The 121,896-nt window shown below is 36.4% G+C and overlaps 4 protein-coding genes and 5 long non-coding RNA genes across 12 annotated transcripts; 3 read left to right on the top strand and 6 right to left on the bottom strand.

The window, feature by feature from the left end:
* Positions 1-404: 404 nt before the first annotated feature.
* Positions 405-2,994, bottom strand: LOC126619820 (L-type lectin-domain containing receptor kinase VIII.1-like). The gene has a single exon (XM_050288236.1). The coding sequence runs from the start codon at positions 2,789-2,791 to the stop codon at positions 641-643; it is 2,151 nt and encodes a 716-aa protein (XP_050144193.1). The 5' UTR covers positions 2,792-2,994; the 3' UTR covers positions 405-640.
* A 9,472-nt stretch (positions 2,995-12,466) lies between these two features.
* Positions 12,467-12,913, bottom strand: LOC126618479 (uncharacterized). The gene is made up of 3 exons (XR_007621734.1): positions 12,839-12,913; positions 12,627-12,742; positions 12,467-12,562 (listed from the first exon to the last, which is right to left on the bottom strand). It is a non-coding gene; the product is annotated as an uncharacterized LOC126618479 (long non-coding RNA).
* A 7,119-nt stretch (positions 12,914-20,032) lies between these two features.
* On the bottom strand, positions 20,033-22,300 carry LOC126617975 (uncharacterized). The gene is made up of 2 exons (XR_007621606.1): positions 21,397-22,300; positions 20,033-20,939 (listed from the first exon to the last, which is right to left on the bottom strand). It is a non-coding gene; the product is annotated as an uncharacterized LOC126617975 (long non-coding RNA).
* Positions 22,301-23,234: 934 nt separating this feature from the next.
* On the bottom strand, positions 23,235-25,983 carry LOC126617787 (peroxidase 21). The gene is made up of 5 exons (XM_050285841.1): positions 25,762-25,983; positions 25,350-25,498; positions 25,058-25,246; positions 24,498-24,663; positions 23,235-23,742 (listed from the first exon to the last, which is right to left on the bottom strand). The coding sequence occupies exons 1-5, from the start codon at positions 25,838-25,840 to the stop codon at positions 23,336-23,338; spliced, it is 990 nt and encodes a 329-aa protein (XP_050141798.1). The 5' UTR covers positions 25,841-25,983; the 3' UTR covers positions 23,235-23,335.
* Positions 25,984-33,025: 7,042 nt separating this feature from the next.
* On the top strand, positions 33,026-34,143 carry LOC126619700 (uncharacterized). The gene is made up of 4 exons (XR_007622129.1): positions 33,026-33,308; positions 33,472-33,550; positions 33,730-33,896; positions 34,042-34,143. It is a non-coding gene; the product is annotated as an uncharacterized LOC126619700 (long non-coding RNA).
* A 2,600-nt stretch (positions 34,144-36,743) lies between these two features.
* On the top strand, positions 36,744-38,018 carry LOC126619737 (uncharacterized). Its single transcript, XR_007622135.1, has 2 exons — positions 36,744-37,003; positions 37,741-38,018. It is a non-coding gene; the product is annotated as an uncharacterized LOC126619737 (long non-coding RNA).
* A 3,938-nt stretch (positions 38,019-41,956) lies between these two features.
* On the bottom strand, positions 41,957-43,529 carry LOC126619736 (uncharacterized). The gene is made up of 2 exons (XM_050288152.1): positions 43,059-43,529; positions 41,957-42,838 (listed from the first exon to the last, which is right to left on the bottom strand). Exons 1-2 carry the CDS (start codon positions 43,329-43,331, stop codon positions 42,224-42,226), a joined length of 888 nt encoding a protein of 295 aa, XP_050144109.1. The 5' UTR covers positions 43,332-43,529; the 3' UTR covers positions 41,957-42,223.
* A 538-nt stretch (positions 43,530-44,067) lies between these two features.
* On the bottom strand, positions 44,068-61,415 carry LOC126617776 (MLO-like protein 3). Of its 2 annotated transcripts, XM_050285829.1 has the most exons (16): positions 61,221-61,415; positions 60,872-60,961; positions 60,213-60,541; positions 60,059-60,116; positions 59,675-59,958; positions 59,481-59,597; positions 59,322-59,382; positions 57,630-57,718; positions 46,215-46,289; positions 45,992-46,130; positions 45,506-45,546; positions 45,251-45,424; positions 45,138-45,173; positions 44,927-44,994; positions 44,761-44,821; positions 44,068-44,660 (listed from the first exon to the last, which is right to left on the bottom strand). In XM_050285829.1, the coding sequence occupies exons 3-16, from the start codon at positions 60,333-60,335 to the stop codon at positions 44,367-44,369; spliced, it is 1,620 nt and encodes a 539-aa protein (XP_050141786.1). In that variant the 5' UTR covers positions 60,336-60,541; positions 60,872-60,961; positions 61,221-61,415; the 3' UTR covers positions 44,068-44,366. The 2 variants fall into 2 exon arrangements, with proteins under 2 accessions (XP_050141786.1, XP_050141785.1); XM_050285828.1 differs by having other exon boundaries at positions 60,872-61,415.
* Positions 61,416-100,787: 39,372 nt separating this feature from the next.
* Positions 100,788-105,091, top strand: LOC126620004 (uncharacterized). Of its 3 annotated transcripts, XR_007622220.1 has the most exons (10): positions 100,788-100,913; positions 100,999-101,144; positions 101,441-101,553; positions 101,908-102,095; positions 102,208-102,274; positions 102,664-102,768; positions 102,856-102,976; positions 103,311-103,476; positions 104,317-104,427; positions 104,660-105,091. It is a non-coding gene; the product is annotated as an uncharacterized LOC126620004 (long non-coding RNA). The 3 variants fall into 3 exon arrangements; XR_007622219.1 differs by having other exon boundaries at positions 101,908-102,274; positions 102,861-102,976; XR_007622218.1 differs by having other exon boundaries at positions 101,908-102,274.
* Positions 105,092-121,896: the final 16,805 nt, after the last annotated feature.

Raw genomic sequence — 121,896 nt, 5'->3', positions numbered from 1 at the left:
TCATTTCCTATGCTATATACTTTACCAAGCCCCCACTCAAAATCTCTAATTTCCACTTTTGACCATATAGGAATCGACATTGCTCGTGAAAAGAAAGCATTATAGATGCTAATATTTCAACGATACTCACCAATCGACGTTAAGACAATGACTTCCACTCATCTCTTGATACCCCTCCTACCAATGTGACCCACTTCAATTTTTTGTCCAACCCGGAAACTTCAATGCAAGAGGAGGAATTAAACTCGGGACCTTCGATGCATGAGGGGGTCACCCTTAGTCACTAACAAACGAACTCGAACTCGAGTATTCAGATGAAGAAGTGAAGATTCTTGGTCGTTTGAACTATAAGTCATTTCGGATGCTGCAGAAGTACTCTTAATCACTAGTAGCGAACTCGAGAATTGAAATGCAAAAGTGAATACTCTTAATTACTTGAGTTACAAATCATTTAGACACATGTTAAACGTACTTCAGAGAGTATAAATCATGTATGTATATAAACAAACTCAGTACCAAAATTTGCAGCTAATTAAGTCCCTAATGAACCCTTTGCATGTTATTGTGTCATTAGACTCATTACATACAAAAAACAAATTAAATATCAAATTAAATCTACACCGTTAGATATTATAATTAATCAAACGATGTGATCACCGCCGGCGCCGGCGGCGAAGCTGAGTTCGGAGGAGGAGGTGGAGATGGTGATCATGCCATTGCAGTCAGAAACACTGTCCTGCAAGCTCAACAAAAGATGTGAAGTGCTGAAACTTGTACAAGGCTTCGTTCTTGGCACAATTGGGACTTGAGCTTCACCCACCAGCATCTGAACCACTCCTCTCATTGCTGGCCGACAATTAGGGTCAGGATGTGAGCACGCCAGCCCAACCAGCAGCACCTTCCTCATCTCCCCCTCATCAAATTGCCCCTCCAATCTCGGGTCCGCCGCCGTCAACAACCGCCCATCTCTGTGCAATCCCCACACCCACTCCACCAAATTACTACACGCTCCTGCTTTTCCTACCCCACTCACCTCCCTCTCAATTGGCCTCCTCCCACTCCCCACCTCAAGCACCACCGCCCCAAAGCTAAACACATCCGTTTTCTCAGTAGCTCTGCCTGTCAACAAGTACTCCGGCGCCAGGTACCCCATTGTCCCGGCCGCCACCGTGGCGTCTGGCGACTTATCGTGCTCGATTTGCCTCGCCAAACCGAAATCCCCCAACCGGGCATTGAACCCTTCATCCAGCATTATGTTACTGGTCTTAATGTCCCTATGGATCACCTGATTTTCACATTCTTGGTGCAAATAGGCCAGAGCAGAGGCAACTCCCAATAGAATTTTTCGCCGGTGCGGCCATGGCAGCGGCGTTCTTGCCTCGAACAATGCCTTGTCGAGACTGCCATTCGGCATTAAATCATACACCAACAAAATTTCGCCCTTCTCGTGGCACCAGCCTTGGAGCCTCACCAAATTCCGGTGCCTTAGAGTTCCAATTATCGACAATTCCGACAAGAACTCGTTCTTCCCCTGACTGCTGTGGCTGCACCTCTTCACCGCGACAATGTCGCCGGTGTCGGATAATATGCCTTTGTAGACTGTTCCGAAAGCACCATGCCCGATGATTCTATTGGCATTGAAGCACTTAGTTGCTGCCTTGAGCTCCCTGTAAGTGAACTCCTTCGGCATTTTGATGATATCCGAAGCGAAATTCGAATCCGATTTCTTGACTTGTTTGACTTTCTTGGAGTAAACCCAGATTAAAACACCGGCAAACAGAGCCAAAACAAAAGCGGAAGCGGTGACAACTCCGGCTACGGCTCCCGGACCTTCTCTGCAGAGCTGGTTATGGCAGGAAGAAGACGACTTGCTGTTCTTCTGATTAGTACCGCTAGCATTACTAGAAGAAGACCCACTTGGCGGCATTGAAGGTGGTGGAGATTTTACTGAATTGGCAGTTGGGTTCATCAAAGTAGTGCTCGGCGGCGGCGGAGACGGCGACCCGGATGGCGAAACAGGGGAATCGAACGACGAGCTGAAGCTCCACCACTCGACGCTGTGAATCTCCGTGCTTCCCTGGGTCGACCCGGAAAACCCAACGTACATAAAATCGCTGACGTACTGGGCTAGATCGAGGGAGAATGATAGAACCGGGTCTTTGGGTTTCAGATTCGAGTATGAAACCGAGACGGTGATGACCTGACTCGACCCGTCGTACTCGATCCACGAGTTCACCAGATCGCCGCTCTTGAGATCGATGTCGACGGCATCAAGATCGCTGACACGTGTCGACACCATGGAGTCCAGATCCAACCCGACGTGGTTCCCGTTGATGTCCTTGAACTCGACGTCCATAAGCGTGTCGAATTCGACGGCCACGAAACCCGACCCAGTATCTGGACCCGACTGAAGGCCGAGGAACCCGCCGGCGTCGCCGAGAGCGACGTCGTCGGGGGAGATGAGGAACGCGAGACCGCCGCCGATGGAGGAGGGGTTGAGGTTGGTGACGGAGAATGAGAAGAATGTGGAGAAGCTCGCCGGGACTGGGGAGGAAGGCTGGCGGAAGCGAATGGGTTTGGAGTATAAAACGCGGCCGGCGCCAGAGTTGGGAACGGCGAGGTCGCGGGTGAGCCGCACACTCCCATTGCTCAGGTGGGCATCGCCAATGAGCTTCAGGCTGCTCAGAGTCAAGGTGCCAAAGTCAAATTCGGTGGCGGCGACGACGGTGAACACGGCGGCTTTGGGAATGCAGAGAATCAGAATGTAAAGGAAGCAGTGAAAATCGAACATTGTCAATGGCGACGAAGAAAACCCATCAGAAAATTTTCTGTGGTATTTGTGGAGATGAAGAAGAAGATTGAAACGGAACGAATGAATGAACCACGGGGTTTTGGTGTTTCAGAGAGAGAAGCGAGAGAGTGAGGAGAGAGAGGGAGAGAGGGAGAGAGGAAGAGAGGAAGAGAGAGTGATGGGAGTTGTATTCTTTGCCTTAAAACAGAACAAAGAGGAGGAGGAAGCAAACAAGGAATACGATGCAGAGGATACAGGAGAGAATCCAAGGGAGACAGGTGGACTGCCATTGCGCCACGTGTCCTTTTGCAACGGTTACTTTTTCGGTGGTGATAGACTAATGGATAGTGCAAGGAGACTATTTAGTCAGCATTTGTAAATCATATAACGTGATTATTTATAGATAATTGCATTTGTATAGTGTATTTATTTTCTTTTGTGCCATGTTACATATTTTATAAATTTATTCTAACAAGTTAATATATCTAAGACCATTTTTAATGGAAAGTCAAATTATAATTGATGGTTGATATGACAATCTGAAGTTCAAATTTTATGTTTCTCTAACCGAGTTGTCAAATATTATTATTTTTAATTAATGTAGAGTTTTAAATGGTTGTATTTATTACAAAATTGTTGCAACAAAATTGTATTGGTTAAAATATTAGTGAAACAAAGGACCCACTATTAAGCTAATTAAAAATAAATTTGACATTGATATCAAATTTAACTATAAACACAAATGCTTCAAATCCAATCAACAAATAACACATCAGTTAAAAAAAATAACTATATTAAATATGCAAAGTTATATCTCCACTTAGAATTTGACATTTTATTTAGAGATTAACGTTATTCTAGACCAATAAGATAAGGAGGTCTTGGCTTTCTGGATTTTAGTTTGGGAGGCTGGCGCCATGAGCAAATATAGCAATGGGCTTTTACGGACAATGTCCGGTGGCACGTGGGGTGTAACGAGCATTTGTTGTCAGTTGTCACGCTTCTTTTGTTTTGTTTTGTTACCAATTATTTTGCTTTACGTGTTAGTCAATAATGTAGCCTAATTGTCAATCATTAAAGTTACTTGCATGGAGTTTTGAGATTTAACGCGGGTGAAAAACTGTTCTTACAAATGTTTTGTCACGTATTTAAAAGACAGCTACTAGATATTTCTCAATCCCCACATTAAAATCTTATTCATTATAAAAAGTCAAAAAATTAGAATGATATCTTTCAACCCCCTATCATTCTTATAAAATAACCTTTAATATACCATTTATATACTCATTATTATTCGTAAAAATTGAAATACTATTTGTCCAACAATGAAGTCTCCTCTTACGATAATCTTCCAACAAATGGATGACTCTCCAATGCTCTGTTGTTGTGTGATTATGCACTCTAATAACTATCACCTATATCAAATTATCATCAGTTACTAACTTCTTACCCTTTAATTGGAGTGGACATTCACACTTTTTCGTTTCAAAATTTCTTCTATGCTCATTCTTTATTTAATTTTTTTGCGAATCGGCTTACATATTGTTCATTCCTTTCAAAACACAATGTAAGACTAGGATATGGGGTTTTTATCACAAATGGTCCATGAAATTGACCCTCACTATCAAGATGGTCTCTGAAATGAAAAGTCAATCAATGTAGTCCCTAAAAATAGGTGTCGCAAATCAATGTGGTCTTTCCGTCACAATTCTGTTAAAAATTCTGTTAAGTGTTGATGTGGCATATAAATGGGCCCCACAAGATTTACGGATTTTTTTTAATGACAAATGGTCCCTAAAATTGACCCACACCATCAAGATGGTCTCTGAAATTGAAAATCGATCAATGTAGTCCTTGAAAGTAGGTGTCGCAAATCAATATGATCATTCCGCCACAATTATGTAAAAAACATTTGTTATGTGCTGATGGGTTTAATAATTAGTTAAAAAAAACTTGTCTAAATACCTTTTTCAACAATGGAATTTTTTTCTCTTATATTAGAGCCTACTCGGAAGAGAGATCCCTTTCATAAATTCTCAAAGGCACAAGGCCTAAGAGGGGGTGTGGAAATAGTTTTCAACCAACAATAGACGCACCTCGGTTATAACCTCATTATCTCAAGGTAGACCTCGTCGTTCTTTACATCACCAAACCACCAGGTAAGCGCCGAACAAGCTCTCCAATATTAAGGTTGTGAAGATGTTGGTCGCCTAAATGTTAACAGTGATATCTCATAAATGCTTCAAGATTAAGGTTGTGACGATAATCTACCAACAAATGGATGACTCTACAATGCTCTGTTGCTCTGTGATTATGCACTCTAATAACTACCACCTATATCAAATTATTATCAGTTGCTAGCTTCTTACCCTCTAATTGGAGTGGACTTTCACACTTTTTCATTTTAGAATTTCTTCTATGCTCATTTTTTATTTGTTTTTTTTTTTTGCCAATCGACTTACATATTATTCATTCCTTTCAAAACACAATGTAAGTCTAGGGCTTCCATTACCTTATTGCGCCCAACCTTATTTTGGGGTCTTGTGATATGGGTCCAATTTTATAAGCTTGTTTTGATATGGGTCCAATGTATTACACACTCATAGGTGAGGTCTAATAAGTCGAGCAATCATCCACATCAGCAATTAAAGTGTTCATACTTTGAAATCAAATTACACCAATTGCCATTGAATGTTTTATTAGGACTCTTCCAAAATTAACTTGAACTTTAAATTACAAATCACAGTTTCTACAACCCTAACCACTCCTATTTTGAATATTCCTTGTGATTCCTACGGATTAGCATCCAAATTTGAATTTCGAATTCGTATGAAGCTATTAGAAATATAAGGAACATCTCTGCGGATGACGAAGGCAAACATGACAAATATCTGGTTTGGGTTTTTCTGGTATTTGCTACCTGGATAACAGGTATGGCACATCCCCACGAGATTTCAAATACATGATGCGCGAGCTTTATATGCGATTGTGTTATATAAGTATTGCTCCACTGGATTTTGACATTGATGGTGTGTTCAAGAGCTTTTGACATTACCAAGATGGAGGACTGCACCATATATTGTTGAAAACAAAAATCATGTAAAAATACATGTTTCTGATTAAAAAAAAATAAAAATGAAAAATGTAAAATTACATGTTCCACTAGGATAGGTGTGGATGCAAATTTCTTCCTCCTTGATCTTGAACAATTTTGCACCTACAAACAAGGTTCTAAAAAACACTAGGCGCTAGTCGGACGGTAGGCTGACGCCTAGCGCCTAGGCGGCTAGGCAGAGTCTAGGCGGGGGCCTAGGAGGCCTAGGCGGATTTGTACTTTTTAAATAAATTTATAATATAATATATAAATAAGTCCATTTTTATACACAGAAAAATCATACTTGTAGAAAAAAATAAAATACAAAACATACAAAATAAATATTTGTTATAAAATATAAGTATTGTATAAAATTTTAGAGTTTTTTTAAGACCATAATTATTATTGGGTCTTATTTTGTTTAAATGTTTAAAATTGGGCCTGCTACAAATCTTGAAGCAAAGTCCATAAACTTTTAATTAATAAAAAACCTACTAACCCTAAAGAACAAAGCCGCACCCACCCCCACCTTTCTCTCTATCTCATCTGCAGACTGCCGATTTCTCTCTATGCTATCTTTCTCCCCCATCCCTCTTCACAGCAAATCGTCTTTCTCTCCTTCCTTCTCTCTCTCTTTCATTCCCTCCCTCTCTCTCTTTCACTCCTCCCTCGTTGGATTTTGTTGGAGATCTGAGGTTCGGGTGCGACTGAAGGTGGAAGGCAATGAGAACACGGTGACTGCGAGCTCGAAAAAAGGCAACATAGTGACAAGATCGCCTAGCACCACCGCCTAGGAGCGCCTAGGAGCTCCCAAGTGGGCGCCTAACACATCCCCGCTTTTCTCCACCGATTGGCACCTAATCGGAGCAGCACCTCTCTGCCCAGCGCCTAGGCAGCCGCCTAGGCCGATTTTTAGAACACTGACTACAAAACAATTAACACCTTAGGTTAAGGCCAAAAGCCTCAAGCGCCCACGATGAATGGGGGGGACTTTGGCCGAAGAACCTCTGATGCCAAAGTTAGAATTTAGAGAGAGGGTGTTTAGAGAATTTTGGGATTTTTTGCCAAAGTGTTGGGATCGCCTTTTGGTGAAAATGGTAGCCTATATATAGGGATAGGCCGGTCCTTTTTGGAGAAAAAAGTGGCCGGCCATAGGTTGGTTTTTTGGAATGAATTTTGGTTTAATTAGCCAATTTATTATGATTAATTGGCTAATTAAACATAAAGGGAATGTTTTGTTGTTTATGGGATTTATTAGTTAGCTAATTAGTGTAAAAAAGGAGAAAATGATAGAAAAAGGTAGAAAATATGATGGATTCTTTCTTGGATGGGGTTGGTTGGCCATTGATATGGTTTTGGGATTAAATGAGTGACTTAATTGATATTTAATGGATTAATTGGGTAATTAATCCATTAATTAACCAATTAACATAATAATTTGGAGGTTACCTTGCAAAAGGGAATTTGATGAGATAGACTTTGAATTGTTTACCTCTTTTGGAGCATCTTTGACTTTGTTGAAAAAAGATTGTCGATTGCTTGCGTGTAGAGATCCTGGTGTACCTCAGGGGTATTTTGGTCATTTTTGTCCAACAATCCACGTGTCGCCTTATGATTATTTTTGGCTCCACAATAGGTAGTTACAATACGATAGGTAGTTTAGCTTGTACAAGGACTTATATGATAGGTAGTTTAGATTGTAAAACACTTATATGAGAGGTAACTTAGATTGTAAAAGATCAACAGAAATTTGGGTAATGCCGATAAATAAGAAACCTGACATAAGTAATTAAAAGCCTCCTTAAAATAGATTGATAAGTATTTCAAATGCAAAAAAATATTATCAAGAAATTGGAAAGCAGAAGATGAAAGAAACTGAAGAATTACTCTTTTTTTATGATGGATAACTGATGATGATACAAATCTAAAACGTGGGAAATCTATGGACAACGTTTAAAAGCTATAAAAGGGTAAAATAGTGATCACAATGTAAAAAAGTCAACCTAACAACAAAAAGTGCTGACATGGTGTCCTAGTCATCGGACCTAAATAAAAAATAACTAAAAATTGGACTAATCCTAATGTTAGGCCATAAAATTGGACCTATTTCAAGTTACCACTATTTTATATATATAGGCAAACTTATAACTAAAATAATTTGGGTTTTTATCACAAATGGTCCCCGAAATTGACCTTCACCATCAAGATGGCCCCTGAAATTAAAAATCAATCAATGTAGACCCTGAAAATAGGTGTTGCGAATCAATGTAGTCATTCCGTCACAATTAGATTAAAAATTCAGTTAAGTGCTGATGTGGCATATAAACGGGCCCCACAAGATTTACGAGTTTTATCACAAATAGCCTCTGAAATTGACCCACACCAACAAGATGGTCCCTAAAATTGACCCACACTATCAAGATGGTCTCTGAAATTGAAAATTGATCAATGTAGTCCTTGAAAGTAGGTGTCGCACATTAATATGATCATTCCACCACAATTCTGTAAAAAAACATTTGTTATGTGTTGATGTGGGTTTAATAATTAATTAAAAAAGTTGTCTAAATACCTTTTTGCACAATGAATTTTTTTCTTCTTATAGTAGGGTTTACTCTGAAGAGAGATCCCTTCCATAAATTCTCAAGGGCAATAGGCTTTTCTAAGGCCTAAGAGGGGGTATGGAAATAGTTTTCAACCAACAATAGACGCACCTCGATTATAACCTCATTATCTCAAGGCAGAAATCGTCATTCTTTGCATCACCAAACCACCAGGGAAGCACCAAACAAGCTCTCTAAGATTAAGGTTGTGAGGATGTTGATTGCCTAAATGTTAACGGTGATATCTCAGAAGTCATTGCCAATCGGCCAAGTCGTCACCACAGGTGATCTCGATCCAGGTGCAATTCGGTAAGGGGTGTCGAAGTGTGTAAAAATGGGTGTATTATGATTTTTTTAGAGAATAGAGAGCAAATGGGGTAGAGAGATGTGGACTGGGATCATATGTGATTACAGGATTGGGTTTTTGGGGTGACAATTTTTTTATTACTAATAAATTAGTAAGCCTATTTGTAATTTTTTTTAAATTTAATTAAACTTGTGTGACCCATTTATGTGTTACATTAGCACATAACAAAAATTTTGACAAAATTATGACGGAAGGACAAAATTGATTGGAGACACATACTTGCGTGACTACATTGATCAATTTTCAATTTTAGGGACCATTTTGATGTCGCGTGTCAATTTCAAGGACAATTTTGATGTCACGGGTCAATTTTAAAGATCATTTGTGAGAAAAAATGACTTATGGGGCCCATTTATGTGTCACATCAGCACTTAATAGAATTTTTAGCATAATTGTGACAGAATGACCACATTGATTTGTGACATCTATTTTCAGGGACTACATTGATTGATTTTCAATTTCAGGGATCATCTTGATGGTGATGGTCAATTTCAAGGACCATTTGTGATAAAAACCTAAAACAATTCCTTAAAGTGAGTGGGAGATAAGACATTGGATGAGATACAACACCTTAATAAAAATGTACTATTTATTTGATGAGCAATTATCAATCACATGATAAATTTGTGACATGAGAGAATTTTTTAAGAAACCAGAATATAAATATTTTTTTTCTCTAATAAAAAATTAAAGTATAACAATAAGAAAGAGTGTTAAAATTGAAGATATATAGATACTCATTTACATTCACAATAAAGATGCTCTTGTAAAATGCATGTTTTATCATCTGGTAACGTGTGATGGAAGCTATGGTTATGGTGCTCTTAAGTAAATTTGTATACCTCCAATTCATTTCCTAACCCCCACAGCCTTCCTCAATCCCTAAGGGTCTTGTTTGGTAGCTGGTTGGAACATGTTGTGATTAATTAAAATGAACTTGAGTCTAGTACGTTGTTTGTTGTGACAAAATGCGAGATGGACATTACTTGACATGATGGGTTATGAATCTACAATAGAACGGATATCTAACCTGTCATTATACATGCGTTATAAGTCATGTCGTACATGACTATCAATTCAATCACATTCCTAAGGCTGAATCTCATCAAACTCACTAAACGGACTCTAACAAAATATGGTGCAAGAGACACAATTGACGTATAACAAAAAGACTCTCACACCATTTATTTAATTAACTTTTAAGTCTGCCTAAATGACCTAGCTAGATATAGTGGAAATCATCACATCACAACATTTTAAGTAGAGTATAGATTGACGAATTAGGATCCTCCTCATCAGGCCCATCGGGCCGTTCAATTTTTATCCAACGGCTACAAACAAGGGGCCTCTCTAAAAGTTATAATAATTATAGCCGTTAGATTCAAATTGAACGGCCCGATGGGCCTAGTCAGAAGGATCATCTCCATCTGCTCAGGAGAGGATCCTGATCCCAGATTGACATTGTATGGTATATGCACCAAATATGGAACATTGGGTGGTCACCTTCCTTTTGCTTCCTCATAAGCACAAGGCATGATGATGAGGCTGCACACACTTTAGGTTTGTTGCATGGGTTTGAGGGCTGTACTAGTTCCATAATTCCATCCCAACAATTCCCATGCGATGGGATATGGAATGTACGAGTTATAAAGGAGTTCCATTAATATCTCTCTATGTTTTGCGACATCGACCTGTTGATTCGACTCTAGAATTACTTCATCTGTGGATAAAGAGAAAGGGGAAATACATGAAAGAAAAATAAATATAGAAGGGTGGAGGAAGAATGGTGGAAAATATATAAAAGTATTTGTACAAGAAAGATACACAAAATAAATATTAAAAACAAACGTATTTTAAAGACCCGTTTAATAACCATTTCATTTTTAATTTTTTGTTGGATATTTATAAACAATCAATAACAAATATATATACACACACACGAATATGCTAATAAACAAATGAATAACAACATTATATATTGAATGAACAAGAATGATATAAAACAAACGAAGTGAAGATCGAGGCTTACGTACCGCAATATTCTTGAAACAGAAATTCGCCCACATTTTGTGCATGTAGTTCTATAGGCGTCTATTTCACCAGAATTCAACGATCTAAACTAGGATTCCCGCACCAGAATACTTAGTTTCTGGCGAATTTCTTTGTGGTTCTCTCATTATGCTTGTATGGAAGAAATAATGATTTTCAATTGTTGAATGATATGCAGATGCATGTATCTAGTCATATACCTATTTGTAACATATATGATTTTGGGAGGTGATTGTTTAACATAAAGGGTGTGTGGCTTCATCTTTTCCTCAGACTTTTTCAGACGTTTTGCAATGTTCTTAGTGACACACCCGACTGGAGTTGAGGCATGCTGGCCGTGATGTAAAAATGTGAATAAATTAAAACCGAAACTAGAATTTATTCAAACTAATAAAGTGAGTGCGCAATAGTGGGTAGAACCCATAAAATACAAATATTCAATGCATAGTTGACAAAAGGGTGCAGTCGAAACTAATTAAGTACTTAATACACAATGAGATAAGTTCCTACACTTAAACAGGGATATGTCAGAATCACCGGCTAATCCTCATACGCCACATAGTAATTCAGCTATCTAGGACTTGGAAGGGCGAAAAACAGAAGGGTGAGTGGTAAAAACAAAATTTTATAAAAACCATTTATTTTCTGAACATACTAACCCCTCGCTGTCAAACATGTATAGTTTCTAGAAAATCATACTATGTATAGGTATGAAATCAAATGCAAATCAACAGTAAATCCAGAAGTATGCCACATCACAATATCTCAACAGTAAGATAAGTAAAATCAGGGGTTCAATCAATCTATACTAGCACACAAGTCGGAGTCGCTTAATGCGACCTGTACGACTGAACTAATGCTCATCAATGTATGCTAGCACACGAGTTAGAGTCACCTAATGCGACTTGTACGACAGGACTAGGTGTAATCATAATATACGCTCTAATGCTATAATCACGTGAAGACTGGTGCTAATCACGATCACCTACGAGTTGGAGTTGCCTAATGCAACATGTACGACAGAACTGGCACCTACTTGGATCCAAGGCGAGCGTGTGGTGCGAAGGTGAACATACATGGGAAAGATTGGCCTTGGCCTGGGGCAAGCACTAACACTGGGGTGCAACAATGATGAGCAGACTACATAAATATAAGCATGCCATAACAATTCAAAAATTGTAGTCAACATAATAAACTGACCTGACAATAAACTTAGCTGCGCATCCCCGTAGGATTATTTAGCATTTCACCACAGTACAACATTTCTTATAACGTTATTTAATCATGGCATGATATGCATAAATCAATTCAAAAGCATTTATGGAAACTATAAAGTTTATATATATATACACACACACACGAAAACAAATGCCCACTTATTGATACGTCGATGGATTGTAGCCCTTTAGCCTCGCTTGTCCTCGTATGTCCTCAGGATAAGTCTCCCCATATGCGAAACAACTAATAATAATTAGTTAATTAACACATACACTAAAGCTAGGAAAAACCCCCCATAGTTTGCTCAAACAGAAGGTTTGAATATATGAAAACATTCTACTCGATGTCACGGACCCATACGCGTCAACCACTCGCCGGCTAGAGGCCGGACACACCCTTACGCGCCGCCTAGTCCACGGTCACATGTGCGGCCAAGTGCGCGCCTGGTAGAGACTAACAGAAGTCAGGAATATTCTGTTAAATAGTAACAGAACTTAACGACGTTACCTGATGCCGTTAGAATATTCCGTCAACTTTGACGGAATATTCTTCATCTTTTCCGGTGGAACGCCTCCATCCGTCGCCGTCTGGTTTTGCTGGAAACTAGAAAACTTTGCCGGTTTCTAGGGAAAAATTCAAATTAACCTGCTCATTTCTCAACTATTTTTTATTAAATTTATATGGAAATGAAGCTCTTAAGGAGTAGAACAAGTCTATACCTTTTGGAAGTCCAAAAATGGACGGGAAGAGGCCTGAAAATGCCTCAAAAGTCTCGACCTAAAACTCGACTATTTGAAACCGTGCTTTAACACGTTGGTTCTTCTTCAAACTTATATTAAGAGCCTCGGGAAGTTGTGTAGAGGCTTCCTAACATCCTAAAAACTTGTAACTCAGCTAGGATCACGTTGGAACAAATTCGTCCGAGTCAGAGCTTCTGAATTGACGAGTCAAAACTCGTCCATTTTGTGATTGGTGGGTACGGCTGGGTTCGTGAAGATGAGTGGAGTACGATGGTAGTGTGTTTAGGTTTGATCTATGAGTTTTTGTAGATGATCTTTGTTGTTGCAGAGAAAATAGAGCGTGAGAGAAAGAAGAAAGAAGAAGATGAGAGAGAGAGGGGTCTCTAATTGGCTGAGAAGAAGAGAGAGGAATGTTGTATGATTGGGTGAGAGATTTGAAGATAGTAATTGATTGGTGAGGGGAATGGGTACACGGGACCGGTTCTAAAAAGGAAAAGGGATAGGGTTTTTCAGATTTGCACAGTAAAAAGGATAGGGTTTTTCAGATTTGCACAGTAAAAAGTACTCAGAAAATCTATCCCTTTATAAAAAATAGTGTTTCCAACACAGAATAAATTAGCCCACATGCGTGTACAAATCCACCCACTGTTAACGTACTTTAACGGAGCGTGACTTTTTGATTTGGGTCTAATTCACGTTCACGCGATCGTAACAACGAGTACTAATTAATTACGATAACGGAAAAATATAATTTAAGATCGGATAACCACGTCCACATCACTTGCCAACAAGGGCATAAATGTCAATTTACACATTACATAGAAAATTAGGGATGGGTCGTCACACTTAGACCTTAGTCTTGTTCATTCAATATACAGTGTTGTTATTTATTTGTTTATTAACATATTCGAATTTATTATATATATATATATATATATTTGTCATTGGTTGTTGATAAATATCCAACATTTTTATCTTTTGTTGTTGGGATATGGTGAAATTAAGTATATGGTGTCAAGAAGGATATGAAGAAGAGTGAAGGAGTGATTGTGATATAGATGTAGAAGCAATGTACAAACAAGAGGTATAGAAAGTAAAAATAATAAACTAATGGCTTGTTTACGTTTTCCTAATTAAAATAGAAGGAATTGGATTGAGGAGAAATTGAATTGCGGAGTTGAAAGGAGGAGAAGTTAAAATCAGATTCTTGCTTAAACTGTTCACTTAAATAACCTGATATCGGAATAAGATTGAAAACTGAGTTTATATAAGTTATTTACTATTTCACCTAAATCAGAATAGAATGAATATGATTACTCATATTCACCTTTGGTGAGAATCGAACCTTAGACCTCTCACTTGCGAGTGAAGAGGAATACCACTAGATAGTAGTATTAAATGGCAATTCATATGTTTATTAAGACCTACTCCAACCCTTGGAGTAAAACTCAAATTTTAGGTTCTAAACATACCCCAATTTGCTCCAACCCTTGGGGCAAATATGAGTTTAACCCAAAACTCATTTATGAGGCAAATTTAGATCATGATTCTTTCTGGGTTAGTGGGGTTGACCCACCATATATATGTATTTCTTTTAGTTTTATAATTATAAATTCATTGAATCCAACGACTAAGATCTCATATGATCAAATCTAACAGTGAAAAAAAAAAGATCTAACTGTCAACAGCTAAGGTAATTAAAAAAAATTATGTGTTTCATAGTCTTTCATAGTGTTCCACGAGTTTCATGGTGTCAGTTTAGTGATTTTTCAATATTTATCGGAATCTAAATATTTTTAGGTTAAAATGTTTATAAAATTAATTATGGTAGTCTACATATTTTTTTTTTTAAAAGTTACTTTAAGAAAAAAATTGTTCTAAATTCATTATTTAATAATCCCTGTGACAGCCCGTCCCGGATGTATATATTATTTATCCTTGAGAGTGTGGGAATTTCTATTATATCCTTGTTATTATTGAGTTGTGTGTGTGTATTAACTAAGGTTTTGGACCAATAGGTTCTATCCCTTATTATTTGGACCTAATTAGAACTAAAGACTTAAGATTTTGGTTGGTTGACAGCAAACTGGACCACATACACACATACCCTCCCCTTATCCCATTGATTCTCTCTCCTCCCTCTCGCATTTTCTTCCATGTCCGTACAATTGTACGGACAAACCTTGAACCCTCCATTTCACGCACGGATCAAGCTCGCGGTTAGCCTCATCATCTTCATCTCACCATCATGCACTCATCTTTACTATTTTTAGAACGTCACCTCATTTTCCCGAGAACCTGAAAACCCAGTTTTGGGTCATTGTTCATGCACTCGTGTTATTGAAGTTTTTAAGAGATTTAGAGTTACTGGTGAGCTTTAGGACATCTTCACGAAGCTCAGAGAAGAAAAAAGAAGTGAATTGGACGTCGGGAACTCGAGTTTGACGAGTTTCAAGTTTGGCTGGATTATTAAGGTTTCTCAAACGAAATCCTGTGGATTTCAAGGCTTGAAAGTGGTAAGGTTTTGTTCCTCTCGTCCTAAGCTTCATTTTGGTACAAATTTCATGAAATTTGGTTAAGAAATGAGCGGGAAATCACGATTTTGAAGTTTTTCGGTTTTTCGGCGACGACATCAGTCACCAGAGTTTGAAGGTTGAAGACGACGGAATATTCCGTCAAGTTTGACAGAATATTCTGATGGCGTTAGGTTAGTCTTAACGGAATATGCTGCTTTTTTACGGAATATTCTCTAACGCCGTTAAAGATTCTGTTAGGCGTGCTAGGCACGTGGCCGCGCGTCGGGGCGCGTCTGGCCGTGCCCTTGCTGGCTCATGGGGTATCGGAAATTTTTTCTAAAAATATGGGGGTGTTCCTGAGGTTGAGTAAGTCATGGTGGTATATTCAAATGCCCCATTTGAGCATTGTATGATAAGTTAATTTCTAGTTTTGTGTATGTGCTTTAAATAACATTTATTCAGTTATTTCGCATATAGGTGAGACCTATCATGAGGACGAGCGCCATCAATCGAGGCTCGGGGGCTACGACCCTTCGACATATCAGTGAGTGGGTTTTTGGTTTTCCGTATATACCTATATACTTGAGATTTTTCCCAGAAAATGAATTTGAATGATTATACGTTTTGAAATGCCATGCAAAGTATCTACCTATTTTATTTATGCATTAGTAGTTGCATATAATTATGATTGGTGTTGCGGACACATAGGTAAGTTCATAAATTAAAGATGTGAGATTACTTCAGTTATGCAAGTTATGATGTGATGTGATGAGAGCTTATAAACTTGCACCCGGTGTCAGTGCTCCTGCCCAGAGTTAGGGCACAGTCCTTCATGTGATGTTCATCGTCCGCACCATATGCTCATCTTGGATCCAAGTTAGGTGTACAGCCTTGTCATACAGACCACTTTAGGTGGTTCCGACTCATAGGTAACCCATGATTATTCGTACAGCCTTCACGTGATCGTAGCACTAAAGCATATTTACTTTACACCTAGTCTTGTCATACATACCACTTTAGGTGGTTCTAACTCGTGTGTAGGATTTGATTTGATATGATTGAGATTGGTTATGAGCTATATATTCAGTAGTGCAGTTTGAGTTAGAGAGATTTGGCTGATGCAATATTCGACATTGATATATGTTGCCTGGTTTACCTATAACATTGCATTGAGATGCTTTGGCATGGTATACTTCTATGGATTTTCATCTTGAGTATGATTTCTGATTCAGATTATTATTATTATTTTCTGGTAAGTTATACAGGCTTTACGGCGAGGGGTTAGAACTTTTGAGAAACGAAATGATTTTAAAAAGCTTTGTTTTTGCCCACTCACACTTTCTGTTTTGCGCCCCCCCAGGTTTTAGGTAGAAGTGCTTAGTGGATCACGAGGATTTCAACGGGGGTTTTGACAGAGCATCATAAATGTAGGATCACCCTTGGGTGTTGTATAATTAGTACTTGTCCTACTTGACTGCACTTAGGAAATTTATGCTCTGGTTGTGTATTTCACACTTAATCTTGCGCTAGCACCTTATCTTATTAGTACTCTAGTTGATTTGGTTTTTGTTTATTCGTAATTCCTTATATCTCTATTGCTTCCGTATTGTGCACATGGCTACGTCACTCACATGACGGCCAGCATGCCTCGATCGAGGTCGGGGTGTGTCAATCCCGGCCTAAAAATTTAACCTCAAGGGCTTGGAAGCGAAAAATTGTTTTTGAGTTAAAAATTTTAAGTTTTGACCGAAGAGTTGGAGATGGTCTAAAGAAACGTGAAATTCAAGAAAATCAACCCAGCAAAAGGTGAAATTATAGTAATATCTAAGGGCATAATGTGTAAGAAAAATTGATTCTGATTCTTCCATACTCCTAGAATTGGATTACCACCTTGAATCAAGGAGTCAAATTCCTTCAGTATGAGGAATTAAATTCCTTATTTTGTGTGGGTCCCACCTTTCTTTTTATTCCCCCAAGTTTAAAAAACAAGGGTATATCCAATAATCGGAATCCAACTCCACATTTTGATTAAATTAGGGTTTGTAAACACGCCAATGGTGTTTGGCGCGCAAACAGTCAAACCATTATTGAAATGTACAACAAAAGGCATACCTTATCTTCCTGTTTTAGAATCCAAGATCAAGGATGTTCCTTCATTGGCCAAAATCGCTCAAGTCAAGAGTCAGAAATGCATTTCATCACATCCACCACATTTAAAACACTCGTCTGACCGAACTCGGTAGCGAGATGACACGCCCGCATCAACAATCAACCACCAAATAACATAGCTATCTTCTTAGTTGCTCAACTTTCACACTACTTAGGCTGTTTAATTTCCAGAGTCAACCGTTGCTATCATCTACCAACGGAAGGGTTTGAAATTAAGATGCATCATGTGTATATGGAGACATGGGACTCATAGTTAGGTGCTGTCTTGGAGATGCATGAGACATCTAATTATTTTAAGCTTTATGGAGTCTATGGACTGATCCGGGTTGTTCGATTGGAAAGAAAAGCTAGAACGATCGTCTAAGCCTTCTAGGCGAGAATAAGGGGGGAGACATTGATGCTTTGGCAGCTTGACTTTAAGAGAATTTGAGTGCCTTTCACTTTTTAACCTTAGCGTTGAGAATGATTTGTGTAATAAGAATTTTATTGTTACAACAACATCTTGTATTAATAATGTAAGAACATAGGCGTACATATCCTTGTATATTATTGATGGAAGACGTATTATTCTCGTAATTTTTTTCCCTTTGTTTTACGACTTCAGCTGTTGTGCTAGTTCCTGAGTTCACATACGTGCTTGTGTGCATGCGCATGCATAGTTCAAGAAATTTCTAATTATGATCGATCTCTTAATTAGTGATATTTTGCGCAACATCGTTTTCCTTCATTTCTAATAATTAAGTCAAACACATAATCATTCTTGCTTGTTCATGAAGATGATGAATATATGAAACTTTTTGTTATTGTTCCTCCAAGATTATATTGAGCATGGCCTAACATTACTAATTATACTACAAGTCTAGTGTTGTTACAATATAATGAATTATAGGTGTCATAAACCCAGACAAAAATCATACCATATATACTATATAATAAGAAAAATCATGTACTGATAAAAATATTTTTTTTTTTAAAAAGATAGAACAAAAAATATCGACTAATAAATATTTATATTTACTTAAGCCACTTTTCAAAGATGGATAATCTATGTTATTTTTTATGGGAAATCAAAATATATATGTACTATTGAAGGATATTTTTTTTCTTCAAATTATCTGATTCGTAGGTTGTGATCAATATAATATGTTAAACTGCAGACATGACAAAATTAAACATCAAAGTTGTATTTCTAATTTGTTGTCAATTAGTTGTATTACTAATTAAATACAAAAGGTTGGAAACATAGCTAACATATATGACCTGATGGTTTGACTAGTTTTCTCCTTCTTTGTTTTCTTTAACAAAGGAACTTTATGTGGCCATGACAATTTTTAGTAAAGTAATCAAAACACTATAGAAGATTATATAAAAATTTGGTAGCATTTTTTCATAAAGAAAAATGTTAGAGAAAACATTTTTTTTTAAATCATATTTTGTATATACTAAATTATGTGGTGGTTAATGGCTATATTCCATTTTTAACGATTTAAAGAAGGAATCCAATCATCAGCCGACACATCAAGTGGCCTACAAATATGATCTAAAAGATAATTTCTCTAAAATCATCCCTTTATACCCCTCTACTTTCGAGTACGATGATGTTTTGGTGCATGTCTTCTAAAAAAAGTTACAGAATCATACACTTCTAGCCCCTATGTTAGAATAATTGTTAAGTTAATTTTGTTTTGGTTGTTTTATTGACATCTCACATTTTATTAGTTACACTCAGTTTCCGAAAACACTTAACATCTCCTTTTAAATTAAAAATTATCTTAATACACCCCACATAATTCTCAGACTACCCTCACACCCCATGCTCTTCACATATACTCCACATCAAATTCATATTCATCTTCACAAACTTTGTTGCCTACATCATGCACAGAAGTACCAGACCTCCCGAAACAAAAGTTTCCACCAGGTTTCTTTTCAATTTGCATATCAGTAACCTATATAATTCTTCAAATTTTCTTTTGGTTGAAATGGGTTGTCATTCAAGCAAAGACAAAAGGGCACACACCTCACCCGAACAGACTTAAGGGCAAAGGGTTCTAGGTTTGTTGCTTATTATTATATATTCAACTGTTGTTTGTTATTTTTTTTAGGACGAATGGTGCTTATTCAATTTAGAGGGTTTAGGTCATGTATGCATATATATTGAAGTGACGGAGTTTCACATTGAGCTTTCAAACTTTTACAGAAAACATGTTCATTCTTTTTTGGAAAAAAAGTCATATTACTTAGGTTAACAGCTAATTTTACGGAAATTTTTCGAGCATAGAAGTAAATTTTAAGCATTACTGAAAAAAATGAACTTGGGGTGCATGTTTAGAATCTTTTTATTTTTTTAAGAATATTTTAGGGCTTAAATAGTCATTTTATTTAGAGCATATGATCCATTTAATATTAAATCTTTATGTGTGGTGTGTTAAGATAAAGAAACACAGTAGTCACTGAAACAGAATTGAAGGTTTTAGAGAGAGAGAGAGCAGGGAGAAGTAGAGAATTCTATATTTCTTGATTGGAAAGATACAACAACGATTCAACAATATAAAGGTGATTTGTACAGCTTATCTCTAGAACCTTATCACTTAACAGATTCTACCAATACTAACTCACTCTTATGCTTATCCACTGACAAGCGCATAAATCCATACCATCCATACACTCTATTCCCTAACATGCCCTCTCAAACTAATGATTGGAAGGTCTAAAGCATGAGATTGCAACAATGAGTACGAAAGAGTGAAGAGTTGAATCCCTTTGTAAGGATGTTTGCAAAATGCTCAGAAGAGGAAACAAACTGAACTAACAGTTTCTTGCTAGTTATGTCAAAATCTATATTCTAAAATCTTTATGGAAAGTAGTCCTTGCAATTGAAGAGTGAAGTATTAGGCAGTCGCACAAAAGACTCTGCAATAAGAAAATCTTCCTAGCATCTGGAGCTTGTAATTTACCACTATATATCGTGCGTACCATAGTACCCAAATCAACGTAAACCTGGTGCCCCCACCCTTATCACAAATTCTAATATGGTAGCCTGACTGAATATTAAATATACTTCCACCATGGCATAACTGAAATACATAAAATCCTCAGAACTCAAGTGCAATAGTGCATCTTGTTGTCAGAGATAAGAACTGGAAATGTCACTTGAATACACGGTTGTAAACCCAATGAAATCAACTGAGATTCTGCACCTTCCTTGTAAATTCATTCCAAAACTTGGTCTTTTGCATTATCTAAAAACATTTCATCTTTTGAAACAATGAAGTCAGAACCAGACTTGCAATCACAATCCATATGAATTTCAACATCAGAATGGCTCTGTAAAGGTGTTTCATATCTTGACTTACTGCCATCTTCATATCTTAATTCTCCACCACCTGATTTTCCTACACATCAAATTTGTTCATATAAGGATCATTTTGATGCTGATTGTTATCCCATACATTATACTCAGTCTTCAGTTTCAAGCCCCGAATCATGTCAAAGCACTTTAGATCACTAATTCAAACTAGTTTGTCCAGTCATCCTGAAAATTGATTAGGTATTAAATCTTTCACCATTATTGTAACGAAACCGACCTTTACCACTATTCTTTGACTGAAAATTCCTATAAGCATCGTTATAACCACTGACATCTTTACCATGGCTTGACTGACCACAAATATAACCATTGTAACCCCCATTATCATAGCTAGATTGGCCTGAATTAAAATTGGATTGAGCATGATAACCACCATTGTAACTAGCAAGTAACAACATTATAACCACTGCTATTTCTTGATTGACTAGCAAGAAAATGAGAGCAAGAGAGAGGAAAGGAAGAACCTTTTGTCTTATATTTACCAGATTTAGCTACCATATGGGTCACAGGAGCACAATCCACAATGGCTTCCTCAGCGAGCAATTGTGCACAAAAGTCCTTGAGTGAAATGACACTCTCACACCCTTTGATTACACATTTAAATGTGTTAAATTATGCAGGGAGTCCATTCAAGGCTATGATCACAAAGTCTTCATTAAGAAAATTGACACCAAGAACAGAAAGTCTATCCTTTGCCTCCTTAATTCTTCGAAGATACTGGGAAATTGAATCAAATCCTTTCTTAATGTTGTAAAGATCAGTCTTTAACTTTATGATACTAGTTTTTGTGATAGGTAAGAAAAACTGGTTTTGAAGACAAATCCATATCTCTCGAGAACTCTTGCTACTAATCACACAAGAAATAACGAATGAACAAAATGTTGTAGTAAGTAACAACATCAAACATGATCATACATTTTCCAGACTTTGTATTCATCAGTTTCAACTCTTAAGATGAAGTGCCAGATGTTACCTCTGAATCTCCTAAAGAAGTAAAAGAAAACTGAGCAGGACACATATTTGTTCCATCAACAAATCCCAAAATCCCATAGCTTTCAAGCATCAACTATATCTGAAAGTGCCATTAAAGGTAATTGGTCTCGTCCATCTTGACAGAAACGGATGTAGAGACCGAAGAAATCAAGCCAATGATTAGCGATTGTAAGATTTGTAACTGATTTGCAGTGACCATTTTGAGAAATTGCAAAGAAATTTGACTGACGCAAAAGATCGAACACCTGGTGTGCCAAAATTTGAAGAACGTAGAAAGCTGAAATGGAGAATCGGAGATGCCCAGGAAAAAGAAAAAAACCCAGAGAAAAAGCAAGTACAATATAAGAAATGTATTACGGATGCAAGATATAAGGATCGAATAAGCCTTTAATCAAAACCTTTAATGGCTCGATAATCAAAACCTTTAATGGCTCGATACCATGTTAAAATAAAGAAACACAACAAGCATTGAAACAAAATTGAAGGTTTTAGAGAGAGAGAGAGAGAGAGAGCACACAGAGAAGAAGAGATTTCTTATTTCTTGATTGGAAGGATACGACGATTCACCAATGTAAAGGTAATTTGCACAACTAATCTCTACAACCTTATCACTTAACAAATTCTAACAATACTAACTAACTCTTACGCTTATCAAGTGACAAATGTATCAATCCACACCATCCATACACTCTATTCCCTAACATGGTGTAGTCAACAAAATATGGGTGTTAACAAAATAACCCTTTGTTTTTAAGGGAACTTTAAAGAAAAGTTTCTGGTACTGTTCACTTTAACGAAAAATCATATTTTTACATAAAAAGTAAATCCTGATACTATTCACTTTACTCTTTATTTTATCTTTATTGTTAAAACTTAAAGTTTTCAAGTCATTCTCATTAGTTTCCCTTTGTTTTTAATGCATCACTTAGATGACCCAACCCTTGCTTGCATGGATTCATATCTATATAGATCCCTCATAATCAAGATCATCATCAACGGCCCAAGTAATCCATCCATCGGATTAATTTTCAGTTTGGATTTTTCTTTCCTTTAAAAATGGACCAAACTTGTATGTATCAAGCCCATAGTTTGCACAAACCCTTTGTCTAATGGTTCATGTTTGTAATTTTGTTTCTAATGAAGATGAATTTTCAAAAAGATAATGCTAGGAAGATCAAAATTTTAAATCAAATCTGTAATTTAAATGATATGGTTATTGATGATTGAATTATTATTTAATTATTAGTTAACGTACTTATTTCTTATTGGTAACACATTATTTAGTTTAAAAATGTGATTTTCCTTGCATTATCCTTTCCAAAAGAAGAAACACAATTGGTTATTCCATTACCATATACCAAAGAGCGAAAATCAATAGTTGATAATTTATTTTACATATACTGAGAGACATGCAACCAATAGTCTCAACTAACTTGCATTCACATATCGGCAATCCTTTCTAACTTCTCCTTGGTCTCCAGTAAGCGGGTTGTTCTCAGACAAAAGAAGGACAGCCCTAGAAAACTGCTCGCTGAAGTAGCCGTTATCGGCAGCCATCTTTTCCACAAAGGGCAATGTAGCTGGGTCGGAAGCTAGTTCTTGGTCGACGGTGAGCAGACCCTTGTGGCTCAGCAGGTTCTTGTAATAATAGTTGTCGAGAAGCATGGGTGTTTCACGGTCGTTCCTTGCGTAGAGAACTGCTTTTGGGTCTGGGGTTGGAGTTGGGCACCGAGCTTTGAGGTATTCGGCATGGTCAGGGTCTAGGGTTGGATCCACGGTTGGGTAGAGCCTATCTACCAGGTTCACACAGTGGACTCGACCCACAGAGTGAGCTCCTGCATAGAAAATCAAATTGCCATCCTTAAATAAGGTGTTTTTTTTCTTCTTCATGAAAATCGAGTGTTGCACTTATTTGCCATATTATTATACTTACTTTGTTATGGACATGCTTTGGTTATTATATTCAAGAAGTATTTTTATTTTTGGTCTGATATTCAACTAGTAGTGTTCTCATTCGATTGAGGATTTACCATTTGATCAAGAATAATCATAAGGGACCTAACTTATGTCATAACTTTTTCAAATCTCAACTGATGTGATAGTATTTTGTTGTTTATAGATTTACGGATTTAATTTGTTAACAAGTTATAAACGATCGACATGCTATCACATCACTTGGTCCTAAAAACTTTGAAATAGTTGGTGCAATTTTGTAATCTAATTCAATAGATAGTAATTAACTATTAAGTTTAATTTTGTACAATTTATGATATGGACCTGATGACTGGTTTATTCGTTTGGTATAGATATGGAGGTCCCTAGTTTTTGTCTTGTATAATAAGATCGAAATTAGCTGACCCTTAAGCTATTTTCATTACAAAGCATGAGGATACAGAGTAACCGCCTCTCTAGACTTATTGTTCTTCAGGATAAGAGATTTATTTATCTGTTTATTGTGAAATTATTAGAACGAGATTTTGTTTCGACATTTTTTGTTTTTTGGTTGAATTATTATATTATACAGATAGCTAACATTTATTCAAATACATGACATATTCAAGAGTTGATGTCAAAGATAATGGAAATTTACCTAAAATGGCCACTGTTCCTTCAGCATCGATGCCGATGGACTGAAAGCGAGAAAGCACTGAAGATATGGAATCATTGTGATTAGGAATAAACTCTTCCACCACACTTGCATAACTCTCCTTGCTGTCCTTCCTTCCCGTCTTCATGTCAATGCGTGGCCCTCCTAACTGCAATTAAACTTTCCTAAGTAACTAATCTCAACGAGACAGAGAGCCTAACCCCTCAAAGAAAAACTAATTAATATCGAACATGAAGAAAGTCATCTGAAACGATAATTTAATTTTCTAACATCCTTTTTTTTTATTGCAAAGATCATAAAGAGATTTTGATAGAGGAAAGAATTGAAGCAAATAAATGGCATGTAATATTAAAGTTTTCTAAGTCAGCATGTGATCAACAAATGCATAGTCACTCATTTTTGGATTTGATATCAAAGTTTGAGGTAAAAACTTCAAAAGTACATCCATTCAATCTACAATCTTGATATCAAATCCAAAGGCGGTGACTTTGAATCTTTAGTCACGTGGTGACTAGGAGAACATAACTCACTATAATGCATACCATGACAATTCCATCTCTTGCAGAAAGAGCAACAACATCAGCACAAGAAACTGTGGAAGGGCATTCGTCCTCAAGGGCCTTTTTGATTGTGTTTACGTACTTGAAATTTCTCATCCCGAAGCTCCTCCCCGATGCCTTCTCTGACTCTATGCCATTCACACTCTCTAGCAATAGAGAGGCATCACATCCCTGCATGCCACAAATTAATGTTAATTAATTAATGAAAATTTTGAATGTGATCTCTGTTACTAAATTAATTAGTGCTCAAAAGTCAAAGGAAGACAACTCATACCTGAACAACGCAATCGTGAAAGAGATTTCTTAACCAAGAAACGGCTGTATTCCCATGTTCATGGTATAGCTTGGTGACCTCTTGCTTGATGACTTCTTCAGCTTTTGGGCAACTATTGGAGTAATAGTTAAGTTGCAGCTCACTTTTACCTATGTCAATGTCAAAATACACAACATTGTCAACTTAGCGAACTTTACAGTTTCTCGTTATATATAAACTCCTACATAAGGAAAAAAATCATCTCGATGTTCAACACGCTCTATTTAATCAATAGTCCAGATTGACAGACTCTATTTAATCAGGTACGTATCGATAGATTAAAATGACGTACGTAGAGGATAGTTATATTTTTCACATGCATATATAGTTAGAATCCACAAATAAATGTAAAAGGTATGGTGAAAATATGTACCAAACTGAAATTGCAAGAGCAATGGAAACAAGAAAAACATCAAGAAGCTTGAGAAAGCGTGGTGCTTATAGAAGGCCATCTTGCTTAGCAGTTCTAGCTGTTCCTACGCTTCTTGCTTGTGTGATCTATGTGAGCTATGTGTTGACCTTTATATTGGAATTGTGGGATGTGGTAGTTACTAGTTAGTAGGATTGGATCAAAATGGAAACCCAAGAATTAAGCCTCTCTCCACCGAGCCACTATCTTTGACGTTTTCACATTATGTCTCACGCGTGAAGGTTCCACTAAAACCAAATAATATAATCTGAAATTTAACAATCGCAAATAATTAAATTTTGTGGTCCATGAATAATACCAACTTATTGTTTTTATATGATGACAGAGTTATATATGGACCGTGATGGAAAAAAATAAATAAATATATATATATATATATATATATATATGATGAAATCAAATAACGGAAGAAATTTACGTGATTCATGTTTTACCTTAATGGTGAAGAGTAAACGAGGTTTCGCAACTCGAAGGTGTTGAATTACAAAGAAGCAAAGTTCAAGAAAAGTATTATATAAAGAGGTGTGTAATCTCATCTCTATCCAATAATGATGTACAAGGGCTCAACTCTATATATTGAAGTGTTTTTGTTTTCTTTGCTTCTAGTTATGGTTACGATCTTCTTCACAATAAACATAATGTTTGTGATTTGGGCAAATGTTATTGGTGGCATTTCATACCCTCACAATTATCTATTTGACTTGACCTTTTTCATGATAAAATTCTCACTGAGAGGTCGCACTTCAACAACGAGGGTTTTTTTTTTTTTTTTTTTTTTTGTTGGCATCCATTCATTGTTCATGTTGTGCTTCTAAGGAATCTATGCTCATATTTTCTTCCGACGTTTGGTATCTAAGCAACTTTAGATGTGGTTCACCGGTCAATTTGGTACTTGTTTGCCCTCTTCTAATTCCTTGCCACTATTTTGGAACGCTTTTGTGCGTAAGCTTTTTTCTTGTCAATAGCATAATCTTTGGATTTTTGCCAGTCTATTTACTGTTTATACTATTTGGAAGGCATGCAATAAGTATATCTTTGAAGATCGGCCAATCTCTTTTCATCACCTTTGTATGGCTATTGCTTCTTGAATTATTCGTGCTAGCAAGGTTATCCCCGGATACTCACATGGTTTGGATTTTCGCATTCTCTCTTCTTTGGGTATTCAACTTATCTCTCGAAAAGCCGTAATTATTTGTGTTGTGCCTTGGTCTCCTCCTTGGTTTTCTTGGATTAAGCTTGACACTAATGGTTTGGGTGAAGAAAATCTTGGTCCTGCTGCTTGTAGAGGAGTTTTCAAAGATTTTTTCATGGTCGATTTCTTAGTTGTTATTATCAAGGTCAAACCATCACAATTCAATTTTTGCAGAACAATTGACTGTTATTCTTGGCGTAGAAATGGCTTATCAATGTGGTTGGCACGGTCTTTGGTTGAAAATTGATTTTACTGGTGCTCTTGTTTGTCTTCGTTTAAAGATTTTGTTCTTTTAGACTATCTCAAACCCTTGGGTTAGCCCACCAAAATTTAGGTTTAAGGCCCAATTTGGTATTGTTTTTTTTTCACCAAAAACTACTTCACTTTAAAGTAAGCAGTAAAAAAGTGTTTAATAAAAAAAAATACTGATTATTTTAAAAGCAATGGCCTTTAAATAGCAGCTTTTAAGGTTTTTTTTCTTTCTAAAAACGACTTATGTTATAGCGTGTCCCTAATTATTTTATCCTCGATAGTGTGGAAATTCCTTTTATACCCTTCGACGTTGAGCACATTGTGTAGTGGTGTGGTTTGAGTTTGGGTTTTAGACTAATCTAGTTAGTTCCTAAGTTTTTGGAACTTAAAGTTAATAGTTTTGTTGTTGTTAGTAACCCAAAGATGGACCACATACACTCACACACACCATACCCTTACCCGTTGACCTTTCTCTCTCATCCCTCTCTCAGTTTTCATCCATTGTACAATTGTACGGTCAACTCGTGAACCAATCAATTCAGGCACATATTGAGGTTTTGGAAGCCATCTTCGTGTTCCTTATGAACTTAGGAACATACCTATACCATTTTAGAACGTGAATCCTTCGAAAACCCGAGAACCCAAAAATCCCAGATTTTGAGCACTATTCATGTGATCATGATCGTGGAATTTTCAATGAGTTTTAAGGTCATAAGAAGCTTTAGAACATCTTCACGAAGCTCGGGGAAGAAAGTTGGAGTGTTTTGGACGTCGGGAAGCTTAGGTTGACGAGTTTCAATTTTGGCCGGATTATCGAGGTTTCTCCGGCTAGATTCTGTGGATTTCAAGGCTTGAAAGTGGTAAGAATGTGTTCTACTCACTCTAAGCTTCATTTTGAGACAAATTTCATGGATTTTGGTGCAAAAATGAAGAAAATATGAAGTTTGAAAGTTTTTCCAGAAACCGGCGATTGCAGCGGACCCAGCAACTGTCTCTGGCGAACCAAGGAAAACGAAGGGGAATATTTTGTCAAGTCAGACGGAATATTCTAACGGCGTTAGGTAACGCCGTTAAATTCTGTTAAGGTTTTAACAGAATATTCCACATAATATTCCTAACGGCAGTTAAGTTTCCGTTAGGGTTGGCCGCACGTAGGGGCGGGTCTGGCAGTGCCTTGGCCGGTGCCTGAGGGAGCATGGATGATAAGAAATTTTTTCTAAAAATATGGGGATGTTCCTGAGGTTGAGTAGGTCTTGGTGGTATATTCAAATACCCCATTTGAGCAATGTATGAGAAGTTATTTCCTAGTTTTGTGCATGTGCTTTAAATAACGTTATTTAGTTATTTCGCATATAGGTGAGACCTATCCGGAGGACGAGCGCCATCAATCGAGGCTTGGGGGCTACGACCCTTCGACATATCAGTAAGTGGGCTTTTGATTTTCCGTATATACCTATATACTTGAGATTTTTTCCCATAAATTGAATTTGAATGATTATACGTTTTGAAATGCCATGCAAAGTATCTGCCTATTTTATTTATGCATTAGTAGTTGCCTATATTTATGATTGGTATTGCGGATGCACATGTAAGTGTCAAGTAAATTCATAAATTAAAGATATGAGATTGCTTTAGTTATGCAAGATATGATGTGATGCATTGAGAGCTCATAAACCTGCACCCCGGTGTTAGTGCTCCTGCCCAGAGTTAGGGCACATTCCTTCACGTGATGTTCACCTCCCGCACTATATGCTTACCTTGTATTTAAGTTAGGTGCACAAGCTTGTCATACAGACCAATTTAGATGGTTCCGACTCATAGGTGACCCGCGATCATTCGCACGGTCTTCACGTGATCGTAGCACTAGAGCATATTTATTTTACACATAGTCTTGTCGTACAAACCACTTTAGGTAGTTTTGACTCGTGTGCGGGATTTGATATGATTGGGATTGGTTATGAGTGATAGACTTAGCCGTGTCAGTCACGTTAGGTGGATCTGGTTGATATGATATCTGGTATTGATACATTTAATTGGATTACTTATAGCTTTTCATTGAGATACTTTGGCATTGTATATTTCTATGGATTTTAATCCTGAGCATGATTTCTAATATAGCATATATTATTATTTTTCTAGGAAATTATACAGGTGTTACGGTGAGGGGTTAGAACTTTTGAGAAATGAAATGATTTTGAAAAGCTTTGTTTTTTCCCACTCACACTTTCTGTTTTGCACCCATTCAGGTTTTAGGTAGAAGTGCTTTGGTGGCTTACGGGGATTTTGTCGGTGGTTCTGACAGAACATCTCAAATGTAGGATCATCTTTGGGTGTTGTATAATTAGTACTTGTCCAGTTGGACTGCACTTAGGCTATTCATGCTCTGATTGTGTATTTCACACTTAATCTTGCACTTGCACCTTATCTTGTCTTGTACTCTAGTTGATTTGGTTTTTGTTTATTTGCATTTCCTTTTATCTCTATTGTTGCTGCACTGTGCACATGGCTACGTCACCCTCACGTGACGGCCAACATGCCTTGATCTAGGTTGGGGTGTGTCAACTTTAATAAAAAAGCGAAGTTGAGCCTTTAGAATATTTTTAAGTCCTGTAATAAGCTCATTAATTTTAGACAATGACATTATTTACCCTTCTAGACACTGCTTTTCATACTCACAACACTTTTAAAAATACAGTTTATCAAACACTCAACTGTTAAATTTTTATATACATTAAATCTCACGGTTGAGATCGAATATGGTCAAATTTAACAGTAAAACAAAAAATAAAAATCTAATGACTAAAACAATTAAAAAAATTATTTAAACCATAATTCATAAATAAAAAAAACTCTATAAATACTTGTTTCATGGGGTCAGTTTAGTAAATTTTCAACTTTTCTCGGAAACTAAATATTTGTATGTTAAATTGTCAATAAAACTAAATTATGATAATATCTACATAAATTTTATTTGAAAAAAGTTACCGAAATTATTATTTTTTTTTTTGCCTAAACCCTAAATCTTCCTTAATAATTTCGGGTAAAATTTTAACTCAGAACTATTGGAGCTAAAAAAATTGTTTCGGGATTAAAACCTAAATTTTTTAGGTTAAAAATTTTAGATTTTAACCCAATGGTTGGAGATGGTCTTAGAGGGGTTAAGGCTAGACATCCCCCCCACCCTTTTATTGTATTTTTTTTTTTGAAGATGGATAAGGTTTATGTCCCCCATCTTCTTCTTTTGTATCTGTTCACTTTATTAATTTGTTTTCTTATTATTATGAGGGGGTAAGGTTTATGTCCCTTGTCTTCTTCTTTTGTATTTGTTCACTTTATTATTATTATTTTTTATTTCGAGGGGGTAAGGTTTATGTCTTCCTGACTAGGTGTAACTTTTTTTCTTTCTAATTTAATAACATTTCTTTTGTACCATTGAGATTTCCTTAAAAAAAAGTACAAATTAAGGATTTCAATACAAAGCCAAATACTAAACAGAAAAAATAATTTCGGTTACACGGAGAAAAAAAGCAAAAGCAATTAGGTTTCCAAATCAATCTTGGAGTCTTAAGGAAAAGGATCCTCTCCGGATCCTCTTTGTGGGAGTCCGGGGGATCCATCAATCACGGCCGTTCATCGTACACAATTTTTGTTAGATGCTATTTATATTCAATTTTAAATTTTAAACTTAAAATAATTTCTGATCGCACGATGTACAATAAACGATCGTGATTAATTGATACCTCAAATCCTCACAAAGAGGATCTAGAGAGGATCCTTTTCCAGAGTCTTAATCCGGTTGTGCTGTCATGCAGGTGGATGTATTGAAGAAGAACTAGGTTTATCTAGTTTATCCTTTTGCTTTTAGCTATAAAAGAGGGAGAAAGTTCATGCCATTGTAGGAATAAGTTCTCCGCAAAGCTTAGAGTAAAAATTGTAGGGATATAAGTATGATCGAGATTCCTTTTTTTTTTTTATGTCTTTTTCTTTTCTTATTCTCTCTTGATGATATTCTACTACGCAACATTTTAGGAGCCAAATATGAGACTTATAGTCAATAGAAATATTATTATACTACCGTGTTTGTTGATGCCTAAAATATTCAGGTTATGTTAGGGTTGGATTTGGGTTTAGGTTTTTTTTAATTAAGGTTGGGTTGAGTCATCTTTATTTTATTTTTCATACAAGTGATAATAGAGAAGGGAAACTGAACAAGGACTTCGAGACAAGACTAAATGTTGGATTGGATTAGAATTTGTTATGCCTCTAAAATGCCAAGGAATGCAAAGGAAGTCTATATGAAATAATATCTCATAATAAAATTCTTTTCCAAGTTATAATTCCGATCCACCAAAAAAATAATATAAAACAAGCAATTTTAAAATGACAAAATGTTTGTGCATACGTAGATAGACGGTAGAGAATAGAGATACAACAAATGAGTTAAATTGCCGTTCAAAGACTCCAAACTAATTATTAAATAGATAATGGACGAGATGGGATAATGGCAGATCTGATAATGTAGCTTGTAAGATTCGCAGAGAATTATGTCAAACACTTGAAGGTGTTCAGATAATTTTGTTTATTTATTTCTATTTCTGAAATGTTTAGAGAAAATTGAATTGGTGGATTTGTAAGTTGATGCATTGCATCATATTTATGTTTAGTGGATAGGTTCGTTCTAAGCCACTAAATATTTTAAGGCGCTAATGGATTAATTGTCAACATTCATAATAGATAGATTAGTGGTTTGGAATCATATTTACAATTGAAAACATAATTTTAATCCATATTGCACTAGTTGCTCGGATTCCATTTATGAAACAAAGAGTTGCAAGAGGCATCTACATGGGTAATATACTTCACTAACTAATTCTTCGATGTGGAGGACGATTCGCACAAACAACAAAGAGAATAATATAACCCATAAAAATTCATGTCTCAAACAATTAACTGTTTATAAACGTTTAGGTACTCGTTCAATACATGTATAAGATTGAGGTTTTGAATTTTTTTTTTTTTAAAGGAGTTTACATGTTCAATTCATGGGACATGTATAGTATCTCATCAAAGGAGTCAAGTCTATAGACATCCAGATGAATTGAAACAAGATTATACACCATAGGCATCTCAACTTCTGCAAAAGTAAAAACTGACACAAATTAACTTTCACTACAATTATTTACCATTACCAACCAAACAGATTCACCGTGCAAAACACTCTTTAGGCAATTTTTCGACAAGGGGCTTTCTAAGTCCCCTTTATATAAAATTTTGTGGTTCATTCCTCGTTAACTTGATCTCAATCATTCGAGATTTGAAAATTCCTCGTTCAAACATAACCCTACCAATCTGGTATATATATAAATGAATGAAAGTATAATGAAGTTATTACTTTAGTCTAAAGAAGGCTTTTCAATTGCACTGTACAAATGAATAGTATTTGGACCCGAATTTCACTTTATTTACGAGGCTGCCACTGACTCTATCTGTCGTTGATCTTCATGCCACGTGTTGATAATCTGGAAAGGCAGGGGTGCGATGGTCATTTTAGTCTGTAGGGCTTTGAATGGGTTGGGTGGGTTAGAGACTTTCATCGGAGCTGCAGTGGGACTCGGTGAGACCATGCCATCAGGAGAGAGAGAGAGCGAGCTGAGAGAGAAGAGAGACAGGGAGGGAGAGAGATAGGGATTTGGTGAGAGGAAGGCATGCGGCTTGTAGGCAGACAGAGTCACAGGGGATGTATGATTCGAGGGAGATGGAGAAGGAGAGGGAGACAACGTGAAAGAGAGAGTAGGAGAGGGAGGAGTAAGGATCCCTCGCTGAGGGTTTCATAGTTGGGAGGCCATGCTGATAGAGATAGAGATAGAGATAAGAGAGGGAGAGGGAGAGAGGGAGACAGAGAAAGAAGGAAAGGGAAGAGTGGGGATCTCAGCGCCATTGCTGCAGATCCTTGATCTTCTTCGATCCCATCTCCATGTTCTTCTCAGGCTCTCACAATCGCAGCATCACTCGCCCACTCATTCACTCACTCACTCACTCACTACAGGTACACCTCTTAAACTCTCGCTCACTCTCACTCCACTGAAATTTGAAGGTGATTTTCCAACCCTAAATTGATATAGTTCATACCTTGATTTTATCTTAATATATCTACATATGTGTAGTATAGATAGTTTTATCTAATGTTGTAGAATCCATGTCCTATTCAGAAATTCTGAGATGGTAAAGGTTACAGAAAAATTGGAAGGTATATAGAAATTCCAATATGAGTTCTCCGGCCGATTTGAGGTGGGTAATACAAACTTTTATATTAAGTTGATTTGTTTTTGTTTTTTAGGATGGTTATTTTCATCTGGAAACAAGGCTGAGCATCCAAAAGTTTCAATCTTATACCTATTATTTAATACTGGCTCAATAATCATCAATTTTCCTCTGACTTTGTTTATGAATTCTGATATATAATCAAGGACACACCGGCACACCAACGCCTCAATTTTTCGGCGAAACATCACCACAGAACCACCACCACTCACTCCGTTCTGCTCAAGACACACAGGCGAATGCCTTTCACTGTGCATTGGCTACTGCCACTGTTCATCGGCTTCTCTTACGAGACTCACCGCTCCCGACCTCGGTAAACCACCCTTACACTCCTCCCTTATCTTTTCAATTTGGGACTCGAATTCAAGCTTGCATGTATTTTAGTTTTTCATACTTCTTTCGTCCAATCATCATCACCCTTTTTGTCTCTCTTTAAACAATTTCCACTTGGTTTTTAGAGAGAGAAGGTGGTAGCAGCAGCAGTGGGAAAGAAGAAGGTCTTTTCCTGTCTCTGCCCTTCGAATCTCTAGGGTTTGGCTTTGGCTCCGTTAGCTGTTGAGGTACAACCATATCTCACTCCCTTTGGTACTCTCTCTCTCTCTCTCTCTCTCTCTCTCTCTCTCTCTCTCCCCCCCCCTCTCCCTCTTTCTCTCGCTAAAATCTCTGTTGGGTTTCTACCAATATGTCAATTATATAATTTATTTTTTGATGTGAGATTTGGTGCATTTGATTTGGGTTATGGTTTGAGATGTTATTTGCAAGATTTCATTTTTGAGTTGGATTCATGGTTTTGCTTAAGATCTCTTTTTTTAATTGTCGTTGTAGCTTGCTGTGCATGTGATATTTTCTTCCAGGTCAAATATTATCCAAATTCATTACTGTATTTCAAGAGCTTGCGACTTATAACTTCTCTCCCAACTCCCAAGTGAGTCTTAGATAGCAAATCACCCTAATAATCTAAATACATTAAATGTTGAATCTAAATGGTGGTGTGGTACATCATGTGGAAATCTTTTGAATTCAAGTTGTCTTTTTTTTATTTTTTCTTTTCCCCTATCTGTTAATTTAAATTGGGATTGGATACTGATTTGTTTTTGCAGATTAGGAGGAAAAGAGAAATCATGTGCATTTCATTGTTTTGGTGCATTGCAAATAACTACAATATACAATCAAATTAGGAAAAGACAAAAGAATATGCTTGATGACTGATTGGTTTATGGATTAGTAGTATTATTTGTGGTGTAGATCATGGTTTTCGGGTCTTTTACAATTTTAGTGGTTGTGCTTAAGGGTAAATGATGATGTAGGATGGAGATAGTTTTTAAAGAATGCTGGATTTACGTTCGTTGGAGTACATTCAAGTAGTTTTGTGTCCCTGTGAGGTATTTGATATTCCTCATAGTTTCGTTCTTGACCATATTCCTTCTCGAATCTTCATCGATAAAATGTTTTCTTAAGCATCTTTTTTAAATGTGTCTTTTATGTTTGATTGAGTTATGACTTTCCCTACCTTTGTGTGCATGTACTGGTTTGAATTTATGTGCATTTTATTTGAAATGATTCGAATTGAATATATGTAACCAGAAGTAGTGATTTTTCTAATTGTGATAATTGTGCCTCATGTTTTGTTGAGGACTTTGATATTCTAATTTTTTCTTGATAATATATCATTTTTGTAAGCGTATACGTAGGGGTGGGTTCGGTACGGTTACCGTACCAAAACCCTTGTATCAATTACCGTACCAAACTTTCGGTTTGGTAAAATCTATTACCATTACCGTACCAAACTTTCGGTATACTGAAGTTCGATATTGCCAAAAGTTTGGTTGGCATGGTATGGCAATGGTAATTGCCATTTTGTTTTGGGACAAAATATGTTTTTGTTTTTTTAACCCAATTCAAGGGCAAAACTTTTTTTTTTGTACCTTTATCTCATACATTATAGATTAAATTCATCTATTATTCATCATTCACAATTCACACACATAATAATTCAAATGAAGCATCAAGATTCATCATGAAAATTAAGCTTACAATCCAAATAGAAGTTACGAACCAAAACAAATAGAAGTTAACAATCCAAATAGAAATTAAAGTTTCAAACCAAATGAAAATTGGAAGTAAACTTCAAAAAAGAGAATTCATTGATCAGTTATTCAAGCTTGAGATGTTGAAGCTTTTGGAGGAGACATTGAACTTGTAGAAGATTTTGTTTGTGTCAAGCCTACATTACAAACAAAGAAAACATATTAATTAGTAGCAAGAAGAATTAAAGTTGAAAACCATTTAATAACAAATTTACTAAAAAAATTAAAGCATATCTTTCTTGTTTTCTTTTCTTCTATTTCCTTGTAAAATTGAAGCATATCTTCCGTTGGTCCTTGTAGAAGTTTACTTCATCTGCCCTAAGCCAACCACTAGTAGAGACTAGTGCCTCCATTATTTTAAGAGTCAAGGATAAAGGGTTCACAACCCTCCTCCCTAGACTAAATGCATTTTCACTAGCAACAGTAGAAGTGGGGGTTACAAAGATATTTTGGCTATTTGTGAAAGAATTAGGAACTCTTTTGTGTTTGATTTCCACAATTCTAAGATATCAAAGTCACTAACAACAATGCTAATATAAGTAGGGTTTTATTTTCAAATTATTAGAATATTATAAATATGTGTTATATAATTATGTATTATATAAATTATAAATTATATTGTATTTTCGGTATGGTACGGTAATATTGTGGTAATGGTATCAATTACCAATACCGTACCATGAAATTTCGGTACGGTACAATACCGTACCATTACCAATTGGTACAAAAAATTTGGCACAAAATCGGTATGACACGATTGATAATTCGGTTGGCATGGTAATTTGGCAAAAAAATCCACCCCTACGTATACGGGTACTTTTTTTTCATCATTGTTTAAAGATCACATTATCTATACACTAAAAAAGTACTGTTCATGAGCTCAGTTGTTTTTAAGGAAAACTAATGAAAAGGGCTTGAAAACTTTGAGTTTTAATGATAAAGACAAAATAAAGGATAAAGTGAATAGTAACATGATTGACTTTTTAGTGTAAAAATGTGGTTTTTCGTTAAAGTGAACAGTACCAGGTGCTTTTCGTTAAAGTTTCCTTGTTTTTATTCTCAGTCTTTTATCTGTGTTGCACAGTGAATTTACTGGTTTGCCCCTTGTGTACGCGTGTTGGTCATCTAAGGAGGACATGAGGCTGGACGTATGCGTGCTGGTCATCCAGGAAGAGGAGTCTGGATGCACACGTGTTGCTCATCTGGGCACAGAAGGAAGCTGGAAAAGTTGGGGGAACTGGGAGTTTCTCTCTCATTCCACTCTCTTCATTCGCTTCCAGAACAATTTTTTCTCGAGCTCTCTCTCAAGCTCGGAACTCCTGGCAGGCAAGAAGTTTCGTCTCTCTCTATCTCTCACACCTTTTTGTTTTTCATGTCGTGGTCAAATTTCCTTTGCCTGATGGATTTGTTGCATTCGACAAATTTTGCACTATGTTTGCTTTGTTGTGATTAATTTTTTGTCGTTTGATTTAGTGAATCTTGGGAAAATCCAAGTTGAATCCCATTCTGATTTGAAGAAATTTTATACCCAGAAAAGCAATTGGCCCCCCGTTCTGATTTTAAGAAATTTTAAATCCAGAAAAGCTTGGGTTTCCTACATATTTGTTTCTGATGGTTGAAAAGTTTAATCTTTTTTATATTTTGATTTATCTCCTGTAATTTGAATAAAGATTGTTTTATTTATTGTTTACATATTAGAGTTTTTAAAATTTTTATATAGTTTTTTGTTCTTTTGATGCATTTGCTGGTATGATCTTCTAATTGCTGAAGTTTATAGAGCATTTCAGTTAGATATTATTAGTAAAGATAGCAGCTCTGAGCTTTTTTCTCCTTGAATTTTACTGTTATGATTCTTGGGTGTGTTTATTTTTCTTGCTCAACAGTTTTTCTAATGCCATCAGCTGTGATGGTTAATATTCTGAATTCGTCGACTTTGATAGGATTAAAGTATAGGAGGTTTATCCGAATTTTGATATCGTGTGGTACTTGTGGATCTTAAGTGATAGTTTTTCTTTGATATGTGGGCTTTGAGTTAATTACAAATTTTTCGTGCTTTTCTATTTAATTCAGTGAAGACTCAGAATGGGAAAGTTATGGCTGGAGATTTGCCACCTTTAATGGTGAGATTAAAGGCGTTTAGAGAAACGTATTCTGAGGCGGACATCAGAGGTATCTTAAGTGGGTTGGATTCTGACTTCGGTGATGAGATTCATCCTTCCTTAAGGTGATTCATATTGTGCAATGTTCAGTTGAATGCATGTAAAAGCCAAGCTGCTTATCTTATGGACCTCATTCACTCACGTGTTCCTCTGTTCATTCATGATTGTGTTGAATTTATTCAGGTTAAATGTGTCTTGTTCATATAGTTATGTCTGAAATAGTGGTTCCTGCTGTAATGCGCGGGCTTATTTTCTAGTCATGATCTAAAGCAACATACCAATTGTAGTGTGGATACAAATTTCATCCCGAGTTGATGAATTGGTGAAACACCACCTATTGAACAAGAAACATCATTAGCCTAATTCACAACACCTGAAAAAAGGGGAGGGTGTCCAATGAGGCTTCGATGCCTAGGTTAGAGAATAATTTGAATAAGTTATAACAGAGGAAGTATATTCTTGCTTGGTGTTGCTTTATTTAATATTGATATGTGGCAAATCGATCATACTCATGTGAATGAATGTTTTGATGTTAATTATGTTGGTTTCAAAAGGTTGCTCACTCATGAAAATTCCTCCATGCTTTCGCATAAGAGGTTGAGGCACATCTCTTAAAGGAAGAATCATCGCTTTAACAAAGAAAAACATGTTGCCACAACTTAATTTAAGTAATTTTAAAGACTAGTCAACTGCTTTAAGGGAAAACTTGCAAACGCTAGAAAAATAGGGCCCAAGAGGAGGCAATATCTCCTTGCAATTATTCACATTTACATTTGTAGTCCTTTCCCGAATAAAACATTATGTGGTAACTCTTATTTTGTCACTTTCATTGACGATTTTCAAGGTTTGGATATGTTTATATGATATCATACTTCAGTTTTGGAGTGTGTTAAAATCTTGCAATTGGAAGTCAAAAACCAACTTGATAAACATATGCAAATTGTAGATCAGATAGGGGTGGTAAGTACTTGGCAGGTACATGTAAGTCAGACAACAAGGGGGACCATTTGCAATATATCTTGAACAAAATGGAATCATTTCTCAATAACAACCCCAGAAACTCAACACCAATTTAAGTTGCAGAGAGAAGAAATAGGACCTTGAAAGACATGATTCGATCTGTGTTTGCACATTCACCATTACTTATTTTCTTATAGAGTGAAGTTTTGAAAATATTCAACTCTATCATCAATAAAGTGCCAAGTAAGTCAGTACAAGTTATTCCTTTTGAAGTATAGATTGGTAAAAAAACCTTGGTTTTACCATTTTCGTGCGTGGGGATGTAAAGCCGAAGCTAGGTTTTATAATTCAAATGAAAGAAACTGGATCCAAGCGTTACTTGCTCCACAAGAAATCACCAGTAGATTGCCAATAATTCTACGGTCACCTGCTGAACATGATTCTCAAATGGAGGATGTAGAAAATGTGGTACTACTTATTGATGTCATCTATACAAATGAAGCAGCTCACATCGATCTTCCAACTGAGACAAATGAGGCAGATGGTATGAATCCAGACAACAACATTGCAGTGACCAACATTATTGAAGCATTAAATCTGATAAAATCACAAAGAACGCATAAATCTGTAATTTCCTCAGAATACTTGTGTTATTTGCAAAAAACAGAATACAATATTGGCGATGAAGATGATTATGCAACTTACACTCAAGCTGTCAATAGTACCCGTTCAGATTTATGGCATAAAGTAAGTCCATGAAGAAAAAAGGAGTTTGGACTCTTGTATCTAATACGTCAGCTACTGCAAAACCCATTGGTTGCCAGTGAGTTTTTAAAACTAAAAGGGACTCACAAGGCAACATAGAGAAGCACAAAGCTAGACTTATGGCCATGGGCTTTACATAAGCGAGAAGGAATCAATTACAATGAAACATTTTCACTTCTCTCCACTAAACATTCCACGAGGAATATAGTGGCTCATACTGTTCACTTAAATTTGGAACTTCATCAAATGGATGTAAAACGGCTTTCCTCAATGGACAATTAGAAGAAGAGATATTCATGCAACAACCACCAGAATTTGTTGAAAGGGAGGAGTCTACAGTCCGCAAATTTAACAAGTCCATTTATGGACTATAACAAGCATCTAGGCAATGAATTAAGAAGTTTGATCAAGTAATGGCCTGCTTCTGATTTTGAAGAAAATAAAGTGGATGAGTGCATTTATCTCAAGGCCATTGGCTCCAAATTAATAATTTTAGTTTAATGTGTTGATGATATCTTACTAGCTAGTTCAGACATTAACTTATTACAGTCATCAAAGAGAATGTTGACTAGTGGTTCTGGTTTTGATATGAAATACTTAGAGGAAGCTCATTATGTTTTTGGGACTGAGATTAAAAGAGATCGATCCAAGAGAGTTCTTGGTCTGTCTCAAAAGAACCACATTAACAGAATCACTAAAGGTTCAACATGCAAAATTGTTCAAGCGGAGAATTACCAGTTGGCAAACGAGACAAGATGAGCAATGAACAAAGCCTCAAGAATGAACTTGAGAAAGAAAATATGAAGGACAAACCTTATGCATCTTTAGTAGGCAGCCTAATGTATGCTCAGGTATGTACAGGACCAGACATAGCCATTTCAGTGAGTGTGCTAGGGAGGTTTCTAGCAAATCTTGGTACAACACATTGGGTTGCAGCTAAAAATGTCTTGAGTTATGTCAAGAGAACCGTGGACTTCATGTTAACTTAACAGTTGTGTAAATGATTGAAAATCAACCAATGGTTATATTTTTCTGCTAGATGGAGGAGCAGTTTCATGAAAAAGTGCAAAACAGAATTTGCAATGCTTCTTCGACAATGGAAGTTGAGTTATTGGCTGTTGTGCAACAACTAAACAGGTCATCTGGATCAGAAACTTAGTGAAGTGTTTGAGAGTGGGTGACAATATTGAAGGACCTTTGAAGATAAATTGTGATGATAAAGCATCAGTATTCTTTTCAAGAAAAAATATAGTCTTTGGCAAGTCGACTAATGGACGTACAGTGTTTGAACGAATCAAGAGGGAATTATTGACATTCAACATATTGGCAAGATCTCATGATAGCGGATCCCTTGACAAAAGCCTTAATAGTGAGAGTGTTAAAAAACCATGTCTTCAGTATGGGACTCGGAGAGACTTTTGATTCAATTAATGAGTAGAAGTGAACACTCAGTTGTTTAAACCATCTCTCTGTTAATTTGTGACTTTGTTAGTTATTTTCGGATTTCGTTTGTTCAATAAACTTTGTTATTCTCATAAAATTATTTGAGTTTGATTTTGACAGAATTCTCATGTTAAAGAAATTGACATACAACATCAGCTGTATAGTCTGAACATCATAACTTGTCAACATTGTATTAGATGTGTATGTAATCATGGAGTGCAAATGCAGTAATGTACACATATATTATATATATATATATATATGCATTTAGTTTTCCATGGTTCAGCATTTTAGTCAAAGTGACAGGTTGTTAAGAGGAACAATTGCATATTATGAAGGCTCAATCATCACCATGGTTCTTATTATATCAGGGTAATCTTTATTTAGCAAAACTCATTATGAACGTCAATAGACTTCAGTCCAACTGACTTACTTGATACTTAAGAGATCTTGGAACCCTAATTGAGTAGGAATCATGGAGTCAGAATCCTCATTTTGCAAGACATATATTCTTTGTTATGGTGGGATACCATGGTGATTTGGTTAATATCTCTTACCTAAACCATGCATATAGGTTTTCTCTGCTCTCACAAATACACGTTGTCAATACGAGCTTAAAGCCTATCCTATAAGTGAGAGCATTATAGTTTTGCTGAGAGTAGAAGACGCCCTTTTAGCACTAATATCGCCATGTCGTCTTCAACTGCAGGTAAGGTTTCTGCAGACTCTCTATTCCAATATGCATATATACATATCTCCATATATATGTATGTTCATATGTGTTTGTCTATATGTTGTAATCCTTTTACCATGTTGATGCTTTAATAATAAACCTCAGAAGCATAAGATGATTTATCAACTGGCCAGCCGCCATTTCCATGTTTAAATGGCATTAAAAATCAATGTAAGGGACAATGAAAATAAGCCTTTGGCATTATAAAATTATTTCGACCAAGAAGAGACTGAAAACAGGTTCTCTGACCCTTTGCTTTTCCACTTCTTTACTACTTTATACAATTACAATCTCTTTTTATACAACTATAATTCAACACTAATTTAGTATCAAACTCATATTTGAATCTAAGACTTCTCACTTGCAACTAGAGCGAAATACACTATGCTAGTAACAATTACAACATTTTTTTAACGGCCACCGAAAAACACACTGTTTACAATTGCAAAAGCTGTCGACATAATAGTACAAATCAAAACAGAGAATGATGAGTTTAAGATTCCTGTTGAATTTCAGAAGCAACAGTTCTAGCCCAAAACTTCAGATGTTTCTTCATGTCAGCAGCTGCGGAGACTCTCGGCAACCGCAGGTTTAGCAAGGGCGAATCTGGCCGTTTTATAAGCCACGCTTCTGACAAGTAAGGCCTCATCACTTCACCCTCTTTTTCATCATCTTTATCTTCTTTAGGTACTTCAATTTCAGCAGAATCATCATTTTTATTCCGTAACTTTTTACTATTAGACACACCAAGTCTCTGCAAGCCAGGTACTAAACTCATCATTCTTGGACTCAAGTGTTCTTTCTTAAACGTGAACCCTAAGTCTATGAACCCCTTGACTTCTTCGAGCTCTAGCTCCCCCAAGCTCCGGCAGCTCATCGATTTCTGAAGCTTTTGCGCCGCTGCAGCAGCCGTTGCATAACCTGGTGATGATGTGGATGATGAGCATCTTCTGTTTTTCCGGGGACGTTTTTGGTGATCAGATGACTGAGACCGAATTAACATTCTGTTGGCCAACATATTTAATCTTGTTGGTCTAGTTTTGTTCTTCTGCACGTTGACGAATTCGTTCGAGTTCATGTCATCCTCCTCTTCATTATTGGAATCATCCTAGTCATTGTTGCAGCATACGAAACATCAGCTAGGCCAACTGTGTGTAACAAAATCATTACCGGTATTTTTCTTGGAATTAAAGAACTGGAATTGCTCCATCGAATTTTAATTTTAGTCAATTTGTTTTCAATTTAACCTATTCGAAAAACAGACGAAATTAAAATATGGTTAAAATATATACAAGGACAAAAACTGTATTCAATCCTTTGTTTAATACCTGTGGAGTGGTCATTTGTGGTGAATCTGATGAGTTGTCTTCATATAAAAGTGGTGAGAAATCGAATTCTTCATCTGCATGAGGCAAGAAGGAGATGGTGGATGATGGGTAAGTAAAAGAATCTGTGACAATGGAGTCCTGAGGTGTTTGATCTTCAATGGTACTACCTTTGGGACTAAATAATGAAATTGGCTCAGCGAAAAGAATGGTTTGGCGAAACCATAGACGATCTATGGCTCCTATAAGACATAAAAAACTGTAGTTATTGGCCATGGAGATGAACAAAAACAAGAAATCTAGAGAGAGAGAGAGAGAGAGGGAGGGAGGGAGGGAGGGAGGGAAGGAGGGAGGGAGGTGTTGGCAAGAGAAATCTAGAGGTATATAAAGTGGATTTTTGTGGTTGTGAATTGTAGCGAAAGAACAAAAACAAGTGAAAGCAAATGAGTTAGTAGAAGTGGTGGAAACTCTAATAGTCGAAGATGTGGTCAGAAATATTGGATTCTCTTGACTCCACATATCTTAAAGAGGCAAAATGGCAAATGTGCAAAAATTTGCTAGTGAGATAGTATGTCGTGATCGATGGTCAGGATATGCTTTGGAATAATTATTATAAACAATATTTTGGTGGCCATGTCCATTGTTTTCGGACTCTAATGTTTATCCTTGACTAGACTACAAATGGATGTGCACGAGTCTTGGATTAGCACTGGCTTAAAAAGCTTAAATCATTTGAAAATGAGTCATAAATTTATACACTTCTTTACATGCAAATTCATCTTGCACGTGGAGAGGTGGATAGGTGCTAAAAAAACAGACAAATAATAGGTGCAACCTCACCATGGACTGAAATCAAAACTACTTGAAAAGAAGACTGTTATATTTATTAGATTATCACTAGTCCAAAAAAGATTAAGCTGTCAAGAAATTCACCAGCAATGTATATTAAACTTACACGAGATGAATTATTAGTTGCTCGATTATATTATTTTCTTTTCTTTGAATATTAAAATAAAAAGATAAATAGTGTAGACTTGTTAGGTTGAAACCTTGGATTCATTAGTGCATTCCAAATGAATTGGCATCAAGTCTTCTAAATAATAATTTAGTTTCTAAACTATTTTGTATAGAGATATAGTGTAAAGTCAGACCAAATTTGGACCAAACGTGGTAATGGTTACTCAATTTACAACAAATAGGATCATAGAAGTCTTTTCCTATACTATGATGTGTGATTTCCCTGTAATTTTCTGTATATACTGATATTATAGCTTTCTGAATCTACTCAAGTCCCATTATCTCTCCATTTCTTCAATAACCCCTTGAGCTTCCATCTAGTTCTACTATCTCGTCTTGTACATTCCCTCTGTTAGACAACTGGACACTGCTTTCAGCTGGTTCATCTAGTTTGGAAACCTTTCTTATATAAGGACGCATTTCTGAAAAGCTATTCCTCACAGAGCTCCAATCTGCGGAGAATGATGTTCTTGCTGATTGCAGAAGTTGCTGTTGCGTTCTCCTTCTATTCCTCACTTCAGCATGCCATTGCTTTAAAATGTCTGCCATGTTATCTTCCATTATCTTACCCCTGAATTGTGAACCCATCTGTGTATATATATAAACAAAATTACTTCAGATATGAAAAATTAGGTTTTTGGATCAAGATATAGCTGTAAGAACAACACTTCAGATCAATGTACTTCACCTGTGTGACAAGTGCGTAGAGAGGAAGAGTGATGTAGCTGCAGAGGACTTGAGTGGTCACCCTAAAAAAATCAAAGGAATTAATATGCAATCAACTAATAACAATTTCAAGTAAATAGAATAATTTTGAACTCTGATCATAATTAAAAAAATCTAGGTAGTCTTACGCTAAGGAAATTCTCGTAACAATGCTCACAGTGTGCTCGTGGTAGCAAGATTTGAAACCGAATTGGATCTAATAGCAAGGAGAGAATTAACCATAAGTATATTGTTTGTCATACGTTGTTTAAAATTTCTTCGTTTTTTTTAGAGCAAATAGCTAATCTCATCTAATCCTCTTCTATTTATATAAAAATACATGCGGGAAAGAGAACTCACTGAAACCCAAATGAAGAAAGCGAACTCAAATGCATTCTACAAGGTCCAAAGAAAGTAAAATCAGTTCAATTAATGTTACACAATGAAATCTTAGGAAAGTTAAGAGGGCATACCAAAAATAGAGTATAATGTAGCAGCAGCAAGACAAATCTAGGTTTCCTGAACCAGAAGAGACCATCGTTCACTCGCACAAGTGGTGTTCCGACGATCACACTGTTCTGCTCTTTAATTTGAAGAGCCATTTTCGCAACGATATACTCAAGTTTGGCTCCTAGAACCAGAACGGCCTACAAAGAAAAGCCAATTATTGTATTTGAAACACATAAGAACTAAAGTACTGCAAACATATATACAACAAATGCACTTACCAAGAGTGGAACATAGGATAGCCAGAAATATACATGCCAACCTGGTAAGAGTTCAAACAAATGCCATGAGAATAACACTTCTCAATAATCTCAATCACAACACAAACTAATTACAATTAAGGGTCAATTACACATTGGAGCAATCTAGTTTGCGGCCAGGACAATATGGTCCATGTCGTTTAAAAATTAACGAAAACAACATAAATGAATCCTCTTGGCCACTCCTTCAATTTGGTCCATGTCATTTAAAAATTAACAAAAACAACATAAGTTATGTATCCTCTTGGCCACTCCTTCAGTCTAACCATCAAGTTAACTTTTTTTTTTTTTTTTCTTTTTTAAAATTTTTCTAACGTAGCACTCAGTTGACGGCCTTTGTTGTTTGCATACATAGATGCTTGACTGATAACATGTGAATTAATAATTAAGAACGTTCTCAAAAGAAAGCCTCAGCGGTCTTGATAGGGGAAGATAAAGATTTCTTACCATACACATCGACGAGCATAAAAATGACTACCGCAAACCACATTAAAGGGCTGATTGCAACCATGATCTTGAAATCTTCCTCCAACGATCGCTGTATGTATTTTTGGAAATCGAAGCTTGGCCTGCTTGGCAAATGAGCCTGCAGAAAGTTGATCATTAGCAGCAAACTCAATTGATTCAATCAAAACAGTTAGAAAGTTGGACTTGATCTTCATTAAGTTACCGCTATGAAGCCGTGTCGGATGGTGATGTAGTCAACTTTTGCCACTGAACTATAAAATTGCCTGAAAAAACATCTCTGCTCCATATTCACAATTATAATCCAAAACCAAAAGAATTAGAAGTGAACTTATTCTCTGCTGTGCTGTTATCCATATAAGATTAAGGGGTTTTTCTAACTTTAATCATTCAAAAAAATTGAAATTTAAAATAAACCTGGTGCTAGATTACATATAAAATTAGGGATACTTTGAATGCGGTCCCTAACTATCAATATTATTTGATTGAAACCTTGTTAGTTTTTAGTTTTTGATTGAGGTCCCTGACATTAATGTAATTGTTTTTACCATATTTAGGGCCTCGTATTTAGATCTCGCACAAATACTCTGGGGACTTAAATGTAATTATGTGATAAAGAAATGGGCAAATATGTAATAAGTGAAGAGCCCTTATTTTATAAAAGGACTCCTCACCCTCACAATTGGAGGAGGCCAATTCCTAGGCCTTAAGCTCTCATCCTCTCACATCCCCTCTCAGATTCATTACAGAGGCTCTCTCTCTCCCCCTCAGAAATACGATATCAGTGTGGACGTAACCCAAACCTTGGGGTGAATCACGATACATCTTGTGTTATTTACATTTCATGCAGATTCACGGTCGGATTTACGTTGTTCCAAGACCTCCGGTTTTGTGCATCAACATTTGGCGCCGTCTGTGGGAATCGATACGAAAAGTTGTGTCGGTTCTCTTTCATTGTTCACCTTCATCGTGAATCTGCAGAAAACCCATCTCCCCATTTCATATGATTTCTTTGTAAACTTTCAGAATCCTCACGCCACAAACTTAAAAGACAAAACCTTTTTCCAACCCAGAGAAGGAAACAACGAAAAGCAATAATTTTTTTATTTCTTTTCTAGAGGACTTGGGTCAATCATAAAATTGATTGGCAGCCACGAATTTTGGGCTGGGAGGAGAATCAAAAGCCTCAACCTTGGAGTTGGAAAACGATTCGGGAAGTCACTCACTGCAGTTGAAGATTGTGGATGGCATTGAATAAATTACTTGACACATGTCTGAGGCCAGCCAGGCACATGCCCTACTAAGGAGGCATATCGTTCCACAAGTCCAAGGGACAACACATCCTCAAGAACCCTTTGCTCGCCGACTCTATCGTCCAGAAGTCTGGCATCAAATCTCACCAAGAAGCTAGAATCCGAGTTGATGACTCGAGCCCAACTGATGACCCGAGACCAGGCATATGCCCAGGCCCTCGCTCCGCCTCCTTTGCCACCCCCTCCACCCCACGTTGCGCCTCACGGCGTTGATCATTCGAAGAACCAGCTTCCCTGCGCTAATTGCAAGGCCATCCTCAACGTGCCTTATGGCCTCGCGAGGTTCCGGTGCCCTTAGTGCCAAGTTGACCTGGCTGATGTCTCGTAGCTCCAGTTTGCAGTTGAGTCGCCTGCGGACCAGTAGGCTCGGCGTTCTAGATTCCCTCACTTCGGCGCTCCAGATTCTCTTCAGCTTTGATGAAGGGACATATATAAGAGGAATCAAGAACTGTGACAACTAATTACATATTTGCCACACTCCTAAGGGGCAGATCTGGAGATGTACTGTCCACCATCCAAAGGTCCTTGTGTCAGATGATGCCAGACAGATCTCAAGAGTTCAGCTTCGAGACGAGAAAAATGGTGAAACCCAGATGGGATTCTGCTCTCAAAATCTTGATTATCCTCCTCAATCTCCATCGGGCCTTAGCGTTTGTAATTCAGTCTAGTGAGGCCACCACTATGATGGAGCTCGAAATTGAGCTTAAGAAGGCCTCCGAGTCTTTGAAAGTGTCGCTCCTCCAATGGTTTTGCGTCTGCGTCCTTGATATCCTGATCACAGGCATCTTTCTGCACCAGGTCAAATGCGATGGAGTAGATGAGGAACATAGTCTTCTTCAAGGCATCAACAGCTGGAAAATCAACGAAGAAAGGAAGGCTTTGCTTTTGAAGACCCCGAGAATCATAAGGATGCTAAAGTTGGCGAATCCAATGCCACTTTAGAAAAAGAAGTCACACACTCAGAATACAAGGATCGATGCTGACACCGAAAGTGAAGAAATTATTCAGATTCCTTCACATGGGTAGACTGTTCACTTTAGCTTTAATCATGTAAGCTACGGTGAGCATGTAACCAGGGTTAGGTTTGTAAACCTAAGTGGTTAATCGTCTATATGCAAAAGCAAAACAGAAAAACAAAGTAAAAGCAAAAAGCAAAAGAAGATAAAAAGAAGCAGACATAATTACGGTAATGATGGCATGCAGAAAAGAGAATTATGGGCGTGACCCATTGAGCAGATGGGCATATTTTTTTTTTTTTGAATGATGTAATTCATTTTCCTTATCTTTCAAAGACATCTGTATAAACCCCATCAGATGGTAATTAAAAAAAAAAAAAAAAAAAAAAAACTAAAGGCCCAAAATAATGGGCTGCAATATTATGTGAAGGGCGAAGGCCCGTACGCCCAAAAGAGTCAGGCCTTATGACTCTAAAATTATTAGGCACCCTTACCACCAACCAGGTGATCAAAAGTACGCCAAGTGCTCCCAAAATTGTTCGGCAGCTTGCCGCTATTACCATCAACCAGGTGATCAAAAATACGCCCAGTACTCCCAAAATTATTCGGCAGCCTGCCGCTATTATCACTAACCAGGTGATCAAAAGTACGTCCAGTACTTCAAAATTATACATGAGCATTACCCATGTCAATCATACATAAACATTCATGAGCATCACTCATGTCAATCATACATAAACATTCATGACCATCATTCATGTCAACATTCATGAGCATCACTCATGTCAACATCTATGAGCATTACTCATGTCAATCAACATAAACATTCATGAGCATAACTCATGTCAATCAGCTTCAAAAGCTTCATTTACAGAGCTCTATCTTCAAAAGCTTCATTTACAGAGCTCTAGCTTCAAAAGCTTCATTTACAAAAGCTTTAGCTTCAAAAACTTCATTTACAGAGCTCTAGCTTCAAAAGCTTCATTTACAAAAGCTCTAGCTTCAAAAGCTTCATTTACAGAGCTACAGCCTCAAAAGATTCACTTGCAAAACTTCACCTACAAAGGTTTAGTGCAGGGTATATAAATACCGCCTCAGAACAATCGCCACTTCGGCTCATACATGGATTTAATTTGAAGTTTCCAACCAACAGACTATATTGACCGAAAACTTGGGGGACTACATTATGTACCATATATTGGGCCTCAACGAGGCCTCATAAAAAATACTTGGGGGACTTAGGTCATTATTTATGTACTGAAGAGCGAACCCTTATTCTATAAAAGGGAATCCCTCACCATCATTAGAGAGCATCAACTCTAGCCCATCATTCATGTATTGAGGAGTGAGCCTTTATTTTATAAAAGGGACTCCCTCATATTCAACACCACAAGCCGAGCCAACCAATGGAACATAAGCCATGAGCCTCGCAGCATGTGCTACTTCTAGTTGAGCATCATTTCAGATTGAGCACCGCCTCATATCGAGCATCAGTTCAAGACAACATTTAGTATATTGGGCCTCAATTGGACCTCATGAAAATACTTAGGGGACCTAACCCATCATTTATGTATTGAGGAACGATCTCTTATTCTATAAAAGGGACTTCCTCACCATCATTAGAGAGCATCAACTCTAGCCCATCATTCATGTATTGAGGAGCGAGCCCTTATTCTATAAAAGGGACTCCCTTACCTTCAACACCACAAGTTGAGCCAACCAAGGCAACATAAGCCACAAGCCGAGTAGCCTCGGAACATGTGCTACATCTAGTTGAGCCTCATTTCACATTGAGCACCGCCTCATATCAAGTATTCAGCTCTAGACGACATTTAGTTACTTCAGCCCATACATGGACTGAATTTCAAGTCTCTAGCCAAAAGACTTTATTGACTGAAGACGTGGGGGACTACTGTTCGTACCATACTTAGGGCCTCCGTATTTAGACCTTGTATAAATACTCGGGGGACTTAAATGTAATTATGTAATAAATGAAGGGGTAAATATGTAATAAGTGAGGAGTCCTTATTCTATAAAAGGACCCCTCACCCTAACAATTAGAGGAGGCCAATTCCTAGGCCTTAAGCTCTCATCCTCTCACATCCCCTCTCAAATTCATTATAGAGGCTCTCTCTCTCCTCCTCAAAAATACAATATCAGTGTGGACGTAGCCCAAACCTTGGGGTGAACCACGATACATCTTGTGTTATTTACATTTCATGCAGATTCACGGTCGAATTTACGTTGTTCCAAGACCTCCAGTTTTGTGCATTTATTTATGTACTGAGGAGCGAGCCTTTATTCTATAAAAGGGACTCCCTCACTTTCATTAGAGAGCACCCATTATTCATATACTGAAGAGCGATCCCTTATTCTATAAAAGGGACTGCCTCACCATCATTAGAGAGCATTAACTCTTGCCCATCATTCATGTATTGAGGAGCGAACCCTTATTCTATAAAAGGGATTCCCTCACTTTCAACACCACAAGCTGAGCCAACTAAGGCAACATAAGCCACAAGCCGAGCAGCCTCGGAACATGTGCTACATCTGGTTGAGCCTTATTTCACATTGAGCACCGCCTTATATCGAGTATTTAGCTTTAGACGACATCTAGTTACTACTGTTTATACCATATTTAGGGCCTCGTATTTAGATCTCGTACAAATACTCGGGGGACTTAAATGTAATTATGTGATAAAGGAAGGGGCAAATATGTAATAAGTGAAGAGTCCTTATTCTATAAAAGAACCCATCACCTTCACAATTAGGGAGGCCAATTCCTAGGCCTGAGGTCTCTCATATTTAGAGGAAGCCTCCTCACCCCCAGAGGCTTCACTCTCACCTCACAAACTCTCTCTCCCTCTCAAAATTATACAATATCAGTGTGGACGTAGCCCACACCTTGGGGTGAACCACGATACATCTTGTGTTATTTACATTTCATGCAGATTCACGGTCGGATTTACATTGTTCCAAGACCTCCGGTTTTGTGCATCAACATTTGGCGCCGTCTGTGGGAAACGACACAAAAAACTATGTCGGTTCTCTCTCAACTTTTCATCTTTGCCATGAATCTGCAAAACCCAAGAGCCCAAAACCTTACTTTTGGATTTGTTTTCCCAGAAAACCCTCAATCTCTCTCTGGGTTTTATTTATTGGTGTTGTACTTGGTGCATTTCTGAAAAAGTCGCTCACAAGCAGCAACTTTTTGATTCCCATCAAATCTGCCTTTCTCCAAGGCCAGTCTCTCTCTTTTTCCTACTTCCACGACACCACCAACCCTTCACCCATCAAATCAATCAAACCCTAAGCATTTTCAAGAAATCCAAGAATTCAGAAAAAAAAACACAATTCCTTCATTCCTGCGTAAAAAAGCTGACGCAGAAGAAAAATCGTCTTCGGTTGCTGGAAACCAAGACCCACACAACGTTGTTGTTTGGGGGAGAAACAGAGTTCGACTCCGACCGCTGAGCTGATCGTCGATCGAGCAGAATGAGGAGGGCCGAAAGAACGAGGAACACGTGGCGCGCCTTCAACGTAGGAATTTTCAGAGAAGGATCAGTTTGCAGGTTTGCAGCTTGAGTCCATGTCACAGTCAATTGATGGAGCAGAATTGCAGGTTAAAAGTTCAATCATTTAGAATTTTTGAGCTTTTGATTGTTGGCTAAGTAAGTCTTAAGCATTTTTAATTGTGTGCTTGGGCTTGTGCTTCTCATTCCCGTGACAAACTCCGACGATGAGGATGCATTGTCCAAACCCTCCTCTTCATCCTCGAACCCCTGTGGGCTAAGCCCGTGTTCACTTCCCGAACCCCGAAGATGCCATCAAGATTCAAACTTTGTTGGGTTTTGTTGGGTTTGTCATTGTTCCCAGCATGTTTCCTTCATTAGAGAGCAACGCCGCCAACTGAGCAACCGCATCGCAGCGAGCATCACTTCTAACCCATCACTTATGTATTGAGGAGCGAGCCCTTATTCAATAAAAGGGACTCCCTCACCACCATTAGATAGCATCGCCGCCTACTGAGCAACCGCCTCGCCGCGAGCATCAACTCTAGCCCATCATTCATGTATTAAGGAGCGAGCCCTTATTCTATAAAATGGACTTCCTCACCTTCAACGCCACAAGCCGAGCCAACCAAGGCAACATAATCCACGAGCCGAGCAGCCTCGCAACATGTGCTACTTCTAGTTGAGCATCATTTCAGATTGAACACCGCCTCATATCGAACATCAGTTCAAGACAACATCTAGTTACTTCGGCCCACACCTCCAGCCAAAAGACTCTCTTGACTGAAGACTTGGGGGACTACTGTTTATACCATATTTAGGACCTCGTATTTAGATCTCGTACAAATACTCGGGGGACTTAAATGTAATTATGTGATAAAGGAAGGGAAAAATATGTAATAAGTGAGAAGTCCTTATTCTATAAAAGGACCCCTCACTCTCATAATCAGGGAGGCCAATTCCTAGGCCTAAGGTCTTTCATATTCAGAGGAAGCCTCCTCACCCCCATAAGCTTCACTCTCACCTCACAAACTCTCTTTCCCTCTCAGAAATACAATATCAGTGTGGACGTAGCCCAAACCTTGGGGTGAACCACGATACATCTTGTGTTATTTACATTTCTTGCAGATTCACGGTCGGATTTACGTTGTTCCAAGACCTCCGGTTTTGTGCATCAACATTTGAACCACGATACATCTTGTGTTATTTACATTTCATGCAGATTCACGATCGGATTTACGTTGTTCCAAGACCTTCGGTTTTGTGCATCAACATTTGGCGCCGTCTGTAGGAATCGACACGAAAAACTATGTCGGTTCTTTCATTTTTTTTCATCTCCACCTTGAATCTGCAAAATCCACCCAAAAACCCAATAACAGAAAAGCTCCAAATCTCTCTCTCTCTCTCACTGGTCTGGTGGTTGGCACTTCAATTCCCCCCCCAAGTCCTAGCTGTACCACCCACCAGCGCCACTGCCAACAACCCTTCTGAAAGGAGAAGACTTTCCCTCTTTCATAGAGCTCACGCTCACAATGCAGCAGTAGACGAGGACGGTCCAAGTAAAGCAACTGTCAAATCTAGCTAGCAAGAGAGAGATTCACGAGTTTCTTCTCCTTCTCTGGGGAAATCGAACGCATTCATATCCAACGTGAGCCAGGGAAATCAAAGACCGCATTTGTTACTTTCAAGGATCCCGAAGCTCTTGAAATCGCGTTGTTATCATCGGAAGCAACAATAGTAGATCAGATCGTGACTATTTCTCCTGTTCAAAATTATGTACCAATTGAGATCCAGGAGGTTAGAATGGTCGTAAGTGCTGATTATGTTGCTTCTGCAGAAAATATTTCACCAGAAAAAATTTCCCCCTCACCTTCAGCTTCCGAAAGTTGTCACTACCCTTATACTCGCACAACGACAACACACCCACACGCAAAACGATGAACTAGAGGCTTTCTTTCCCATAAAACAACACCGAAAGGCTTCAAAATCTGTGCTGATCGATTGGCGTCGGGAAAAGTGAAGGTTCAGATTAATCGCTCCAACGACCTAGGGTTCCGATGAGGAAGGTTGAATCGTTGTTCGCTGATTGATTGCTCTATCGCTATTTTTGCTCAAATGGCTTCGGAGGATGTGAAACCGAGTGAACCGGCGGTCTCGACGATCGTCAACCTGGCTGAGGAGGCGAAGATGGCGAGGGAGGGCATGGTCAAAGCTCCGAACCTCACGTTGCTCAGCGTCTGCAAGTCTCTCGTTGCTGGCGGAGTAGCCGGTGGAGTGTCACGCACGGCTGTTGCTCCATTGGAATGACTTAAAACTTTGCTTCAGGTTCATTTTTTCAACTTGTTTATACCTGCTCATGGTGCGGATCCTAACCCTCGCCACTGCCTCGAAGCTAGCCACCACTTCCACTGCATACACTTTCAGGTTATGCATCTATTTTTCTCCTATCTATTCATATTTTATGAGTGATCAGACAAAGAGAGATGAGACATCACTTAAAATGCTCAAAATCTGGAGACAAAGACAGAGACGCAGTGGAAAGCAAAAGGAAAAGAGAAAAAGAAAAATGAAGAATGATGGGCACGACCAGGCTGTCCAAGAAAAGCAAGTGCAGTTAGCCCTCCAGTTTTGCCAAGAGATAGAGACAGAGACGCAGTGGAAAGCAAAAGGAAAAGAGAAAAAGAGAAAGAAATGAAGGGGGAAAAGCAAAAGCAAAACAGAAAAACAAAAGCAAGGAATAAACATCTCGCAAGAATGATGTGATTTACTTTATTTATTTTTGAACGATGTAATTTATTTTTCGTATCTTTCAGAGATATATGTATAACCCCATCAAAGGGTAAAAAAAAAAAAAAAGGCAAGCCCAAAATAATGGGCTGCAATGTTATGTGGAGGGCAAAGGCCCATATGCCTATAAGAGCTGAGCCCTCTATTATCACCAACCAGGTGATCAAAAGTACGTCCAGTACTCCACAGTTATTCAGCAACCTGCCGCTATTACCACCAACCAGGTGATCAAAAGTACGCCCAGTACTCCACAATTATTCGGCAACCTGCCACTATTACCACCAACCAGGTGATCAAAAGTATGCCCAGTACTCCAAAATTATTTGGTAACCCGCCACTATTACCACCAACCAGGTGATGAAATGTACAAATTGTACTCTAATATCATTTGGCAACTAGCCATTCATGCCACCAACCAGGTGATGAAATGTACAACCCGTACTCTCCTTCATGCCACCAACCAGGTGATGAAAAGTACGCCCAGTACTCCAAATTATACATGAGCATTACTCATGTCATTCATACATAAACATTCATGAGCATCACTCATGACAATCATACATAAACATTCATGAGCATCACTCATTTCAATCAGCTTCAAAAGCTTCATTTACAGAGCTCTAGCTTCAAAAGCTTCATTTACAAAAGCTCCAGCTTCAAAAGCTTCATTTACAGAGCTCTAGCTTCAAAGCTTCACTTGCAAAGCTTTACCTACAAAGCTTCAACGCAGGGTATACAAATATCGCCTCTGAACAACAGCCACTTCGGCCCATACATGGATTCAATTTGAAGTCTCTAGCCAACAGACTCTATTGACCGAAGACTTGGGGGACTACATTATGTACCATATATTGGGCCTCAATTGGGCCTCATGAAAAATACTTGGGGGACTTAGCCCATTATTCATGTATTGAGGAGCGAGCCCTTATTCTATAAAATGGACTCCCTCACCATCATTAGAGAGCATCACCGCCTACTGAGCAACCGCCTCGCTGTGAGCATCAACTTTAGCCCATCATTTATGTATTGAGGAGCGATCCCTTATTCTATAAAAGGGACTCCCTCACCTTCAATGCCACAAGCCGAGCCAACCAAGGCAACATAAGCCACGAGCCGAGCAACCTCGCAGCATGTGCTATTTCTAGTTGAGCATCATTTCAGATTGAGCAACGCCTCATATCGAACATCAGTTCAAGACAACATCTAGTTACTTCGGCTCACACATGGACTGAATTTCAAGTCTCCAACCAAAAGACTCTCTTGACTGAAGACTTGGGGGACTACTGTTTATACCATATTTAAGGCCTCGTATTTAGATCTCGTACAAATACTCGGGGGACTTAAATATAATTATGTGATAAAGGAAGGGGCAAATATGTAATAAGTGAGGAGCCCTTATTTTATAAAAGGACTCCTCACCCTCATAATTGGAGGAGGCCAATTCCTAGGCCTTAAGCTCTCATCCTCTCACATCCCCTCTCAGATTCATTACAGAGGCTTTCTCTCTCCCCCTCAGAAATATGATATCAGTGTGGACGTAGTCCAAATCTTAGGGTGAACCACGATACATCTTGTGTTATTTACATTTCATGTAGATTCGCGGTCGGATTTACGTTGTTCCAAGACCTCCGATTTTGTGCATCAACAGCAATAATGTAAGTTACTATATTTTTTAAAATAAAAATTAAAAATTGAACTTTGAATTGTTTATATTAATGAGATTTTAAATAAAACCCATAATTTATGGGATTAAAAATAATAAATATAAATTATACTCTCTATTATATTGTGTGTGTGTGTGTGTGTGTGTACATATATGTATGGGTACATTAACCAAAATTAACAAAAAAATTTATTGTACCAAAACATAGATACATTCTCAAATCAACGAAAAAGAGTACCCATATAAGTTTAAACATGGATTAAAAAATTTGAATGGATTTTATATTTAAAAAAGGGTACATTTTACATATAACAAATTGATATATTTGAGAATGGGTACATTGAAGATTAAAAAAATTGAAAAATTATATGAATGGGTACATTTAAGATTAAAAAATTGAGAATCTTTTTATATATATAAAAAAAACTAATAGGTACAAACTTAATTTAATTTTTTATTATTTTGGAAATGTTTGAATTGAAAATTAATTAGAAGTTGAATAGAGGTGTGAGTATTAAACCCTAAATTAATTACTAATTTTTATATTAAAAAATTATATAATAAAGATGTAAATTCATTATCACATTAATGCTAGGGACTTGAATCAAAGTTTGAGAACTAATAAGGTCTTAGTCAATGAACAGTAAGAACTAAGGATCGGATACTAATTTTTCCATAAAATTATATATAGTCTCTTGATGTGTCCTTAATTCAAAATAATTAATGTGCATTTATTTAATGTCTCTCATTAAATATTTAAATTTATTAATATACAAATTTTAATTTATTTTTTTGACCAAATTTTTTTTTAAATTTATTAATTTTATGTAACATTCTTCAAACTTGAAAGACTCAATTAATGTACCTAAATGTATGTACCAAAATGTATTATATTGAACTAATGTATTTAAATGTTAGTATAGAAAATGTATGTATTGAAATATATGCACCGAAATGTATTATATTAAATTAATGTACCTAAATGTGTGTACCGAAATGTATGTGTCGACGTGTATTATATTGAATTAATGTATCTAAATGTTTGTATTGAAATGTGTGTACCTAAATGTATGCACCGAAATAAAGAAGACAAAGTACATCGAAATATATTGTATAACAAACATTAGTTTATCTAAATGTTTACAACAAAATATATTACAATGAAAGAAATGAAAATGAAAATTATAATGAAATAAAACCACTACATTAAAATTAGGAAGAAAAAGAGAAATAATTAAAACATGAAAATGTAATTAATAAATGAGGTTATTAATGTATCAAGGGACTAAAATTATATTTTGATCTTACTCATGATTTTAGTCTAAAAGTCATATTTACCAAGGATTAAAATGACGTTTTCTATAAGATTAAACAAGTAAAAGCACTCACCATCCACAGATGAAATGATGTTTCCGAACTAGAATTCATGTGCCTTCTTCCAAATGTTGTTTGGCTGGTAAATCTGAACCGGTTGGGATCTGCATGCATGCTAACCATCTTAGCAAGAAGCAATGCAAATGTGAAAATGAAAATAGAGGCCAATGAAACATAAAATATTCAATTTGGAGAGCATGCAGATGACTAAACGAGAAGTAACAGTGCTTAGGCCGCTGTAAACCTCAAACCCTTTAACCCTTTAACCCTAAACCCTAAAACCTGACCGAAAAATAAAGCTCGGTTCGTTTGTTACCTTCTTTTACTAGTGGTAAATCTTACGGGATTAAACAGTGAAACGCAAAACATAAATTGGTTTCACTGCATACGGTCTAGATTGGCTGCATAGTTTGTTGGGATATTTTCAGCGAGGTGGATTGTCTGTCCTCCCATTTTCATACTCTTTTCATCTCCTTTTGTTTATGTGGTCATGGTTAAGTCACGTCAACATTTTATATTTTTATTACTTTTTGTTTTATTATTTTTATAAAAAAATAATATAAAATGTTGACGTAATTTAACCGTGATCATATATCACAAAAGAACATAAAAAGAGTATGAAAATGGAAGAGCAAACAATCCAACTCCTATTTTCAGTCATATTCTGACTTTTATGATTGAAAACATGCATGAAAAAGAAAAATTTCATTTCCAACGTCTTCGAAAGATCAGGAAGGTCAAATAAATGTATTTTTCGGAACCAGAATAACTTTCCAATCACAGGTGGCTCAGCAAAATAAAAAGTTCAAAAAAAAAAAAATAAAATAAATCACATTATCCAAAAAATAGAGTAAGTGATAAATTTGAGATATTTTTAGGGGATGTAAATATAAACATAGCAGCCTTTTGAGGGCATCATTTTTCAGGGTCAGTTAGCTCAAATACAAGAAAAAGGAAAGGAGGCAGATTGTCTTCCTTCCTGTTTCGGTATTATTCTCATTCTTTTCTATTTTATACGGTTAAAGTTAATTCATATTAATATTTTATATTAATTTTCTTTATAGAGATAATAAGATAAAAAGTAATAAGAATATAAAATATTAACGTGACTTAACCGTGACTGTACAAATAAAAAGAAATAGGAAGGGCACCCAAACAGAGGGCAGACAACCTCCAAAAGGACGACAAGGATTGTCTGCCCTCCTTGTTCCTGTGCCCTTCTGTTTTGTGTGTTCACGGTTAAACCACGTCAACATTTTATATTATGTTTTTATAGAGATAATAAGATAAAAATGAATTGTAATATAAAATGTTGACGTGACTTAACTCTAATCACATAAACAAGAGAGCATAGGAGGGCACGGGGAACAAAGAGGACACACAATCCTTGTCCCCAAAAGAAACCAGGAATACATATAAAAGTCAATAAAAGCATGTTTAGAATCTATGATCAAAATGACTTTTTGTCTTTATAGCTATAAGTAACAGTTTTTTGATAAGCTATAATTAATGTGTCTTTTGATGTACTGAACTCCATTTTCTTAGAAAACTTTTTCCAATCAAACCATGCATATTTACTAATTGCATTACTTCAGTTATATCTCTGATAAAAACGAGACATGCTATTCTCATTTCAACTTGAAATACCGCATTATTAATCACCTTAACTAACTGCATTACTAATTAATATCTTAGAATAAGACGTACCATTCTCAACTTGGTACTCCATTGTTCGAGTTTCTTGCTCCCAAGCTTCCCAGCGCCTCATCTATACAAGAAAATAAAAGTATTTAGGTTAATTTGTATGCCTAATCATAATTTAATGGCATTGATAAAGCTGAGAACAATCTTGAAACGAACACAAACCTTGGCCCTCCCCAGAGCCATGGTAAGAACACTGTACACAATATGCATAACTGGCAGCACAAAAATAAGTATGTGAAGCTGACGAAGAGCATTTGTAGTCATGAAATGTACTTTTCCCTGCAAAATTTCGTCCAAATTAATAACAAAGCACCCAAATTAACCGAACTACAGGATCAGAACTATTAATGCATTACCTCACTGCAAGAATCTGCAGCAGCTGCATCCTCCTTCTCTTCAAGTCGCCTATGCACTGATATTTGCCTTAGTACTTCATCATACAAACTGTTTGAGCCGGTCGAAAAGGTTGTCATAATCTTATTCAAAATCACAAATTTCTCGACGTCGTCTGCTTCTTCGGTTGTTTCCTTTCTGCGACATGGAAGCATGATGTTTCCCAGGTTGGCAGGTATGCAGATTTTAGATATCGAATCTTGGGTTATTGCTAATAAAAGTGACACAAATCCCATAAGCATCAACTCTGCACAACAACAAATAAACCAACTAAACTTTAAGCCGTTAAGCCAATACAATTAAAATCAAATAGTTAAAGAGTAATTCATTTGGTTTGACTATTGCACCTGATTTGAGCTTCTCAACCGCGTCTGTTAAGGCTGTTTTTCTCTGTCTCTTGAGAAACTGCAACAAATTAGATGCGTCTTAACGTCAAAACTCATTATAAATGTTTTTGAGACATGTCAAATTGTGAATTCGAAATAAGAAAGAAAAACTTACGTTGACAAGGAGATGGATGGAGTGCTCAATGGCGAGGGAGGTGAAGATGAAGATGAAGCAAACGGTGGCGAGTGCCCATGTCGGAGTGTATTCCAGAGAGGCGCCTTTGGAATCACCTGCCATGACGGCCTCGAATCTCTTTTTTGGTCTTCTATGAGATATTTATTCTTGTTGTATCCTAATTTCTTCAATAATTTATGGCAGACAATTTCCAGATGAGCGTGACATGAAGAACTCAGACTTTTGGCAACGAAGTTTTGAGAATTGGAAATCGTTCTCTCCCTTTCACACTAGGATTCATTTCCCAAAACATGTTATGCAAATTGCACCTATATATGAAAATTAAATAGGGTTTTTATCACAAATGGTTCTTGAAATCGACCCACCCAATCAATATGGTTCCTGAAATTGAAAATCAATCAATGTAGTCCCTGAAAATGGTTGTTGCAAATTAATGTGGTTCTTCCATCATAATTCCGTTAAAATTTTTGTTAAATGCTAATGTGGCACATAAATGTGTCCCATAAATTTAATTAAATTTTATTATGTGAATAAAAAATATTTAAATAATAAAAACAATTGTTATTTTTTATAATTAAAATATTAAAAAAAAAAAGAAGAAGAAGGAGATGATTGAACACTGTTCATCATCTTCTTACCCTCCTATTCGCAGAAATGATGAAATTGGAAGGAGAAATCCCAAGCTCCTAGTCCGACCATCCGCGTTCGCTTTCGAAGCCATTTAACATCTGAAATAATTCCCACACTAACTAATTGCCACAGAAAACGAAATCCAAAAAATGCAAATACTCTCTAATTACAATAAAAAGCACAAAACTTGAGTTTTTTGTTTCCCAAATGAGATCCAACAAAGATTAGAGCTTTAATGTGATGAGGTTCATAATAAATTTATCAAACACCAAGTATCAATCTCTAATTAACGCCAAAGGAAAAAGCGAGCAGAAGAAAAAAGGGGGAAAATTAAAAGAAAAAAGAGAAAATCTTCACTTTTTTTCTGTGTTCGAATGATGAGGATGAGAAATTGATATTATGAGAGAGAGAGAGAGAGTGGAGGTGGAGGATTCACTAGTGGCGATGGAGACGCGATGCAAAGCCTTTGAAAAAACCTCAAAGAGCTTTAAAATCTGGTGACTGAGGGCGATGAGGTCCTTTTTTAAATTGTGGATTTATGAGTTTGCTATGACTTTCATATGGGGAACTGGATTTTCTCCTTCCAATTTCATCATTTCTGTGAATAGGAAGCGAAGAAGATGATGAATAGTGTTCAATCATCTCTTTCTTTTTTTTCATTAAGATTTTAATTATAAAAAATAACAATTATTTTTTATTATTTAAATATTTTTTTATTCACATAATAATATTTAATTAAATTTGTAGAACCCATTTATGTGCCACATCAGCACTTAACAGAAATTTTAACGGAATTGTGACAGAAGGATCACATTGATTCAGCACTTAACAGAAATGTTAACGGAGACCATCTTGATTTGCAACAATTATTTTCAGGGATTGCTATTTTCAAATTCAGAGACCATCTTGATTAGGTGAGTCAATTTCAAAGACCATTTATGATAAAAACCCAATTAAATATGAAACATTGATTATAAAGAAAAGTCTACACAATTGGGCTTGACGTCAACCGTCAATGATGTAATGGGAGAGGGAAATTTCAAAGAATTTGATCAACTTGATAAATTGTATACTGCAATTTCCATCAACGCATTATTGAGTTTTTGATGTTCCACCTTTTTTTTGATCGTTTGACTTTATAAACAACAGTAATTTTTTATCATCAGATAATTATTTTGAGAGTTTTAACGAAAAGTCTACAGTATTGTTTAATTTAACGAAAAGTCACATTTTTACAATAAAAAAAATCAATCATGGTACTATTCACTTTACCCTTTATTTTGTTCTTATAGTTAAAACTCAAAGTTTTCAAACTTTTTTTTATTAGTTTTCCTAATTATTTTTTGAATAAGAAGTGAGACACCCATACTATATATGCTTATTGCATTTGATTGTTGTTGTTCAATACACAAGCTTCGCTACCAAATTGAAAAAGGGAAAATGTACATTTACACACGGACACAGTAAAAAATTTATTCTTGTCATGGCAGTTTCATATTTTAATGTCCATATTTATTTTTCTATTAATGATAACACTATTAAGTAGAAGCTAGAATCAACTTTTAACTCTAGTGTAGCACATAAATCTTATGATTCCTGTTTGTACAACATGAGATCGATCCCGTAACCATCCAGTTTTCACCACGTACTGAGGCAAGGCTGCCGAAGGCGTGTGCCTGCCAAGACAACTCTTTCCCTCACTCGACACTTGAGCTCCATACCACTTGCCAAAGAAAAGTGATTCCAACACATGGGGAGCTACTTTATGCGGCAACAAGCCATTGGATTTGGATCCTCTCTTGAGCCAATGGAGAGGATCCTCCTGACTAATCATCGTGGGTTGTTGGATAAAAATCCAACGGCTATAATTATTGTAACTTTAAAGGAACTTCTTATTTGTAGCCGTTGGATAAAAATCCAATGGCCCACGATGATTGATCAGGAGGATCCTCTCCATTAGCTTAGGAGAGGATCCAAATCCCAAGCCATTAGCTAATTAAGCTCGTAACCAATGGGGAGCTCCCAAATCCTTCACCATGGAAATATGTGTCAACCTCACAGTAATATCCTTAGAGTCCCCCATCGACCAAAACAAAATTTCTCCCAAGTACACTTCTATAAAGGGAGAACATTATTCCATTCTCAAAGTAATGTCCATTTACTAGTCTTGACCACAACACGTGACACCTTAAACACTCTTTGCTAAATTCTGTTGGAAAAATTAGGGTCTAATTGCTATATTAAATCACATAAAAATTTAAGAAATAATTCATGCAATTATATATCAAAATGAATGCATGCACATGAGTAACCAATGTTAAATGAACATGATATAATGGATTAGAAAAACCTATAAAATATGGTCGAGGCAAGTGCTGGACACTTTGTCCTTAAGACAAGTTTACGTCCCACTATGGTGCTCATGATTAATCGGCACATGTCTCCCAAGATACAATGACTCCATCCTTGTAATAGTAGCACTCCAAATCATAAGGCTTCATGAACCGCAATTGTGTTGAAAACTCTTGTATGGACTCAATGAGACTCTCTAATATTTAGTGTACTATAGGTATGATTATGTAAAACAATAAAAATGTTTTTTTGTTATTATAGGGGGCTTCCCTATTTATAGAATGTGAGATACCTCTTTGGAAAGTATATGACTATTCATGAAGAGTCAAAAGTTGCAACTCTTTATTTGAGTAGACACATCTTTCTACCAAAATGCTCCACTTCTAATTTCCATTCAATTAATAAATTTAATATAATAATATTATTATTAAATTTTCCAACAAATTCAGCATCAGAGGCTAGTGTCAGCACTCTTCGATACAAACTACATTCTCCCTCGTAGGTTGCCAAGGCCAACCTACCAAAGCACTATTACCAAGCTACCGAAGCACTCTTCTGGACGTCTACTTCATTTACAAGTTAATCTAAGGTCGATTGATAGAATTAAAAACACACTACAAAGTAGCACACAAATGTCCTATTGATTTTCCTTATTAACACTAAGATTTGTCAATTGTAGCATATGAAAATAGGGGTCTTTCCCGTAGAAGATTGTTTTATTTAACTACTTAAAATATCATAAAAACTGGGTTGTTGCCCCTACTGACTAGCCACAGAAACATAATTATTAGACCGACTTACACTTATCTAAAGTCTACGAAATTTTATATGAAGACACTAGACACACAGAGCTACACACACACACACACACACACACACACACAAATTTTTGGGATTTTTGGAGTAGATTTGCTATTTAAAATTAAATCCAACAAAAACAGGACAGAAACAGATCTTAAGTAGTTCACAAATTAAGAAAAACGAGTTAGGGGAATTGCTATCCACCACCAAATAATCATGCAAACATGTTATGTTTCATTCAAATCCTTTTTATATCTGGATGAAGATGCTTAAGTTGGCTCAATGTTAGAACTCAACTTATTACTCTTTCTTATGTAATATGTTAAGAGAATGACGTTTTCAACTTAACTTAGTCCTTAGCATGCAATCTAGAATGACGTGTTCATAGATTTAACAAGTAAAAATCATTAAGAATGAAAAGAGTTTGAGTCATCACAAGGCATCGTAAGTACTAGCATTGTCTTACTTATCCTAGAAATTGGTTCACATGTTAATCGCAATTAACAAGTACTACTCTAGAACGTATGTAGGTCTTCATTCGACAAGGGCAGACACACACATATTCATAGCATAAGAATCCTAGATATGCTTACTAAGTATGCATCCTTAGAAAACACATAAAGAATTCATCAATGAGACAAGTTGTCAACCAATTTTCATCATTTTATAAAAGTAATTCAAACAAAATGTCATAACAAACTTGCAATCATATTCGGGGCTTCAAAACAACCCCTAACTTCTAAAAATTAGTTATACATAATCCTTAAATAAAACCAAAGGAAAGACATGAGTTTGAAAAGATAGAACCAAAAGAAATCAATTGAGGCCTCCTCTTTCATTTCCTTCCTTCCCCAACGTTGCTGCCTTGCCTTTTCTTTCTGCTCTATATTTTTTTCTCCTCTTCTTTACCGCTACAACCTGCAGCCTTTTTGTTCTTGCTTGCTGCCCCAGTTTCTTCTCCATAACTCACCCTACTAACAGCCATTTAGTGATGACAATAAGTGAGAGAAAATGGTAAAACAATTGTAACTCTTTTAGTAGCCTTTTATGCCAATTACTCCCTCTTAATCCTCATCTTTAAATCAATTTCCTCTGATATTTGAATAGGTGTCAGTTGACTTGTTCTTGACTTCATCAATTTTAGCTGCTAGATTTATTGGGTTTATTGCTTTCATTGCAGTTACAAACTGCTCAATCTCTTGTGAACCTTTTAGTGTTAAAACGGCCATAACTTCTTCTAGAAAAATGATATTAACAATCCTTGAAATGCTCCAGAAAATAGACATCCGTAGCTTTCCAAACATATAAGGCTCATTCTCTAATTCATTCTGTTCTGTTCGAAAATTGCTTCCAAAGTCAGATGACCTGCACAGACAGTTTTGACGAATTTGTTACTTAAAATCCCACTTGTACTATTTTTCTTTTCTTTGCTTGACAAATCCTACAAAACACAAAAACAAAGTAAATAGCTCAAAAATATAAGGAACTAACTAAGAAAAGACAAGTGAATTTGATGTAAAATATATATAAATATGAGCTTATCATCGATCCAATTTTGTGCATCAATAGCCCCTTTTTGTCCAATTAGAAATTTATGACAGTTTTCAACTATCGATAGGAACAATACAATTAGCACATCTGCTTGTTGAGTTCGACGATGCATCATTTATATGTTGGAAATTTTTAAATATATTAGAAACATTGTTTGGAATGGTTGTGTATTAGTGAAAAGTTGTGAGTGGAAAGATATATCCATCATCGAATGGATATATATAATTCTTAAATGTTGCAATTAAATTATGAAATGATGCATCCTTCTACTCATATAAATTATTGGGTATAGAATTGGAGAAATACAACTGTTGATGAAACATTATTTAGAGTTCTATAAATACAACATGAGTTCAACAATCAGAATATATCTTTACTTTTTCTTTTTCTTCCTTGTCTCTAAATTTCATATTATTTCTTAGGTTGTGCAAATCTTAAGAAATAATACCAAGTGAGTTTGAGTTCATAGTATCTTGGAGACAATTTGTTTTACAACTCTTTTTGCACTAAGAAAGAGAGACAAATTAGTCTTAAAGAAAGCGAATTCAATTCGTGCTTTGGCTCAATGTTCTCATTTTTCTTCTTCTCTACTACCATCGTTATTTTCAGTTTATTATTCTTATAATTTTAAGACTAATTTGATCAATGGAGGCATTAGCAACTACTATTCAATCAATTCAAGTCATGAATCAAGATTTGGTTCGTCTCGATCGCTTCAATGGTCAATTTTTCCAACAATGGCAACAAAATGTTTTGTTCTACCTGACTATCTTGAAGTTGACCTACATTCTTCAAGATGGTCTTCCACCAATTCTTGAAGAAACTGCAGATGAGTCAAATGCTTTGAAAGATCAAAGGAACAAGAGGAAGGAAGATGATTTTTTTATGCAGTGGACACATTCTCAATAATTTATCAACCATTCTCTGCAATATGCATCGAAATGCTCCATCGGCAAAAGAACTTTGGACACGATTAGAAAACAAGTACAAAATTGAAGAGGTTAGTACACCTAAATTTCTTATCGATAATTTATGTGCATTTCAAAATGATAGATAATTAGTCTATTATTCCCCAAGTTGAGGAACTACAACTCATGGATGATATTTCCATTGGAGGAATAACGGTTGATGAGGAATTCCAAGTTGGTGTGATTATAGCAAAATTACCACCAAAATGAAATGATTATAAATAGAAACTCAAACACCAAGAGAAGAAATTTACTCCAGAGGCGATAACTTGACACCTTCATATAGAAGAAGAATCTTGTAAGCGAGACGTCGAGTTTTTTTTTTCTCAAATTATGGTTGGTGGCTTGATACTAGAGCCACTATATATGTTGCAAATGATCGAGATTTTTTTCTCAAATTATGAGAAAATCATAGATGGGCAAAGTGTCAAGATGGCGAACAATCAAGCAGCAATTATGATGAGAATTTGTTCAGGTGAACTTAATTTCACTTCTGGAAAAGCAGTCACTTTGAAGAATGTTCGTCATATTCCCAAAATGAGGAAAAGTCTAGTTTTTGGTGATTTATTGAACAAGGATGACTTTAAACTAGTGTATAAATCAGATAAGTTTATCTTGTCTAAATGGATATTTGTGGGAAAAGGTTATTCACAATGGTATGATTAAACTCAATATTAATAAAGCTATGAATTCTATTTATATGCTTGAGTCATTTCAATTAGGACATGTAAATTTTCAATCTATCAAATGTATGAGTAATATAAGATTAATTTGAAAATGTGATAGTAGTAGTATATCAAAATGAAAAATATGTGCACAAGCAAAAATAGTGAGAAAACCATTTCAAAAAGTTGAACGAACATCTAAATTCTTTGACTTGTCCATTTGGATCTATGTGATCTTAAGAGTTTTATAACTCGTAATGGTAAGAAACACTTTCTCACCTTTAATGATCATTATTCAAGGTACACTTATATATATTGAATAGTAAAGATGAAGCATTGGATAAGTTCAAGATTTATAAAGTAGAGGTGGAAAGTCAACTGGGCAGAAAGATAAAAGTATTGAGAAGTGATAGAGGAGTTAAATATTTTCCGGAGCAATTCACAAAATTATGTGAAACTCATGGATTAGACATGAAGTTTTGGTCCCCTACACTCCATAACAAAATGGGCTTGCCGAAAGAAAAAATAGAACCTCAAAAGAAATGGTTAACACATTATTAATAAGTTCAAGACTCCCAACTAATATATGGAGAGAAGCTTTACTGACTTCCTGTTATATTCTTAATAGAATACCACACAAAAAGTACAACATGACTTCATATGTGGTTTAACAGGAAACCTAAATTGGATTATTTGAGAATATGGGAATGTCTTGCTTATGTAAGAATACCAAATATGAATACCAAATATTAAAATATCCATATTAGGACCTAAGACCTATAAATATTCATTCATAGGATAAGCAAAAAATAGTAAAGCTTATATATCCCTTAATCTTGGAACAAATGAGGTTATAAAATCAAGAGATGTGTAATTCTTTGAGCATATATACGGTATAGATAAAATGAAACAAAATGAGTTTAATATTGATAAGCCCATTAGTTCGCAAGATGATAGTACTAGTTTGCATGAAAATTCAAACAATAATGAATTTGTTTCACAAGATGATAATCCTAGATATCGTAAAAGAGTGAGAGTCACAAACTAATTTGTGGCTCCTATTTCTATCTTTATCTCATTGAAGGCAATAGAGAAAAAATAACTAAGGAAATAAAATTTGTGATGAATACAAAAGGAGATCCATCTTCTTTCCATGGAGCAATGGCTTCATTAGATGCTTCTTTCTAGATAGGCAATTGAAGATGAATTAGATTCTATTACATCTAATGAGACTTGGAAGTCAGTAGATTTACCACAAGGGTGTAAACCAATAGGTTGTAAATGAGTATTTAAAAGAAAATTAAATACATATGAACAATAAATAGGTTTAAAGCTAGTTTGGTGGCCAAAGGTTTTAGACAAAAGGAATAAATTGATTTTTTTGACACATATGCACTAGTGGCACATATTAGTTCAATTTGATTTCTAATTTCTCTTGCTTCAGTTCATAACCTAGTAATCCATCAAATGGACGTGAAAACAACTTTTTTGAATGGAGATCTAGATGACAAAATTGATATGGAACAACTAAAAGGGTAAGTTAAATTGGGTCAAGAACATAAAGTTTGTAAACTTATTAAATCTTTATATAGCTTAAAGAAAGCACCCAATCAATGGCATGAGAAATTTGATAGTGTAATTTTGTTGAATGGTTATAGTGTCAATAATGCAAACAAATGCATATATAGTAAATTTGACACCAATGGTGGAGTCATCATTTGCTTATATGTAGATGACATGTTAATTTTTGGAACCAACTTAGAGTATGTGTAATGAAAGCCAAAAAGTTTTTATGGAACCCAATTAGAGTATGTGTAATGAAAGCCAAAAAGCTTTTATCCACTAGTTTTGACATGAAAGATATGAGGGAAGTAGATGTGATTTTGGGAATTAAAATCAAAAGAAACAATGGTTTCATAGCCCTAGTACAATCTCACTACGTTGAGAATATACTAAAGAAATTTGATTATCTTAATCAAAAACCAATTTCAACCCCATACGACTCTAGTGTTAAACTGGTAAACAATTATGGTAGATGCATAAATCAATTACAATATTCAAGGATTGTATGCAGTCTTATGTATCTAATGCATTGTACAAGATCCGATATAGCATTTGCCGTTGGAATGTTGAGTAGATTCACTAGTAATCCAAGCAATAAACATTGGGAAGGGATTTCAGGAGTATTTAGATACTTGAAAGAAATGATTGATTATGGATACATTATCATGGTTATCCTTCTATTTTAGAAGGATATAGTGATGCTGGCTAGAATACTGATATGGAGCCCAAATAATCAAGTGGGTGGATATTTACTCTTGGTGTAGGAGCAATCTCTTGGGGATCCTAGAAACAAGCATGCATTTCACACTCGACAATGGAATCTGAGTTGATTGCTTTGGGATCACTTATAAAGAAGGTGAATGGATTACAGATTTGGTGATGGAAATTCCTTTATGGAAGAAACCAGCCCCTTCAAACTCGTGCAATGAGCAAGACATATAATAGAAAGTCTAGACATGTTGGTCTTAGACACAATTATATAAAACAACTTCTTCTTTGTGGAGTAATAAGTTTGACATATGTTAAATCAATTGAGAATTTGGGGGATCCTTTAACAAAAGGGCTCACACAAGACATGGTTTATAAAACATCAAAAGTGATGGGACTAAGGTCTATTAAATGACAAACAACAACAACAACAACAACAAAGCCTTTTCCCACTAAGTGGGGTCGGCTATATGAATCCTAGAACGCCATTGCGCTCGGTTTTGTGTCATGTCCTCCGTTAGATCCAAGTACTCTAAGTCTTTTCTTAGAGTCTCTTCCAAAGTTTTCCTAGGTCTTCCTCTACCCCTTCGGCCCTGAACCTCTGTCCCGTAGTCACATCTTCGAACCGGAGCGTCAGTCGGCCTTCTTTGCACATGTCCAAATCACCGGAGCCGATTTTCTCTCATCTTTCCTACAATTTCGGCTACTCCTACTTTACCTCGGATATCCTCATTCCCAATCTTATCCTTTCTCGTGTGCCCACACATCCCACGAAGCATCCTCATCTCCGCTACACCCATTTTGTGTACGTGTTGATGCTTCACCACCCAACATTCTGTGCCATACAACATCGTTGGCCTTATTGCCGTCCTATAAAATTTTCCCTTGAGCTTCAGTGGCCTACGACGGTCACACAACACGCCGGATGCACTCTTTCCATCCAGCTCGTATTCTATGGTTGAGATCTCCATCTAATTATCCGTTCTCTTGCAAGATAGATCCTAGGTAGCGAAAACGGTCGCTTTTTGTGATCTTCGCTAGATTGCTCCGGTCATTAGTGTGGATAAGTATATAAATGGATAGAGATAGGAAAGCAAACACAAGATGTACGTGGTTCACCCAGATTGGCTACGTCCACGGAATAGAAGAGTTCTCATTAATTGTGAAGGGTTTACACAAGTACATAGGTTCAAGATCTCCTTTAGTGAGTACAAGTGAATGATTTAGTACAAATGACATTAGGAAATATTGTGGGAGAATGATCTCGTAATCACGAAACTTCTAAGTATCGGAGTGTGGTGTCGTCTTGACTTGCCTTATCTGTCTCATAGGTAGATGTGGCATCTTCTCTGGAAGTACTCTTCCTCCATCAGGGGTGGTATCTTTAACTGGTGGAGATGCACAAGGTAATGTATCAATTTCACTTGAAGCTTACTTGTAGTTTCAGGCTTGGTCAAGCGCGATACAAACCATGTAGTAGGAGTCTCCCAAGTCGCCGAGCTAGGGGGTCTGCTGAAAGAGGTGACAGACAAGGTAAGCAATCAGAGCTCCGACTGATTGTTCACCTTCTCCCCATCTTGCAGCAGCATGAAGGATAAAGAGAAGAAAAATGAGAAGAGATGATATGAGATACTTTTGCTTTTGAAGAAGTAACTTTCCACAGGCTTATTCTTGAACTGAGCTGGAGGGTTTTCTGGTTTCCTCCAGAGTATAAGGCCGACTGAAGAATTTGAGGGTCAAAACAAGTCCATCAAATCTAGAGTACGTTCCACCCTGCTGATATGGGATACTTTTGCTTTTGACAGAGTAATGGATGTATCGGCACGTGTGCTGTTACGCTTGTCTCCACATGCTTCCTTGTATCCTTCGCACTTGCCCTATCTGTTCCTCAAGCAGATGCGGAATCTTTCCTGGAAACATAAGATGTTGAAGATGAGTACTCGAGAGCAATGCCAGGTAAGTAATCAGGTAAGGGGTTCCAGGCAGTCACTTCCTGGCTGGAAGCTTGATTCCAAGTGCTGACTGATTGCTCTCTTTCTCCTTGTCTTGCAAGTAAAAACAAGGCCAAAAGAAAAGACAGGGAAAAAGCATGATATGGGATACTCTTGCTTTTAACCCTGATGATATGAGATATTCTTGCTCTAGTATAGCTTGTTTGCAGAGGTATTATCGGGGGGAAAGAAAGCTGAATATTTCGAAAGGCTTCGTTGGGAGTGCCCTCTCAGATATGATGAAGGGTTGAGCATTTTTGCAGGTCTGCCTGTCCGTTGGGGATGGAGGTCGACATATATAGGAGTCTCCCTAACAACAAGTAGTAATGCTATTCCTTTACCCTGCTTGGTCATAGCACGGTAGTGGGAGCTGCCAGTTTCACATGTTTTAACTCTGTCAGAGCACTTTGAAAAAGTGGTCTGTGGTATCTGGCTCTCGAGATTCGGAGAACGATGCCTCTTCGATTTTTGAGAAAGCAATCATGATGGGGGTCTGACTCTCGAGATTCGGAGAGCAGTGTCTCTTCGATTTTTGAGGAAGTAATCATGTTGGGAGTCTGGCTCTCAAGATTCGGAGGACGATGCCTCTTCGATTTTGGAGCAAGCAATCTTGTTGGGAGTGTTGTCTCGAATGTGAGTAAAGGTTGGACGTGTTTGCTAGTCTACCTTGCCACGAAGCACAAAGGTTGATACACAGGGACTTTCCAATTATCCAGCAATGGTACTGTTCCTTTACCCTCTCTTCGATTTTGAGAAAGTAGTCATGTTGGGAGTCTGGCTCTCGAGATTCGGAGGACGGTGCCTCTTCGATTTTGGAGCAAGCAATCTTGTTGGAGTGTTTTCTCGAATGTGAGTAAAGGTTGGGCATGTTTGCTAGTCTACCTTGCCACGAAGCACAGAGGTTGACACACAGGGACTTTCCAATTATCCGTACTGTTCCTTTACCCTTGTGGGTAATAATATGGTAGCTAGACCTTCAAAATTTATGTGTCTAAACTTTGTTAGTGCTGTTTCTTTGCTATTCTTTTACCTTTCTTGGTCAGAGCGATGTAGTGGGAGCTGCAAGCTTCACGTGCTCAACTTTGGCAGAGAACTTTGGCAAAGTTATCTATGGTACCCATGAGTTATTGTTGCGTGTGGGAAGTGGGTGATTGAACAGTAAGATTCATGTGCTTTCTACTTCACCAGAAGTCTTCGACAAAATGCCCATAATTTCTGCAAAGCTGAGTGTGCGTGTGACAGGTGCTGACAAGGCTAGAAAAGTAGGTGCCTCTTCGATTTCTGAGATCGGCCCTCGTGGTCTCTGAGCAGCCCAGCTTTTGAGAAAGCGAGCGCCTCTTCAATTGATTCGGAGAACGATGCCTCATCGATTTTTGAGAAAGCAATCATGCTGGGGGTCTGGCTCTCGAGATTTGGGGAGCAGTGTCTCTTCGATTTTTGAGAAAGTAATCATGTTGGGAGAGTGGCTCTCGAGATTCGGAGGGCGGTGCCTCTTCGATTTTGGAGCAAGCAATCTTGTTGGGAGTGTTTTCTCGAATGTGAGTAAAGGTTGGGCATGTTTGCTAGTCTACCTTGCCATGAAGTACAGAGGTTGACACACAGGGACTTTCCAATTATCCAACAGTGGTACTGTTCCTTTACCCTTGTGGGTAATAATATGGTAGCTAGACCTTCAAAATTTATGGGTCTAAACTTTGTTAGTGCTGTTTCTTTGCTATTCTTTTACCCTTCTTGGTCAGAGCGGTGTAGTGGGAGCTGCAAGCTTCACGTGCTCAACTTTGGCAGAGAACTTTGGCAAAGTTATCTGTGGTACCCATGAGCTATTGTTGCGTGTGGGACTACTTCCCCAGAAGTCTTTGACAGAATGCCCATAATTTCCGCAAAGCTGAGTGTGCGTGTGACAGGTGCTGACAAGGCTGGAAAAGTAGGTGCCTCTTCGATTTCTGAGATCGGCCCTCGTGGTCTCTGGGGAGCCCAGCTTTTGAGAAAGCGAGCGCCTCTTCGATTTCTGAGATCGGCCTTCGTGGTCTTTGAGCAGCCCAACTTTTGAGAAAGCAAACGCCTCTTCGATTTCTGAGATCAACCCTCGTGATCTCTAAGCAGCCCAACTTTTGAGAAAGCAAACGCCTCTTCGATTTCTGAGCAGGCGCCTCTTCGATTTCTGAAGCTCCGTCGAGTGCAGATTTTTATAGGGGCTGGCATTAAGTTCCAAAGCACACTTGAATCTCCACCAGTAGAAGCTTCATTCTTGCACTTCTAAGATCTTGATTTGTCCGACCTCTTCTCTCTTCAACACCTTTGAAAATGTCTGGCCCCTCCGACCGTCGTTTTGACTTGAACCTTGTTGAAGAGGCAGCCCCGCCTTCTCCAGACAACATATGGCGCCCATCCTTCGTCTCCCCAACTGGTCCTCTTACCGTTGGGGATTCCGTGATGAAGAATGATATGACCGCTGCGGTGGTGGCCAGGAACCTTCTCACTCCCAAAGATAACAGACTACTTTCCAAACGGTCTGATGAGTTAGCTGTTAAGGATTCGCTGGCTCTCAGTGTTCAGTGTGCAGGTTCTGTGTCTAATATGGCTCAACGCCTATTTGCTCGAACCCGCCAAGTTGAATCATTGGCGGCTGAAGTGATGAGTCTCAAACAGGAGATTAGAGGGCTCAAGCATGAGAATAAACAGTTGCACCGGCTCGCACATGACTATGCTACAAACATGAAGAGGAAGCTTGACCAGATGAAGGAAACTGATGGTCAGGTTTTACTTGATCATCAGAGATTTGTGGGTTTGTTCCAAAGGCATTTATTGCCTTCGTCTTCTGGGGCTGTACCGCGTAATGAAGCTCCAAATGATCAACCTCTGATGCCTCCTCCTTCTAGGGTTCTGTCCAGTACTGAGGCTCCAAATGATCCCCCTCCGGTGCCTTCTCTTTCTGGGGCTCTACCGACTGCTGAGACTTCTCCTAAGCAACCTTTGTGAAGGCTCCCTCTTGTGTGTTTATTTTGACTCATGTATATGTACATATTTGTAGCTTATCGGGGATATCAATAAATAAGCTTTCCTTCATTTCAACGTATTGTGTTAAATACACCAAAGCCTTCTTCGCTAAGTTCTTTGAATTTTCTTTTGTTGAAGCTTGTATGTTGAAGCTTTCTGAGTGGAGCATGTAGGTTAAGGTAGTGTTCCCTTAATTTCCCGAGTGAGGAAAACTTCTCGGTTGGAGACTTGGAAAGTCCAAGTCACTGAGTGAGATCGGCTATATGAATCTTAGAACGCCATTGTGCTCGATCCTGTGTCATGTCCTTCGTTAGATCCAAGTACTCTAAGTCTTTTCTTAGAGTCTCTTCCAAAGTTTTCCTAGGTCTTCCTCTACCCCTTCAGCCCTGAACCTCTGTCCCATAGTCGCATCTTCTAATCGGAGCGTCAGTAGGCCTTCTTTGCACATGTCCAAACCACCGTAACCGATTTTCTCTCATCTTTCCTTCAATTTCGGCTACTCCTACTTTACCCCGGATATCCTCATTCCTAATCTTATCCTTTCTCGTGTGCCCACACATCCAACGAAGCATCCTCATCTCCGCTACACCCATTTTGTGTACGTGTTGATGTTTCACCGCCCAACATTCTGTGCCATACAGCATCGCCGACCTTATTGCCGTCCTATAAAATTTTCCCTTGAGCTTCAGTGGCATACGGCGGTCACACAACACGCCGGATGCACTCTTCCACTTCATCCATCCATCTTGTATTCTATGGTTGAGATCTCCATCTAATTCTCCGTTCTTTTGCAAGATAGATCCTAGGTAACGAAAACGGTCGCTCTTTGGTATTTCTTGATCTCCGATCCTCACCCCTAACTCGTTTTGGCCTCCATTTGCACTGAACTTGCACTCCATATATTCTGTCTTTGATCGGCTTAGGCGAAGACCTTTAGATTCCAACACTTCTCTCCAAAGGTTAAGCTTTGCATTTACCCCTTCCTGAGTTTCATCTATCAACACTATATCGTCTGCGAAAAGCATACACCAAGGAATATCATCTTGAATATGTCCTGTTAACTCATCCATTACCAACGCAAAAAGGTAAGGACTTAAGGATGAGCCTTGATGTAATCCTACAGTTATGGGAAAGCTTTCGGTTTGTCCTTCATGAGTTCTTACGGCAGTCTTTGCTCCTTCATACATATCCTTTATAGCTTGGATATATGCTACTCGTACTCCTTTCTTCTCTAAAATCCTCCAAAGAATGTCTCTTGGGACCCTATCATACGCTTTTTCCAAATCTATAAAGACCATGTGTAAATCCTTTTTCCCATCTCTATATCTTTCCATCAATCTTCGTAAGAGATAGATTGCCTCCATGGTTGAGCGCCCTGGCATGAACCCGAATTGGTTGTCCGAAACATGTGTCTCTTGCCTCAATCTATGCTCAATGACTCTCTCCCAGAGCTTCATTGTATGGCTCATTAGCTTAATACCCCTATAGTTCATGCAATTTTGTACGTCGCCCTTATTCTTGTAAATAGGCACCAAAGTGCTCGTTCGCCACTCATTTGGCATCTTCTTCGTTTTCAAAATCCTATTGAAAAGGTCAGTGAGCCATGTTATACCTGTCTCTCCCAAAAGTTTCCACACTTCGATTGGTATATCGTCTGGGCCTATTGCTTTTTTATGCTTCATCTTCTTCAAAGCTACAACCACTTCTTCCTTCCGGATTCGACGATAAAAAGAGTAGTTTCTACACTCTTCTGAGTTACTCAACTCCCCTAAAGAAGCACTCATTTCATGTCCTTCATTGAAAAAATTATGAAAATAACCTCTCCATCTGTCTTTAACCGCGTTCTCTGTAGCAAGAACCTTTCCATCCTCATCCTTGATGCACCTCACTTGGTTTAGGTCCCTTGTCTTCTTTTCCCTTGCTCTAGATAGTTTATAGATATCCAACTCTCCTTCTTTGGTATCTAGTCGTTTATACATATCGTCGTAAGCCGCTAACTTAGCTTCTCTGACAGCTTTCTTCGCCTCTTGCTTCGCTTTTCTATACCTTTCACCATTTTCATCGGTCCTCTCCTTGTATAAGGCTTTACAACATTCCTTCTTAGCCTTCACCTTTGTTTGTACCTCCTCATTCCACCACCAAGATTCCTTTTGGTGTGGGGCAAAGCCCTTGGACTCTCCTAATACCTCTTTTGCTACTTTTCGGATACAACTAGCCATGGAATCCCACATTTGGCTAGCTTCCCCCTCTCTATCCCACACACATTGGGTGATTACCTTCTCTTTGAAAATGGCTTGTTTTTCTTCTCTTAGATTCCACCATCTAGTCCTTGGGCACTTCCAAGTCTTGTTCTTTTGTCTTACTCTTTTGATATGTACATCCATCACCAACAAGCGATGTTGATTAGCCACGCTCTCTCCTGGTATAACTTTGCAATCCTTACAAGTTATACGATCCCCTTTCCTCATTAGAAGAAAATCTATTTGTGTTTTTGACGACCCACTCTTGTAGGTGATCACATGTTCTTCTCTCTTCTTAAAGAAGGTGTTGGCTAAGAAGAGATCATATGCCATTGCAAAATCCAAGATAGCTTCCCCATCCTCGTTTCTCTCCCCAAAACCATGGCCACCATGAAAACCTCCATAGTTGCCTGTCTCCCTGCCCACGTGTCCATTTAAATCTCCTCCTATAAATAACTTCTCCGTCTGAGCAATTCCTTGCACCAAGTCTCCAAGATCTTCCCAAAATTTCTCCTTCGAACTCGTATCCAACCCTACTTGAGGTGCGTACGCACTAATCACATTGATAAGTTCTTGTCCTATTACAATCTTGATTGCCATGATTCTATCTCCTACCCTCTTGACATCTACAACATCTTGTACCAAGGTCTTGTCCACGATGATGCCAACACCGTTTCTCGTTCTATTTGTGCCCGAATACCAAAGTTTAAACCCTGAGTTTTCTAGATCCTTTGCCTTACTACCAACCCACTTAGTTTCTTGTAGGCACATAATATTTATCCTTCTCCTCACCATAACTTCCACTACTTCCATAGATTTTCCCGTTAAGGTTCCTATATTCCACGTTCCTAAACGCATTTTGCTCTCTTGAACTCTACCCTTCTGTCCTAGCTTCTTCACCCTCCCCCGTCTAATAGGATCAAAGTACTTCTTTTGTGTGTCCCGGGTAAAGTTGATAGGAGCATATGCTCCCAAACAACTTTGAGTGGAGTCGTTCGAAAAGAAGTTTCTATGGCCCCCTTGCTCATTTAACACTGCATCCGGGTGCCGATGGAGATACAGCGACCCTTGCTCACTTATCACTGTGCTCGGGCCACACAGCGCGCCACTTACGGGTGACGCCCTAGCTTTAGCGCGATTTTGTTCTGGATTCATTTTCATAAGGATTCGACGTGATCATGGAATGCCGGCTGTCGACTACCTGACGCCCTCCCCCTCCTCCTTTATCCGGGCTTGGGACCGGCCATGTAAGACATAGGCGGAGTTTATTAAATGACAAACACTTCGACAAAAACTCAACCAAAGTTTTGAAATATAGGCTTTGGTTCAATAGGTAAGAACAAATCGAATATGTGAATATGTAAGAATGCTAGAAAATATTTATAGTTCCATCTATAAATGTCATATTAGTTCTAGCAACATAAGGACACTTATCTGGTAGAGGTTGAGTATGGTATTTTACTCTTAATAAATCTATAGCGAATAGCGAGGATGTAAAGACAAGGACATCCTAGATAGATTTTTATATAAGTAAGGAAGTTTGGCCATTTCCGAAAGAGATTAAATGACATTTCTTTAGGATTACTTAATTATGAAACAGGGTATGCACACAGCCATAAAGCGTGGATTAAAGAATTCTAGAGAGATCCATACTAAGTATGTTCAATATATTTGACTAAGCCATGTAAGGTCCTTGGTTCAAAGTTGCGACTACCACATCACCTGACAAAGCCTTGATATATTTGGACTAACTAGGGGTTCAAGGTTAAGGACACCTCATATGCTATGTACTTATTTTGAAGTATCATAGAAGACGTACATATATTTGAAGTATGGGGAGAAGTGTTGGAAAATTTCAAATATATTAGAAACATTGTTTGAAATGGTTGTGTACTAGTGAGCAATTGTGAGTGAAAATTTATATCCATCACCAAATGGATATATATGATTCTTAAAGGTTTCAATTAAATTATGAAATGATGCATGGTGAGTCTATAATATACTATATATTTTACCCTAATCTTAATATTAATTTATTAATTATTTTGTGAGAATTTTGATACTTTGACTTATATTTCCAATGTAGGGCATTGAACTTCTCCTTGAGTAAAAAGTGGTCAAATGGACAAATTTTGGAGCCAATTGGAGGATGTTCGTGTGTCTTTCAACTTGTTCATGTTAAAGTTTCAGAACTTTATACCAAGCTGATAATTTATGGTGATGAAATAAAGGAGCAGCGCGCAGTGGTGTCAAACTGATATTTTGGGCTTATTTGGGCTTTTTTGGAGTTCAAGATGATGTCTTTTAGGTTCGAGGCCTTCTGCAATTATGTTTGGGACATCTCAAGCTTTAATTTAAGTCATTTTGGGCCTGTTTTGAAGCCCTAAAAGTCTAAAAATGTGGCTGATTTGTGGCTGGGTAGATTTCCCAAATTTGATCAGGATTCTGTTTCCTAGTTTCTCTTAAGTTATTATGTTTCCTAGTCTTTAGAAGACCTTTTCTAGTATGGATTTTATTTTGTAGTAGTATAAATCAGGCTTTTTAGCCATTAGGGTTTAGAGAAGAACACATACACTACTAAGAACACACGCATTAGTTTGGAGAATTCGGCATAGAGAGCCTTTGACGATTCAAGTTTGTTTTCAAGGTGTTTTCAATCCATGTTCTTAATAATATTTTGTTTGACAGAGGATGGGAAATTGGGTTATTGACCCAACAATCACACTCTTTGAAATTAAACACTGCACCTTTTTCTATTTGGCAAAAAGACATGATGCATTTTGAACAGATACATTCCTTTACGAATAGATATGATCATTGGTAATTGGTCTCTTGTATCAGGCATACCCATTAGAAATACTGTTGCAATGTTCAGTTGTATCTCATGGTGAGAGGGCACACCCAAATCCAAAGGATATGGCTAAAAGGTGCAATTCTCTCTATATATATTGGTAACATTAGTAGAAGAGAAATCATTTAGAAATTTGTTGTCTACATTTGCTCTTTCTTCTTTCTCCATCACATTCCTACAATTTCTTTCTAGTTATTTCTAAGGGAATACAATTCAGTTTTGCTAATCGAATAATCCTGTAACAACCAGTCCCGGATTTGAGGAATCAAAAGGGTAATTTGGTAATTTCATTTTGGTTGTGGGATATTTGTTTGAAATGTTGCTTTATGGCCTTAATTGGTGTGCCCAAAGGGGCCTACCCTTTAATTTTGTCCCCCGACCCATTTCTCCTTCTCTTTCTCCCTCTTCCCGTGAGTCATCTTTTTCATTCTCCTCTTCATACTTTCAACGCTCTCTCTTTTCTTTGAGGACCATACACACACACATACACGAACAGTCATCACCATCACAGCTAGATTATCACTACGTTTGCTCCTTCTTGTCTTTGTCAACTCTGCAACTACGCTTACTCAATAAAACAACGACTTCCTCTGATGGCTTAACTCAGAACCCGACTAACCGAGGTGAGTACGTTGAGTTTCGGTTGTATCTTCATCTCTAATGAGAGTTTTTGGGAACCCATGTTGTTTTTAGTTGAAAACCTGAAGGTTTTAACCTTGTTTATACGTGTTCTTCTCCTTCCCAGTTGTCTGGCGAAACCTGACGGCTTGCGAGCCAATTTCCAGCCATCTCCGGCCACTACCAAGGAAACCAAAGGTATCACCATAATCTATACTTGTTTGTCTTCATTTTGGTAGGTAAAACGTAGGTTATGGTTGAGGTTCAAGGTTGACCAAATCTTGGGAAGCTCTGGCCTTCTTTTTCCTTAAAATGGCCAACTCGGCCTGGAAACAGGTCAAACCTGATCCAACAACACTAGACTGGCCTAACGAGTTGGGCCATGAACCTAGGCCCAGGCCCGATTACTTAACCCAGCCCAAATGACAATCCAAGCTTAACCCAACTTTCGACCCAACCCAGATGTCTTAGGTCCAAACCTAAAAACCATATCATCCCAGAACCCTGGCTAGCGCATGGAGCATTGTGCTCTGCAGCCGTCCATGGCGGCGCTGGCGACTTTTTCGAAAACCCAAATCGGCGAGTAGGGGTACCTAAGGTCCCCTCTTATGTTTTTCGACGTACTGAATCTCTTTACGATGTTCGTTTGCCAAAATTCAACCATTTTAGTATAGTTTTATTAATTGGTACCTTTATGTGCTTAGGTGCAATTGTGTATGGCATTTCAGTCCTCTCTTGCTTGCATGGCTCTTCGATGGCGAAGTATTTGTAAGTGGACCCCTTTTAAAATGCATATTTAACTATTAGAAATGCATACATGGAAATCATGATTTGTTGGTTACGTTTTATGAAACGTTTATGAATAAATTGGATGTACACTTTATGATATATTATGCTTTACTGACTATACTATATACCTACTTATGAACGTGGTTTTACGATATGAAATTTTAGTTATTGAGCTCCGAGTTGAGATATATATATATATATATATTAGAATTATTATATTAATGTTTTTATGTGCTTACTTAATGGTCCTGCCTACGAGCGAATGAAATCATTAATTGGCTTTAGTCGGGTGATGTAAGGCCTATGGACGAATGATACTACCTACGGGCGCATGGTCCTGCCTATGGGCGAATGAAATCATTAATTGGTTTTGGTCGGGTGATGTAGGGCCTACGGGTGAATGATACTGCTTATAGGTGAATGATACTTATATATGGCTTCGGCCGGGCGTAGGTTGGTGGCTTCGGCCGGAAGATATTTATATTGGCCTCGGCCAGGAGATGTAGTGCCTTCGGGCGAATGAAGATATGTGTATATATATATGCCTTGTGCTACTACTACTAAGCACCCTATATACAATATATGTTTCTGAAAGGTTTTATGACATGCTAGGGTTTTCGGAAAAACCTATTACTTATTATGCTATATGAGTTTTCTAAACCTGGGGGTTAGTATGTTAAAGTTTAATGGTTTTAGTACTTATATCAACTTGGTCCACTCATGTTTTGTTTTGCGCCTCCTCAGGATTTAGAATCGAGATGTACAATCCTGGCGTCAAGGCACTCCCGAATCAGCATCTTCGAGTCTTCAAGGTGTAGAACCCATCTCTTTGTTCATTCAATTTTATATTATTCCTTTTTAGTGTCTTGGTTTAGTTGTATGTTTTGAAAATGTTCCACAATTGCATATTCATTATAATTAAATTTACAAGCTTTATTGATGTGGTAGAAACTAACACACAAATTAAACCATATAAATTATGCAACCATAGTATGAGTAAGTAGGGATCGTTCTATTTCGGGGATTAGAAGGGATGCTAATCAACACAAAGTAAACTTATAAAATTGAAAACTAAGTTAAACTAACATCAAAACAATGACTGGGGGGATGTTGGACGAATTTAATTAAAACAAAAGTAAAGTGTAGCGAGTAAATTAAGTTGTGAATGAAATATGAATGAAATGATAGCTAAAGGATTCTTCTCCACACATGAAACATATACATACAAATCAATTTCCAGTTATTCTTCCTATAAACCATGAATGACAATGCACTAATTAATTCTCAAATTTTCCTAAGTTCATTGAATTGGACTCAGCGACGCAACCAAATTATTCTTCTCAAGCTCCCCAACTATGAAAGCATGATAGAGATACATCTCAAAGATCATTAAGTTATGTGAAAATCATAAGCATTGACAAGGCATTCGTAACTATGAAAAGCATGATACTCCTCCCAAGAATTTACTTAACTCAATCATGACTAGTGACTTTTACTACTTACAAAATATAAGTTCATAACGATTAGGTGAAATTCCCTTATATTCTAGCATCAAATCATTGCATACAAACTAAGTATGCATCCTTAATAAACATGCAAGAATAAGTTCTCCATAAAGCAGATAAGTAAATCGCATTCATGTTTTATGAAACAATAACTAGATGTAATCAATTTATATAAAACATATGATCATGGCTTCGAATTCACCTCTAGCTAAAAAGAAACTTAGTTACACATGTTTATCATAACTAAAAAAACAATCTAAAATAAACATTGAAACTTAAAACAAAGATAGAAAGAACTCTGAAAATTCCAGCAACTTCTATGGATGAATGGTAGGTGCGGCACACTCTAAATCTCCACAGGAATTTCATATATATAGGGGGAATGGCTTAATCCAAGGAGGAAAAAGTTTTGGCATTTTGAATTATTTTAGGACTCTAAAAATTAGGTAGAGAGTCTTGAAATGTGATTAGGATTCCTCCTTGTAGCTGGAGATAAGATAAGATAAGATTGGATAAGATAAGATAATGTTCCTCTCCAACTAGGATTCCTCTTTCTTGTCTAATTCCTTGCCTTCCAATCCTCAACTTTAATTTCTCCAAATTTTAGCACATTTCTAGCACCATTTAAACACCAAATACGTCTAGCCCATATGCTTTCCACGCCTGCTATCCAATCAAAATCCAAAACTGCTCCAAATTGCTCCATTTTGCCATTTATTGTGATCTTTACCAATTGGACCTACAATAATACGAAAATAACTTAAATTACTACAATAAATAGAAATTAACTAAATAAATGTAAAGAAATATGACAACAAAGCCGCATAAATTTGCTCCTATCAAATTCCCCCACACTTAGCTTTTGCTAGTCCTTGAGCAAAACCTTCCAACAATTGCCTCAGGGATTTCTAATGAAACATGACATGTTAAAATCACTACTTACATAGATTTTAGCCATCCTTACTCTTGAGCTTATACTTAACCACAATAACCACTCACTACTCACATGTGATTAGGATTCCTCCTTGTAGTTGGAGATAAAATAAGATAAGATTGGATGAGATAAGATAAGGTTGGATAAGATAAGATAATGTTCCTCTCCAACTAGGATTCCTCTTTCTTGTCTAATTCCTTGCCTTCCAAGCCTCAACCTTAATTTCTCCAAATTTTAGCACATATCTAGCACCATTTAAACACCAAAAACGTCCAGCCCATATGCTATCCGCGCTTGCTATCCAATCCAAGTCCAAAACAGCTCCAAAATGCTCTATTTTGCCTTTTATTGTCATCTTTACCAATTGGACCTATAATAATACGAAAATAACTTAAATTACTACAATAAATAGAAATTAACTAAATAAATGCAAAGAAATAAGATAACAAAGTTGCATAAATGTGGCTTCGTCATGCATCATAATATGGCTTCGTCACCTTTAGGTATCAGCCAGCACGTGCAAACCCTGATGTTTGGAGAATATCAGGGTCGGGCATGTCAATTTGGTATCAGAGCGTGGTTTGTTCAAAGCATACTTAGCATCTTCTGTTACTATAGTAGTGTGTCTGTCATGACATCATTTGGATGTCACGATTTCTAGATTTGGTGCCATTCGGCGCAGTTGTGTGAACCTTGCTCTGTTTGATTTGTCACCTTCTGATTGAAATAAAAGAATTTGTGTCGGGATTTTGCCTCATCGGTGACGAAATGGATTGTTGGACGACTTTCAACATCAGACCGATACTTTGCAACTTGCATTCCTTAGGAATTGCGGGCAGAGTCGGATCTACATATGAGTGTTTGGAAACGAAAATATTTTAATGGTATGAGTTGGTTAAGACCAACTAGAGACCCGGAAAGGTGATGTGACTCTGCGACATGCGTTCCCTAGGAATTGCGGGCAGAGTCAAATCTACACAAGAGATGGTGAAACGGAAAAATTTAAGTGGTTTGTGTTTGGGGATCTAAAACGGTGATGTCACTCTACGTCATGCATTCCCTAGGACTGGCATGCAGAGTCATATCTTTATGGAAATTGTTCCAAACATTCGAACTGCATGTTGGAGAAAATGAGTAAACAATAGACGTTGCAAAGTTTAGTAGGTGTGTGTTAGTGGGATGAATAAATGTCCTTGGACTCGTTCCCGTGAGGAAATTCGTGTGGATCTTTAGAATAACTTTCGGTGATTGTTCTATTGATAACCCTCTTGCTTACTCCAACCACGAGGTCAAGTTCACTAAACATTGACTGTTAGCTATATGCCAAATTCATCGCGCGTTGTTTTTATTTTAGAGTAGATACTTTTCTTGGGAGTTTCTTTGGTAGTAAACATTATTCTCTTCAATTTCCAAAAAGGGTTATGACCGTTGGAAATTGAAAATCCTCACAAGATGTTGTGAAATACGAAATGTCTGTGGTCTTGTCAAATCCTATAAGCAGTTCTTAATTATTCTTTTAAGCTTAGACCTATTTCCTTTTTGGCTAAGAAACCAGTCAACGTTATTTCGATGTTAACAGTGAACGAAGTTTCTGACAACGGGGTATTGTCTCATCTGATCGTAGTTCTTACACTTTTCAAATTCTACGGTGGTATATTATTATTAAATGTTTGGTTGCATGTTGATATAGCATGGTTGAGAAACGAGTGTGCCTTTTGATGATTAGAACCGCATGTGGTGAACCATCCTATCTTTGACCTAGAGCTAATAACGATCTTCCTTGTTGAAAAATCTGGTGACGTTTTGTCTACAGCGAGAAATGTTGCATCCTTTTTTACCAAAGAAGTTGCAGTGTGTTTGCACACAGAAACAGTTGAGTTGGAGACAGAAAAGGTGGATGGAACTCTTCTGTGAGTTGATTACACCTTTGAGTACCATCGTGGTCAGGCAATTATCGTAGCTGATGCTCTTCGTCAAGAATCCCATGGATAGTTTACCTTCATCCGAACTATCCATGTCCCACTATCGTTTTCTCTTCGAAGAATTAGCTTTACTTTGGTGTCCGACCCACGATGAGTATTGTCGACTCACATTTCAGCATATGCCATGCATGCTTGCAGTACTAAATGGTACCACTGTGTTCGTCCCTTTTATTACTAGTTTTGTATGTGTGGTATATCGTTGAATATGTGAATATCTAATTTACTGATAGGTGAAAGTGGTGAGATGGAAGCCATCGGGCTTATCTCAAATTCTTTCTATTCCTGTGTGGAGATGGGAAGAAATTCCCATGGTTGTCCTTCTTGGGTTGTCAAGGACCCACTGGGGATGAGAATGGAAGTGTGTGAGTGTCACCACAAATTTCCTGTATAAACCACCTAGTACACGTGGAAACTATGATGATGTTTCGATACTTGATGGCCAACTCACTTAGCGTAGTATCTACCATTCCGCGAGGACTATACTTTTAACCATTTGGCAGAATTCTTCATCCTATAATTTGTTTGACTGACGTCTTAATTAACATCGGTTTCGACTGAAATCTCTGTTTCACCTCCGGGTACTGGAAGACGTTTTAGTCAACTTTGGGTTCGTGTTTACCCTAAAACACTTTGTATCATTTCCAAACCAGAAAGGCTATTCAGGAAAACCACTAAGATTCAAAAGTTTTAGCTGAAACCATCAGTTTTTCAATCACCCATTAACATCTTATCGAGTAAAACATTACCAGTGGTGTTTATATATCCTTGAGCTTATCGTTGTAACAAGTTGTTGTGAAAGTTAGAATGGGGAAAAAGTTTGAGTTCCTGTCCATCAGATTACTTTAAACTACCACCCAAGTCGAGTACCACCCAAGTCGAGTATGCACTCAACCATCTTGATTCCACCACAAAAATCAAGGCTACTCGCACGTGTTCTTGCATCAAAGTTATGCATTCACTCCAGTTATCTCGTACTTTAGACCTGTTGGACTTGTTTTGACCCTTAAATTCTTGAGTGTTCTCTTAGCCTTCTCAGCATAACTGTTCACTAAATCCAAGAGAAATTTCTAATGAATCAGCTTGCCTAGGCATTATAAGTCACATTGTTCTGGTTTATGGTGTGCCGTCACTATTTGTACCCCATCGTGATGCGCGTTTCACTTCTAAGTTTTGTGAAGTTTTTATGAAGGCCTTGAGTACTAAGTTGTTTGTTCTGTATCGCATTTTTATTCGTGGATTGTTGGACAGTCTGAATGAACTATCTAGACCTTAGAAGACATGTTGTGTTCTTTTGATTAGTGGTTTATGAATGATTAGATTTTGCACCAATCTCTTTTAGAGTAGTTACGACGATAGTTTTATTTTTTTCAGTTTGTGTATGGCACTATTTGATACTTGGTATGATAGATTCTATTGGCAGCACTGGTTAGACAATAGAGTTTTGCGAATTGGTTTCAGATGTTTGATTTTATGATTTGAGAAACTATGTGCTTGTGTTGTTATCGCCTTGGTGGTTGGACAAATTGGTATGTTAGCACCCTTAGGAAATTACTACTTGCTTATCGAGATAATAATATGTTGTCGATATCGTGGGCAGTCGACTGTGATATCGATGGCTTATTTGTTGGGTTCATTAAGCAAGTGGACAGGTAGGCCCGTCTACAATAGTTGGTATTATTTAGTTATTGTTGGTGCTCGACCTAAAAACACATGTGTTCTCGAAGTACATGACGTTACAAATGCTTAGACGAGAGCTACTTTTCACTTTCGACTTTAATTTTCAGTACAAGTATTTTAACTTACTTTATTATAGTAATATATTTGTATTTTTGATGTTACAAATGTTCCGTTGAGTCATCTCCACTTTCAGTTTAAAATTGAGTACGAGTTTTCGACTTCTATGCTAATACATATATATTTTGACGTTATCGTATATTATGTACATACTTTTGATCTTGCGCTATTATATATTTTTAACTTTATATCCTTATAAAGTATCTTTCTACTTTTATACTGATGAGGGAAGAATGTGTGAGCCTGGAGGCATGAAAGGAGAATCATTGCAACCCGATCACGACGGTGCGGCATTCACCTTTTTCTGTAACTGCTCTAACTTGATTTCTTTTTTACATATATGTATATTCTTCTTCCTATCTCCGAGTATTTTGGTATAGCAAATTATTTCAAATTTCGGGATGAAATTTTCTTAACGAGGGTAGATTGTAACAACCTGTCCCAAATTTGACATATCAGAATGGCAATTTGGTAATTTCATTTTGGTTGTGGGATATTTGTTTGAAATGTTGCTTTATAGCCTTAATTGGTGTGCCCAAGGGGGCCGACCCTTTGATTTTGTCCCCCGACCCATTACTTCTTCTCTTTCTCCTTCCCTGTGAGTCATCTCTTTCCCTTTCATTTTCACACACTCGGTGCTCTCTCTCTTCTCTGAGGACCACACACACACGAACAGTCATCACCATCACAACTAGATTATCACTCTGTTTGCTCCCTCTTGTCTCTGTCAACTCTACAACTGGGCTTACTCAGAACCCGACGAATCGAGGTGAGTTCGTTGAGTTTAGGTTATAACTTAATCTCTAGTGAAAGTTTATGGGAATCCAGGTTGTTTTTTAGCTGAAAAACCAAAGGTTTTAACCCTGTTCATACGTGTTCTTCTCCTTTCCTGTTTTCAATCGAAACCCGACAGCTTGTGAGCTAATTTCTGGCCAACTCCAATCACAACCAAGGAAACCAAAGGTATCACCCTAATCTACATTTATTTGTCTTCATTTTGGTAGGTAGAATGTAGGTTATGGTTGATGTTCGAGGTTGACCGGACCTTGGGAAGCTCCGACCTTCTTCTTCCTCAAAACGGCCAACCCGGCCTGGAAATGGGTCAAACTTGATCTAACAACACTAGACCAGCCCAACCATGAGACCTAACCCAAACTAGGCCCAGGGCTGGTTACTTAACCCAGCCCAGACGATAATCTAAGCCCAACCTAACCTTCGTCCCAACCCAGTATTCGGCCCTAACCCAGAAACTGGCCTATCCTAAAACCTTGGCCAGCGCATGGGCCTACGTGTAGGCACGCATATGCGCCTATCTTGGTTGGCGCGTGGAGCACACAAGCCTCCATTGGAAATAATGTGCTCCACCATAGTGGACGGGGACGCCATCAACTTTTTTAATCAACTTTCCGACGACCCAAATTGGCATGTGGCGGCGCTTGGCCGTCCAGGCTGCTTCCCCATGTCGGTGTGTGAAGGCGCGTGCAGTAGCGCGTGGGGGTACCTAAGGTCCCCCTTATGTTTTTCGACATCCTAAATCCATTTACGATGTCCGTTTGCCGAAATTCAACCGTTTTAGTATAGTTTTATTAATTGGTACCTTTATGTGCTTAGGTGCAATTGTGTATGGCGTTTCCGTCCTCTTTTGTGTGCATGGCTCTTTGATGATAAAGTATTTGTGAGTGGACCCTTTCTAAAATGCATATTTTACTATTAGAAATGCATACATGAAAAGCACGGTTTGTTTGTTACGTTTTATGAAACATTTATGAGTAAATTGGATTTACACTTTATGATATATTATGCCTTATCGATTTTACATTCTTTGTGGTATATATGATTGATGACTATATACCTACTCATGAACGTGGTTTTACGATATGACATTTTAGTTATTGAGCTTCGATTTGAGATATATATATATATATATATATATATATATATATATATATATAGTAGAAATATTATGTTAATGTTTTTATGTTCTTACTTAATGGTCCTACCTACGGGCGAATGAAATCATTAATTGGCTTCGGTCAGGTGATGTAGGGCCTATGGGCGAATGAAATCATTAATTGGCTTTGGTCGGGTGATGTAGGGCTTATGGGCGAATGATACTGTCTACGGGCCAATGATACTTATATATAGCTTCAGCCGGGTGTAGGTTGGTGGCTTCGGCCGGAAGATATTTATATTGGCCTCAACCGGGAGATGTAGTGCCTTCGGGTGAATAAAGATATATATATGTGTGTGTGTGTGTGTGTGTGTGTGTGTGTGTGTGTGTGTGTGTGTGTGTGTGTGTGTATGCCTTGTGCTACTACTACTAAGCACCCTATATACGATATATGTTTTATGAAAGGTTTTATGGCATGCTAGGGTTTTCGGAAAAACCTATAACTTATTATGCTATATGAGTTTTCTAAACCCGGGTGTTAGTATGTTAAAGTTTAACGGTTTTAGTATTATTTATACCAACTTGGTCCACTCATGATTTGTTTTGCGCCTTCTTAGGACTTAGAATCGAGGTGTATAATCCCGGCCTCAAGGCACTCCTACATTGACGTCTTCGAGTCTTCTCGTTGTAGGGCCCACCTCTTTGTTCATTCAATTTTATATTATTCCTTTTTAGTGTCTTTGTTTAGTTGTATGCTCTGAACACGTTCCATAATTGCATATTCATTATAATTAAATTTACCAGCTTTATTTATGTTGATTAATTATTTCTAGTTCTCATGCATCCTAATATGACTTCGTCACCTTCGGGTGTCGGCCAACACGTGCCTACCCTGGTGTTTGGAGAATATTAGGATTAGGTGTGTCAATTTGGTATCAGAGCATGGTTTGTTCAAAGCATACTTAGGATCTTCTGTTACTGTAATAGTGTGTCGGTCATTACGTCATTTGGATGTCACGATTTTCGGATTTAGTGCCATTCGGATAAGTTGTATGAACATTGCTCTGTTTGATTTGTCACCTTCTGGTTGAAATATAAGAATTCGTGTTAGGATTATGCCTCATCGGTGACAAAATGCATTGTTGGACGACGTTCAACATCGAACCGATACTCTCCAACATGCATTCCTTAGGAATTGCGGCAGAGTTGGATCTACATATGAGTTTTTGGAAACGAAAATATTTTAATGGAATGAGTTGGTTAAGGCCAACTGGAGAACCGGAAAGGTGATGCGACTCTACGACATGCGTTCCCAAGGAATTGCGGGCAGATTCGTATCTACACAAGAGTGTGGTGAAACGGAAAAATATAAGTGGTTTGTGCATGGGGATCTAAAACGGTGATGTTACTCTACATCATGCGTTTCCTAGGATTGGTGGGTAGAGTCATATCTTTATGGAAATTGTTCCAAACATTCGACGAATGTTTAGGAGAAAGCGAGTAAGCATTAGACATTGCGAAGTTTAGTAAGTGTTAGTTAGTGGGATCGAATCAATGTCCTTGGACTCACTCACTCTGAGGAAATTCATGTGGATCTTTAGAATAACTCTCGGCGATTGTTCTATTGATAATCTTTTTGCTTACTCCAACCACGAGGTCAAGTTCGCTAAACATCGACTGTCAGTTGTACGTCAAATTCTCAAGTGTTGTTTTTACTTTAGAGTAGATACTTTTCTTGGGAGTTTATTTGGTGGTAGACGTTATTCTCATCAATTTCCAAAAGGGGTTATGACCGTTGGAAATTGGAAATTGAACCATTTTAGTATAGTTTTTTTAATTGGTACCTTTATGTGCTTAGGTGCAATTGTGTATGGTGTTTCAGTCTTCTCTTGTTTGCATGGCTCTTTGACAGTGAAGTATTTGTGAGTGGACCCCTTCTAAAATACATATTTTACTATTATAAATGCGTACATGAAAAACATGATTTGTCGGTTACGTTTTATGAAACGTTTATGAGTAAATTGGATTTACACTTTATGATATATTATGCTTTATTGACTTTACATTCTTTGTCGTATATATGATTGATGGCTATACGTATTTATGAACGTGGTTTTACGATATGATGTTTTAGTTACTGAGCTCCGATTTGAGAGAAAGAGAGAGACAGATATATATATATATATATATATATATTAGAAATATTATGTTAATGTTTTTATGTGCTTACTTAATGGTCATGCCTACAAGTGAATGAAATCATCAATACGGGCGAATGATACTTATATATGGCTTCAGCTGGGCGTAGGTTGGTGGCTTCAGCCAGGAGATGTAGTGCCTTTAGGCAAATGAAGATATATGTATGTGTGTGTGTGTGTGTGTGTACGCGTATGCCTTGTGCTATTACTATTACTAAGCACTCTATATACAACATATGTTTTATGAAAGGTTTTATGGCATGATAGGTTTTCGGAAAAACCTATTACTTATTATGCTATACGAGTTTTCTAAACCTGGGGGTTAGTATGTTAAAGTTTAACAGTTTTAGTATTACTTATATCAACTTGATCCACTCATGTTTTATTTTGCGCCACCTCAGGACTTAGAATCAAGGCGTACAATCCCGGTGTTAAGGCACTCCTGTATCGGCATCTTTGAGTCCTCTCGATGTAGGACCCACCTCTTTGTTCATTCAATTTTATAATATTCCCTTTTAGTGTCTCGGTTTAGTTGTATACTCTGAACATGTTCCACAATTACATATTCATTATAATTAAATTTACAAGGTTTATTTATGTCAATTAATTGTTTTTAGTTCTCATGCATCCTAATATGGCTTCGTCACCTTCGGGTGTCGGCCAGCAATTGCCTACCCTGGTGTTTGGAAAATATCAGGATCAAGCATGTCAATTCCGTACTTTGTTGTATCTTGGAAGTGATTTGTCAAGAATCCTTTAGCAAACTCATTCAAGTGGGGGCAAATAACACTTTAAGGAAACGATTCAAGTCGTACCTCAGAGTCATCCTTCAGTTTATTCTCTATATTTCTACATTTACGCTAACAATCTTAAAGTGTTATTTTTCATCATGGGGAACAAGTCTGATAACATGGCTTTGAAGATTATCAATTAAGACGTCTACAAGCTAGACAAATTTGACGGATCAAACTTCACTCGATGGAAAAACAAAATGCGTTTCATGTTCACTATTCTAAATGTCATATATGTGTTGGATCCAAAATTGCAGCCTATTCGTAAACCAAGTGACAAAGACACAGACAAAATAGTTGCCGAGCAAAGGAAGCGTGAAGAAGATGAATCGGTTTGTAGATGACACATCTTAGGCACATTATCTGATCGCTTATATGACCTGTACGCTCACAATCAATCTCTAAAGGAAATTTGGGAAACACTTGAACACAAATACACAATGTAGAAAAGAGGTATTGATAAATTTTTAATGTTCAGATATTATGAGTTCACTATGTTTGATAACAAACCCATCCTAGACCAAGTTCATGAATTATCGATCTTGGTCTCAAAGCTTCGTGAACTTAAAATAGTTATTCTGGATCCTATAATAGTTGGGGTTATTATGGCAAAATTACCCCAAACATGGAATAACTATAGAAAGAAACTTCTGCATATAGTGGAAGATATTAGTTTGGAGGATTTGCAAAAGGGTATTCAAATTGAAGAAGAAATTTGAAATCGTGATAAGAATTTTGCAAATCAAGATTCCTCTAAAGTTCACATTGTCGAAGAAGACAAATACAAAAAGAACTTCAAAATAAAAAATGACAAAGGAAAGTTTAAGAAGACCAATTCCAACAACAATCAAAAGAATGCACATGGTGTCTGCTACCATTGTGGAAAGAAAGGCCATTACATTTGTGATTGTAAACACAGGAAAGCCAATGAGGAATATGCCAATAAGACTAATAGTGCAAATATGGTGGAAAATTCTAGAATTGATAACATTGTTGCAATGGTATCAATGATGCATATTGGTATGATTACCGAATTGAATATGACAACAGTAATAAAATCATTTAATTGGTGGCTCGACTTAGGGGCTACTATACATGTGTGTAATGATAAGGCACAATTCAAGACATATGAAGCATCAACGGACAATCAAGAAGTTTTAATGGGAAATCATAATTCCGCCAAAGTTCTAAGAAAATGAACCGTTGAACTTCAGTTTACTTCTAGGAAGAAATTGACGTTGCTTAATGTGCTACATGTTCCAGAAATTAGAAAGAATCTTGTGTCTGCAAATTTATTATGTAAGAATGGTATAAAGACTGTTTTAGAGTCCGACAAGTTAATAATGTCTAAAAATGGAATGTTTGTTGGGAATGGGTATTCTTGTGACGAGATGTTTAAACTAAGTATTAATAATAAAGTGAATTCTTCTACTTATATTGTTGAATCTTCCTCTTATTTATGGCATTTACGTTTAGCTCATGTAAATTTTAGATCTTTAAAATACATGCGAACACTTGGTTTAATTGCTTGCAATGATGATTACAATGCTAAATGTAAAACATGTATTCAAGCAAAAATGACTAAGAACCCTTTTCCAACTGCCGAAAGAAATACAAATTTATTAGACTTAATACATTATGACATATGTGAATTTAATGGTGTCTTAACAAGAGAAGGAAAAAGATATTTTATCACAATTATAGATGATTGTTCTAAGTTCACTTATGTTTATTTATTGTCTAATAAAGATGAAGCTTTTGAGTGTTTTAAATGCTATAAGGTTGAAGTTAAAAACCAAAAGGGAAGGAAAATTAAATGCCTTCGTAGTGATAGAGGTGGTGAATATTTTTCACATGAATTTGATAGCTTTTGTGAAGAGCATGATGTTGTACATCAAAGAATTGCACCCTGTACACCACAACAAAATGGTTTGGTAGAAAGAAAAAATAGGACACTCATTGAAATGATTGATTCTATGACGATTAATGCTAATACTTCTAAATATTTATAGGGAGAAGCATTGTTTACTGCATGCCATATACACAATAGAATTACATCTACAAAGACACATATGTCACCATATGAAATTTGGAAAGGAAGAAAATCAAATTTGTCATATTTGAGAGTATGGGGTTGTGTAGCCTTTTACAAGGCATTGGACCCTAAAAGATCCAAGTTGGGTCGAAGAGGAATTAAAAGCATAGTAGGAAATGCAGAAAATTCCAAGGCATATAGGTTGCTTAATTTAGACTCAAATACAATAGTTGAGTCTAGAGATGTCAAATTTATATAAAATAAATTTTATAACGACTACTCAATGTCTGGTAAAGAGAATGATCAAACACCTTTATCTGATCCGGCTATTGGTCATTCTCAAGGTAAGAAACGAAAATAGTCTGAAACTATTAATGAACCAAGGAAAAGCCAAAGAGTAAGAAAATAAAAGACTCTATGCTCTGATTTTATTTTGTCTCAATCTATTGTATGTTTAGTTGAAGAAAATAGAAAAGAGGTTCTTAAAAAAATACCCATATTGTTGAACATTGAGGATGATCCTAAAAGTTTAAGCGAAGCATTAACTTCAGGAGATGCAGCCTTTTGAAAAGAGGCTATAGATGATGAATTTGAATAATTAATATCTAATTAAACATGGGTTTTAGTAGACTTTTCCCAAGGATCAAAAGCAATAGGTTATACGTGGGTGTTTAGAATAAAATACAATACAGACGGATCTATTCAGACATTTAAGGCCAGGCTGGTTGCCAAGGGTTTTAAGCCAAAAAAAAAAAAAAAAAAGGAATATACTATTTCGATACATATGCACCAGTAGTTAGGCTCACTTCAATTAGAATATTGTTTGCATTAACATCTTTATATAATTTGCATGTGCATCAAATGGATGTGAAAACAACTTTTTTAAATGTTGATTTAGATGAAGAAGTCTATATGGAACAACCAGGAGGGTTTGTTCTCCCTAGGAATGAAAAGAAAGTTTATAAATTAGTCAAGTCGTTATATGGATTGAAGCAAGCACCAAAACAATGGCATGAAAAGTTTGATTGTGTCATTTTATCATATGGATTTAGATACAACAATTCTGATAAATGCATATACTCAAAATTCACAAATGATTATGGTGTTGTTATATGTTTATATGTTGACAACTTGGTAATTTTTGGTATAAACATGAAAGGTGTATCTGAAACTAAAGAGTATCTAAGTTCAAAATTCAAAATGAAGGACTTGAATGAAGTGGATACTATCTTGGGAATTAAAGTAAAGAAGCATAATAGGGGCTACACTTTGTGTCAGTCACATTATATATTAAAATTGCTACTTAAGTTTAAGCATCTACAAATAAAAGAAGCAAATACCCTTTATGATCCTAGTGAGACTTTGCTTAATAATTCTAGTAGGTCTGTTGCACAGCTTGAGTATGCTAGTGTAATCGGAAATTTAATGTATGCTATGCATTGTACCAGGCCAGATATCGCATTTGCAGTAAGCAAACTTTCTAGATACACTAGTCATCTAGGTACTGCCCATTGGAAAGCAATAAATAGATTTTTTGGTTATCTTAAAAGAATTATTAACTTGAGTTTAACTTACTCTGAGTTTCCAACAGCACTTGAAGGATATTCAGATGCAAGTTGGATAACAAGTGATAATAATAATAAGTCTACATCATGGTGGGTTTTTACAATTGCCGGAGGAGCAATTTCTTGGGCTTCGAAGAAGCAAAAATGTATAGCACATTCAACTATGGAATATGAATTTATAGCATTAACGGATGCAGGTAAAGAAGCGGAATGGATTAGAAATTTGTTATTGGAAATAGAGTTGTGGCAACAATTAATGCCATCCATTTCTTTATACTGTTATAGTAAGGCTACTTTGTCTAGAGCATACAATAAGGTATACAATGGAAAGTCTAGACATATTAGCTTGAGACATGAATATATCAAGCAATTAATAACTAATGGAGTTATTAATATTATTTATATTAAATCAAGTAATAAATTGACGGATCCATTAACGAAAGCACTTTCAAGGGCTTTGGTAGTTAATACATCTAGTGGAATGGGGCTAAAACCCTTTACTGAAAATTAGCCACCAATAATGGTAACCCGACTTTGTGTAGAACATCACTAGTTTAAAAGTTTAATGGGTTATAAGTTATTGATAAGTGGTTGTGAAAGCACTGAAAATTGATATATAGCTCATTCCAGGATGATCAGTGCAAGAATGCTACGTTTAGGAGGATGAGTCTTATCTCTTAATGAGGTTATTTGTGTTATGTCTATAGTAGCAGAGACATGGGAAGGACATCACCTATATGAACATAAGAAGTGGTGCCGCTTCTACCAAGAGTTGGGTTTTCTCTTGTAAATGATCATGAAACCAAGATGAAGCACAAGGTCATAATAGTGCTTAATTAGTTCAAAAATTTCTTTAAGAAAATAAGACACAGTCATGCGCGTGGTGATTCCGGTTTTAACATAAGAATAGTTGGTTTAAACTTAGGTCATCATCGCATTCGTTATAGCTTTCAATTACTTACACTAATTAAAGGTTTAATTCAAAAGACATCTTTATTGTATGCATGATTATATCGGTATGCTTGTGATTATTATAAAGAAAGAATTGTTGTAATATCATTTTCTATATATTCTTAAAATAGAGAAGGATTGTTGAATATTTTAAGAATATATATATATATATGTGGCTGTTGTTTGACAGAGGATAGGAAGTTGGGTTATTGATCCAACAATCACACTTTTGGAAATTAAACACTGCACCTTTTTTTATTTGGCAAAAAGACATTATGCATTTTGAACAAATGCATTCCTTTACGAACATACGTGATCATTGGTCCCTTTTATCAGGATTACCCATTAGAAATACTGCTGCAATGTTCAGTTGTATCTCATGGTGAGATGGCACACCCAAAACTAGTGGATATCTCTAAAAGGTGCAATTCTCTCTATATATATTGGTAACATTAATAGAAAAGAAATTATTTAGAAATTTGTTGTCTACACAATTTCTTTGCTCTCTCTTCTCTCTCCATCACATTCATACAATTTCTTTCTAGTTATTTATAAGGATACAATTCGGTTTTGCTAATCGAATATTTTGTACTTTGTTGTATCTTAGAAGTGATTTGCCAAGAACCCTTTAGCAAACTCATTCGAGTGGAGGCAACTAACACTTTAAGGAATTGATTCAAGTTGTACCTCAAAGTCATCATTTAGTTTATTCTCTATATATCTACATTTACTCTAACAATAATTGTTGATGAAACATCATCTAGAGTTCTCTAAATACAACATGAGTTCAACAGTCAGAAAATATCTTCTCTTCTTTCTTTCTTGTCTCTCTATTTCAAATTATTTCTTAAGTTGTGCAAATCTTAAGAAATAATATCAAGTGAGTTTGAGTCCATGGTATCCGGAAGACAATTTGTTTTACAACCCTCTTTGCACTAAGAAAGAGCAACAAATTAGTTTTAAAGAAAGCGAATTCAATTCGTGCTTTGACTCAATGTTCTCATTTTTCTTCTTCGCTACTGCCATCATTATTTTCAGTTTATTTTTCTTACAGTATAAAGTGGCAAAAAAAATGTGATGCTTCTAATATTATTACTTGGAGAAAAGTTTACGAAATATAGTCTTCCCTAATTTTCTAAAATCACATTTAATTTATGTTTGATGAGTAGAAATATGTACATATATCTCTTCATTGGCACATACATACACAGGCATAGCTGCTTCTTTTTTGCCCCCGAAGAATGAGTGGCGGCAGCTGCCAAGTGTGCCTGAAGCTACCTTACTACCGTAAGTGACAACTGATCAAGAACTAAACATATGCTATGCGTGATATCTCAAATCCACTTGTAGTTAATTAAGTAGAGTTCAAACCTCGACGAAGAAAAGTATATGCATAGGATTGCTTGGTACACATCACCCTTTTTTGCCTCGCTTTTTTTTTTTTTTTTTTTTCCTTACAATAAAGGAATGATGGTAGATAAGTTAGGGTTGGAACAATCCAAGAAGTCTCCGAAGGAAGACCCAAGACTGTGATGGATATTCAAAAACACATCTACAATTGTCGGTCTTAGACTTTTATTAGGATCCCGACATCTCACCTAAAAGAAATACAACGTCTTGGAATAATATATAGGTTAAATTGTAGCAAAAGTCCATAACTCTGTTAATTCCGTCAACTAATTGGAATTCTATCCTAAAGATAAAAAAATAATTTCTTTTTAAACAATACTTGACTACTCAAAGATGAGTATGAACTCCCACTCAAAATTTTTCAAAATTGTTCGTTGTCAATTTATAGAATTTCGTGTTTATAATCAGAACCATTCATAATATAAATCACCATATAAAGATCGTTTTTGCAAAAAATCAATTAAAATTAAGGTTGTTTAGTCATCAAACTATTTATAAACAAATGAACGGTATTAGTAAAAGTATTATGAACCGTCTATATATTTGTTATCGATTGCTACCACAAACCTAATATAAAAGTTATTGAGCACCTTTTTTTTAAGGGAACTTTAACAAAAAGCTCTTTGTACTGTTCACTTTAACAAAAAACCATATTTTTACACTAAAAAGTCAATCATGGTATTATTCACTTTACTTTTTATTTTGTTCTTATCGTTAAAACTCAAAATTTTCAAAAAATTTTCATTAGTTTTTTTTTAATTTTTTAATTTTTTTTAAAGCCGGTTTTGGAAGGACAAGTTAAACTTATCTATATGATATTTCTTTTATCAAACGTTTTCAGTTTTAAAAGTCCATTGAGTACTTCCGGTCTATATATCCTAATGACTCCTTCATTTAATATACATGGTGATATTTGGGAAAAAAACAAAGAATCAAACACAAAATTTCTCGAGTTTAAACTAAAAAACTTATAATTTTTAAGCTAGCCTAATATATAGTTTCAAGTTTCTAAGTCCGGTTAGTTGCTTCGGTATTGAGGTTTCTTTTGCCTATTATCTTCACATTTTAGGTTAGAAAACCCACAAAATGCGTGGAATTTTGACAATATATGCATCACCTATTGTGTTTTAAGCTTCAACTGATCCTACAACTATAATTTAATAGGACACTGTACCAGATCGGACATTTGGTCTAGTGGTATGATTCTTGCTTAGGATGCGAGAGGTTCTGAGTTCAATTCTCGAAATGCTCTTATTTGGGATGGGCTGGTTTTTACACAATTACCATAAGAAGCTGGGCCACCAAAATGAGGAATTTTTCTCTAACCCATTTGCCTCCCTCTTCCGGTTGCCAATATTCAACACTTTATTTATATCTAACAACATATTCACACTAAGAAGCGAGTAATAAGTTGGCATCTAATTTTTTATTTATGAGATTGGAATTTAAATTTTATAAATTACAAATAAAGAAATTATGTGTTATTATATCATAGTATTAAGTAATTCTAATATTCAGGTTTCCCTAGCATTACTCTTGATTCATTTTTGGCCTTTCTGGATATAGGTAGAGTTAGTCACCTAAAATCATTCTTCATTATTTTATTTATTTTTGTTGCTTCTAAGAATTTTTATTTCATTTTTTAATTTGGCTACACAAAACAATCCATCTCATTTCTTCAAGACATATTCTTTCCAACCGACAATATTCTCTTCCATACACAAGAGTTTGAAGATTTGAGTCTATTTGAAAATAATAATAAAATTCATGCAAATATTTTGTTAATAATTAAAAAGAGCCCACCAATCAGTAGGGTGTATAATCATTTCCAGCTAAAACAAATATATTTTAGGACCTGTAATTCCAAAACCAGCTAAAGGCATGCATGCATGCATCTTACCCGGCAACTAATTAAACAAATGGGCTTTCTCCTACTTCAGAGGGGTTTTGAATTCAGGAAATTTCAGATTTTATTCTCTTCCCTATATATTTAGATACCATAATTAAAACACCAGTGTCTATATTAGAATGAATTTTTTTTCTAAGTTTTATGAAAAGGAATTGGGTTAAGTTTATTTTAACAAAAAACTATGCTATAACTTTATTTAATGAAAAAAAATTAAATATTAATGAAGAACCTTTAAATTTTAGTAAAAATGACAAAAGAACTTAAATTTTAAAGCAAATGACATAATTTTAATATTAAAAAAATTATTGAAAAAAACCTCCCCCACATCCATAATAGACACTGTTTATGAAACTAAACACTATTTATGAAAACGGTACTACACTATTTATGTGTCGTTTCATAAATAGTATATAGTTCTTGGTCATGTTTCATAAATAGTATTTAGTTATTAGTCTAGTTTCATAAATAGTATATAGTAATAGTACAGTTCCATAAATAGCGTCTTTTTTTTTGTCCAGTTTCATAAATAGTGCCTAGTTATTGGTCAATTTTCATAAATAGTGCCTAGTTCTTGGTCATGTGTCATAAATAATGTTTAGTTTTTTATCCAGTTTCATAAATAGTTTCCACTTATTGGTTTAGTTTTAGAAATTATATTTTATATATATATATATATATATATATACTAAAAGAGAAAATGAACTGAAACACCGTTCATAAGCACAGTGTTCTTCCATTTTTGCCCTTGCTTTGATTCTTTTATTTCATTTCTACCCGGATTTACACGTGTCGTTCAACAATGTTCTTCCATTCGATCCACGCGTCGATCATCGATGTTCGTCAACTGCCTCGATTTTCTTCTCGACTTTTTCCTTCCGTTTCCTCTATTCTTTCTCACAATTCTCTGCTTTTGTTTCTCTCACTCTCCGACCTTGCGATCTCAGTCACAAAAATCTGCTTCTATCACTCTCCTATTGCCACTGCAGCAGAGGTTCTTCAAATTCTCCCCCCTCTTCATCCTAAACCCTAATTTCCAAACAATTATTTCTTAATTTCACATTTTTTATTTTGTTCAGGCATGAGTACCGTGCGTATTTCTACAAAGTCTTCAAGGTTTACACAAAGCTATGGATCGCAAGACACTCCTCCCTCTGTTCTCTCACGAATCTTCAGCTTTGTCTCTTTCACTCTTGAGGTACCTGCCGCTATTACCGATCTGTAGGTAAGGCTTCAATTTCCATATTAGGGTTCCATTTTTCTTCATTTCTGGAATTTGGTTTTAAAATCAGCAATTTATTTTTATTAAATTTGGTTGTGTGGTTAATTATTTTTGTTCTTAATTTTACTAATATTTTGAGCTCCTTTTTTTCTTTACAAATTTCGATTAAATTGCCTGCAGTTGAATTATTTTAAAATTCCCTATATATTTATTATTTGTTTCCAGTAGCAGGTAATCAGGTAGTATATTTTTTTAAAACTCTTATTAATTTTTACATAATCTTCTTTTCTAGTGAGAAGGTTAGGGATAAGTTCGCAGCCAAACTCAAGAGTGAAATAACCTGTTTGCTCTGTTTTTTTTGTGGGACTACAATTCCAGATTCTTATGGCAACATGTCTAAACTGTTCAAGTTGTAAGTCCTGCTTTTGATTCCATCTTTTAGTAAATTTAAAGGTAAAAGTGTGTGATCTAAGGACTACAATCTCTATTTATTCATACATCAGATTTAAAGCTCCAACTACGGAGGTGTAAATCCAAAAGATTTGTGATTAATCATAGCAACAATAGAGGGAATCATAGTTTTTGTTGGGAAACACATATTTCCAACCATTGTGCAAGGAACATCTCCTGTTTCTATCTGATGTTGTATCACATTAGGTGATGGTGCTGGTTGTTTGGAATGACAATCGAGAAGTAGCTATTAATATTTAACACAACGAATCATGTCAAGATTGAAAATCTTTTGTGTTTTTGTTGTTTCTTTCAGGAGTTTGAGAAACTGCAACTTGCAAGGGCCTATTCCTGATGTGAGTACGATTCCAAACCTTGGTTATGCAAAGGTTTAAGTTTAATTGTGTAAAAAATGGAGAGATTGATCGCCGTTACTCATAGCTGTGTTTCAAGAAACAAGTTTATCTCTTGCCAATTTTGAGTACCCACTTTTTATTCATGATGGTTAGTGCTCGCTTGCAACCTAATTTGCTGCTATAAAGTTTTGTGTTTTACAATCTGTTCATGCTTAAACCTCTTCCAATTTTGCAATTCTATGTAAATCTTGCAGGTCAAGATAGGACACCTATCTGGGCAATGTTGGGATGTCTAGGCTTGCGTGGAGACATAGACTTATGGAAGAGGTGAAGTAGCTTAGCTCTATCTCTTTAGCTCTTATCTGTTCTGTTTAAGCTCATTGGTACTGGCTCTAAGGTTTTTCGGAACTCTCTGCTTTCGAAATCTGAAGCTTAGAATCCCATTCGACCACAAGGAACAAGAATAATTGAAAAAAAAAATGTTTTAGAGTCCAAAAAGAAGCATGTGCAATCCTCTAATTTTATTAATATAAAAGAAGTGATGCAAATCTAGTAAAGATGTAAATAAGAGCTATTAGTGGAAAAAATAGTTGTATAATTCTAGGCCTTGAAGAAGGCTACAAAATATATGAGAATAACATATTTTAGAGTGTTTATGTTTGTTCATTTCTCCCTTACGATTTTTTATGCCTGTTAACGCTTGAACAATGATGCAGGTCAATCAAGCAAATAAGATTCAAAAAGAAAACTCCACATTTGTTTCCAGCAATGCTCATGGGGAGAAGTATAGGAAACCAAAGCCTTTTAGGTTTAGAACTGATGTATGTGAAACCTATTGTGACCAATTTCTTTAATAAGTATTAATAGCGTTGAAGCTTTATATGATATCTTTTGGGTTTTTTTTTTAGGAAAGACGGATGTTTAAGGAAGCAACTTTGGAGAAAAAAAGCTCATGCACCACTGAAGTAGATCACATTTGTCAGGAATCCAGGAGCAAAGTCAACAAGCAAACATCAGAATGTGATACATGTATACTTGGGAGCTACAAATGCTTTGTGTGGTTTGAATCTGAGCAATTACATTGTGTATCACTGTCATATAGGCAAATTTGTTATGTGTGATGGTGTATTTACGCATGACTGAAATGGAGGATCTAATTTTATGCAATTTATAATTTTGGGTTTCTCTAATTTTCTGCTTTTTTTTGTGATTTATTGATGAAAGTTTCAATCTTCAGGTACATTTTTCATATATGTACTCATCAAATGTCACGATTACTGTTCCTCTGGTTTTTTGGGCTACAAATTAAATTTTGGGTTTCGTTTGATTGTTTGTGCTAATTGAGCTAACTTTTGTTCTGTAGCAACAAGGAGAAATGAATCGGCCGGAGGACTCTGAAAGATGATTGTTGTTGTTGCTGCTATAGATATGCTGGCGGATCCTTTGGAGGGAGCGTTAAGCTTGGATTGAGAAGTGGGATAATCCTCTGCAATGCTATCAATAAAGTTCAAACTGGAGTTGTGCCCAAGGTGACCCTGATCCTTTGCTCCTTTTCCAATTTCTCACATTTGTGGTTATTATTGAATGGTATGCATATGGAAGAAATATGGGAACCATTGAAATGTTGAATACTTTGATTTTGTATATTTTTTCAAGGAATGGGAGAACCTTTGAATAAGTATGGTTCCTTAATTGAAGCAATTCATGTTATGACTGGATCACTGTTTCACCTCTACGAAAACTGCCATTTCTTATAAAAACTGTTCTGTGTACATAACTATGTTCCAACCACCTACGGTATCTCAATGTGGTAGTCGAGCTATTATATCAATGCCACGGAAATCCTTGACAGTCAAAGAGTATACAATCAAGGAAATGCTAATAAGCTGTATATTTTGATTCTATAATCAAAATTTTGTAGTTTTTAGATATTGTGGATCTTAGTAAATTAGGTAGTACGAAGTACTCTTTTGCTTCTTTCATTGAATGTGGGTGAATCATAGTTGCATAAGTAATGATGTAGTTTGCAAATTCGAAAAACAGTTGACTTACTACTCTGTCAGTTGTGCATCTAATCTTCTGTATGTCGGCATTATTCATGCTATAAAAAAAGCTCCATAGTGACCTTCTAGCTATGGATTAGCGGTTTCACTTTATGCATGTCCACGAAATCTGTTGTCAGATAATGCCTGCCGCTCGGGCTTTTCCTTTAGTAAAGCTTATGGATACATTGCTAGACTACTAAGAGAACACGTAAAGTTTTATTACACCTCGTGTTTTTTTAGCTTTCATTTGTTTGCAATGAAACTTTTACTATCTTTTTACACTCCTAGAGAATCTCACTATAGCCCTTTTATCTGATGCTGCAGTCAATAAAAAATCTTCACTGAATACATAATGTTTGATGGAGTGACTTATGAAAAGCAACATGCACACCTGCACGGGAAAAACTAGGGAAATTGCTAGAGACATTTCAAGTGGTGAGTTCTAATCTTTATGTACGTAGTTGCAGAATAGGAGGAACTTCAATCCCATTTGTGTGTTTTGTATAATATATATACAAAATAACCTTTGCATTTGTTGTCTCCTTTCCTACAATTCATGAATTAATACCTTTTCATCCAATTGGTATTCTTAGTAAATTCACAACCAGTAATGAAAGCAAAATAATGAGCATTTTTCGTTTCTTAATTATTATTATTTTTTTTTCAGATCATGGAATGCTTTTCTCTTGCTGAGATTGTAACCCAATCAATAAGCAACTGAAACACAGAAGTTCGTCATCGCATGTTAGTTTTGATCCATTTCTAAAAATCATATGCGTGCACAAGAAAAACATCTCTTTAGCAGCAAAGAAGAAAGAAGAGTGAAGTACTGAACAACAATGTGAAAAGTTGGGACATAGAAAACAAGATATTTTTTTTTGTATTATAACTATATGGATGTAAATAAGATAATTTTTAGGTATGATTTGTTCTTTATAGAACATAGGATGTCAATAGATTTTGATATAGATGTAAATAAATTTTTACGAGTCCCACACATTTAACAGAGTTTCAAAACCCGCGGCATTGCGCGGGCTCTTTAGCTTGTTGTACATAATTATTGGTTTCGTTTTATAAATAATGTCTACTTAGTGGTCTAGTTTCATAAATAGTGTCTACTATTAATCCAGTTTCATAAATAGTGTCTACTTATTGGTCAAGTTTTATAAATAATGTCTAATTCTTGGTTCAGTTTCATAAGGTTTGAAACATAGACCATGTTTGGTCTTGTAAAAGCACCTATTGTGCCGAAAATGATGAATCCATAAGTGATCTATTAAATCAAAACCTTGAGAAAATTATGTTCTTAGTAATTATATCTTTTGTTTTTGTCGGATGTTTTTGTTGGAACTTAGTAATTATATCTAAAAGTTGTTTTCAATTACCAAATTAAAATACTGGTTATTATGTAAGTGATGGGAAAATTGTCCTTATAGCCGTAACACAAGCGATACACCACGTGTTATTATGTAAATGGTGGGAAATTTAATTTTTTTATGTTATTTATTTGTGACACAAGAATCTCACCACTTGTATAGAGACACGTGGTGTACTATCCCGTATTCCGGGCACATTGAAAAATCTTTCATCATCTTGACTACTATTGGAAAACAACACCACAAAAATGGTGTACTATCCCATGTTTCGGGCACATTGAAAAATCTTTCATCATCTTGACTACTATTGGAAAACAACACCACAAAAATAAAACTGGAGAATGTCATTCAAGTTGAAGAAAAAAAAATCTAGCTAACAGCGGGAGAAAAAAGAGGAGTGTGGAAGGGGGTGGGTGTACATGTGCCCATAATGCAAATCAAAATGGCAGATATGAAGGTAGTGGCTTGATAAATAAAGTTGCACACGTATTCTTCAGTGTTTCGTATGTCCATAATATAGGGATACTTTTGATGTGGTCCTTAATCCTTAACATTCTTTGACTAAAACCTTCATGATATTCAAAGTTTAATCAAAGTCCCTTGACTTTGTACACCTCATTATATTACAATTAATATTTATATTTTTATAGTTTTGACATTAATTGTTTGATATTTTATGAGATTTATAATCCTATAAATTTAAAATCCCTCATTATAATACTATTAGAAACGGTTACAATAAAAAAATTCAAACATTTTGATTGAATAAATGGATAAAAACTATGTAAAATAAGAAATAATAAATGGCAAAAGAATGCATCCATAGTGTTAAAAAACAATTGGTACATTTTACAAAAAAATTGATACATTTCATATATAACAAAGTGGTACATTAATAAAGAAGAATGGGTACATTATAAATAAATTAGGGTACATATAAAAGATTAAAAAATTATGAGTACAAATGAATTTTTTTAAAATATAGGCGCTAAAAGAAACTAATACATGGGTACAAAATGAAACTAAAAAGAAAATACTACAAATTTTAAAAAAAAAATGTTGCAAATTAAAAGTGGGTACAAACTCAAAATATAAATATATGATACAAAGTTTAGGCATAAAACATAAATATACCATATGTAATTTTTCTATCATTGATAAATATACAATGTCACGTGACGGTATACACATAGGTACAAACACAAACAAAACTTTAAAAAATATGGGCACAAAAAGAAACTAATATATGGGTGCAAATTACAAATGATAAGAAAATTGGTACAAATTAAAAATAGGTACAAACTAAAAATAAAAATATATGATAAAAAATTTAGCCATAAATATAACTAAACTAATTTTAACATTTTTAACACTAAGGGAAAATATTTAAAAATAAAAATATTTTATTTTTCAAATAATTAATGATGTTATTAATACCCAAGGAAAATGAATAGGATTTTAATCAATGGAGTAGCGAAAAGAAGGATGTGAACCTAATTTCTCCTAATATATAATACATAATAGGGTATGTATGTATGTATGTGTGTGAGTGTGTGTGTGCGCGCGCGCGTGTGTGTGTGTGTGTGTATATATATATATATATATATATATAGAAGCAGCATGCATTTGATAATGATGAACAAAGCAGCGGCACCTGGTGTGCGTGTGATAATTTTTTTTCTTCTTTCTCTTGTCCTTATCGTTAAATAAAGTTATTAGATGTCTTTTAATTAAAATTTAAAGTTTTGAAGTCATTTTCATTAATTTTCCTTTTTTTTCCTTTTTTTTTTGGATAAAAACGATAGATTTTCATTTCATAGATAAAAGAGATACAAAAAAGGAGCAAATGCTCAACCCATTACAAAGATGACATCCTCGAGGAGGACGTCGGCTAAAAAACCTGGAGAGGAATCTAACCAAACAAAAGGACTAGCATTTCTTAGTGCATAGCGGGCTAGGCGATGGTAAGCACAGTTGGCTTGACGACGAACGTGGGAGAAGAAGCCTCAGTGTTCGATCTCAACACGATTTTAGAGTCCTCAATAACATGACCAATATACAATATGTTAATGACAGGATCCTGCAAAGCTGAGATAATCTGAAGCGAGTCGCTTTCGAAAATAACTTTGTAAGAACCTCTTGTTGACGCCAAAACCAAACCATCTCTAAAGGCTAACGCCTCAGCATGAATGGGGGAGTGAATAAAATCATCTCTCCTAGCAACCCCATTTACAAAAATCCCCTTAGAGTCTCGGACAACAACAATACCCCCAAGAAAGAGTTCCTTGTTCCAAGCTTCATCGATATTCACCTTGTAAAACCCTCATATCTGGGTCTTCCATTTGTGATCATCCAAAGAAGAAGACCTGGGTGGGTTGTGAAGTTGTTGTATTGATACGGACAAAGTCCTACCATAAAAGGATGAATCCCACCAGATTATACACATACTTCAGGTATATGAAAGGGGTTCGAGTCAATCGGTTAACCTAACCAAAAATGAGGTGTGCCTTGGCAGAAATATTAAATCCCCCATCCCCCCGGGTTAAATTTGCTCAGATCATGGGTGTCAATTATGTTGATCGCCATGAGAAATATCTTGGGGTTCCTACTATCGTGGGCAGAAATTGCAGCCTACATTTTGGTTACATTAAAGATCGTCTCAGGAAACGGCTCCACTCATGGAAGAGAAAGCTCCTGAGCGCTGCGGGAAAAGACTTATTGGTTAAAACTATCGCCCAGGCAATTCCAATCTATACCATGAGCACTTTCCTTATACTGAAATTCTTCTATGATGACCTTAACCATATGATTGCCTTTTTCTGGTGGAACGGTAATGAAGGAGAAAAGAAATTACACTGGTGCTCGTGGGAAAGATTGTGCAACCCTAAATTGGAGGGTGGCCTTGGGTTTCACAACTTCTACACTTTCAACCTAGCTTTACTTGCCAAACTAGGATGGAGATTAATCACTGAACCCTCCTCCCTTCTGGCAATGACTCTGAAGGCTAAATATTTTCCTAATCAATCTTTCCTCGATGTGCCCGTCAAGCCGAAGGCGTCCTACTACTGGAAAAGCATATGTGCGGCACGAAAGATCATCAAGTTGGGGTGCTTGTGGCAGGTTGCCAACGGTCAATCAATTGATATTTGGAAGGACCCATGGATCCCATCTCAATCTCTGTTCCGACCTTTTTCCCCAAAACCGCTAGATTGTATTATGTCCTGGGTTTGCGATCTCATTGACCCTATTAGCAAGTCATGAATGACTGATATCCTTTGCTCTACTTTCTCTGCATAGGAAATGGATGCTATTTTATCGATTTAGTTAAGTGTTCAATCCCCACCTGATACTCTGACCTGGTTCTATAAAAAGAATGGTATGCTCTCTGTGCGTAAGGCCTACCACCTTGCTAGGTTCGATTCTAAACCTTCCAACAACGGTGCGTCTTCCTCCTTGGTGGTCAACCAGGTTAGTCGATTTTGGGATCGGCCATGGTCGGTAATGGTTCTTCCTATTAGAATCTAGAGAAAGGTTTCATTAAGAGAAAATGTAGAGAGAGAGAGAGTAAAATAATATTGTGTATTTTCATATCTCAATAAGATTACACTTAGGTATATATATATACCAACATTTTCATATAAGAATAACCACTTATCTTAATAACTAAGTAATGTAACTAACTCTTGTACCAAACTCTAACGATATCACTCATTGTTATTTTACAATGCTACCTTTAATATCCCCCTTCAAACTGAACTGAGGTAATCGAAGAGAAAGTTTGTCTCTAATAAGAAGAAACCGGTCCTTGGACAACGCTTGGTGCAAATATCTGCAGTTTGATCCTATGTACAGATGAAATGAACTGTGACAGAGTTTGCCAAAACCTTTTCCCTGATATAATGATACTTAATCTCCACATGCTGGGTTCCAGCATGGAAGATTGGGTTCTTGGCTAGAGAAATGGCAGATATGTTGTCACACCATAACTTGGGAGGACATGGAAGAACAAGACCAATACCAACCAATAATTTGCAGATCCAAGTCAATTCAGCAGTTGTGTTGGCCAATGATCTGTATTCTGCTTCAGTTGAGGATCTGGCCACAATAAGTTGTTTCTTGGCACTCCAACTAATGAGTGAGTCACCCAGAAAAACACTAAACCCACATGTAGATCGGCGATCTAGGGAACAATCTGCCCAGTCTGCATCTGAGAAGCTATTTATGCATAGTTGTTGTAAACATTTAGGAAACCAAAGACCAAGGGAGAGAGAACCTTTCAAATATCTGAAAATTCTTTCAACAAGCTGAAAATGAGATTGCCTTGGACTATGCAAAAACTGACAGACAAGATTAACTGCAAATGATAGGTCAGGTCGAGTATAAGTTAAGTATTGAAGCCCTCCTACTAATGATCTGTATTCCTCAGGATTGGTAAGTAATGGGGAAGAGTGATCTAATTTGGATGTGCTCAATGGAGTAGCACAAGACTTAGCTCTATCCATGTTTGCCTTTTTTTCGAAGATCCAGGATATATTTAGTTTGTGAAATAAAGATACCCTTGGAAGACCCTTTGACTTCAATTCCCAGAAAATAGTGAAGTGATCTCAAGTCCTTGACAGGAAATAAAGCACAGAGTTGAGAAATCACAAGTTTGCAAGCTGCAGAATCTAGTCCTGTAACCAGAATATTATCAACATACACTAAGACATACACCGTAGAAGTATCTTTCTTAACAAACAGTGAATGATCATTCTGTGAACCAGAGAATCCAATAAAGTGTAAAGCAGCTGTCATACCAGGCTCTGGGAGCCTGTCACAAACCATACAAAGACCTATACAATTTGCAAACATGATATGATATGACAGAGTCCTCAAACCCGGGAGGTTGAACCATGTAGATAGATTCAGTGAGATTACTATGCAAAAATGCATTACTAACATCTAACTGATTTAGAAACCAATCAAACTGAGATGCTAAGGTGAGTAGTAGTCGAATGGTGACTGGTTTAGCAACCGGACTGAATGTTTCATTATAGTCCAGACCTTTGTTGCTGATGAAATCCTTTAGCAACAAGCCTGGCTTTGTATCTGTCAATTGAACCATCATGTTTTCTTTTGATACAGAACACCGACTCACAGCCAACCAAGTTTTGAGAGGAATAAGGAGGTACCAAAAACCATGTACCGGTTTAAAGTAGGGCATTAAACTCCTTCTGCATAGCTTGTCTCCAATGCAAAGACTTGGATGCTTGGAGATAGGTAGAAGGTATAAAATCAGGATAAATGAGATGGAATAGGATGCTTAGTTACTAAGAGAACCTTGGGTTTGAAAATACCTGATTTGGATCAAGTGGTCATATGATGAATATTGGTAATGAGAGAGGGTTGTATAGGTGGTGATATAGTTGATGAAGTAGGATTTGGGGGTAATGGAATAGGTGAAGAGGTGGTAGATATAGGTACAGTGTGTGTGGAAGAAGAGGATGAAGAAACATGAGTGGGATTTGTGTAGGTTAAGGATGTAGGTATGGAAGGTTGAATAAAAGTAGGGTTAGAAGAAATTGAAGTCACTGTGGCGTGCTGATGAAGAAAAGGAAATGTATGCTCATAAAATATAACATGCCTGGAAATATAGATTTTTCCAGTTTGAACATCCAAACATCGATATCCTTTATGATTTAGACTATAGCCTAAGAAGACATAGGGTTTGCTTTTTGGATCAAGTTTGGAAAAAGTGTAGGGTTTGAGCCATGGGAAACATTTACAACCAAAGATCTTGAGAGTGGTGTAATCTGGTGGTTTATGAAAGAGAGATTCCCAAGGAAAAGGTTTGACACCAGTTCACATGCGATTAATGAGATATAAAGTTGTGGAAAAGGCTTCAACCCAGTAGATGTAAGGAACCTGAAAAGCTGCAAGGATAGTTCGAGCAGTTTCGACCAAATGCCTGTGCTTTCTTTCAGCACATCCATTCTGTTCTGGGGTATGAGGACAACTGAGTTGATGAGAAATCCCATGTTGTTGAAAAAAATTTGAGAAATTATGATTGACAAACTCACCACCAGAATTTGATCTCATAGTAATAATCTTGAATCCCAACAAATTTTCAACCATAGTTTTGAAGTGAACAAAAGTGCTAAAAACTTCAGACTTATACTTGAGTGGAAAAAACCAAGAATACTTGGTGAAATCATCAACCAAGATGAGGTAATAGTGATATTCATTAACAGAAGCAATGGGTGCAAGACCTCATACATCAGTGTACTAGTTCAAGAGGCATGCTTGTGCTACAAGGAATATAAGTAAATGATTTTCTAGAGCATTTGCCTATAGCATAACTCGAACACACAAACTTATTTATCCTATCTGAGAGAAAGATACTAGTATGAGAGGCTAGTTTATTTAGGATTTTGAATGATGGATGGCCCAAACGTTCCTGAGAAGCTTGAGTACTTGCTACATAAGAAGATTGATTTCCAGCAACAGATGGTGCAAGAAATGGATAGAATCCAGCTTTGACAGGGCCTTTAAAAAGCTTATTCCCTTAAGTAAGATCATTCACAGTAAAGTGAAAAGGATATAGATGAACAAAACACCAATTATCAAGAGTAAATCGATTTGCAGAAATCAAATCTTGTGTCAGATCAGGAATATGTAACACATTTTGCAAGGCAAATGTATGATTAGATGTAGTAAGTCTAGAAAAACCAGAATGAGTAATAGGCAAACCATTGCCATCACCAATGTAGACCTAGTTAAGACCATTGTAGGGTTCATAATTCTGAAGATTAGTAGAGGAATTTGTCATGTGAGAGCTTGCACCAGTATTAAGAAGCCATGTAGGATTTGCAAAAGAGGTACCAGGATGAAGTGAAGTCTGAGAATTCTTGTTGCAATAACCAGGATTCATCCAATGAGGGAAATCAATGGCCTCATGATAAAATTGGTGACATATTTGACATGAGTTTCTTCTGTTGAAGTTATTGAAATTTGATCAGGATCCTCGATTGTACCTCTGATTTCCTTGGTGAGAGAAACTCTAAGGAGAATTATTGAAAAATCGAGAATTATTGGGGCAATTCTGTGAATTTATAGGGTTTGAGAAACTTCGATCCATGCCATGGCCTTGTGAGGAGTTGGAATTTGAGCCTTGTTGAACATAATACGCCTGAGAATTTAAGTCACCAAGTTGTGTAGGAAGAATACATGTGGATGAATTGTAAGCTTGAAACGGTATTGATGGTGAAACTTTCTTGGGACTATTTAATTGAATCTTCTTGCTGAGCAATAAACCATGTAATTCATCAATGGTGGTTGAACCAAGATGAAATTGAATAGCATCCACAAAAGAGTCAAATTCAGGTGGTAATCCATGAAGAGTGATAGAGATAAGTTTCGAATCATCAACCGGAGCTCCAGCACTTACGAGAGCGTCTGCGATTGCTTCAATCTGTTGAAGATAAGCAGCGGCGGTGGAATTACCTTTGGTAATTGTTCAGAGACGAGATCGCAGTTCATGAATATGTGAATAAGATGCAAGGCGCGACTCCAATTTTGACCAGAGTTCTTGAGTTGTTACTACACCAACAGTGTAAGGAATCAGAGAATCCGAGAATGTAGAGTTGATCCAAATCAGAATGTTCTGATCATTTTCAAATCACGCCACATACTGAGGATTGATTGTTGAAGTGGAAAGACCTGAAGAATCAAGAGGATACTTAGGCGGCACCACCATTGATCCATCAACAAATCCAGTGAGATTGTACCGACGAAAAATCGGTGCAAATAGAGCACTCTAGGTGAGCCAATTTGTGGTTGTCAATTTCATTGGAACAAGAGATCCAATGTTCTGGATTATGATCGAAGAACTGACCGAATTAGGGCACAAATTTAGGATTGAAGAATGTGTGGGAGGAGGCTGAAAGGTAGAGTCAGAGGAAGGCGAATGAGGTGCCGCCATTGTTTCTGGCTTAGGGTTTCAGAGAGAAAGATTGTGAAATTGTAGAGAAGTAGGAGAGAATGATCGTCGGAGGTCATTAGACACCAGCGATTAATACCATGTTAGAATCTTGAGAGAGGTTTCAGTAAGAGAAAATGTAGAGAGATAGAGTAAAATAATATTGTGTATTTTCATATCTCAATAAGATTACACTTAGGTATATATATATACCAGCATTTTCATATAAGAATAACCACCTATCTTAATGACTAAGTAATGTAACTAACTCTTGTACCAAACTCTAACAATATCATTCATTGTTATTTTACAATGCTACCTTTAATACCTCCCAAAGTCAAATCTAGTGTTTGGAAAATCCTCAATAACTTTATTCTCACCCAAGCTAATATGGGCCATAGGCATATCACTACCGATTCTTTTTGTGTTCAATGCTCCCATCCTTATGAGACAAGATGCATCTTTTGAAGGACTGCCCATTTGCCAAATGTGTGTGGTTATCGTTTCCATTGGACATTCCCATTTGTGATTGCAATCCTCCATCTCCTCTATGTTGGGTTATGGATGCCATTGATAACTTCTCCTGGGGACTTGAGATGTTTATTATGATCTATTGGTCTATCTAGGGTGCTCAAAACACAAAATTATGGTCTGGCTCTTGTGATTCTCCTAATGTTAGCACTACTCAGAGTATCTACTGGTGGCAGGAATCCGTCCCCAAAGCTATCCCTCTTCCTCTGTGGCATTCTCCACCTCCCTACAAATGGTTGGCACCTCTATCTGGCAAACTGAAACTGAATGTCGAGGGTGCGTGGGATGCGAATACGAAATTGGGCGGTTATGGTAGCGTTGTTTTTGATAATCGCGGCTGTTTTGTAGCGACTAAATGTGATCATTTTCTGAATGCATGCTCTCTTCTTCTTGCGAAAGCTATGGCTTTCCGCGCTCTTTTGGTTTGGTTGTCAGCTGGGGGTTTTCATGATTTATTCATTGAGTCAGATTCCCTCTAGATTGTGGAGGCTTTCACTACCACGAAACCATTTATTAGTGTCGCTATGATAATCGACAAGAAACGTATATTACTGTCAGATTTTAAGCAAAATATGAAAGAAAATGGATGCAATGGCGGATATAGTAAGCGACATAATTACCAGTGCCAGGAAATGAATTTTTCGACAGAAAATACTCTAAAATCGATAGAAATTGTGTCGGATATAACCGACATAAAATATATTAATAATGAATAATTAAGAACATTCTTTGTCGGATAAAACCGACAGAAAATACTAAAACCAACAGATTTTGTGTTGAATATAACCGACAGAGTATTTATTAATAATGAATAAATAAAAGCATTATTGTCGGATAAAACCGACAGAAAATATATTAATAAAAAAAATTACTGATACAAGAGTGGGGGAAGGGAGAAAGTAAGTAAATTTGTTTTTACTGGCGCCCCTGGAAGCAAAGCAATGAAACAAGTTTCATAATAGATATTGAGTTTTGCTGTCAAAGCTGTAGGAAAAAGTACGTAAATTTGTTTTGACTTCCTTTGTATTGTAGTTTTTGTTTCCTAAGTAGGGAGAAATCGTAGGTTCATAAAATGGGATTGAGATAATTCTGTCTCTTGCAGGTATACCAGAGTTATCCGATGAAGCAGCTAGAATTTTCATTTGGTGTTTGACCCAACATGCTGATTGCTTTAAGCAGTGGGTGAGATATTCTACTTCTCATTAAGTATTGAAAGCTCCATTGCTGATTGCCTTACCATAATGAGTTTGCCTTTGTTTTCTGGCTTTTTAGCAAGCTCCATTGCTGCCACTGTGTTGGCTCCATATGATATTCCCACCTACATGAATCCGAAGAAAGATAGATAAATATATTTGAAAAAGAAAACAAAACACAAACCGGAAATTGCTACCACTGTGTTAGACACCCCATGCTTCGTGGCAACATCAAGGTCTTGAACCAGAAAATTTCATGTCTAGCACATGCATATACATAAGTTAATGAATTATTTCACCTTGTCTTTCCCAAAGACTCTCAGTTGCAAGTGTTGAACTGGAAGTAAATGAGGAGAGAAAAGAAGGAGAAAGAAATGAGGAGAGGAGAATAGGAGGAAGGAAGAGGGAAGGAAGAATGCACCAATGCAAGGAAGAGATAGAGGGGTTTTATTTTGGAAAATTTTCATTACTGACGGTTAAAATCGACATAAACATTTTTTTTTACATAAAAACCAACAAAAAAATTTTATTACTGTCGATTATAACCGACAGAAAAAAAAATGGTGGCAAAAATCCCCCCAAAATTCCCTCCCAAAATTTTAAATTCCCTCTCCCAAGATTTTAAATTCCACCCCCCACAAGAATTTTGTTAGGATTTTAAAAAATAAAATAATAATTGTTTGGTTTAATAAATAAATAATATGTATTTAAATAGAATACGCTTTTAAAAATTAAATTAATAATTGTTTGGTTTAATAGATAATAACTCATGTAAAATATGCGATAAAGAAACAAAAAGATAATTGTACAATGAAAATGTCATTACACAAACTAAATAATGTCTAATCAATACTTGAAAAACATAAATAAAAATTTAGCACAAATTACCTTTCCCACTTCAAAATTTAAGCAAATTTAACGGAGATATGCATTCTACAAAATTAGTTTCCATGATCTAACCGTCAAACTTGTTTGTAAATACTACAAGATCGCATAAGTTAAAAATCGCAAAAAAAAAATTCAGAGATTAGGTAACGGAACAAAAGTTTTCAGTTATAAACGAAAAATCACAATTAAGCGGTTACTTTAGATCCGGTTTTGATGATTTTTTACAGCAACACTCATCGACCCTATAAGAATGCAATGAAGGAATTCGATCTTCAATTTAAAATATTTACACTAGTAGATACCACAAAATCTTATTTTATACATAATGGAAGTATAATATTAATTCTAAATGTTTGTTTAATCTACCGTTTTGAGGCGATATGCATTCTACGAAACTTTTTTCAATGATCTAACCGTCAAACTTGGTTGTACACATTCCGAGATCGCATACGTAAAAAATCACAAAAAACAAACATTCAGAGATTAGGTAATAGAACAAAAGTTTTCGACGATTATAAACGAAAAATCACAATTTAACAGTTATTTTAGCTCCGATTTTAATGATTTTTTACAGCTACACTCCTCGACCCTATAAGAATGTAATGAATAAATTTGATCTTCAATTTAAAATATTTACACTAGTGGATATCACAAAATCTTAATTTATACTTAATAGAAGTATAACAGTTACTCTTAAGTGTTTATTTAATCTACCATTTTGACGCGATACGCATTCTACAAAAAAATTTTCAATGATCTAACCATCAAACTTGTTTGTACTCACTTCGAGATCGCATACGTAAAAAATCACAAAAAATAAACATTCAGAGATTAGGTAACAGAACAAAAGTTTTTTACGATTATAAACAAAAAATCACAATTTAACAGTTATTTTAGCTCTGATTTTGATGATTTTTTACAGCTACACTCCTCGACCTTATAAGAATGCATTGAACAAATTCGATCTTCAATTTAAAATATTTACACTAATGGATACCACAAAATCTTATTTTATACTTGATGAGGAAGTATAACATTAACTCTAAGTGTTTGTTTAATCTACCGTTTTGATGCGATACGCATTCTATGAAACGTTTTTCAACGATCCAACCGTCAAACTTGTTTGTACACACTCTGAGATCGCATATGTAAAAAATCGTAAAAAATAAACATTCAGATATTAGGAAACAAAACAAAAGTCTTTGATGGTTATAAACAAAAAAAATCACAATTTAACTGTTATTTAGCTCAGATTTTGATGATTTTTTACAGCTACACTACTCGACGCTATAAGAATGCAATGAATGAATTCGATCTTCAATTTAAAATATATATACTAGTGGATAAATCTTATTTTATACTTAATGGAAGTATAACATTAACTCTTAAGTGTTTGTTAAATCTATCAATTTGATAGGATATACATTCTATGAAACTAGTTTCAATGATCAAACCGTCAAATATGTTTGTACATACTTTGAGATAGCATGTGTAAAAAATCGTAAAAAAAAAAAAAAAAAAATCTGAGATTAGGTAACGGGACCATGAGTGAAAAAAAAACATTCAAAGATTATTCTGACGGCCGCCCAAAATTTTGCTTTGTTCGTGTCGGTTATATCCGATAGGGCCATCAGTGAAAAAAATCAATAAATAAATATTTAAACCATGTGTTTATTAGTGTTGCATACCCCTTATCATTCCAAATTGGAGAAATTAGGTTCTCATCCTTTCTTTTGCTTACTACTTCATTGATTAAAATCCTATTCATTTTCAATTTTTGATCAAGATCCTTGGGTATTAATAACATCATTAATTATTTCAATAATAAAATATTTTTTTATTTCTAAATATATTCATTTAATGTTAAAAATGTTACAATTAGTATATTTATATTTATGACTAATTTTTTTAATATATTTTTAGTTTTAGTTTGTAGCCATTTTTAATTTGTAATTCTTTTTTAACTTGTACCAATTTTCTTTTCAGTTTTAATTTGAACCCATATATTAATTTCTTTTTGTACCCATATTTTTTAAAGTTTATTTGTATTTGTACCCATATATTTTTTTTTATTTGTACTTTTCATTTTGCTAAATGTACACATGCTAATTATATGTACCCATTCATGTAAAACTTGTTAATCTTAAAATGTAATCATTCTTAAATATACCAATTTGTTATCTGTAAAATGTACCCTTTTTTTTTTATATAAAATCTATTCAATTTTTTTCTAATCCATTTTTAAACTTATATGGGTACATTCTTTTTTGGGTAAATTACACTTTCAAACCTCAGGTTTGGGCTCTATTTCAATTCCTTACAACATCTTTAAAACATTTCACTTTCATATCTTAAGTACTATTTTATTTCAAAATAATACATCCGTTACATTTTCCATCCATTGATCCGTTAAATGCTGACATGGCTGCCACATATATGCCATGTGGTTACCAAATGTCTGCCACGTGGCAAACAAAATAATTTTTTAATTTTTTTTAAAACCTGAATTTTTACAAAAAAAAAAAAAACTGAAACCCAGCGACCCACATCTGCAAGAAGAAGAAGAAGAGGGAGGAAGAAAGAAAGAAAAAAAAAATCACCCTAGCGACCAACTCAAAGTAATTTCAAAGCTCACCCGCATTGAAAATCTCACCAGATCATAGAGGGAGGAGGGTCGCACGGGGAGAAGGGGAAGCTGGGTCTCCGCCTAGGGGGAATGGGAGGAGGGTCGTGGGCCGGGGGGGGGGGGGTTGGTTTTTTTTCTTTTCTTCCTCCCTCCTCTTCCTCTTCTTCTTCCTGCTGAAAATCACTAGATCGAGGAGGGAGGACGGTCGCGCGGGAAGAGGGGGGAGCTGGGTCTCCGGCGGGGGGAGGGAGGGGATGGGAGGAGGGTCGTGGGGGGGGGGGGTTGGTTTTTTTTTTCTTTTCTTCCTCCTTCCTCTTCCTCTTCTTCTTCTTGTTGCAGATTTCTTCTTCTTGGGGTTTCAATTTTTTTTTTGTAAAAATTCAAGTTTTTTTTTAAATAATTAAAAATTTATTTTGTTTGCCACGTGGAAGACATTTGGCAACCATGTGGCATATATGTGGCAGCTACGTCAGCATTTAACAGATCAATTGATGGAAAATGTAACGGATGTATTATTTTGAAATAAAATAGTATTTAAGGTATGAAAGTGAAATGTTTTAAAGATGTTGTAAGGAATTGAAATAGAGCTCAAACCTGAGGTATGAAAGTGTAATTTACCCTTCTTTTTTCTTTGATTTTAAAATGTATCCATGTCAAGTTTTAATCGAAGAAATTTACTAATGTTATTAAGCCTAATATCTTTTTTTTTTTTTTTGATTTTGAAGAATGTACCCATGTTTTGATACAATAAATTTTTTGGTTAATTTTGATGCATGTACCCATATTTATACACACACACACAATAGTATATTTATATTTTAATATTTTTAATCCCACAAATTATGTTTTTTTATATTTAAAATCTCATTTATATAAACAACTAAAATTTATAATTTATAATTTAAAAAATATAGTAACGTACATAGAAATAAATTATCACATTAATTTCAGAGACCTCGATCAAAAATTAAAAATCAATAAGGTTTCAATCAAAGAATATTCATAACTAAAGACCGCATCCAAGTCTCCCTTCCAAATTTAAACCAAAGGTGAAAAGCTGCATAATTGAAGTGAAAAAGATCATGATCTATCAATCAACCAAATGAAAAAGATTACCAACATGCGAAGTCACCCTCCTCCCATCTTTAGTCATAACAATTCCAGAAGAAGGAGTGCTTGAAAGTAGTTCCACTTTTCCCAGTTTATAAATTTCAAAATTGAAATATTATGTGTGGTCGGATAGAAAGTATTGGATCTTTTATCGCAATAATTCATCCAAAGTGTAATTTTCATTTTCTTACTTTCTTTTCTTCCCCAAACACTGCAATTAATTACAGTACGCTTGAACAAAAAGTGCTGCCAACGAAAAAAGAAAAGAAGAGAAAAAATATTGTACGTGGCTAATAAGAGAGTACAATGGTCATGCATGGCTAGAACATTGAGAAACGAACAGTACGTTAAGAAATGTACAGAAAGCATGAACCATGCCACATATCTAATCTCATGATCATAAATTAAGAGGGTTGTGTGAGAATCATCTCTCTTTTGATATTAAAGCCATGTGTTTATTTATTTATAATCAATATAACATTTTAAAATAATAAAATAGTCAATTTATATCGGTTATAACCGCCACCATTAACTTAAAAATCGCCGAAATATGTTAAAAATATTTTTTTTTTAAATTTAAAAATACTGGCGGTTATAATAATTTTATGGTGGTTGCATCCAACACTAAATATCCGTCAGGAATTTATGCCGGATATAACCAACAAGATTTCATTGTTATCCGATACTAACTGAATGATGTGTCGGATATCTTTTATCCGATATAATGGCTTATTAAACCACCAGGTTGTTAAGGATATGAAGGCCCTTCTCCCCTCAATCACTGGAGCTTTGGCTGATCACCCCCTACTGTAATCATTGATTTACTTGTTGCGGATTCTGTACTGCCTTAATTGGCTCCTGTAACCCTTTTATAAGCTTCTCAATCTACTATCGTTTCACTAAAAAAAATATAAAAAATATCCTGCCATAAGGAGGTGATACGAGACACAAGGAGGTCCTGCCATATTAGAATGAATTAATCATATATATATGGTGATTTGCAATCTGTTACTATAATAAAATCTATCCCGGAAAGTTAAGTTAAAAAGAACTATTAGCAAGAATGATCATTTTTTGACAATTTGTTAAGATAAAAAAAAATTGTTGTGTGATTGTTATGTCATCATTAAGTAATTAATATATAATCAATAAGTCGTCGTTACTAAAAACTGATCATTCTTCAAGCAAATTTCAAAAATGAATCATTCCTACTAATTGCCAATTAAAAATTAAGTTTATTAAATACCCAATGTGTCAGTGAGTCTTGTAAAAGAAAGAATTTCCTTATAGTTAATCTCCAAATCTTCGACTTTCAGTGAGATCACTGAGATGGCTGCACCCAAAGCGTCGAACATGGATTTGGATCCTGGCCGGATCCCCTCCATGGGATCATAGGGATCAATGAACAGACTGTTGATAAAAAATCATGCGGTCTCAATTAAATGCTTTTTATATTTTAAAAAGTAAAGTAGCATCGTTTTGCGTGAAAAATATAAAAAATGAAAAAATTGTGGCCACATGATTTTTTATCAACGGTCCGTGTTTGTTGATCCCTAGGATCCCCAGGGAGGGGATCCGGCGAGGATCCAAATCCGTCAAACATCAAAGAAATTGTGGCGTATGAAATCGTTTAACAGTGTTTCATTGACATGTTCAAAAGCGTTTTGGGGACGCAAGGTAAATTTTCATTTATTTCACAGCTTTTTAACTAAAATGTTTTCTGAGATTGACATAATTCCTCATTTTGGTCTCTGAAATTTGAAATCATTAGAAGTGGTCCCTGAGGTTATCCACCATCAATCATTTTGGTTATTCTGTAAAAAAAAATCTTCATTAAATAAGGATAAAATTGACACACCCCGACCGAGATCGAGACATGCTAGCCGTCACGTGAGGGTGACGTAGCCATGTGCACAATGCTGAAGAAAATAAGATAAGAAATATACTAATAAATAAAAATCAAAAGCTACTAATGAGCACTAATAACAAGAAGTGCTAAGAGTGACATACAAGTGTAAACACTCCTAATTAGAGCATAGAAAGTCTAGGTGCAGTCCAGTAGAACGAGTACTAGTTATACAGTACCAGAAGATATCTTACAATTCATTTATTATGTCAGAACCGTCGAAGTCCTCAAGGCCACCAACAGTAAGCTTACCTAAAACCTGGAGGGGCTCAAAACAGAAAACGTGAGTGGGCAAAAACAAATGTTTTACAAAACCA

This window comes from Malus sylvestris, chromosome 4, assembly GCF_916048215.2.
Source record: "Malus sylvestris chromosome 4, drMalSylv7.2, whole genome shotgun sequence".
Classification (NCBI taxonomy): Eukaryota; Viridiplantae; Streptophyta; class Magnoliopsida; order Rosales; family Rosaceae; genus Malus; species Malus sylvestris.
This window is presented reverse-complemented; position numbering and strand designations above follow the sequence as displayed.

Coding starts and splice junctions, on each gene's coding strand:
- LOC126617787 (XM_050285841.1), bottom strand. CDS start 25,840: ATGGCCTTCTATAAGCACCACGCTTTCTCAAGCTTCTTGATGTTTTTC. Junction 25,499..25,761: donor GCTCTTGCAATTTCAGTTTG/GTACATATTTTC, acceptor ACATTGACATAG/GTAAAAGTGAGCTGCAACTT. Junction 24,664..25,057: donor CAAGAGATGGAATTGTCATG/GTATGCATTATA, acceptor GTTTAATTGCAG/TTAGGAGGGCCACGCATTGA.
- LOC126619820 (XM_050288236.1), bottom strand. CDS start 2,791: ATGTTCGATTTTCACTGCTTCCTTTACATTCTGATTCTCTGCATTCCC.
- LOC126619736 (XM_050288152.1), bottom strand. CDS start 43,331: ATGGCCAATAACTACAGTTTTTTATGTCTTATAGGAGCCATAGATCGT. Junction 42,839..43,058: donor CACAAATGACCACTCCACAG/GTATTAAACAAA, acceptor AACAATGACTAG/GATGATTCCAATAATGAAGA.
- LOC126617776 (XM_050285828.1), bottom strand. CDS start 60,335: ATGGCAGGTGATTCCAAAGGCGCCTCTCTGGAATACACTCCGACATGG. Junction 46,131..46,214: donor TCCGACACGGCTTCATAGCG/GTAACTTAATGA, acceptor AACTTTCTGCAG/GCTCATTTGCCAAGCAGGCC. Junction 45,547..45,991: donor TATGCTCGTCGATGTGTATG/GTAAGAAATCTT, acceptor AACTCTTACCAG/GTTGGCATGTATATTTCTGG.